Here is a 138616-nt window from a genome sequence, read left to right as displayed (position 1 = left end):
TGTTTCCCTTTTTCAGTATTTGTGGGAGTTTCTATGTGCTGAATATGAGTCCTTTGTGAGTTATGCATATTATAAATATTTATCCAGTTGGTTTTGCCTATAATAGATTTTATATTTCAAAGCACATTTAAATTTATAGAAGAATTTTGCAGAAAGTAAAGGGGGTTCCCACATCCTCCCTCTCCCCACCCCACTCCCCCACAGAGTTTCTCCTTTTACCAACATTTTCCATTAATGAGGCACATTTATTGAAACTGATGAGCTAATAGTATTAACTGAATTCCATAGTTTACATTCAGTTCAGTTCAGTTTTCAATCGCTCAGTCGTGTCTGACTCTTTGCAACCCCATGAATTGCAGCATGCCAGGCCTCCCTGTCCATCAGCAACTCCTGGAGTTCACTCAGACTCATGTCTATTGAGTCAATGATGCCATCCAGCCATCTCATCCTCTGTCGTCCCCTTCTCCTCCTGCCCCCAATCCCTCCCAGCATCAGGGTCTTTTCCAATGAGTCAACTCTTCACATAAGGTGGCCAAAGTATTAGGGTTCAATCTTTGTGTTATTAAGGTCAATGGGTTTGACAAATGCAGAATATCAGGAATCTACCATTTTAGTATACAGAATACCTTCTCAGTCTCCAAAATGAATACATAGAACATTTATCACAGTTATTTTAAATTCTAACTCTGACAATTCCTTATAGATTCTAAATTCTTATATAGAGAATCTTATATGGGGTATCATATGTGGAATCAATTGAGTCTATTGTTAATACTGATAAATTAAAAATTAGAAATATACATTTACTTTTCTTTTTTTTTTAAATTTTATTTTATTTTTAAACTTTACATAACTGTATTAGTTTACATTTACTTTTCAAATGTTGAACCATTACTGAGAGACAGGAGAAGGATTGAACCAAATGGTGAGTAACATCTCATGAGGGGTCATGACTCAGAAAACTCCACACTCTGATTTGCCAGCAGGTCCCTATACAGGAAATCATGGGATGGTACAACATCCTTGATAAGTCTCATTCGGGTACCAGGCTTCACCCTTCCTCCTGCTGGCACCTCTCCAAGGCAGAGAAGTATCCTCTAGAGACTGTCAATCCCATGAGACTTTTCCCTTCAGCATGGGCCAGCTTGGCAATTACAGCAAGAAGAAAGGAGGAAAGGTACATTTACCGAGTATTTATTTCCAAAGCCACTGTTGGGTTTTTCCTCTTAGTGCCTAATCACTAACTCTACCTGGGGTGGAATATTCAGGAAGCCATGGTGGCGGGGGTGGGGGGTGGGGGTGGGGTTAACAGAAAAGGGCAGGAGACAGGAAGCCTCCTCCTGGCAACTTTGGAGACTGTCAGCCTTGACCTTGAAGATCTGAACTGATGAATCAATATGGTTCCCCTTGATGAATCAAGACCTTATCCCCATTCTCCTCTCCTTCTCAACCACTCAAATGTCCTATCACCATGAGAAGTCTGCTTCTGTCCTTAATTCAGAGAGCAAGATAGAGCACATGCATGCATCCCCAAACTCAAGTTATGAGAAAAACCCAGGCATTTGTTTTACTTCCTTTTCAAATGTGCTTTTCCTTTCTGTAGCTCCCAGGCTTCCAGCAGACAATAGATGGCCTAATATGTGATGGTTAAAAAGAGTTTAATTAAGGGACAGTTTACTAATCTGAGCAGGTTAGGGAAAGTTACATGGGACGATGACCTCTTTCCACTGGGGAAAGTAAAAGAAGGGAGACTTAACATCACTAGGCTAGATAGACAAGGGAAGAAGACGTTACCAGAACTCAGGGAGGTCTCTAGCTATAGCTGTCATTGTGACTGTCTGAAAGGGCCACCAGACAGGGGCTCCATCCCTGAAAATAGAGTTAGATCACCACTGCTGACGTTGCCTGGCAGGAGAAAGCCAGGATGCTAAAAAAAAAAAAAATCCCCCGATTGCTTTCCTCCTTCCCTCCAATCACCTGTCAATGTCTCCCTTTCACTGAGAGCATCCAGGAGCCAGAAGGAGAGGGAGGCCATCATGAGACACAGAGATGTCTTCTCCCAGGACAGAGAGAAGGGAAAAGATGGAAGAGATCACAGTTGCTATTTCCTGGAACTTTATCTCAGCATGATTAGATCAATCTCTCATTGTATCTCACATTGTATTTTGTTTCTTTGACTGCTTGACTGTTCGCATTCCTATCTGGTATCACTTCTTTAGATTAATCTCTCACTATCATCATGAGCTCCTTAAGCATGAAATGCAGACTTTTTTAAAGGATTTTTAAAGTATTTTAAGTTTGCAATTTGGGCTTCTCTAGAAAGAAATTCATTATAAAAGTGACTCAGGGACTTCCCTGGTGGTCCAGTGGTTAAGACTCTGAGTTTCCAATACAGGGACATGGGTTCAATCCCTGGTCTGGGAATTAAGATACTGCATGCCACACATTGCAGCCAAAAAAAAAAAAAAAAAAACTGACTTAAACAAGAAAGAAGTTACTAGGACTGGACTGATGCCTTCAAGGCCTTAGATACCTTTTAAATTGCTGCTCCCCATCCCTAGAGAGATGACTTCATCCTTGAGGTTCTGAATAGCTCCTGGATATATAAGCATTCCATCCAGGGAAGTGGAGGAGGAAATGCACAACCCAGGAGTTGGTTACATCACTTCTGCTCACCTCCCACTGGCCAGTGTCTACATCCTGCCATACAGTATTAAGGGAGGCTGGGACAAGGATCCTTTTTATTACCTAAAACTCTCAGAATTACGTGATAGAAGTAATGGATATTTGGAGCAACTATCAGTTTCTGCACCTCTGAATCTCTCACATTGCAACCTCACATGAAGATTTTTCTTTTTGGCTCCTCCCATAATAAATGATGTGGTGGAGAACAGTGGGAATGCCTCACACAGGGCTTGAGGAGCCCAGAACTGATACTGAGCCTGCTATTCAGGATGTCATCTCAGGGAAACCTTTTGACTCTTTAAGCCTGGGCTTCATCCTGTGTTAAATGGGGACATTACAATACGTAGTCTCTAAGGGACATGTGCTACATGCTGGGGATACAATAGTGAACAATAACAACCAAAAAAGCCCAGGCATGTCTAAGCATTATTTAGCTTTGATAACAGGGAGACAAAAGAAACCAAAAGACATACACTTAAAAGTTAGAACTGCAACCTACCTGTTCAGTGCCATGAATAAAAAGCACATGGTGAAGAGCAGACAAGATGGCAAAGTAGAAAGACCCTGAGTTCACTTCCTCTCACAAGTACACCAAAAGTACAACTGTCTTCAGAACAACCATCAAAGAAAATGACTGGAACCTACCAGAAAAGATCTTCTACCGCTAAAGACATAAAGAGGAGACCACAATGAGATGGGTAGGATGGGTAGACTCATGATCTAACCTAATCCCATGGTGACTGACCCGCAAACTGAAGAATAATTATATTGCAGAAGTTCTCGCACAGGAGTGAGAGTTCTGAGCCCATGTCAGGCTCCCCAGTCTGACAGTCTGGCATTGGGAAGACAGGCCTTCGGAGTCTTTGGCTTTGACGGCCAGCAGGGCTTAATTGCAGGCTTAACTGTTTTCAGTGAGAAGGCAATGGCACCCCACTCCAGTACTCTTGCCTGGAAAATCCCATGGATGGAGGAGCCTGGTAGGCTGCAGTCCATGGGGTCGCTAAGAGTCTGGACACGACTGAGCGAATTCACTTTCACTTTTCACTTTCATGCATTGGAGAAGGAAATGGCAACCCACTCCAGTGTTCTTGCCTGGAGAATCCCAGGGACGGGGGAGCCTGGTGGGCTGCCGTCTATGGAGTCGCACAGAGTCGGACACGACTGAAGCGACTTAGCAGCAGCAGCAACTGTTTTCAGTAGTCAAGACATGGAAGCAACCTAAATGTCCATTGATAGATGAGTGGATAAAGAAGATAAAGTACATATATACAATAGAATATTACTTGCCCATTAAAAAGAATGAAATAATGCCATCTACAGCAACATGGAGGGACTTAGAGATTATCATACTAATGCAAGTAAGTCAGACAGAGAAAGACAAATATCATATAATATCACTTATATACTGAATCTAAAAAATGATACAAATTGAACAATAAAAATCATATGATCATCTCAATAGATACAGAAAAAAGCTTTTAATAAAGTTCAACATCCATTCACAACAAATAACTCTCCAGAAAGTTGGCATGGAAGGAATCTACCTCAAAATAATAAAGGCCATATATAATAAATCCACTGCTAACATCATACTCACTGTTGAAAAGCTGAAAGCATTTCCTCTAAGATCAGAAACAAAACAGAGATTTCCACTGTCACCACTTTTATTCAACATAGTTTTAGAAGTCCTAGCCACAGCAATCAGAGAAGAAAAATAAAAGAAATCCAATTTGGAAATGAAGAAATAAAACTGCTACTGTTTGCAAATGACATGATACTTTACACAGAAAACCCTAAAGATTCCATCAGAATACTATTAGAGTTGGTCAATTAATTTGGTAAAGCTGTATGATACAAAATTAATATATAGAAATCTGTTGCATTTATATACATTAATAACAAACTATTAGAAAGAGAAACTTAGGAGCAATCCCATTTACCATCACATCAAAAAGAAGAAAAAAATACCTAGGAATAAACTTACCCAAGGAGGCAAAACACATGTATTCTGAAAACACTGATGAAAGAAACTGAAGATGACACAAATAGATGGAAAGATATATCATGATCTTGAATTAAAAGAATTAATATTGTTAAAATTACCATACTACCCAAGGCAATGTATAGAGTCAATGCAATTCCTATCAAAATACCAATGGCATTTTTCACAAAACTAGAAAAAAAAGTTTTAAGTTTGTATGGAAATACAAGAGACCCTGAATAGCCAAAATAATCTTGAAAAATAAAAAAGAACAGAGCAAGAGGAATCACACTCCCTGACCTCAGACTACACTACAAGGCTACAGTCATCAAAACAGATGGTAATGACATAAAAACTGACACACAGATCAGTGGGACAGGACAGAAAGCCCAGAAATAAACCCATGCATTTATGATCAATTAATCTACAACAAAAAAACTTTCTCTTTAACAAGTGGTGCTGGCAAAACTGGACAGCTACAGATAAAAAAATAAAATTAGTATATTCTCTAATACCATATACAAAAATAAACTCAAAACTGCCGGGGTCCAGCCCCAGCTGATCCAGGGTATTCAAAGGAGAGACGGCGTAGGCGAGGGTCAGGGAACAACTGCTTAATTAAACGTTAATTAAGGATATAAAGAGTAATAGAATGAGGATAGCTCAGTAGGAAAATTCAGTGGAGAAAAGAGGCTGAGTAGCTTGGTTTACGCGGGGGACCAATAAAACTTCAAGACAAGAAGTTTGCACCACTTACGTAGGCCACAGGCGTCCTTCTGTTCTCCCAAAGGAGAGGAGACACTGAGGCCTCCCCGGTCGGATCTTAGAAGCCCAGGCATAATTAGTAAGCATGGTGGGTTCTGCGCTCCAGATGGAGACTCAACCAGAGTGAGAGAGAGAGAGACATGGGGAGACCAGTATTTCGAGAAACTGATCCCAATTCTTTATTTTCCATGGTCTACTTTTATACACTGAGATGTTATGCAAAAGTCACGTGGGGTCAGCAGTCCTGACTTTTATCAAAGTCAGGTGCTTCATACAAATGTATACAGAGGTCTTAGGGGTGTTACATCATCTTCTGGCCAGGGGGCCTGCTGACAATTTATGACCCTCTCCTTGTGACAGCGGTCAGTCAACCAGGACACTTATTTCTCCAGGGGTGATTATTCTTAAAACAGACACCACCCAAATAAAGTTACATTCCTATAGGGTGAGGGTGTAGTGGGTTTTAGTTAAGGAAAGAATTTACTTAGCCTAAGGTCTAATGTGATCTATATCAAAGGTTAATACTTATTTCTTTTATATATTCATTAATGTGTGTAAGGGCAGGGGATATGGAGACTTAGCAACAAACATTGGCTCAACAAATGAAAAAACCCTTCACCAATACAATTTCTAATCAGCCCATTATACTTATACTAATAGCTTTCTAACTTTTCTAAGGAACCTGTTTTTAGAAGGTTTAAAGCATCTCGTGCCTCTCACGGTTGGGAGGCTGTGAGCAATCACATGTGGCTGGACAAGCCTGTCAGGCAGACTAGAGAACCTTCAGAGGAGTTTGTAGGTTGAAACATTCCTATCACACCCAGGAATTATTATTAACTGGAGCTCTAGGTTAACTCCTTCTCCGAAAGAGGTGGTGGGGGACAGCCCCCCGTAAAGTCAGAGGTGTAGGTAAGAGCACAAAGTAGTAAAGTAGGCAGGCTCTGGTTATGGGGGTAGATGCTCGAGGATTTCCAGGGGGACTCCTGAGGCTCGATCCCGCCTTTGCGTATGTAGAGCCTCCTTCCTCATGACCTTTGCCATGGGCGGAGTGCCTCACACCGGCCCCCAACACAAAACATACTAAAAGACCTAAGACCTAAAGTAAGTAAGACTGGATACTATCAAACATCTAGAGGAAAACACAGGCAGAACACTCTTTGACATAAATATGTAATATAAAAGTAATATTTTTGACCCACCTCCTAAAGCAAAGGAAATAAAAGCAAACATAAGCAAATTGGACCTAATTAAGCTTAAAAGCTTCTGTATACCAAAGGAGAATGTTGAAAGTTCCAAATAGGAAAAGGAGTACATCAAGGCTGTATATTGTCACCCTGCTTATTTAACTTATATGCAGAGTACATCATGAGAAATGCTGGACCGGAAGAAACACAAGCTGGAATCAAGATTGCCAGGAGAAATACCAATAACCTCAGATATGCAGATGACACCACCCTTATGGCAGAAAGTGAAGAGGAACTAAAAAGCTTCTTGATGAAAGTGAAAAAGGAGAGTGAAAAAGTTGGCTTAAGACTCAACATTCAGAAAACCAAGATCATGGCATCTGGTGCCATCACTTCATGGGAAATAGATGGGGAAACAGTGGAAACAGTGTCAGACTTTATTTTTCTGGGCTCTAAAATCACTGCAGATGGTGACTGCAGCCATGAAATTAAAAGACGCTTACTCCTTGGAAGGAAAGTTATGACCAACCTAGATAGCATATTCAAAAGCAGAGACATTACTTTGCCAACAAAGGTTCGTCTAGTCAAGGCTATGGTTTTTCCTGTGGTCGTGTATGGATGTGAGAGTTGGACTGTGAAGAAGGCTGAGCGCCGAAGAATTGATGCTTTTGAACTGTGGTGTTGGAGAAGACTCTTGAGAGTCCCTTGGACTGCAAGGAGATCCAACCGGTCCATTCTGAAGGAGATCAGCGCTGGGATTTCTTTGGAAGGAATGATGCTAAAGCTAAAACTCCAGTACTTTGGCCACCTCATGCGAAGAGTTGACTCATTGGAAAAGACTCTGATGCTGGGAGGGATTGGGGGCAGGAGGAGAAGGGGACGACAGAGGATGAGATGGCTGGATGGCATCACTGACTCGATGGATGTGAGTCTCAGTGAGGGGAGTTGGTGATGGACAGGGAGGCCTGGTGTGCTGCGATTCATGAGGTTGCAAAGAGTCGGACACGACTGAGCGACTGATCTGATCTGATGACCAAAAAGGGGTTAATATCCAATATACATAAACATCTCATACAATTCAACATGAAAAAAACAACTTGATTTTTAAAACTGGCACAAGAACTGAATAGATATTTTTCCAAAAGAAAATGCAGACAGCCAACAGACACATGAAAAGATGCCCAATGTCACTAATCATCAGGACAATGCAAATCAAAACCACAATGAGATATCACCTCACACCTGTCAGAATGACTATCAATCAAAAAGTCTACAAATAACAAATGTTGGCAAAGATGTAGAGAAGAGAGAACCCTCAAATATTGTTGGTGGGAATATAAATTGGTACAGCCACTGTGAAAAACAGTATGGAGGTTCCTCAAAAACTAAAACTAGAAGTATCATATGACCCACTCCTGGATATATATCCAAAAAATTTCACTCCTGGGTATATATCTGAAAAAAACAAAACAAAACCAAAAGCACTAAGTCAAAAAGATATATGCAACTCAGTATTTGTTGTGTTATTTATAATTGCCAAGATATGGAAACAGTGTATGTGTCCATCAGCAGATGAACTGATAAAGAAGATGTGGTGTGTGTATATGCATATGTATATTGGAATACTACTCGGCCCATAAAAAAGAATGAAAATTTTGCCATTTTCACCAACATGGATAGACTTGGAGAGCATTATGCTGGGAGAAAGAAGTCAGACAGAGAAAGAGAAATACTATATGATATCGCTTAGATGTGGAATCTAAAAAGTACAACAAACTAGTAAATATAAAAGAACCAGAACCAACTGGTGGTTACCGGCAGGGAGGTTGGGAGAAGCAGTATAGGCATGGGGGAGTGGGAGGTACAAAGTGATGGGTCTAAGACAGGCTCAAGGATGTATTGTAAACATGAGGACTATAGCAAATATTTTGTAGAAACTGTAAATGGAAAGTAACCTTTAAATTTTTTATAAAAATAAAAAAAAATTTAAGAAAGAAAAGATGCTGCCATTAAACATGATGCACCATCCACTGTAAAATGAACAGTAGGTTGACAGAGATAAAAATGGTAAAGACTTAAAAAAAGAGAGAGAGGCACATAGAGGCACACCTCCGCCAACAACTGCTGACATCACTTGATATCTGTGGCTCTCTCCAGGGCCAGCCTGACCCTGCTAATCATATTCCTGTGTGGCTCCCACTGGATGCAGAGGTGATAGGCTGTATGTGACCATCCTGAGCACAGTGGTCGCCACCTTTTGGTGGCCTGCTTGCTGGCATGCACTCATTCCTTGGGTGGGGGATTGAAACTGGTTACAGTTCCTTCTCTTGCTGCCTCCATGGCATCATGCTGCCCTGCGCTAATGGCTGTGCCATTCTCATCGTCTACTTCCTCACTGGCTTCTTTAGGTAGAATGGGGAACCCTCAAGTTGGTTCTACCAAGGGCTCTCCAGGATATTTCTGAGATGGATGAACATGGAGGAAGCTTTCCCCGGGAAACCCTGGAGAGGTCTGGAAGCAGACTGGGGCAGTGAGGAGAACCTCTTCCCTGGTCAGTCAGAAGCGACTCTGAGAAGCGGTGCTGCCCTGCCAGACCTGGCAATCATCACCCACTCTTCTCTCAGCCTCGTGTCTCTGAAATGTCTCAGTGACTCCTCAGTGTTTTCAAACGGAGTGTTTTTTAATCTGGCTTTTCTGTTTTTCTCAGCTGAAAGCAGAATATCTGTATCTCTCTGTACATTATAAATAAATTTCTCATGTTATCTTCTTTGAATCGTCTCTATGCTTTGTACTTCTAGTTTCTTTCCAATAGGAAAAAATATTTGCCTAAAATCATAAAACCCTGTTCATAATCATTTTATACCTGATGATATAGAAAAAGCAGAATCCTTATTTTTCTCTGAGACTCTGTTCCCCTAAGATTCATGTTTAGGCCTGTGTTTGGAAGCCTTCTGCACATAAAATGATTTAGTGCAGATGGTGAAATATCCACCTGCAATGCAGGAGACCCAGGTTCAATCCCTGGGTCGGGAAGATCCCCTGGAGAAGGGAATGGCTACCCACTCCAGTATTCTTGCCTAGAGAATTCCATGGACAGACCACGGGGTTGCAAAGAGTTGGACATGACTGAGCGGCTAAAACACAAATGAGTGTCTAGAGCTCCCTGGGTTCTTTGGTCTTTGGGAAAATAATATCCTTAGAGTTAGACTCTGCCTGCATAAGAACAGTCCAGGAAATCAGGTTTAGGAAAGGCCCTCTGGAGGAATTTGTCCCTGACATGGTGCCAAGTTTGCCATGGTTTCTAGGAATGAAAAGGACGACCTTCACTTTTGAGAACTTATGAATAGTTATTTAACTTTTGTTCCAATCAATGTAGAGTCAAAAAAATATGCCCACCAGTTCCAATTTGGCCACTGCAACTTCAGTATCGACTTCAAAATAGAAATTACCTTGGAAACCATTTACTGTTAGCTTACAGATATTCATTTTTGGAACACTCTGTAGCCTCAAGATTTGGTACCGATTGTTCTGGCTGTGACTTTTAGTCAGTTTCATGGTCAGTCCCCAGGAAGAGCAGGATTGAAAACATCTGAGCCTTCTATATTCATGTCAGTCACACTGATAAAAACTTTAGGTTCAGTACAGAATTCTCAACTGTTCTGTCAGGGGTTACTCATTCCCCATGGCACTCAGACAGACAGGAAGCGGCTGCCAACAGATGGCATGACGACACCACAGGCTCCCCCTCAGACTGACTTATCCCCTGAGAGGAGGGTTGACAAACTCTTGATACTCAGGAGACAATACGAAGTAACTATGAAAATAATACCGTTCATAGTTTTCAGTTTTTCCAATCAAATATATTGATCATTCCTAGAATACAGTTCAATACTAGGAGCTCAGATCCAAATGATTCTATATTCTACATGCAATCCCTGATTCCCAAGTGCCATATTAAGGTTTGGCTGTAGGTGAGGGCTTCCTGGGCTGGAGCGCAGGGTGGTGGGAAGAGATAGGGAGACCGCACTGGCAGCCTATGCACCAGGCAGGGTGCCTTGATGCCATGTCAGCAACTTAGACTGGGGCTCTTATGTGAGTCAGCTCTGTGAGTCGAGATTTTATCAACTGTACAGCCTTGGCTAAGGATTCCATACATCATGAAGAGCCCTGTGGAGAGAGCCAAAGATGGGAGAGGGAAAGATGGCTCACCTCTAAATTCCACATTTTAAGCCTTACATAAAATGTCAGTATTAAACATTTTTATATACCCTGACACGGATGACAGCTTAAGAGCTGTGTAACCAGCTATCAGAATTTGAAAGTAACCACTTTCAAATTCTATAAATCATGCTGCATCCCTTTTAAAATGTATTTTGTGCAGTATCTGAATATTTAGATATAACCTTCAATTTTGACATCCTATTATGCATATGAGAGAATAATACACATCAATTTCAGAAAAACCAGAGAGTGAGAGATAAATGTGAGCTGCAGGGCTGAGTCACAGCTGTATCTTTAGTTTTATTTATTCATTTTTAAAGAGTTTGGAAAATATAATAAAATTTCAATAAATGCTTGATTGTTGAGGCGGGTATATGAATGTTTATTATTTTCTGGTTTAAGTGCCTGGTTTATAGTCACTCCAGTACCACTTCATCCTCACTCCTGGAAACTTGAATATGGTCAATCCAACACGATAACCGCTCAGTTTTCTAAACACATCCTTCATTTAACTTTGTCTTCCATGCTTTTTAATCATCCAGTCCTGGATCTTGCCATCACCCACAAAAGCATCACCTCCAAAATACGTCTCAAGTTTGCACTGCTTACCCCTCACTTCTGATCTGCCCTGTTTATTTTCCCTAATACCCCAAATCCAATGACTGGCAAATACTACCCTGACCTTCCATCGGTTGACTCAACACACATCATTGCCCACCATTTCCTCATGCCCTCACTTCCATTCTTGCCATCTTTAGATTCCATGACCTGTTGCTGTAATCACTACTTTGCACACACCCTCCTGGTCCTTGTCACACTTCCCTCGGCCACACTTGTCAGACAAAACCCGATTCTGGTTAAATCCATCTCTCACTCACTCCATAGAGATCTTCTCCTAGAGACCTAAGTACAGTTGGTATATGTGCTAACTTCTTTACATTTGAAAGGGAATTACATTTATCCAACTTAGCACAGATCAATCTCAAAGAAAGACAATGCCAAAGAAGGTTCACACTACTGTACAATTGCACTCATCTCACACGCTAGCAAAGTAATGCTCAAAATTCTTCAAGCCAAGCTTCAACAGTACATGAACCAAGAACTTCCATATGTTTAAGCTGGATTTAGAAAAGGCAGAGGAACCAAAGATCAAATTGCCAACATCTGTTGGATCATCAAAAAAGCAAGAAAGTTCAAAAAAAACATCTACTTCTGCTTTATTGACTACACTAAAGCCTTTGACTATGTGGATCACAACAAACTGGATTATTCTTAGAGAGATGGGAATACCAGACCACCTGACCTGCCTCCTGAGAAATATGTATGTAGGTCAAGAAGCAACACTTAGAACCAGACATGGAACAATGTACTGCTTCCAAATTGGGAAAGGAGTACGTCAAGGCTATATATTGTCATCCTGCTTATTTAACTTATATGCAGAGTACATCACGTGAGATCCCAGGCTGGATGAAGCACAAGCTGGAATCAAGATTGCCAGGAGAAATATCAATCACCTCAGATATGCAGATGGCACCACCCTTATGGTAGAAAGAGAAGAAGTAAAGAGCCTCTTGACGAACATGAAAGAGGAGTGAAAAAGCTGGCTTAAAACTCAACATTCAAAAAACGAAAATCATGGAATCCGGTCCGATCACTTCATGGCAAATAGATGGGGAATCAATGGAAAAAGTGAGAGACTTTATTTTCTTGGGCTCCAAAATCACTGCAGATGGTGACAGCAGACTTGAAATTAAAAGACGCTTGCTCCTTGGAAGAAAATCTATGACAAACCCAGACTGCATATTAAAAATCAGAGACATTACTTTGCCAAAAAAGGTCCATCTAGTCAAAGCTATGGTTTTTCCAGTAGTATTGTATGGATATAAGAGTTGGATCTTAAAGAAAACTGAGCACCAAAGAATTTATGCTTTTGAACTGTGGCATTGGAAAAGACTCTTGGACAGGAAGGAGATCAAACCAGTCAATCCAAAAGGAAATTGATCCTGAATATTCATTGGAAGGACTGATGCTGAAGCTGAAGCTCCAACACTCTGGCCACCTGATGCGAAGAACTGACTCACTGGAAAAGACTGATGCTGGGAAAGATTGAAGGCGGGAGGAGAAGGGGACGACAGAGGATGAGATGGTTGGATAGCATCACCAACTCAAGGGACATGAGTTTGAGCAAGCTCCAGGAGCTGGTGATGGACAGGGAAGCCTGGAGTGCTGTGGTCCATGGGGTCACAGAGTCGGACACGACTGAGCAACTGAACTGAACTGACTGAGCACAGATCAATTTTTAAAATAGAAACCAAAGTTTATCATTCAAAGCTATCATCCTAACTAAAGAAAGATTAAAGAACAAAAGCTCTAACAAAGTACTGTTTTTGGAGAACTGGATGCAGAAAGACTTTCATTTTTTATTTGATACACTTCTTTGCTGTTTGGAAAGAAATTGTAAATGTGCATGCATTACAACTATGATAAAGAAAAACGGGAGGACAGGCCATGGAAGGCCTTGAATAAGTAAGGAGGGTGTGCTTTATTCTTAGTTATAAAGCCTTCCAGTGCAGGCTCATTTTGCTTGGCTTTGCTGCCCAGGCAGGCAGCATAAGGCTCCACAAGAACAATCCTTTGCAGGGACCGGCTCTGAATGGGGTGGGGGTGGACAGAGGTTGAGACACAGGAGAAGAGCTGGATCAAACGTTGAGGAACGTCTCAGGAGGGGTCATGCCTCAGAGAACTCCGCACACTCATTTGTCAGCAGGTCGCTGTACAAGAAATCATGGGACCTGTGCAGCATCTCGGTAAGACTTGCTTGGGCACCAGGCTCACCCCTCCTCCTGCTGGTACAGAGAAGTGCCCTCTAGTGACCATCAATCCCAGGAAGCTCTTCCCTTCATCACAGATCAGTTTGTCAATTCCAGCAAGAAAAATGGAGGAAACATACATTTATCAAGTATTTATTTCCAAAGCCACTGTTGAGTTTTTCTCTTTGTATCCATTTATGCAATTCCACCTAGTGGTGGGGGTATTCAGGGAACTATAAGGGCTCCAGCAAGAAGAAATGGGAAAAAGACATAAGATCCCTCCTGGCAACTTGAGTCCTGGCAGCCTCCATTAGGAAAGATCCGAATTGGGGAAACAACGCTGTTTCCCCTTCCTGGGTCCTCTCCCTGTTCTCCTCTCCATCCCAACCATTCACATTTGCTATCATAGTGAGGAATCTCCTGCTCTCCTTAATTTAAGGAGCAAGACAGGGAATGCTTATGCATCTCAATGCTAAAGTGCTGTTAACAACCCAGATTTCACTCATTTCTTTGCTTTTCAAAAGTTTGCCCCTTTGTGTATCTGGCAGTGTCCTCGCAGAAAATAAAGGGCCCAACTAGATGGAAGAAATGAGGAGAGCTTAATTAAATAACTATTTATGAGGATGGGTAAGTTAAGGGAAGTTTAAAAGGAATGATGAGACCTCCAAAAATGATCAACTAAAAGGAGCTTTTACTAACCCTAGGCTGAAAGGACAAGGGGAAGGATGAGTTACCATAACGCAGAGAGGGCTGAAATTATATTAATAACTAGTTGTAGCTGTGACTATAGGAATGGGCCTCCAAAAGGACTATGTCCTTGAGTAGAATAACACTGCTATTGCCAACTCACAGCCTAGCAGGCAGAGAGCTGGGGTAAATTAAAAACCCCCTTATCCCTCAAAGGCTTTTCTCCAGTTTCTTGTCAGTGTTGACCTTTGACAGATTTCTACAAGGAGCCACAGGAAAAGGCGCTCATTGTTAAAGAACAGAGATGTATCCTCCTGGAGTGCAAACTAGGGTAGAGAAGGATGGAAAGTAGGCCTTGATGGCAAGTGGAGAACATCCATCACCTTCTTATACCCACCACACAGCCTGTATTTCCTGGGACTTACTCTATCTCAGTGTTCAATCTCTAATTTTATCTCTTCAGTGTCTTATTTATATCTCTTTGCACCTTCTCTCTTTACTGTAATTTTATTGGAATGATCACACTATCAATATACATACCTTTAAAAATGAGCCATTAAGAAAAGAGAAATATGTTCTTCTAGGTATTTTTTGGTTTATGAGCTAATTTTTGATTTTGGCTGCTCTAACAGAAACTCATTAAAACAGTGAAAAGAGAAAAGTTTATTTGCCCTGAAATAGTTTATAAATGGTGGTTTGGCAGTTTTAGACATGAGCGATCCTTCCAATTTGTTGCTCCTTCATCCCTCAAGAGGTTCTCTCATCTTAATAGTCCTTAATGGCCTCAATCTTTATTGCTACATCTGCATTCCAGCTGGCAAGAGATGCAAAATGACAGAAGTAAGTCCTTCCTTATCAGTAACTATATTAAATTTAAATGAATTAAACCATCCAATCAAAAGACAGATTGGCAGAGTGGATTTTTTAAAAGCTATTATCCAACTTTACACTTTCTATAAGAAGCTCATTTTAGATCAAAAGACACAAATAGGTTTGAAAGTAAAAGAATGAAAAAAGATACACTTTCCAGTTTTGGCTATAAGGAGCTTGGAAGTCACCGCTCCATCCTAAAAACAAGTAAACACTCAACAAATTGAAGAATCAACAACCATTTTGATCAGTAAGATGGAGGAAGACACAGGGCAAAGAGTCACCCCCAAGATTAAAGAGACAGACAGGCAAATACAGGAAGTCACGAATTACTGGAGCAGAGAATAATGGGTAAAAAACACCACAAGATCCAGTGCCAAGGTAGAAAAACCTGAAATACAGTATATGTCTGGCAACCAAAAAGTAAACAAGTCATAATGCATACTAAAAGGAAAACACACACACACACACACACACACACACACTTGAAAAGACAAAGCAAACGTCAGAACCAGACATGGCAGGGATGTTGGCATTATCAAACTGGGCATTTAAAACAACAATGATTAATATGCTAAGGGCTCTAATGGATAAAGTAGACAGTATATAAGAACAGATAGACAATGTAAGCAGAGAGGTAGAAGTTCTAAGAAGGAACTAAAAAGAAATGCTGCTGCTGCTGCTGCTAAGTCACTTCAGTCGTGTCCGACTCTGTGCGACCCCAGAGACAGCAGCCCACCAGGCTCCCCCATCCCTGGGATTCTCCAGGCAAGAACACTGGAGTGGGTTGCCATTTCCTTCTCCAATGCATGAAAGTGAAAAGTGAAAGTGAAGTCACTCAGTCGTGTCCGACCCTCAGCCACCCCTTGGACTGCAGCCTTCCAGGCTCCTCCGTCCATGGGATTTTCCAGGCAAGAGTACTGGAGTGGGGTGCCATTGCCTTCTCCAAAAAAGAAATGCTAGAGATCAAAAACACTGTAACAGAAATGAAGAATGCCTCTGATAAGTTTATTAGTACACTGAGCATGGTTAAGGGAAAAAAATTATCTGATTCTTGAGAATATATCCATTTGTTCTTGTTGCTCAGTCACTAAGTCATGCCTGACTCTTTGCAACCTGATGGACTGCAACATACCAGGCTTCCCTGTCCTTCACTGTCCTGAAGTTTGCTTGAATTCATGTTTACTGAGTTGGGGATGGTATCATATCTAACCATCTCATCCACACTCGCCCTCTTCTCCTTTTGCCTTCAATCTTTCCCAGCATCAGGGGCTTTTCCAATGAATTGGCTCTTTGCATCAGGTGGCCAAAGTATTGGAGCTTCAGCATCAATCCTTCCAACGAATATTCAGGGTTTATTTCCTTTAGGGTTGACTGGTGTGATCTCCCCGCTTGCGGTCCAAAGGGCCTTCAAGAGTCTTCTCCAACACCACAATTTGAAAGCATCAACTCTTCAGCACTCAGCCTTCTTTATAGCCCAGTTATCACATACATACACAACTACTGGAGAAACCATAGCTTTGACCTTTGTCAGCAAAGTGATATCTCTACTTTTTATTATGCTCTCTAGGTTTGTCATAACTTTCCTTCCAATAAGCAAGCGTCTTTTAATTTCATGGCTGCAGTCATCATCCACAGTGATTTTGGAAACAGAGAAAAGAAAATCTGGCACTGCTCCCACTTTTTCCCTTTCTGTTTGCCATGAATTGATGGGATCAGATGTCATGATCTTAGTTTTTCAAATGTTGAGTTTTAAGCCAACTTTCTCACTCTCCTCTTTCACCCTCATCAAGAGACTCTAGTTCCTCTTCACTTTTTGCCATTAGAGTGGTATCATTTGCATATCTGAAATTGTTGATATTTCTCCCAGCAATCTTGATTCCAGCTTGTGCTTCACCCAGCTCAGCATTTCACATGATGTACTCTGCATAGAAGTTAAATAAGCAAGATGACAAGATGTCGTGCTCCTTTCCCCATTTGAACCAGTCACCTGTTCCATGTCCAGTTCTAACTGTTGCTTCTTGACCTACATACAGGTTTTTCAGGATACAGGTAAGGTGATCTGCTATTCCCATCTCTTTAAGAATTTTCTGCAGTTTGTTCTGATCCTCACAGTCACAGGCTTTAGCATAGTCAATGAAGCAGAAGTAGATGTTTTTCTGGAATTCCCTTGCTTTCTCTATGATCCAACAGATGTCTCTGTCTTTTCTAAACCCAGCTTGTACATTTGGAAGTTCTCAATTTACATACTGCTTAAACCTAGCTTGAAGGATTTTGAGCATAAACTTACTAACATGTGAAATGAGCACAAATGTATTGTAGTTTGAACATTCTTTGGCTTTGCCCTTCGTTGGGATTAGAATAAAAATGGACCTCTTCCTGTCCTATGGCCACTGCTGAGCTTTCCAAGTTTCCTGACATATTGAGTACACCACTTTAACAGCATCATCTTTTAGGATTTGAAATAGCTCACCTGGAATTCCATCATCTCCACTAGCTTTGTTCATAGTGATGCTTCCTAAGGCCCACTTGACTTTGCATTCCAGGATGTCTGGCTCTAGGTGAGTGACCACATCATCATGGTTATCCAGGTCATTAAGATCTTTTTTGTATAGTTCTTCTGTGTATACTTGCCACCTCTTCTTAATATCTTCTGGTTCTGTTAGGTGCTTACTCTTTCTGTCCTTTATCATGCCTATCCCTGCATGAAGGGTTCCCTTGATATAGCAATAGAACCTCCAAAACTGAAAAGCAAAGAGAACTAAGACAAAACACACAGAGAGAGACTATCCAAAGACTTCGGGACAACTACAAAAGTGTAACATACACATAATGGGAATACCAGAAGTTGAAGAAAGAATTGAACAGAAGAAATCAATGAAACAATAATCAAAATTTACCCCAAATTAGTGTCAGACACCAAAACACAGATCCAGGAAGATCAGAGAGCACCAAGCAGGACAAATGTCTCAAAAACGTACATGTAGGAATATTATTTCCAAACTGTAGAAAAATCAAAGGCAAAGATAAATATCTTGACAGAAGCTAGAGGAATAAAGAACTTTACTGCAGAGGAACAAGGATAAGAATCACATCTGACTTCTCCTCAAAAACCACTAGCTTCGAACTCTGCATCCTGTGAAATTATCTTTTTAAAGTGAAGGGAAACAGACTCTTAGACAGAGACTGAGGAAATTTCTTACCCGTAAACCTAACTTGTTAAAAGAAATTATTGGGAGAGAAGAAAAACAATATAGGTCAGAAACTTGGATCTTCATAGAAAAAGGGAGAGCATTTAAGAGGAGTAAGTGAAGGCAAAATAAAATCTTTTATTTTTTTTTCTGGATTGCCCTAACACATCACAGTTTATTCAAAACAATAATACAACATTATGTTCAATTTTGTATGCATAAGTATATGTCATCATGCATACATGTTTATATATGCTTATAAATAAGTGAAGTGAATGGCAGCAATGATACAAGTGACAGGACTGAAGAACTGGAATTATTTTGTTATTATAAGCTATTCTAACTAGCTGTGAAGTGGTATAGTGTTTTTATAAAGTGGACTTGGATTAGTTGGGAGTGTGTATTGCAAACACTGTAGCAACCGCTAAAAAGGTTTTTTAAAAAAGGAAAGAAGAAAAGTATCGCTGCTATGCTAAGAAAGGAGAGAAAATGCTAAGAAAGGCATGCTAACTGACATGCTAAGAAAGCAGAATCACATAAATGCTCGACTAAAACCACAAAAGTTTGAAAAAGCAGTTAACAAAAATAGGAATGAAGAATAAGGGCAACAAATAGAAAATAGTAACAAATATGGTAGATATTAATCCAACTACATTGATAATCACCCTGAACATCAATGATCCAAATGCACAATTAAAAGAGATTTTCATATTGTATCAAAAGCAAGACCCCACTATCTGTTGTCCATAAAAAATCTACTTTAAATATACAGACACATACAGATTCAAAGTAAAGAAATAAAGAAAAATATACCATGCTAACACAAATTTTTAAAAGCAGGAGTAGTTATATAATTTCAGATCAAGCAGACTTTAAAGCAAGGAAAGTTTCAGAGATAAACAAGGGCATTACATAATTATTATAAAGGGGTGAATTCTCCAAGAAGACACAAAAATTCTTAATATCTATATGCCTAAAAACAGCATCAAACTACATGGGGCAAAAACTGATAGAACTTCAAGGATAAATAGCAGAATCCATTATTACAGTTGGATACTTTCACACCCCTCTATCAGAAATGGAAAGATTCATTGGGCAGAAAGTCAGTAAAGACATAGCTGAACTCAACAACATCATAAATCAACTTGCTATCATGGACATCTATAGACTACTTCATCCAACAATAACAGAATACACCTTCTTTTCATGCTCACATGGAATATTCATCAAGACAGGTCACATACTGGGCCATGAAACACACCTTAACAAATGTAAAAGAAGAGAAATCTTGCAGTGTCTGTTCTCAGACCACAATGGAATTCAGCTGGAAATCAATTAACAGAAAGATAACTGGAAAATTCCAAAATATATAGAGATTAAATAATACACTTCTAAATAACACATGGGTCAAAGAAGAGAACTCAAGATAAAGTCTGAAATATTTTCAATTAAAATACAATTTATCAAAATTTGCAGGATTCAGTAAGAGCAGTGCTTAAAGGGAAACTTAAAATGCTGAATGCATATATTAGAAAAGGGGGGGGGGAGGCAAAATAAAGTAAGCAGAAGAAAAGGAGTAATAAAAATTAAAGCATATATCAATGAAATTGAACATAGAGAATCAATAGAGAAAATCAATGAAGTCAAAAGCTGATTCTCAGACTCACAGACATAGAGAACAAACTTACGGTTGCCAGGTTTAGGGGGGAAGGGGGAGAGATGGATTAGGAGCGTGGGATTAGCAGATGCAAACTATCATATAGAGAATGGATAAACAACAAGGTCCTACTGTGTAGCACAGGGAACTATGTTTAATACCGTGTGATAAACCAAAATGGAAAAGAATATGAAGATTAATGTATAACTAAATCACTTTGCTGTACAGCAGAAAATAACAGCATTGTAAATCAACTATATGTGAATAAAATAATTTTTAAAAAGATGCTTTTTTGAAAAGATTCATAAAATCAATGTCTCCAGTCAAGCTAACTAGAAACATAAGGAGGACACAAATTACTAATATCAAAAATAAAGCAAGGGACATCACTACAGACTCCATGGACATTAACAGGACAATAAAGGAATACTATACAACCCTATGCCCACAAATTTGATAGCCTACCTGAAATGGATGGATTCCTTGAAAAACACAATCTACCAAAACTCACAGAAGAAAGAGACAATATGAATATATATACTGAATATATATTTTTAACAAAATTATATCGGTAATAATAACCTTTTAAAACAGAAAGTGCCAGGCTCCAATGAGTTAACTGGTGAATTCTACCCAACATTTAAGGAAGAAACTATACCAATTCTCTACAATCTTATTCAGAGGATAGAAGAGGGACTACTTCCTAACTCATTCTATGATGTCAGCATTGCTCTAATACCAAAACCAGACAAAGATGTTACAAGAAAAGGAAACTACAGACCAATATCCCTCATGAACATAGTTGAAAAACCCTCAACAAAATGTTAGCAAATAGAATCTTAAGAAGGCATTAAAAATTATGTACCATGTCCATGTGGAATTTATTCCAGATATGCAAGGCTGGTTCAACATTTGAAAATCAGTTAATGTAATTCATAACATGAACAGAGCAATAAAAGAAAAATCACAATCATTTCTGTAGATGCAGAAAAAGCATTTGATAAAACAACAGCCATTCATGATAAAAATTCAGTTAACTAGAAACAGAGAACTCTCTCAACTTGTTAAGATGTACAATAATTCTACAACTAACAGCATACTTGAAACTTTCCCACAAAGATACTTGAAGCTGTCCCACTAAAATCAGGTATGAGGCAAGAATGTCCCCTCTCACCATTTCTTTTCAACATTATACTTAAAGTTCTTACTAATCCAGTAAGAAAAGTAAGTAAAATGTATATAGATCAGGAAGGAAGATATAAAACTGTCTTTGTTTGCAGATAGACATGTCTACACAGAAAATCTAAAAGAATAAAAAAAAAAATCCTCTGGAATTTAGAAGCAATTATAGCAAGGTTACAGGATACACAGTTAATATACAAATGTCAATTGTTTTTTTATATACCAACAATGAACAAGCAGAACTTGAAATTAAAAACACATTATTTATTTATATTCCCTGGTGGCTCAGATAAGAGACCTGGGTTTGATCCCTGGATCGGGAAGATCCCCTGGAGGAGGGAGGGCATGGCAATCCACTCCAGTATTCTTGCCTGGAGAATCCCCATGGACAGAGGATCCTGGTGGGCTACAGTCCATGGGGTTGCAAAGAGTTGGACATGACTGAGCAACATACACATTTATATTAGCATCCCTGAAAATGAAATATCTAAGTATAAACCTAATAAAATATGCTTTATTATTTTATCTGTAAAATCTATACAAGATTTTATAAAATCTATACAAGATCTATATAACTAAAACTACAAAGCTCTGATGAAAGAAACCAAAGAACTAAATAAATGGAGAGATAGTCCCTATTCATGACTTAATATTAAGATGTCAGTTCTCCCCCAAGTTTACTTATAGATTCACCTTTCACAGTTCAGTACTCAGAACTCAGGTCCCCTAACTCCAGATCCAGTGGTCTCCCAACCCAGCACTCTGCTGATTCAATATCCTAGATGCGCCCCTTGATTTCCAAATGCTGTAGTAGGGTTAGGTTGTTATGTGAGGTCTTAATCAAGCTAGGAGGCAGGGCGATGAAAGCAGCAGAAAGACAGCGCTTGTAGCCTAAGCACCAAGCAGGATGCTTTGATGTGAAAAGACAAATTTAGACAGAGGGTTCTTAGGAGAGTTAGATTTCCTAACTCTGAGCTGTGAGCTGTGATTTCATCAAATGTACAGTTTTGGCTGAAAATGTCCTTTATGAGGAATCCTGTAGAGAAATGTCATGTAGTGTTTAAACCAAAGACTGTTGGGTTTCATGTGGGCAACTGGTTATTTTGAAGTCATTGGCTTTCCTCTTCATGTTGGCTGCAAGATAACTTAGAGATGGATGCTTAAGCTCAGTCCCCGCGGCTCTGAACTCACAGAATCCACTCAGTTCCAACACTCCTCTATTACAGCACTTTTAATACTATACTGTAATGATTCATTGACATATGTCCCTTCCTCATCACACTGTGAGGTCTTCAAGGAATAAAAGTATGCCTTTAAATCCATAATGTATAGGACGGGACCAATGACTATTCTCAGTTATTAATAGCTCCCCTTCTGAAACTCATGGTTGTCTAGCATCTTGAAAAGACTGGCTCAGTCACCAGGTATCCTTCAGGTACCCCCCACTCCAGAGGACGGACAGTGTCCCCCGGAGCTGGTCAATCTGAAGAAGGTGCTTCCCTTTCATTGCAGGTTTGCTTGCTACCTCTGGGGAGGAGAAGAAAAAGAAAGGGTTTGCTCATGAGTTGCCTTCTTTCCAAAACCAGCAATGGTTTTTCCACCTAGCTTCACCTTAGGGTGGCTCCTCATGCTTGATATTCAGGAGTTTTCTTCAGGAAGAGAAAAAAGATATGAAAGTCCCTTGTGGCACCTTTTGGGAGCTGTCACCTATGACCGTTTATTTATGCATGAATTTGACAAACGTTATCTAAACCTACTTGATAAAGCACTATGCTATTTCTTTATGGAGCAAACACTTTTTATGTAAATCTCTGGTTAACAGACTCTTATCTGTTTAACCAAGCCTGTCCAGTCCACTAAGAAAATATATTGATTGACGTCCAGAAAACATTGAGTCCTCAGGACCATTCACTGACTGTCTAGTACACTTGGACACTACAGCCCTGAGTTAGCTGGTTCACAGGAAACAATTGGGTCTATTTCCAACCTTTCTTATGCCAGTTAGACTTTTTCATGTAATTACCTGATTTATCAAGTTTATCAAAACACATTATAAATCAATGAAATATGAATATAGAAAGAGAATTTTTGATTGAAATTAATGAGTGCTTAAAAGGGCAATAAAAGCTAGTCTCAAGATTATTGTAATTTAATTAGGAATGAGCCTGACAACTATACAAAACTGAAAAAAATTAGCAATATTGAAAAACATCATAAGAAGAATGCTATACACATGATGTTAAGATCTCTAATAAATACAACTGCAAATCATAGACAAGGCTGAATGGATGTGCTCTCTGCAAGAAAGACTAGAACTATATTTTATGACCATAGTCAAAGGAAAGTCCTTCTTGGTCCTTTATTTTAGTGAATGAATTCTGGGTTAAAATAAAATATTTCTATTACAAATGTGTCCTTTTTTATAATTGCTCTTTAACAGACTGTTGCAATTAACCTATCTACTTCTACTACTCTTAATGATATCACTAAACAGGCTTCTCAAAGCAGAGTCACTCAATATTCTTCTGTTCTTTCCATAAATAATAACTGAACATCTTCAATGTTCCAGTCCCTGTGCCAGGCACTAGAGGTTCAAAGACAACATATTCATCTTCAAGGAACTCACAGTCTGTGGAAGGAAGGAGCCTAGTGTGGGGCAGACTGCCACACAATGTGATCCCTGCGATCACAGAGTTGTTTGGGAGCCAAGGGTCCCCAGAGAAAGGATCATTTAAAAATTGCATTTTTTCTCATTTACAATTTATTATCAAAAATAATAAAATACTTAGGAATGAACTTAATCAAGACAGTAAAAGATGTGTACACTTAAAACTACAAAGCATTGATGAAGAAATTTAAAAGTACCCAAACAAAAGGAAAGACATTTTATGCTCAGGAATTGGAAAAGTTAATATTGTAAAATGTCCATGGTATTCAAGGAGATCTATAGATTTGATTCACTCTTCAGCAAAATACAAATAGCATTTTTTTGCAGAAATAGGAAAACAATCTTCTTAAATCCGTGTAGGTCCAAAAGACTCTGAATAGTCAAAGCAATATTTAGAAAGTAGAACAAATCTGGAGGCAACACACTTCCTAACTTCAAAATATACTATGCAAATACAATGGCAAAACAGTGTAAATTGCTTCAATCCTGAAGAAGAATGTCATACCCAACCACCCAGGAAAAGCATGGCAATATGAATCCAGGTGGCTCCCATGATTGACAACATCCTCAGGAAAAGGTCTATAATTGATTAAATCACTAGACTCACTATGCTGAATCTTCTAGCAGTCCACACTGTGACATCACATCCAGGCAAAATTCAAGAAAGCATTTCTAAGAAGGGTCCCTGCAGGTGCTAAGTCATAGGCATTGCACATCTACTTATTCTCCTTACCCTGTATTCCAGCAGAGAAAGTCCTTGCCTCCAGCCAAGCCCACCTCAGCATCCAAATATCCTGGGATACGCAGGAATAGGGCTTCAGTAGTAAAGAATCCTCCTGCCAAGGGATCCCATCCCTGGATCGGGAAGATCCCCTGGAGAAGGAAATGGCAACCCACTCCAGTACTCTTGCCTGGGAAATCTATGGACAGAGAAGCCTGGCAGACTACAGTCCGTGGGACTGCAAAAGAGTGAGACATGACTTAGTAACTAAACAACACAGAAAATGCAGGAATACAGAACCTGCAAGTGCTAGGCTGGAAAGAGCACTGGACCTGGAGTCAGGGAATCCAGATTCTCATGAGCAACTTGGGTCACAAGACAACTCAAGCAGATAGTGAGGTAACAGGATTGCACCAGTCTGAGTTTTATGCCATTTGTTGTTGGGCACCTGTTTTCAGAATAAGGCAGTAGGGTTTGACTTCACCATAGACAGGAAGGAAACTTCGGTTACAAGTCAGGCGGCCTCAGAAGTTCATGTCTCTATACGCTGACTATAATCATGAGCACATATATTCTCATCTGAAGCTGTATTTGGCAGCTACCTGGTGGGCTTCCTTGGTGGCCCAGACAGTAAAGCTTCTGACTGCCTGCAATGAGGGAGACCTGGGTTCGATCCCTGAGTTGGGAAGATCCCCTGGAGAAGGAAATGCAACCCACTCCAGTACTCTTGCCTGGAAAATCCTATAGACAGAGGAGCCTGGTAGGCTACAGCCCATGGGGTCACAGAGTCGGAGAAGACTGAGCAATTTCACTTTTTGGAATTCAGGAAGGTTGCTTGATGCTCTTTCTGTATGATGGTAGGGTATGTATTAGACACCAATATTGTCAATGTTTACCAATGCTAGCTATACAAATAGATGAGATTTGATTCTTGTTCTCCAGGAGCTTATAATAGAATGTGGAAGAAGGGCTCTTATACATACTTAACATACTGTTATGACTGGCTCTGAATTCTTCCAGGATAATGAACACAGAGAGGGATATGACCTCATTAATAAGGATGTACATGGTGGTAAGTGGATCAGGGAAGGCTTCCTAAAATACTTGGAGTTATAGTTGATGATTCTACAATTTACCAAGCAAGTAACCTATGTCACTTTTGCCAACCACACCAATCTTTAAAGGTAGGGAAGGAAAGATCAATAGGATCTGGACAAACGAAAATGGGAGAAAAAGCAGTTCATAGTGCCATTGCTAATAAAAGCACAGAGGTTGGTTTAGAGAATGGTGATCAGTATGCAAACAAGTTTTATTCCCTGTGACACCCCAAGTATTTGGTCTTGGTTGCTAGATCCCTCTGAGAGAGTCAGTTTCTAGGCAGGTTGATAAGGAGTCTAGGGGTCCCCAAGGAGAGAGGGGTCTGGAATTCTCAAGGAGGAAGAAAGGACAAACTTTTTTTTCTTTCTCTACATTCCTTAGGATTATATAACAATAATGTATCCTGCCTGAGGACAGTCTCTGGATTAAACCTTCTGGCTAATTCTGTTATCTTAAAATGCAAATTATGGGAGTAGGTATGGTGAGGTCTTTACAACTTCCAGGCATTCTTTGGATTCATTGGAGAGTATATAACTTCATTGCTAACACTAGCAAGGGGGTACTCTTTCTGCCCCCTTCTGATGCCTATGTCAGAAGCTTTCTCTATCTCCTTTATACTTTAATAAAACTTTATTACACAAAAGCTCTGAGCGATCAAGCCTCGTCTCTGGCCCCGGATTGAATTCTTCTCCTCTGGGGGCCAAGAATCCTGGTGTCTTCGCATGATTCAACAACAACCTTTCATTTTGGGGGCTCGTCCGGGATCCTTCAGGACAAGATAAGGATGCTTGGAGCTTTAGTTCTTTGTTCTCTTAGCGAACACGTTTTCTGCTGTGCTTTACTAACTCTACGGTGTGCTTGTGTGAATGAATGACATACCCTGCGTGAAGCAAGTAAGGAGCCCTGCTCTGCGGTTCCACGGTGATCTCATACGGCTTATGGCAGAAACCTGTCGGGGGGTTATACCGACCTGCCAATGCCAAGAGGCACCCAGTGTCTCCTTCGGGAACCGACCAGAAATATGCAAAGCGTGTGGACCGAACTCTCCTTTCTCGGTCAAACTTTTCGGTCTCTTTGACCATTTCATAACTCCTTGGGAATTAAAAGCACTAACCTAATCTATTGGATCATAGACTTTCAAGGGAACTTGTGATCTATACTGTTACTGTGTACTGTGGCTTAGGTCCCAAACTTGGATTGGTAGTCAAGAAAGCACCTAGCCTCTCTAGGAATCGAAAGTTCAGAAGCTAGATAGAGCTCTAGCTCCAAGAACATCTCTGAGGTTAAAGGTTACTCAGATTGGAACTGCAATGGGTTTTTTTTCTTTGATAACGCTGGCTTTTAGTGGATCAGAGGAGGCTGTTATACTGGTGTGGTGTTGCTTGGAAAGAACATCTCAGTTTTATGTTTGCATCAGTCTTATTGTGGTCAGGAAATACTCAGGATTGTGCACAGGCACTCAGGTGACGAATGTTTCCCCTAGTAGTCTTAGCTTTGGAGGCATTCCGGAAGGTTAGTCTGATTCACCCGGGGTGACATCAGAGGCAAGCAAGGTTAAAAGTGAAGAGCTGGGTGTCAAGTAGGGATGCTATCAGGTCTACCCCTGGTACATCTCCACCTCATCTCGGTGGTAGAACCGGGAGGGATGCGGACTGCGCCTGTGTCGGTAAGGGACAGACTAAGTCCAACCAGGAAGGAAAAGCTTTTGGTATAACGTCTGTCTACAGCCCCATCTACAGCAGGGAGGGACGCCTCCGGTAGAAAAATGGCGCTGGTCGCTTTTTTTCTCTCTTACAGATGGGAGCTAACAATTCCAGCCTCACTCCTTTGAACTGTATCCTGAAAAACTGGGATAGATTTGATCCCCAGGGCTTAAAGAAGACACACCTGGTCTTCCTATGTGATACTGCATGACCACGGTATCCATTGGAAGATGGCAAACGGTGGCCAGTTGGAGGGTCTCTTAAGTATAATACTGTTCTACAATTAGACTAGTTCTGTAAGGAACAAGGGAAATGGGTAGAAGTAGCATATGTGTTGCCCTTTTTCTCTCTGCGAAATATGCAAGACTTATGTCCTAAGGGTATAGATTTGGGCGTGAAACCTTCAGCTCCCTCCTGTCCTCTTACTTTGCCCCTGTACCTGGAAATCCAAACTGAGATTCAAACTGCCCACATGGAGGTCCAAACAACTCCTGTCTCAGTACGACCTCAGACTACTCTGGTTTCAGTGGAAACTCAGACCATCAAAGTAAGAGATGAGATGGAGGACAGGAAACAAAGAGAAGAGGGAAAACAGATTTCTCCAATCTATCTCTGGGATCATATGCGCAGAGCAGCCAGAGAGACTGAAGAACAGCCACACAAGCTGTTGCCTCTTTATGAAACACCCACTGGGAGAAATAATCAGTCTGTGAGAGTTAATAAGCCTTTCTCTTATCAAGAAATACAAAGAATCAAGGAGGATCTGGGAGATTATCTAGAGGACCCAGAAAAATATATTAGAGCTTTTAAAGGTGTTACTCTGCTTTATGACCTCATTTGGAAGGATGTTATGTATATCTTGGGACAAACGCTGACTCCCGAGTCGAAGACTCGAGTTTTGGGAAAAGCGGTTGCTTATGGAGATGAAGGGCTTGGTAATGAATCAGTAGAGAAGAGGGAAAACAAGATAGTGGCCCTCCCCACTGGGAATCAGGCCGTCCCAACTATAGAACCAGACTGGGACTACAACACAGCTAAAGGAAGATGGGATCAGAGTCATTTTGTTAGATGTATTCTTGAAGGACTTAGGCAGGCGCATTCTAAGCCTTCAAACTATGGCAAATTGGCAGACATAGAACAGGAGGAGAAGGAAGCTCCTGGTAAATTCCTAGATAGACTGAGAGAAGGCCTTCGCAGATTCACTGAGATTGATCCTGAAAGTGAAGAGGGAAAAGTGATCTTAAAGGATAGATTTCTCACTTAGTCGGCTCCAGATACCTGCTGTAAGCTATTAAAACGGGCGTATGGACCAAATCAGTCTTTAGATACTCTGTTACAACTGGCTCAGACAGTCTATTATGGTAGGGAATATGAGGAAAAGAAAGAGAGGCAAAAAAAGACAAAGGAAAAGACGGAAGCCTTCACCATGGCTATGAAAAACGTTCTTAAACAGCCTGAGAAAAATGCCCAGAGGGTCCCAGGTGAAAAGGGATGGGCTTGCTATTACTGTGGAAAGGAGGGGCATCTCAAGTGGGATTGCCCTCAGGCATCTAAGCTGTCCCCGGCTCCATGTCCAGTCTGCAAAGGACCACACTGGAAGAGAGACTGCCCCCAGAGGCATAGGTCTCCGGGGTCGGACTCTCAAGACAATCAGGACTGAAGGTGCCCGGGGGTCCCCACACAAGCTCCCGTCCTAATTACACCTGAGGAACCCCTGGTATTAATAATTGTGGGGGGCCAATCCGTCGATTTCCTTTTAGATACTGGGGCAACTTATTCTGTGCTTACTGAAGCCCCTGGCCCACTTTCTTCCCAATCCGCTTCCGTAATGGGACTGTCTGGACAAGCCAAAAGGTATTATTTCAGTTATTCTTATCTTGCAACTGGGATTCTGTGCTGTTTTCACATGAGTTTCTGATTGTGCCAGAATCTCCCTCACCCCTTTTGGGAAGGGATATACTGAGCAAGGCCCATGCCTCTGTTTTCATGAACATGGAGCCCTTCCTTTCTCTCCCTTTAGTTGAACAAAATGTAAATCCTAGAGTATGGGTTGATGGAAAATCTGTGGGTCAAGCACGAAATGCTATTCCTGTAGTTGTTAAGCTCAAAGACCCACACGTATTTCCACATAAGAAGCAGTATCCACTGAAACCTGAAGTTAAGGAAGGGTTAAAACCCATCATCAAAAATTTAAAGGAGCAGGGACTATTAATTCCCTGTAACAGTCCTTGCAACACTCCTATTTTGGGTATAAAGAAATCGAATGGTAAATGGAGACTAGTTCAAAATTTACAAATAATAAAGGAGGCTGTAGTTCCTTTACACCCCATGGTGCCTAATCCTTATACTCTATTGTCTGAAATTCCTGAATGAGCCAAATATTTCTCAGTAATTGATTTAAAGGATGCCTTCCATTCAGTGCCTTTGGCGGAAGAAAGTCAATTTCTAGACTTAAATTGAAGAAAGTAGGGAAAATCACTAGACCATTCAGGTATGACCTAAATCAAATCCCTTATGATTATACAGTGGAAGTTAGAAATAGATTTAAGGGCCTAGATCTGATAGATAGAGTGCCTGATGAACTATGGAATGAGGTTCGTGACATTGTACAGGAGACAGGGATCAAGACCATCCCCATGGGAAAGAAATGCAAAAAAGCAAAATGGCTGTCTGGGGAGGCCTTACAAATAGCTGTGAAAAGAAGAGAAGTGAAAAGCAAAGGAGAAAAGGAAAGATATAAACATATGAATGCAGAGTTCCAAAGAATAGCAAGGAGAGATAAGAAAGCCTTCTTCAGCGATCAATGCAAAGAAATAGAGGAAAACAACAGAATGGGAAAGACTAGAGATCTCTTAAAGAAAATCAGAGATACCAAAGGAACATTTCATGCAAAGATGAGCTCGATAAAGGACAGAAATGGTATGGACCTAACAGAAGCAGAAGATATTAAGAAGAGATGGCAAGAATACACAGAAGAACTGTACAAAAAAGAGCTTCTCGACCCAGATAATCACGATGGTGTGATCACTGACCTAGAGCCAGACATCCTGGAATGTGAAGTCAAGTGGGCCTTAGAAAGCATCACTACGAACAAAGCTAGTGGAGGTGATGGAATTCCAGTTGAGCTATTCCAAATCCTGAAAGATGATGCTGTGAAAGTGCTGCACTCAATATGCCAGCAAATTTGGAAAACTCAGCAGTGGCCACAGGACTGGAAAAGGTCTGTTTTCATTCCAATCCCAAAGAAAGACAATGCCAAAGAATGCTCAAACTACCGCACAATTGCACTCATCTCACACACTAGTAAAGTAATGCTCAAAATTCTCCAAGCCAGGCTTCAGCAATATGTGAACCGTGAACTTCCTGGCATTCAAGCTGGTTTTAGAAAAGGCAGAGGAACCAGAGATCAAATTGCCAACATCCACTGGATCATGGAAAAAGCAAGAGAGTTCCAGAAAAACATCTATTTCTGCTTTATTGACTATGCCAAAGCCTTTGACTGTGTGGATCACAATAAACTGTGGACAATTCTTCAAGAGATGGGAATACCAGACCACCTGATCTGCCTCTTGAGAAATTTGTATGCAGGTCAGGAAGCAACAGTTAGAACTGGACATGGAACAACAGACTGGTTCCCAATAAGAAAAGGAGTTTGTCAAGGCTGTATATTGTCACCCTGTTTATTTAACTTATATGCAGAGTACATCATGAGAAACACTGGACTGGAAGAAACACAAGCTGGAATCAAGATTGCCGGGAGAAATATCAATAACCTCAGATATGCAGATGACACCACCCTTATGGCAGAAAGTGAAGAGGAACTCAAAAGCCTCTTGATGAAAGTGAAAGTGGAGAGTGAAAAAGTTGGCTTAAAGTTCAACATTCAGAAAATGAAGATCATGGCATCCGGTCCCATCACTTCATGGGAAATAGATGGGGAAACAGTGGAAACAGTGTCAGACTTTATTTTGGGGGGCTCCAAAATCACTGCAGATGGTGACTGCAGCCATGAAATTAAAAGACGCTTACTCCTTGGAAGGAAAGTTATGACCAACCTAGATAGCATATTCAAAAGCAGAGACATTACTTTGCCAACAAAGGTTCGTCTAGTCAAGGCTATGGTTTTTCCTGTGGTCATGTATGGATGTGAGAGTTGGACTGTGAAGAAGGCTGAGCACCGAAGAATTGATGCTTTTGAACTGTGGTGTTGGAGAAGACTCTTGAGAGTCCCTTGGACTGCAAGGAGATCCAACTGGTCCATTCTGAAGGAGATCAGCCCTGGGATTTCTTTGGAAGGAATGATGCTAAAGCTGAAACTCCAGTACTTTGGCCACCTCATGTGAAGAGTTGACTCATTGGAAAAGACTCTGATGCTGGGAGGGATTGGGGGCAAGAGGAGAAGGGGATGACAGAGGATGAGATGGCTGGATGGCATCACTGACTCGATGGATGTGAGTCTGAGTGAACTCCGGGAGTTGGTGATGGACAGGGAGGCCTGGCGTGCGGCGATTCATGGGGTGGCAAAGAGTTGGACACGACTGAGCGACTGATCTGATTTGCCTTCGAAGACCCTACGCATCCAGCTTCTCAGTTAACCTGGACAGTTTTGCCCCAGGGATTTCGTGACAGTCCTTACTTATTTGGACAAAGTTTGTCATGGGATCTACAAAACTTTAATAGCTCTGAAGCGGTGGTGTTACAATATGTAGATGATATTTTGCTCTGTGCTGAAACAGAGGAAGCTTGTTCGGGAGCCTCAGAAGATTTCTTAAACTTTCTGGCAGGCTGTGGTTACAAGGCATCAAGAGAAAAGGCTCAGCTTTGTCAACAGTCGGTTAGATATCTGGGCCTAATCATATCAGAAGGGACTAGGGCCATAGGCCCTGAGAGAATTAAACCTATATTAAATCATCGCCTACCTTTGACTTTAAGACAATTGAGAGGATTTTTGGGAATCACAGGTTACTGTCACATTTGGATTCCGGGTTAGGGGAACTTGCCCGGCCTTTATATAAACTTATAGCTGAAACTCAGCAGGCCCAAACCAACAAACTGGTTTGGTCTCCAGAAACTCAAAAGGCTTTTAAAGTTCTTCAGACTGCTCTCCTGCAAGCTCCAGCTCTGAGCTTGCCCACAGGGTCAGAATTTAATTTGTTTGTCACTGAAAGAAAAGGCGTGACATTGGGAGTTTTGACACAACCCCGAGGGACTCATCAGCAACCTATTGCTTATCTAAGCAGAGAATTAGATGTAGTTTCACGTGGGTGGCCCCACTGCCTAAGAGTAATTGGGGCAGCGGCTTTATTAGCACCTGAAGCTTTAAAAATAATTAATGGACGAAACCTTACTTTACTGACTTCTCGTGATGTGAGTGGAATCTTAAATTCTAAGGTTAATATTTGGATGACAGACAGTAGGCTTCTTAAGTATCAGTCATTGTTGTTAGAAGGACCAGTAACTAAGCTTAAAGTTTGTGGAAATCTAAATCCTGCCACTTTCCTTCCTGAGGAGGAAAATGAAACACCTGATCACGATTGTTCCCAATTCCAAACTTTAAACTATGCCACTCAGGAGGATCTAACGGATACCCCACTAGACAATCCCGACATGGAAATATTTACTGATGGCAGTTCTTTTATTCGGGATGGAAAGCGTAAAGCAGGTTACGCAGTGGTGACTGCTGAACAGGTTTTAGAAGCAAAATCTCTCCCCCAGGGAACCAGTGCTCAGTTAGCTAAGCTTGTAGCTCTGACCTGAGCTCTAGAGTTAAGCAAAGGGCAGCGGGTAAATATCTACACAGATTCTAAGTATGCTTATTTGACTTTACATACTCATGCTGCAATATGGAAAGAGAGACAGTTTAAAACAGCAACAGGAGAACCTATTAAGCATTTCAGAGAGATCGAGAGACTTTTAACTGCTATATATTGTCCTAAAGAAGTAGCTATTATACACTGCAAAGGGCACAGAAGGGATGGGAGTAAAATAGCCGAAGGTAATCAGCTGGCTGACTGTCAAGCCAGAAAAGCGGCATTTTACGAAACCCCTTCACTACAGACGCCTTTGATCTGGACAGGTCCTGTGGAACAGGAAAAACCACAATATACTGAGGAAGAATTAGAAAGATATGAGAAACGAGGAGCAAAGATTACTGATAAAGGATGGTTACAGTCCGAGGATGGACGATTAATAATTCCTGAAAATGCTCAGTGGAAAATTCTTAAGAGTTTACATCAGAGTTTTCATTTGGGTGCAGAGAGTACTTAACAAATGGCTTCTCGTTTGTTTGAAGGTAAAAATGTAATGAAAACGTTAAAGAATATTATCAAAAGGTGTGAGATTTGTCAAAAAAAAAAAAAAAAAGGCTGAAAAGCTAGCAAAATCTGGATTACAACGAAGTGGGAAGTATCCTGGAGAGGATTGGGAAATTGATTTTACTCATGTGTGAAAAGCTAATGTATATTCTTGCTTACAAGTTTGGGTGGATACCTTTACTGGATGGATTGAGGCTTTTCCCTGTCGTAGTGAGCAGGCTAAGGAGGTTATAAAGATTTTAACCCATGAAATTACCCCCAGGTTTGGGCTGCCACGGAGCCTTCAGAGTGACAATGGCTCCGCCTTTAAAGCTGCTGTAACTCGGGGGTGTCTAAAGCTCTAGGAATAGAATATCACTTACACTGCTCCTGGAGACCCCAATCCTCAGGGAAGGTTGAAAAAGCTAATGACATTATCAAAAGACATCTGCGCAAATTAACTCAAGAGACGCAGGACAAACGGATTAAAGTCCTACCCATAGCTTTAATGAGGGCTCGAACTGCCCCAAAAAAGGAGGGACTGTCCCCCTTTGAATGTATTTATGGAAGGCCATTCTTACGCACAGACATTGTTATAGATCCTGAAGCCTTGGAATTAACTAATCATGTAACTCAGCTCTCAGCTTTTCAACAGGCCTTAACAGAACTCCGGGAGATGACTCCTGACCCAGCCTCCGAGACAAGCAAGGCTCTATTTGAGCCAGGAACCGAGTTCCTCATAAAAACATTGGAATCTGGGGGCCCATCCCTCAAGCCTCTCTGGGAAGGTCCTTACCAGGTTATTCTTTCTTCTCCCACAGCTGTCAAAGTGCCAGGAATTGATTCGTGGGTACATCACACTCGAGTTAAGAGGTGGCACCCTGACCAAAATTAAGTGACTTCATTTTATGTCTTTACTTTCTATGCTCTGACTTTGGACCTTTTAGATGGACCTGATAACCTATGTGAGCTTACTTCTGCTGACTCCAAATATCCTGAGTCTGCCGTTGGATCCTCAAGACAATGTCTTCCTGTCCTGGGCTCACTCCTATGCTGCATTCCACAATCGGTCTAACTGCTGGGTCTGCGGAGCGCTCCCCTCTCTTCATCAGTGGAAGGCTTCCCATGGTGGACATCCCCACTTCAAGGAAAAGACTTTCTCCAAGTCTGTGAATACCTTCAACAACAATCACATGCGATGCCTCTTCTTCATCTGATGATATTTACCAACCCTAAAATGGACTGGTGCAAAACTGTGCACTTTAACTATGGACATAATGTGACTTTTAATTTTGATTCTGATTGTTTTGTTTTTGCTCTTTGCTCCCTGCATCTGTAAATGTATAACTGGATTTGTTTCTAGCCACATGAAAGCTTTTAAGTTACAAATGGTTGCTCAAACTCCTGCTACTGTTGCAACTTCCTCCAACTACTATTTGGGGCCCCTGGATCAGATATCCTCACTATGAGGATTAGGAGAATATGTTGCCTCACCAATTTAGGGACAATGCCCCTTTTCAGCTCAGAAGCAGTTATGGAATGAGAACAACGCCCTTTTTCCCTAGGCAACATAATTCTCCTAAAAGAAAAGGGGGGAATGAGAGAGTCAGTTCCTAGGCAGGTTGATAAGGAGTCTAGGGGTCCCCAAGGAGAGAGGGGTCTGGAATTCTCAAGGAGGAAGAAAAGATAAACTTTTTTTTCTTTCTCTACATTCCTTAGGATTATATAACAATAATGTATCCTGCCTGAGGACAGTCTCTGGATTAAACCTTCTGGCTAATTCTGTTATCTTAAAATGTAAATTATGGGAGTAGGTCTGGTGAGGTCTTTACAACTTCCAGGCATTCTTTGGATTCATTGGAGAGTATATAACTTCATTGCTAACACTAGCAAGGGGGTACTCTTTCTGCCCCCTTCTGATGCCTATGTCAGAAGCTTTCTCTATCTCCTTTATACTTTAATAAAACTTTATTACACAAAAGCTCTGAGCGATCAAGCCTCGTCTCTGGCCCCGGATTGAATTCTTCTCCTCTGGGGGCCAAGAATCCCGGCATCTTCTCATGATTCAACAACAACCTTTCACCTCTTAAGACTGGAATGCCATGAGCAATGAGCAATGCTTCTCATGATCCTGAAGGGATAAAGGTTGGCGTAAGTTTTGCACAATCAGTTGGAATCAACTCTACAATATTGTTAAGTCCAGAGAGAGCCAACAAAGTTACCCCAACAGGATAAACCAAAAAAGCAAGTCCTCCTCTTCTGATCTTCCTCCCTGGAATATGCCCAACCCTCCAGGGTCAGAAATCACAACTAGAAACAGTAGGAAGGCAGAACAAGGAGAAAGTGGGAGAGGGAAAGAGAGAAGCAACAGAGAGCACCGTTTCCCTGCTGCAGTCTTCTCACCTGCAAGAGTCAAACTGGGAGCAGGGGAGATGGTTCATCTTTAAATTGAATTTGATGTTTTATTCCTCACATAAAAATTCAACTCTAAAAATTTTAACAACTTTGACATGGATGATGATGTAAGACTCAGTAAGCAATTATCAGAAATTTTCTACCTAAATTCTGCAAATCATCCTGTGCAGGCAAGTGAAGTTACTTAGTCATGTCCGACTCTTTGCAACCCCATGGACTCTAACATACCAGGCTCCTCCATCCATGGAATTTTCCAGGCAAGAATACTGGAGTGGTATTTCCTTCTCCAGGGGATCTTCCTGACCCAGGGATCAAACCTGGGTCTCCTGTATTGCAGGCAGATGCTTTACCATCTGAGCCACAGGGAAGCCCCATTTTTCAAAATGTAGTATCTATAGTATCTTGTCTTTTAATACAGTTCATAAGGTTCTCACAGCAAGTATACTGGGGTGGCTTGCCATTCCCTCCTCCAGTGGATCATGTTTTGCCAGAACTCTCCACTATGACTTGTCTCGTGTGGCCCTACATAGCATGGCTCATAGCTTCATTGAGTTAAGCAGCCCCTTCGCCATGACAAGGCAATGATCTATGAAGGGACTTCCTCTTCTCGGGCTCTAAAATCACTGTGGATGGTGATTGCAACTATGAAATCAGAAGATGATTGTTTTTTGGCAGGAAAGCCATGACAAACTTAGACAGGGTGTTGAAAGGCAGAGACATTACTCTGTCAATAAAGGTCTATATAGTCAACACTATGGTCTTCCCAGTGGTCATATATGGTTGTGAGAGCTGGATCATAAAGAAGGCAGAGCATCAAAGAATTGATTCCTTCTAACTGTGGTGTCGGAAAAGACTCCTGAGAGTCCCTTGGACTGCAAGGAGATAAAACCAGTCAATCTTATGGGAAATCAACCCTGAATACTCATTGGAAAGACTGATGCTGAATCTGAAGCTTCAGTATTTTGGCCACCTGATGTGAACAGCCAACTCATTGGAAAAGACCCTGATGACAGAAAAGATTGAGGGCAGAAGGAGAAAAGGGCATCAGAGGATGAGATGACTGGATGGCATCACCAATGCAATGGACATGAACTTGGGCAAACTCCAGGAGATGGTGAGGAACAGGGAGGCCTGGCGTGCTGCAGTCCATGGGGTCTCAAAGAGTCGGACATGACTGGGTGACTGAACAACATCATAGCATCTTGATATTTAGAGCAAAACTTCTGTTTTAATATCCCGTTATACAAATGAAAGAATAACATATGTCTTCTTCGGAAGTTCTGAAGAGATCAATGAAAGAAGACATACAGGTTTGAACCACTAGTTATATCTGTAACATTTTGTTAATTTTTAAGGAGAGATTGGAAAAAATATGACAAAATTTTAAATATATGGTTTATTTTAACAGTGGGTATGTGAATGCTTATTACATTATCTTCTAGCTGTACACTTGGCTTATAGACTTCTCCGGAGCATAACCCTGTCCTCACCATGTCTTCAGTATCCGCCTAGGAAGTCAATCCAACAAACTAACCTTTTAGCTTTTTCACTTTTCTGAATTAATCATCAACTAATGAGTTGCAAAAAATAGTACAAAGAGTCCTTTTCATCCGTCACTAAGCCTCAGCCAACAGTGACATCCTCATAAATCACATTATCAAAACCAAGAAATTGATCATAGTAGGATACAACTATCAACATTACAGATCTCACTTAGATTTCACCACTTTTGCATGCACTCATTTTTCATGCCATTATATATAATTCTAGGGCATTTTATCACATCTTCTATTGTATAACCACCAACACTTTCATGATATGAAAGTCTTCACCACCAAAAAACTCCCTTCAGCTCTGTATTTATAGTCAAACCCACTCCATCCCCCTTCTCAAACCCCTAGCAACCAGCAACCACTAATCTGATCCCCATCTCGATAGTTCTGTCATTTCAGAAATGTTATATAAATGGAATTGTACAACATCAAACCATTTGATTTGGGGTTTTTTCACTGAGCATATGTCCTCAACCCAAGTGGTTGTATGTTTCAATACTGTGATGTTGTTTTTTTCATTTTTGAATAGTATTCCATGGTATGCATGTACCACATTTGGTTTCAATATTCACAAGTGGAAGGATATCTAGTTTGTTTTTGGTTTCCTATTATAAATAAACCTGTCATGAACATTTCTCTATAGGTTTCTATGTGAACATAAGTTTTCCATTTTCTAAGATAAATGCCAGGAATAGATTGCTGGGTTATATGGTTAAGTGTATGTTCAACTTTTAAGAAAATGCAAAAGAGTTTTCCAGCGAGGCTGTACCATTTTACATTCCCATCAGCAACATAGGATATGAAAGATTCAGTTTCCCAAATCTTTATCAATATTTGAAACTATCAATATTTTTTTTTATTTTAGCCATTCTGAGAAGTGTGTAGTGTGTGGTGGCATCATGGTTTTAATTTGCATTTCCTAATGGTGAGGAATGCTGAACATCTTTTCATGTGTTTACCTGCCTTCCATATGATGTAACAAGTCTTTTGCCCTGGTTGAATCTGACTCCCACTAACGCCATGCCTGTTGCCAGGGAGCTGAGTATGGGTTTGAAGAACAACATCCAACCACACCCAGAGGTTTCACTTTCAATGTAGGTCCCCGCACCTCAGGTATCCACTTGGCTCTGCTGAGTGATTATGTAACGTTTCCATAATTACCCTTCTCCAAGGGAAACATTTCACACCATCTCTCCCCTGAAACCTCCTCTTCACTCTTCTAACATTCACAGATGATGCTCTGCTGAAAACTTCTCCATCTCCTCACACCCAATCTACCAGCCAGTCTGCCTCTGAGCTCATTTCTCTGCCTTTCCTGCCATGCCAGGGAATAGTTCTGCACACTCGTATCTGAAGCCATCTTTTCTACCCGTGTGCCAGCCCCCACCCCTCTCCTACACAGAAACAGTGTAGACAGTGATTACCTCTCCACCTGCCTCTGCAATGATCCTTCTCTACTGGATCATCTCCGCAACCACAAACATGGTCTTCCATCTCCTAACTTAAAGACCACCAGGTCTCCATTCCCCTCCGTCCACGGCCTGCTCTCTCTGCTTGCCTTTATGGCGCATCTCTTTTCTCAATCTCTCTCCTCCTTCTCCTCCTCCATTTCCTCTTCTTCCCTCACCTCCCTCTTCACATCTCTGTCTCACCCTCTTGGCTACATCATTAAATTTATTTTCCTTGTTCTAAAATTTTATTTTTGAAATAGCAATACATTTGTAGCTGTAAAAAAATTTAAAGCATTCATTAAAAACGGTCATTCCATTCCAGGTCTTCAGGCATCTGTGCCTTCTCCACAAAGACGAATACAGTTATTATGGTTATTAGTTTTTTTAAATCTTTTCAGAGATACTTAATGTTAAAACAAGTGTATATAGATATATTTTTATGAGAAGGAATACTGTACATAATACATGTATTATATGTACATATATGTATAATATATGTATTCCTTTTCATATATATATTGTTCTGCACACTGTCTTTTTTTTTTTTTAACTTGGTATATCTTGGAGGTCCTTCCATATCAGGTTTGTTGTTCTCTTTATAGTTACACAGTATTCCATTGTATGGATGGACTAATAACCACTACTTTACACAGATTGGTGGCCATTTTGGCTGTTGCCAATCTTTTTTATTGCAAATAGTTCTACATTTATGAACTTATATTTGTACATGTGCAAGAGACAAATATCTCTACGATAAGTTGCTAGATGAGCAATTACAGGTAGAAAAACTTTGACACTTTACACATGTTGATCTATGTTGCAAGTTGCCCTTCCTGGGGACTCCATCAGCCTTCACTCCCACCAGAAACAGGTGAGAGTGCCTTGTCCCCACACTATCTCCCACACAGCACACTACCAATCTATGGGGTCTTTCATATTTCAATGAGTAAAATATAACTGTGTAATTTTAATTTGCATGTTTCATTATATGTTTGGCTTCTCATTCTTCTATATGTTTAAGAGCCATTTTTATTTTCTAGAAATTGTGAATTTGTGACCCATAGTCATTTTATTATTGGCTTATTAGACCTAGAATTATAATTTTATGGAAGCTTTTGCAATTAGGAGAAAATAGTTCTTCATCTTTGATATGAGTAACTAATATTTTCTCAACTTACTACTTATCTCTTAATTATGGTGGTTCATGCCATGCCAAAATTTTTCATTATGTTGTCTTCATTAATCTTTTCTTTAATATCTTCTGAATTTTGTGCCATACTTTGAAAATCTTCTCCACTTTGAGTTAAAAGGAATTTTCCTAGAGTTTATCCAGATACTATTCAGTTCAGTTCAGTCGTTCAGCTGTGTCTGACTCTCCACGACCCCATGAACTGCAGCACGCCAGGCCTCCCTGTCCATCACCAACTCCCAGAGCTTACTCAAACTCATGTCCATTGAGTTAGTGATGCCATCCAACCATCTCATCCTCCGTCGTCCCCTTCTCCACCTGCCTTCAGTCTTTCCCAGCATCAGGATCTCTTCAAATGAGTCAGTTCTTTGCATCAGGTGGCCAAAGTATTGGAGTTTCAGCTTCAGCACCAGTCTTTACAATGAATATGCAGGGCCAATTTCCCTTAGGATGGACTTGTTGGATCTCCTTACTGGGAGATTCTTACAAGGGACTCTCAAGAGTCTTTTTCTACACCTCAGTTCAAAAGCATCAATTCTTCAGCACTCAGCTTTCTTTATAGTCCAGCTCTCACATACTTACATGACTACTGGAAAAACCATAGCTTTGACTACACAGACCTTTGTTGGCAAAGTAATGTCTCTGCTTTTTAATATGCTGTCTAGGTTGGTCATAACTTTTCTTCCAAGGAGCAAGCATCTTTTAATTTCATGGCTAAAGTCACCACTTGGAGTGATTTTGGAGCCCCCCAAAATAAAGTCTGTCACTGTTTCCTCTGTTTCCCCATCTATTTCCCATGAAGTGATGGGACTGGATGCCATGATCTTAGTTTTCTGAATGCTGATTTTTAAGCCAGCTTTTTCACTCTCCTCTTTCACTTTCATCAAGAGGCTCTTTAGTTCCTTTTCACTTTGTGCCATAAGGGTGGTGTCATCTGCATATCTGAGGTTATTGATATTTCTCCCAGCAATCTTGATTCTAGCTTGTGCTTCTTCCAGCCCAGCGTTTCTCATGATGTACTCTGCATATAAGTTCAATAAGCAGGGTGACAATATACAGCCTCGACGTACTCCTTTCCTGATTTGGAACCAGTCTGTTGTTCCATGTCCAGTTCTAACAGTTGTTTCTTGACCTGCATACAGATTTCTCAGGAGGCAGGTCAGGCAGTCTGGTATTCCCATCTCTTGAAGAATTTTCCAGTTTGTTGTGATCCACACAGTCAAAGGCTTTGGCATAGTCAATAATAAATCAAAAGTAGATGTTTTTCTGGAACTCCCTTGCTTTTTCGATGATCCATCAGTTGCTGTCAATTTGATCTTTGGTTCCTCTGCCTTTTCTAAATTCAGCTTGAACATCTGGAAGTTCTTGGTTCACATACTGTTGAAGCCTGGCTTGCAGAATTTTGAGCATTACTTTGCTAGCGTGTGAGATGAGCACAATTGTGCATTAGTTTGAGCATTCTTTGGCATTGCCTTTCTTTGGGACTGGAATGAAAACTGACCTTTTGCAGTCCTATGGCCACTGCTGAGTTTTCCATATTTGCTAGCATATTGAGTGCAGCACTTTCACAGCATCATCTTTCAGGATTTGAAATAGCTCAACTGGAATTCCATCACCTCCACTAGCTTTGTTCATAGTGCTGCTTCCTAAGGCCCACTTGACTTCATATTCCAGGATGTCTGGTTCTAGGTGAGTGATCACACCATCTTGACTATCTGGGTCATAAAGATCTTTTTTGTACAGTTCTTCTGTGTATTCTTGCCACCTCTTGTTAATATCTTCTGTTTCTGTTAGGTCCCTACCATTTCTGTCCTTATTGTGCCCATTTTGCATGAAATGTTCCCTTGGTATCTCTGATTTTCTTGAAGAGATCTCTAGTCTTTCCCATTCTATTGTTTTTATATTTTATTTATTTTTAAGTATTTAGTATACTTGGATTTATCCTAACATTATTGCAAAGTATGTTTTCAACTTTATTTTAGATGATTATCAGTTGCCTCAATCCCATTCATTGAATAGTATATGTTTTACCCCCTACTTTAACATACACCCTTTGTCATACAGTAAATTTCCATATGCATTTGTGTCCAGTTCTGAGACTTTTCCACTGTAAGTTGTTTTATGTATGGATCAGTACTGCAATGTTGTCCTCATTAAAGTTTTGTATTAATATAATGTTTCAATCGCCCTCTGTACTCTTCTTTTCAGAAGACGTATTTGTATTTGTGTGTGCACACTTAGTCGCTTAGTCATGTCTGACTCTTTGTGACCCCATTGACTGTAGCCCACCAGGGTCCTCTGTCCATGGAATTCCCAGGCAAGAATACTGGAGTGGGTGGGTGGCCATTTCCTTCTCCAAGGCATCTTCCTAACACGGGGATCGAACCCGAGTCTCCTGCATTACAGGCAGATTCTGAGCCATGTGGACCTCCGTAAGTATCTTAATCTCTGCAAGCCTCCTCCCCTCCTCTGTAATGTGGGGACAGTAACTCCCGCCTAGCAGGGTGGCTGTGAGAATGGATGGTCACACAGCAGGCACTCACATTTTGTTTGTGTGCCCAGGAGCACCAGTGGGGAGTTTCTGAGCTTGGATCCGACCATCCCAGCCAGGGAGACTGAACTCATACTCAGGAGTCGAAGTGACAAGACCCTTTCTGAAAATGACATACTGACCCTGACCCTGCTCATGCTGAATATCCTCTCTGCCATGGGAGGCTTGGCAGGAAACGCGGTTGTGCTCTGGCTCCTGGGCTTCCACATGGGCAATGATATATCTTCCCCATCTACATCTTAAACCTGGTGGAAAGCCAACTTTCTCTTCCTCTGCTGCCAGATTACAGACCACACACCTGGTCCAGGAGACACTCATCACTTCCTGCCACAGCCACAACCCCATTGCTCTCAACTTTGTGCCTATCTTTGCCTATCCCTCAGGAGCTTTCTGGAAGGAAATGGCAACCTACTCCAGTACTCTTGCCTGGAGAATCCCATGGACAGAGGAGCCTGGCGGGCTACATACAGTCCATGGGGTCGCAAAGAGTTGGACATGACTGAGCAACTCACACACACACACACACAGGAGCCTTCTCAGTGCCGTTAGCACCAAGTGCTACTTGTCTGCCCTGTACCCCCATTTGGCACTGCTGCCGCTGCTCCAAACACATGTCAGCTGTCACGGGTGCCCTGCTCTGGGCCCTGTCCCTGCTGCTGAGGATCCTGGCAGGGAATTCCTGTGGCTTCCTGGTTAGGGATTTTGACCGTGTTTGGTGTTGGATGTTTGATTTCATCATTGCTGGGTGACGGATGTTCTTATTGGTGGTTCTTGCTAGCTCCAGCCTGGCCCTGTTGGCCAGGGTCCTCTGTGAGTCCCAGCAGGGGCGGCTGACCAGGCTCTGCATCCTGCTCATGGTGCTGGTCTTCCTCCTCAGCAGCCTCCCGGCAGCCATCCAAAGGTTTCTGCTGTACTGGCTTCAGGAGGATTTCAGTATGTCCTTGTTTTAGGATGGGGATGGTCGTATAGAGCAGTTCCAACTCCATTATTGACTTTTTTGTTGACTCCTTTAAACATCAGAGACAGGGGCAGCTGGCCCTCAAGTTGGCTCTTCTGAGGGTTTTGGACGACACAGCTGAGGTGAAGAAAAGTGGAGGAAGCCTTCCTCAGGAAACCAGGGAGGTGTCAGTAATTTCATGTAGTGATTCTGTATTAACCAGGGTTCAGTCAGAGAAGTAGTACTTACAGAAGATTCTCTGTATCATTGTGTAAATATGTATATGTATATATATTGGGGTAAAGAATCCACCTGCCATTGCAGGAGGACCCAGGAGACATGGGTTTGATCCTGGGTGGGGAATATCCCCTGGAGGAAGAAATGGCAACCCCCACTCCAGTATTCTTGACTGGGAAATCCGATGGACAGAGGAACCTGGTGGACTATAGTCCATGGGGTCGTAAAGAGTCAGACACAGTGGAGTGACTGAGCACATGTATATATATTTGACCCTACACAGTTGTAGGTTCTGGTTAGACTGTCTCTGTAAGACTGTTGCCTGTTTGTCTGATGCTCGAGTTTGAAGCCCGCAGGACAAGCTGGAACTCAGGAGCATGAGCTAAAGCCCATGAGAACCAACCAGAACTTGTGTCAGTCTCTCTCAGCACCTGCGGTTTTGCCGGTCTGCAGAGGTTGGCTCCCTTCCTATGGAGCTAACCACACACCTGGTCCAGGAGTCAGAGAAGCCGCAGGAGCATCAGGGGAAGGTGGAGCAGCTGTAGGCCAGCAGCTGCCTTGTGCCAACGAGATGAACCGAGAGAGAAGCCACAAGGCTCATGAACGTCCTGGTCCCCCAGCACCGACCTTCCACACATAGACACAGTAGGACTGCTGCTTCCTTGCTAACCACCGCATCCTGTGCAAACGGGCTCTTGATGCCCACTTTAAGTAGAAGCATAAAGGGAAAGGAGTTGCGGGAAATGTAGTTCAGCCTAGCCAAGCTGACACTTCAATTTCAAACCCATCACAGTCCACTTGTTGTCAATGTGGCACCCATAACCACCTCCCTAAGCTATAGTTAATTTCAAATAAAGACAATAAAGCAAAACGAAGCTTCCCCTTAACATGACAGACTTATCCCGTAATACCTGCAATATACTAACTTTTTCTCCAAAAGAAGATACATCTTTTCATGGACTATCAATCATTTATTTCTCTTTTCTTTCTAAGTATCTTTTCTATTCATTTTTATTAGGTTGTTTAGCTCTTTATATTGATTTGCTCAAGTTCTTCACATATTCTAAATAAACTTCTTTGTTGAATTCATGTCTCACAAATATTTTTCCTCAGTCTGGGATTTGCCTATTTATTGTTTAAATATCTTTTGTTGGGCAGTGAATTTTGTTTTTCATGAAATCTAAGTTATCAATTTTTACCTTTTACGTTTAGTGCTTTATGCTAAGACATCTTTGCCTACTCTGAGGAAACAAAAGTATTCTTCACATACTCTGTTTTCTTCTAACAGTATTATAATTTTTGCTCTTTCATATATTAATTTCTGTGCAGAGTTTGAGGAAGGGGTCAAGGTTCATTTTTCCCTATCAGTTATCTGGGTGTTCTAACTTGTTTGTTGAAAAGACCTTCCTCCCTCCCCGTTAAATTATTTAGCCCCTCTGTCAAAAACTATAAGTATGGGTCTATCTCTGGATGTTCTGATCTATTAGTCTATTCCAGCAGTCAGCAAACTACAGCCTATGTGCCAAACCCAACTGAGTTCTGTTTCTTGTAAATAAAGTTTCATTGGAACATAACTATGCCTATTCATTTATATATTTCCTGTGGCTGCTTTTGTGCTAAAACAGCAGTGTTGAATAATTGTAACAGAGACTATATATGGCTTCAAGACTGAAATATTTACTATCTAGTCCTTTCCAAAACAAATTTGCTGATCTCTGGTCTATTTTTAAACCAACGTCCACTGTTCTGATGACTGTAGCTTTGCAGTAAGTCTTAATATCAGGTGGTGCATGCCCTCTAAGTTGGGGGATGGTTATTTTAGCCCTTGCATTTGCATATAAATTTTAGAATGCTAAGTCACTTCAGTCGTTTCTGACTCTGTGCAACCCCATAGACGGCAGCCCACCAGGCTCCCCCGTCCCTGGGATTCTCCAGGCAAGAACACTGGAGTGGGCTGCCATTTCCTTCTCCAATCCATGAAAGTGAAAAGTGAAAGTGAAGTCGCTCAGTTGTGTCCGACTCTTAGCGACCCCACGGATTGCAGCCTAACAGGCTCCTCCATCCATGGGATTTTCCAAGCAAGAGTACTGGAGTGGGGTGCCATTGCCTTCTCCGAATTTTAGAATAAACTTCTCAACTGCTATAAAAATCCTGATGGGATTTTGATTGTGTTTAATCTATTAATTAATTTGGATGTAAATGATATCTTAGAATAAAGAGTCATTGAATTCATAAACATGGTATATATTATGTAAATTCATAAACAAGGTATATGGATATATCTTTCTCCATTTTTCTCACCAACTTTTTGTACTTTCTACCATACAAGTCCTGCATACCTTTTGTCAAATTAGTAGTTTCTGATTCCTGATGCTATTACATATGCCATTTTTTAACTTCATCTTTCTGATTGTTCACTGCTAGAATACAGAAATACAACTGAGAGCAAAATGGCTGGATGGGAGGCCCCTGACTTTGGCTCCTCGCACAGAGGATCTGTTCCCTCTGAGAGAAATCCAGAGGTGAGTTGAGTGACTCCTACACATCAGGCAACTGAGAAAATGGGAAGAATTTATTTTCGCTTATGAGGAAGAAGGAAAGAAAAAGAAAAGAAAGGTGAGGAGAGCTACAAAGATGGCAGATGCCTGGCTGGGTACCTGGAAGCATAAAACACCAGTGAGAAACCTCTAGTGTGGAGGGTTAAAAGGATACTTGAATATTTACATATAGATGATTTGTTTATGTGATATATTAATAACATATGGCCTCTTTCCATGACCTCAAATCTTCAATGATGTCTATACCACACTTACAAATATAAATGTGGGTAGGGTTGTAGGTGGAGAGGGGAATTGTGTGTGTGTGTGTGTGAGAGAGAGAGAGAGTGCGTAAATCAAGTTAGATGAACCCTCCCTCTAAGAAGACACATTAGAGAAAAAAGAGATCAGCTATAAACCAGATCTGGAAACAGAGGTTTTTAAGACCCAGGATGATATCTGGTTCGTCCATGGCAGTATGAATGAAATATGTGGGGAAAAAAGACATTCAGAGTTGGGAACAAAATGACGCCAGAAATGAGGCTGAAGTGCCGATCATGCAAATCCCCTGGGGCCAATCCCACAGGACCGAAGTCTCGTCAGTCACACATTCATGATACAATACAGGTCATCATCCCAAGGGAACTGCAATTGTACTTAGATCAGATGTACTCAGCCCCAAGGACTCTCTCCTAACTGAACATTCTCAAGCACATCTTGACAAAAGACGCACACGTGAACTTCCGCAATGACTTCTGACACCAACTATCTGGAGTTAGGCTAGACCCCACAGGTGAAGGGCACAACCCTCACAAGACTGCCCTCACTTCTGACATTGGCCACAAGTTCAGGGGACCCCTGGCCAGCCTCACTTCTGGGCAGCTGGCTAGAAATTCAGTGGTTTGGACTATCCCTTCAGCTTCAATAATTCTCTGGAATAATTCACAAAACTCAGGAAAGTACTATGTTTATGACTGCATTTTTTATAGCAAAAGGAAACCAATCAGAATCGGCCAAAAGGAGAAGCACGTAGCAGGACATTTGGGACAGTTTCAAACGTGAAGCTTCCATTCCCCTCAAGAATGCGTCACCATCCTGGCACTCAATGGGTGGTAATATGCAGAGTGTTGCAACTAGGGAAACTCACATGAGCTCCAGTATGCAGAGTTGTTAACTGGAGCTACATTATGTAGGCAGGATTAATTTTATTTTCTTGGGTTCCAAAACCACTGTGGACAGTGACAGCAGGCATGAAGTTAAAAGACGCTTGCTCCTTGGAAGAAAAGCTATGACAAACCTAGATGGCATACTAAAGAGCAGAGATATCACTTTGCCACCAAAGATCCAAATAGCCAACCTAGTAGTCATGTATGGATGTGAGAGTTGGACCATAAAGAAAACTGAGTGCTGAAGAACTGATGCTTTTGAACTGTGATGCTGGAGAAGACTCTTGAGAGTCCCTTGGAAAACAAGGAAATCAAACCAGTCAATCCTAAAGGAAATCAACTCTGAATATTCACTGGAAGGACGGATGCAGAAGATGAAGCTCCAATACTTTGGCTACCTGATGCAAAGAGCCAACTTACTGGAAAAGCCCCTGATGCTGGGAAAAACTGAGAGCAAGAGGAGAAGGGATTGACAGAGGATGAGGTGGTTGGATGGCATCACTGACTCAATGGACATGAGTTTGAGCAAACTCCAGGAAATCATGAAGGATGGGAAAGTCTGGTGTGCTGCAGTCCACGTGATTGCAGAGTCAGATACGACTTAGGGACTAAGCAACAACAACTGACTCATTGGCCATGTGGCTGAACTCAATCCCCAGACCCCTCCCACTCCCCAGGACTCAAAACCCCAACCCTCTAATAATATGGTTGGTCTTTCCAGCTTGGCCAGCCCCATCCTGAGTCATCAAATTAGCATAAATTATCCAGGGCTCACCATGAATCACCCCATTACCATAAACTATCAAGTTTAGTCTGAAAGACCCACCATGAATAGTAAATTCACTCTCATCACACTGGAAATTCCAAGCATTTAAATGCTGCCTCCCAGGAATCAGAGGCCAAGGCCAGTCAGATTCTTTTTTACACCTCTCACTGGTTACTTGGGGCTTCCGTAATAGCTCAGCTGGTAAAGAATCCACCTGCAATGCAGGAGACCCCAGTTCTATTCCTGGGTTGGAAAGTTCCCCTGGAGAAATTCCCCTGGGTTGGGAAGTTCCCCAGTATTCTTGGGCTTCCCTGGTGGCTCAGCTGCTAAAGAATCCGCCTGCAATGTGAGATACCTGGGTTTGATCCCAGGATTGGGAAGATCCCCTGGAGAAGGGAACAGCTACTCACTCTAGTATTCTGGCCTGGAGAATTCCATGGACTGTATAGTCTATGCAGTCACAAAGAGTCAGACACGACTGAGTGACTCACTGACTGACTGGTTACTTCTAACAACAGCTCTCAATCTAGACTACTAGGGCCAGACCAAAGTACAAATCAGAAAACAAAACAAAAACATTCTCAATGGAGAGCTGCAGCTGTCTGTTTATGCTGGAACAACTGAAAGCCTCTCTCTTTAAATTCTGGGGAGAAGATTTCAGCCCAGCCCCAGAATAGCATCTCCAAAGTAAAGTAGGAGCAGGGTTCAAAGTTAGCTCAGTGAAAACGCACCAAGATCAAATATTGGCTATAAGGGTATGGGATTAAGAGGAACAAACTCTTTTACATATAAAATAAGCTACAATGATATATTGTAAAACCTGGGAAATATAGCCAATATTTTATAACAACTATAAGTGGAGCAAACCTGTAAAAATTGTGAATCACTATATTGCACATTGAAATGGCACCCCACTCCAGTACTCTTGCCTGGAGAATCCCATGGACAGAGGAGCCTGGTGGGCTGCAGTCCATGGGGTTGCTAAGAGTCGGACATGACTGAGCGACTTCACTTTCACTTTTCACTTTCATGCATTGGAGAAGGAAATGGCAACCCACTCCAGTGTTCTTGCCTGGAGAATCCCAGGGATGGGGGAGCCTGGTGGGCTGCCATCTATGAGGTTGCACAGAGTCAGACACGACTGAAGCGACTTAGCAGCAGCAGCAGCATATTGTACATTAATTCTACCATACTTCAATTAAAGGAAAAAAGATCAAATATTGGCCCCTTGTACATAAACTGTTTGTGTAAACTTGAGTTCACCCCTTCTCTCTTTGGCATCAGCATCACCTTCCATAGAAGGAGGGGTTTGGACCATAGAGCCTCCACATACCTTCCACTCAGGGATTAAATGGCTCTGTGCTTTCTGTGCTGTGAGTGAGATCTTAGTTTATGTTGACAGCTTAGGCCTTCTGTCCCTTTGCCTATCATCCAAGTGTCCTCGGCCTGCAACGGCTTGAAGCATGGCTTGGGTTCCCAGCTGGCAGTAAGAGTCCAAATCCCGACCACTACACCAGTGGTCAGTGACAAGGGCCCTGGCCCTACGGCACTGCAGATAAGAATCTCCACAGAGACAGAAAGCAGAGAAACAAATAAAGTATTTACTAAGAAGGAGTACAGTACGTGTGGATAGACACATGGGCAGACTCAGAGAGAGAGTCACCGAGTCACACCATCATGGCAGTTTGAATTCCCTGTATGGGGCATTTCTTCCAGGTTTCCTAGCCAATCGTTTCCATCTGCCTGGTTCACAGTCCACATTTGGTATATCTGGATCCTCCCATGTATGCCCATCCATCTCTTAGCCAAGGTGGATCCTACTGAAGAGGCATATGGGTAGAGCATCCCTGACATCGTTCGTCTTTAACCTGCTAGGAGCCTTTCTGCACACGTGTGGTTGGGAGGGCTCCTGACTTTGAGAATGAGAAATACATGGTCTGGGCAGGGCCCAGCCTCCTCGCTTAATTGTCCCACTATTCTCATTCAGAGTTTTGGTCCACAAGGAACGAATCTCCCATCATTTTACCCGGGGATGGGTGGCAACTACCTCCTGCCTCACAAGAAGCCTCTTATTGTTCTCCACTCAAAGCAGCCCCCTTCTTGAACATACACTTCGCTTACTTCTCCTGTTGTTGAGCATAATTTTCTTTCTGGGTGGTTCCCCCTAGTTCTAGGTTTTATCTGCAAGGTCAAGCTGGACTACAAATAAAGCACACTCAGAATGCCATTGAAAGCCTCCTTTGTCTGGTCTTCCCAGCTTCTCCAACCTTAACCTCCCAGATGATCACAGCCTCCAGTCACCGCATCCTCAGCTCAGCTCAGCCAGGTGTGACCTGTAACAGCTAATCTTCTGCCCTCACATCTACCTCAAACTAAATTTAATCTGTCTTCATCCTTTATTCTAGTGCAGGAATCAACATTTTCTGTAGATGGTCAGATAGAAAATGGCTTAGGCTTTGTGGGACACAGGATCTTTGTTGAAATGACTCAACTCTGCAGCTACAGCATGAAAGCAGCCATAGACCACACCTAAGCAAAGGGGATAGGGCTGTGTTCCGATGAAACTTTATTTATAGATACAGTTTTGGGGCTGGATCTGGCCTCCAGGCTGTCATTTGCCAACCCCTGCTTTAGTGAAGCAGGTTCTCCAAGGATCATGGAACACACATCTGTGTGAGCGGAAATAATGGTAACAGTCACCGCTTAGCTGAATTGTATGTGTCATCTCATCTCATCCTCGTCATCACCCAGATAAATAAGCGATGGGGACTACAGGAGGCCTTGAGCTCTGCTGCCAGGTTGGTATGAGTTAAAATCATGAATACAGGGAGACCCAGGAGCCAGAGGGCAAAGGCACAGCTGATAACAACAGATAACAATGGCTGTGCATCCAGTGTGCGCTGGGCACTAGGTACATTGTTCTTATCTCAATTATCCAAAGAGGTGGTTTCTAACACTATCTTCTCTTTCTAGACAAAGAACTAAGGCACAAAGCATTAACTGAGGTCATAAAGCTTTAAAGTCAGAACCCAGGGACTTCCCTGGTGGTCCAGTGCTTAAGAATCCATCTGCCAATAAAGGGGACATGGGTTCAATCCCTGGTCTGGGAACTAAGATCCCACAAACTACAGAGCAACTAAGCCCGCACACCACAACCACTGAGCCCAGACACCTAGAGCCTGTGCTCTGAAACAAAAGAAGCCACCACAATGAGAAGCCCACGCACCACAACTAGAGAGTAGCCCCTGCTCATTATAACTAGAGAAAGCCCGTGTGCAGCAATGAAGACCCAGTGCAGCCAAACATAAATAAATATTTTTTAAAAGATCTGCTCTACATTCAGACCCCAGATTTATTGCCAAACAGCCTATCTTCAGAATCTCTGATGGTCAGCATGAATCTCTCTTGACTCCCCAACAACCCTTCAGCTAGGCTATACATAAAAGGAAAAAAGTTATCATTTCTAGTCCACGGTAAAACAAAATAGACAACCAAAAGTTACGTGGTGTGTATGTATTTGAGTGTTTATGAGGGTCTGTGTGTGAGTATGTAAGCACGTGGGGGAGGGTAAGAGAGTGGAGGGAGGATGTTGAATCTACCAAAAGGTAAATTTCAGACGCACCTCGGAAGAATGGTCAATTAAGTCTTGAGCTAGAAACAGAAATAGGTGAATGCAAGTGATCGGGAAAATAAAACAGTGTCCAAGACTCTCAGTTCAGTTCAGTCGCTCAGTCATGTCCGACTCTTTGCAACCCTATGAATTACAGCACGCCAGGCCTCCCTGTCCATCACCAACTCCCGGAGTTCACTCCAACTCATGTCCATCGAGTCGGTGATGCCATCCAGCCATCTCATCCTCTGTCATCCCCTTCTCCTCCTGCCCCCAATCCCTCCCAGCATCAGAGTCTTTTCCAATGAGTCAACTCTTCGCATGAGCTGGCCAAAGTACTGGAGTTTCACCTTTAGCATCAGTCCTTCCAAAGAACACCCAGGACTGATCTCCTTTAGAATGGACTGGTTGGATCTCCTTGCAGTCCAAAGGACTCTCAAGAGTCTTCTCCAACACCACAGTTCAAAAGCATCAATTCTTTGGCACTCAGCTTTCTTCACAGTCCAACTCTCACATCCATACATGACTACTGGAAAAACCATAGCCTTGACTAGATGGACCTTTGTTGGCAAAGTAATGTCTTTGCTTTTTAATATGCTATCTAGATTGGTCATAACTTTCCTTCCAAGGAGTAAGCATCTTTTAATTTCATGGCTGCAAACACCATCTGCAGTGATATTGGAGCCCAAAAAAATAAAGTCTGACACTGTTTCCCCATCTATTTCCCATGAAGTGATGTGGTCCACTGGAGAAGTGAATGGCAAACCACTTCAGTATTCTTGCCTTGAGAACCCCATGAACAGTATGAAAAAGCAAAATGATAGGATACTGAAAGAGGAACTCCCCAGGTCAGTAGGTGCCCAATATGCTACTGGAGATCAGTGGAGAAATAACTCCAGAAAGAATGAAGGGATGGAGACAAAGCAAAAACAATACCCAGTTGTGGATGGGACTGGTGATACAAGCAATGTCCAATGCTGTAAAGAGCAATATTGCACAGGAACCTGGAATGTCAGGTCCATGAATCAAGACAAATTGGAAGTGGTCAAACAGGAGATGGCAAGAGTGAACGTCGACATTCTAGGAATCAGTGAACTGAAATGGACTGGAATGGGTGAATTTAACTCAGATCACCATTATATCTATTACTGCGGGCAGGAATCCCTTAGAAGAAATAGAGTAGCCATCATGGTCAACAAAAGAGTCCAAAATGCAGTACTTGGATGCAATCTCAAAAACGACAGAATGGTCTCTGTTCATTTCCAGTGTTCTTGCCTGGAGAATCCCAGGGACGGGGGAGCCTGGTGGGTTGCCGTCTATGGGGTTGCAGAGTCGGACACAACTGAATCGACTTAGCAGCAACAGCAGCAGCAGCCAACATATATAAACAGCTCATGCAACTCAACATCAAAAAAACACACACCTGGATTAAAAATTGGGCAGAAGAACTGAATAGACATTTTTCCAAAGAAAGGTAGATGGTCAACAGGCAGAAGAAAAGATGCTCAACATCACTCATTATCAGGGAATTGCAAATCAAAACCACAATGAGATACCATTTCACACCTAGCAGAATGGCTATCTTCAAAAAGAACATACATAACAAATGCTGGAAAGGATGTACAACAAAGGGAACCCTTGGACACTGTTGGTGGGAATAGAAACTGGTGCAGCCACTGTGAAAACCAGTACAAAGGTTTCTCAAAAAACTAAAAATAGTACTATCCTTAAGACTCAGCAATTCCACTCCCGGGTATATATAAGAAAAAAACAGAAACAATAATTCAAAAAGATGCATTGACCCCAAAGTTCCTAGCAGCATTAATTATAATTGCCGAGATAGAGAAGCAACCTAAGTGCCCATCAACAGATGTCTGGATAAAGATGTGATGTATCATGGAACATTACTCAGCCACATAAAACAAAGAAATTTTGCTAACTGCAGCAACATGGATGGGCTTGGATGGTATTATTATAAGTGAAATAAGTCAGACAGAGAAAGACAAATACTGTATGAAGTCACATAAATGTGGAATCTAAAAAATGCAACAAACTAATGAATACAGCATAAAAAGAAGCATACTCACAGATGTAGAGAACAAACTATGGTTATCGGTAGGGAGAGGGAAGAGGGAGGGTAAGAGGGGCAGGGAAGGGGTAGGGGGTAAGAGGTACAAACTATTATGCATAAAGTAACCTACAAAGATGTACTATAAAACACAGGAAATACAGCCAATATTCCATAACAACTATAAATGGAGTATAACCTTTAAAAACTGTTAATCACTATATTGTACACCTGTAACATATGATATTGGACGTCAACTGTACTTTAGTTATACAATTTTTCAAGTTAATCTCAGAAGGCTATTTATGATGCCATCTATATAATGCTCTTGAAATGACAAAATTATAGAGGTAGATAATAGTTCTGTGGATACCAAGAACAAGGTTCAGTTCAGTTCAGTTCAGTCGCTCAGTCGTGTCCGACTCTTTGCAACCCCATGAATCGCAGCACGCCAGGCCTCCCTGTCCATCACCACCTCCTGGAGTTCACTCAGACTCACGTCCATCGAGTCAGTGATGCCATCCAGCCATCTCATCCTCTGTCGTCCCCTTCTCCTCCTGCCCCCAATGCCTCCCAGCATCAGAGTCTTTTCCAATGAGTTAACTCTTCGCATGAGGTGGCCAAAGTACTGGAGTTTCAGCTTCAGCATCATTCCTTCCAAAGAACAAGGTAGGGGGCAGTGAAGGGGAGAGTTGTGACTACAAGGATAGTACAAGGGACCCTTCTGATGATGGAATAGGTCTGTATATCGATTAAGCGGTGTTCTGCCTCTTTATTGTACTTTTAATTTCTGAGTCACATGGGGCTTTTGTTCTCATGATTACATTGTCCTGTGAACGCTTGCTTTCAGTTTTTTTCCTCTGGCTTTCACACATCAATTCATATGTGTAATAAGCTAATACAAAATTTTGGTGAGCGTAACAAACTTTAGTTTTGGTGTCTCTGGGGATTTGTCCCATTATTCATCAGGTAGCAAAGAGCTAAGATGTATCAATAATTTGATGTTGACAGTGGTGATTATGGTGATTATGACGGTGATAACAAACGCAGCTGACATGTATGTATCACTAATAGTGTTACATAGTGTGACTAGCATCACCATATAGATGAAGACATTTAATTCCCTAACAACTTTCTGAGCTAGTATAAAATGAATGAGTTATATATCTGTGATATTATTTTTTGTTATTCAATAAAGCTGTATTTAGTCCATTTAAAGGACAACTTTTATCCTTAGTTTGTCCTTTCCATATTTTCCTAATAAACATTATTAAACTAAAATTTATATATCAAAACTGCACCCATTTATGTATATATGTATCGTCAGTATGAACTTTGACATGTATCGCCACCACCAGTCGAGATACAGAACTTTTCTATTATTCCAAAAAGTTCCCTCATGCATTGTTGTAATCAATCTTCCAACCCCGTCCATTGCCCCAGAACCATTGGTCTGTATTCTGTTACTAAAGAATAATTTTTCCTGATTTAGAAAGGACAATTACATTGTGTGGTGTCAGAGAAGACTCTTGAGAGTCCCTTAGACTGCAAGGAGAGCACACCAGTCAATCCTAAAGGAAATCAGTCCTGAATATTCATTGGAAGGGCTGATGCTGAAGGTGAAGCTCCAGTACTTTGGCCACCTGATGTGAAGAGCTGACTCCTTAGAAAAGACCCTGATGCTGGGAAAGACTGAAGGCAGGAGAAGACGAGGATGAGACGGTTGGATAGCATCACCGACTTGATGGACATGAGTTTGAGCAAGCTCTGGGAGTTGGTGATGGACAAGGAAGCCTGGTGTACTGCAGTTCATGGAGTGGCAAAGACACGACTGTACGACCGAACTGAACTGATTACGTTGTGTAATCTTCTATGTCTTCTTCGTTGAATGCATCTATACTTCATTCTTTTTATTCCTAAGTTGTGCTCCATTGTATGTACCTAAATTTGTGTGTATATTTACTTGCTGTTGGGCTTCCCTTGTGGCTCAGATGGTAAAGAATCTGCCCACAATGCAGCAGACTGGGTTCAATCCCTGGATCAGGAAGATCCCATAGAGAAGGAAATGGAGACCCACTCCAGTATTCTTGCTTGGAGAATTCCATGGACAGAGAAGCCTGATGGGCTACAGAGCCAGAGCCAGACACGACTAAGCGACTAACACTTTCACCTGCTGTTGAACATTTGGAAATATGTGGAAATGTTCAAATCTTTGGAAATTGTGAAGAAAGTGGCTTTGAACATTCATGAATATACATATATTGAATATGTTTATATATGAACATATATATTCAAACATACATACAGTTTCACCTCTCTTGGGTAAATACCTAGGAATGGGATTTTAGGGCCAAGTGGAAAGTATGTGTTTATCCTTATAAAACTGCGCCAGTCTGTTTTTCCAGGTAGAGCAGACATGGGTGGGGAGCTGTCCGGATCCCTGAAGCTTCTCCTGTGGTCTTGGTTTCATCTGTCCATCCGCCAGCCGGTGCCGTAGCCACTGTAGCCGCTCACACCTGCAATCTTCTCCAAAGGTTTGTCCTTGGGTGACTGGGCCACCTCACCAGGAGATGCCTGGCTAATGGGGAAGTTAAAAACCTTTCTTTCTTGCCTCAAGAGGGGACAGACTCCACATAATAGCTTACACTCAAGGTCAAGATCAGATCTGACTTTGCCTGAAGCCATTGCCATATTTAGCTCTGCCCCTTCCCTATTCACTTCCCTCGCTCTTACAGATTACTCCTAAGAACACTCCACTAATGAATCCCAGGAATCCCCATTTCAGGCTCTGCTCCTCAGAACAGCCCGTAGGATGCTACCTCTACCAAAGTGAGAAGCAGTGAATGAGGAGGATGACATCAGGTAGCTGAGAAGCTCCACGGAGGTTGTCCTCTGGAGGCCAGAGTTGGCAACGGGAGATGATGTCACAGAACTGAGTTCCCTGGTTTCACCAAGGACAGTAGGATTCTGCAGTAGTAGAGACCAAACAGCGGCATTAATCATTAGAGGCAAGAGAGCCTTAATGAACCACAATGAGCAACAGCATCAGAACAGCAGCCAGGGGACCTAACCTGGAGGACGCTATGGAGATGGGCCCGACCTGAAGGACTCTAGGGCACAGTATTCCCTGGGGCAATAAAGACCTTCAGGCATCAGAGATATCACTTACTATACATAACCAAAAGAAATCAAGAATGAATGAGTAGAAGGCTGAGGTCAGTCACCTCAATAGAGTGTCATGATACCTCACCTTGTTTTCAGACTATGAGCTCGGTCTCAGAACCAGAGCCCATCAACTGGAAGGCAGGCTGATGAGCTCATGCAAGGATGACACCAGAGCAGGGGGTGAGGCAGAGCAGCAGGATCAGGGCTCCATGAGGAGGCGTCCAGGCAGAGAGCTGGCCCAGTGGGGTCAGGTTATGGATTATATTCCAGAGGTTTAGCAAATAAGTAAATATATCAAGCATAATGAGAGCCAGCTATGAACGCTGCTGGACTGATGCTGGATTGGAATTGGAGGTATAGATATAAACTAATGGTTTTCAATATATACAAATGGAAATGTCCATATTTATCTGTGCATATATGCATACACACACAAATGCACATACACACACAGATGTATATATAGACACACACACATGTATATATAGACACACACACACACATATATACGTATGCAGGTACATAATTTCATGGTGACTGCAGCCATGAAATTAAAAGACGCTTGCTCCTTGGAAGAAAAGCTGTAACAAACCTAGACAGCATATTAAAAAGCAAAGACATCACTTTGCTGACAAAGGTCTGTCTAGTCAAAGCTATGGTTTTTCCAGATACAAGAGTTGGACCATAAAGAAGACTGAGCACCAAAGAATTGATGCTTTTGTACTGTGGTGTTGGAGAAGACTCTTGAGAGGTCCTCGGACTGCCAGGATATCAAACCAATCAATCCTAAAGGAAATCAATCCTGAATATTCATTGGAAGGACTGATGTTGAAGCTGAAGCTCCAATACTTTAGCTACCTGAAGAGCTAATTCACTAGAAAAGGCGCTGATGCTGGGAAAGATTGGAGGCAGAATAAGGGGACAACAGAGGACAAAATGGTTGGATGGCATCACTGACTTAATGGACATGAGTTTGAGCAAGTTCCAGGAGATGGTGAAGGACAGGGAAGCCTGGTGTGCTGCAGTCCACGGGGTTGCAAAGAGTAGGACATGACTAAGCAACTGACCAACAACAAAGGCAGGTACATGTCTAGTTCTGACAACTGAGGGGGCCTGGAAGCAGTAATACGCTAATAGATATTTCAAAATACCACTGTCCATTTAGAGAACGTAAGACTGCTTGGGGGGAAAAGTGGCTGATCTCAGGACTAAAACATGAAAAGAACAAAGTGACCCTGGGAAAGTCTTACTATTCTAGAAAGTAAGAAAATGTTCAAAGAATGATGGAGACTTGTAAAATGAACACAGAAGCCAGCTCGATGGAACTCTCCCTGGAAATATCCTGTACAATTTGAAATCACCAAAATAAATAATTGATAGTACCAGATTATAATCTGTGAATAATAAACATCAGTGAGTCCACAATGACACAAATAGATAAGTGAGTGAAATAAACAGGGAAAAGAAAAAGTGTTTCCTTACAGTCGAATGCCAAGTGAAAATTGATGGAATTAGAAAATCAACATTTGGCAACCACTGAAGTAATAATTAAGGCAAGAAATAGCAAAGGATGCTAAAACTAGTGTGCTAAAATAGGATGAGGAATGGAGTTTATGATAGCTGCAAAGTATTTCCCAGCAAAATTCTTACTATTTACAAAAGGCAGAAAAGTAGCTACAGTGGAGAAACACAGCAGACACTATCTTGATCAAGTGATCAAATTAATACCACCAGGGACAGGACAAATCCACACCATGTGGGGTTGCAATCAGAAAAACACAGCATCACTTCTGCGGTATTTTGGCCCAAACGGATAGCCCAGGTCTAATCATATGTAACTATTAAACAAAACCATTTTGAGGGGCCTTTGACAAAAATACTGACCTGTGTTCTTCAAAAAAGATGTAAAAGTCATGAACGTTAAGGGAAGATGGGGAAGCTACTGCAGGCTGGAGGAGACCACAGAAATCGGTCATGTGAATGGGACATGTAATCCTGGACAAGATGCCGTAAAGGACGTTCCTGATGAAATCTGAATGGGGCTTTCATGAGAGAGTATGCAAAATTCCTGTGTACTACTCTTGAAACTTTTCTATAAGTTTGAAATTGCTTCAAAATAAAATCTTTAAAAAAAAAAAAAACGAACAAAAACCTGTATTTTTTCTTTAAAAGAAAGGCCAACTTCTCTTGGGGGAAGTACCCTGAAATACTAGGTATGTGGTGCGTACCTACTCAGTCAGTTCAGTTGTGTTCAACTCTTTGTGACCTCATGGAGTTGTAGCCCACCAGGCTCCTCTGTCCATGTGATTCTGATTCATGTTGAGGTTTGATAGGAAACAACAAAATTCTGCAAAGCAATCATCCTTCAATTAAAAAATAAATAAACTAAAAAATTAATTAGTTAATTTTTAAAAGAAAGTGAAAAAAAAGAATACTGGAGTGGGTTGCCATGCCCTCCTCCAGGGGATCTTCCCAACCCAGGGATCGTGTGTGTGTATAGTAGCAATTCCTCCGGCACCCCACTACAGTACTCTTGCCTGGAAAATCCCATGGGCGGAAGAGCCTCGTGGGCTGCAGTCCACGGGGTCGCAAAGAGTTGGACACGACTGAGCGACTTCACTTTCACTTTTCACTTTCATGCATTGGACAAGGAAACGGCAACCCACTCCGGTGTTCTTGCCTGGAGAATCCCAAGGATGGGGGAGCCTGGTGGACTGCCATCTATGGGGTCGCACAGAGTCGGACACGACTGAAGCGACTTAGCAGCAGCAGCAGCAGTGCCAGTGTTTGGATAAAAACAAATACCTAGATCTTTGAGGGCTGTTATTTACAGCATCTGAGCTGACATAGAAACCCAGGGACCCATTCCTGTCCCCTGTTAGAGAGCCATCAGATTAAGATCAAGTAATAAATACAGTCCTGGGTCAAATCCATCTCACAGTGAATCCACCATGTCCACAAACTAACTGGAGCCATCTCTCCAGCTCTTAAATATATAGTTGGAATGGTCTTATTTAGCAGTTAGCAAAAGCCCGTATTGGTTCCTTGACTCATGGAGTAAAAGTTACTGTGTATGAAAGATCAAGTAAAAGTCCCTAAAACTATACCTTATTCTAGACAAAAAATAATAATAATAAAAACACAGCAGAGATTGGTACTACCCTCAAAGATTTAAATGATGCAGAGGTCATTATCTCAACCATACGTTCATTTAGTTTACAAGTCTGGCCCTTGCAAGAAGCAAATGAATACAGTAGATGACAGTGGACTATTCATATCTACCAAGAAGTCATCCCAAGGGCAGCTGCTGCTCTGTGTTTAACATCTCTGCTGCTGCTGCTGCTCTACATTTAGCATCTTTACTAGAACACAATAACGTGGTGTCCGGTACACCGTGCTGCTTTGGATCTGGCATTACTTTTAATATCCATAAGGAAGGAGAACTGGAAGGAGTTTGCTTCAGGTGGGATGGGCAAGAGTAGATCACTATTATACTCTCTGTTGCAAAATATTCTGAAGGGACCTGGGCCATCTGGACATTCCAGAAAGTACCATACTGGTCCACTATATCGATGACAGCATGTTAATTTGATCTGGTGACCATGAAGTGGCAACTACTCTGGATATCCAGGAGATAAATATTACAAAAATTCAGGGGTCTGCCTCTCCCATTGATGCAGTTTAGGGATTCAGTGGTTTGCCAGGACATTCCCTTCAAAGTAAAATACACATTATACCTACTGCTACCAAGAAACAGCATTGATAAGCCTCTCAGGGTTTTGGAAGCAACATATATCACACTGCTGTGAACTATTTATTGAGTGATATGGAAGGATGCCAGTTTTGAGAGGAACTCTCTAGGATCTGGCTACTGCTGCTGCTGATGTCCAGCATGTCAGCAACAAAGACCCGTGCTCAGGCCCCCAATATGGTACCATCCTTCCAGGAGGCCAACCAGCCACCTATTACCATTTGGGCTACAAGTGGAACCTTCCATCCTGGAAATGGCAGCAATTCATCCCTCTAGGACTGGCACACATTCTGGGTATATCGTTTGCCTTTCCTGCCTGGAGTGTCTTCAGTAGCAGCCTTATTTTAAGGCTCACAGAGTCAGGGCCAGCACCAAAGTGAGGCAGTACAAGACTTCCCTGGTGGTTCAGTGGCGAAGGCTCCATGCTCCCAATGCACAGGGTCTGGGTTCAATCCCTGGTCGGGGAACTAGATCCCACATGCCGAACTAAAGCTCCTGAAGGCCCACAACTAAGGTCCAGTGCTGCTAAATAAGTACATGTTTAAATAAATAAATAAAAGACTCAAGATGTTTTTTAAAAAAGGAGTGACTATCATCTTAAGGTTTGCACCTTAGGCAACTCACCTTTGTCACTCTTGTCCCATTACTGTAGAGTATCTGGTTTACCAGCAAGAAATCATGGACAATATTGCCTTGGACCAAGGAACCCTATCGATGACCAAAGAAGAAAGCAATGGGCACACGGAATCCACTGATCTTATCACAAACCACATCATCCAAAAGAGGCTAATCTGATATTGGTTAAAATGGCCTCTTAAAGACACAGGCAAGGTGCCAGGCATCCTTAAACCAATGGCTATTATAGATGAAATATCTTCCAAGGGCAGAATATTCCATCTGGGAACCAGGAGATAGAAATAAGAAAGTCTCTGCTCACCTTGATTCCCTGTGACCCACTTAGGGAATTTGTGCTTCCCACACCTGCAACCCTGGACTCTGGGAGTCTAGAGGCCCTCGTCTCCAGAGCTTACACCAGGGGACAAAATAAGAGTCTCACTGAACCTAATGCTATGGCTGCCTCCTGGATACTTTCTGCTCCTTGTGCAAATATACCAGCAGTCCAAGCAAGGCCTCACCTGACTTCCAGGAGTGACTGATACCTACCACCATGAGGAGGTGGGGGCAGGGAGGAATGTTTGCCACTGGGGTGTCTCTTCTTACTCTCATGTCAAGTTTAATTGTAATTGAGCAAAAGAGAGCAACCAAGGCCTGATAAGGACATGCTAATAAGGCATTCAGACCCCCTAAGAGTCTAGTCAAGCCACCTAGACCAGCAGAAATGCTAAACAGAGGTGAAGAGACTCTCTAATGGGTGGGCAAGAAGGGAGATGGTGTCAATGGCAGTCTGGGGGCCAGCCACAGAATGGGGGGGCTATAACTCATCCCATCCCTCTCTTGTAATTTTCACTACAAATTGTGGCTCCAGACTGCTGGAGAAGCTGGGACAGAACAAAGTAAATTCAACCTGAGATGCAAGGGGATCTGAGTAGTGGGGGAGGTAGACGACAGTAGAAGTTACTGGTGCCCCCAGGATCCCCTTTTCCAGTCTGGTACACGTACTCTCCAACTACTAACTGAATTCCTGCTAAGAGATCACCAAACTCCACCCAAAGATTGTCCTTCGGTGACTGCAGTCACCTCACAATTTACATGACCCCCAACCCAGTCACTGGCTGGCGGCCAGTGACCCCAGAGTCAGGGTGGGGATAGTGAGCTGAAGCCCGGCTTCCCTGCCTCAAGGTTAGGCAAGCTCTGTAGTATAATTTGCACATCCAAGCTCTCTGCAAGATTCGGCTGAAGCTCGACTTTGCTGAAATATATTCTTGCTTGGCTTCTTCTCCTCCCCTGCCTGGCTTTCCCCATTCCTGTACAGGCTTCTCCTGAGAGCACGCCTTAATAAATTACATGCCCAGGAATCCCCGTTTTGGATTCTGCTTCTAAAGAATCTGACCTGCATTTACAAAAGTGATTTTAGTTTTAATGTGAATACAGAATTTAAATAAAGCTCAGTTTGAAGTAATGGCAAATGCAATTTGGAAGTCATCCTCGAGACCAGCAATTCTCAAGTTTGTGACTGAAATCACATGGCAAAATTCCGAAAATGACATGTCTAGGTCCTATCCTAGACCTCCTTAACTAAAATTCCACAAGTGTGACTTAGGAGTCTCAATTTTTTTACAGTTCTCCCAATACAATATTTCGGGCTTCCCAGGTGGTGCTAGTGGTAAAGAACCCACTTGCCAATGCACAAGATGTAAGAGATACATGTTCGATCCCTGGGTTGGAAAGATCCCCTGGAGAAGAGCATGGAAACCCACTCCAGTGTTCTTGCCTGGAGAATCCCATAGACAGAGGAGCCTGGCAGACTGCAGTCCATAGGGTCACAAAGAGTCGGACATCACTCAGGCAACTGAGCATGAGCACAATACAATATTTCAGCTCATTAAGGTTTTGGAAAGATGGGAAATAGATGGGAAAAAATGGAAACAGTGACACCCTTTATTTTCTTGGGCTTCAAAATCACTGCGGGTGGTGACTGCAGCCATGAAATTAAAAGATGCTTGCTCCTTGGAAGAAAAGCTATGACAAACCTAGACAACATATTAAAAAACAGATATCACTTTGCCAACAAAGATCTGTATAGACAAAGCTATGGTTTTTCTAGTAGTCATGTATGAATGTGAGAACTGGACCATAAAGAAGGCTGAGCGCCAAAGAATTGATGCTTTTGAACTGTGGTGTTGGAGAAGACTCTTGAGAGTCCCTTGGACTGCAAGGAGATCCAACCAGTCAATCCTAAAGGAAATCAACCCTGAATATTCATTGGAAGGACTGATGCTGAAGCTCCTATGTTTTGGCCACCTGATGCAAAGAGCTGACTCACTGGAAAAGATCTTGATTCTGGGAAAGACTGAAGGCAGGAGAGAATGACAGAGGATGAGAAGGTTGGATGGCATCACTGACACAATGGACATGAGTTTGAGCAAACTCTGGGAGATGGTGAAGGACAGAAAAGCCTGGCGTACTGCAGTCCATGGGGTCGCAAAGAGTAGGACATGACTGAGTGACTGAACAACAACAACGAGGTTTTAGAACACCACTGGTTTAGACAACTTACTTGTTTTGGATGGTTGCTATATACCTCTCCCTATACGAACTTGTGCAATGTGCAAGATAAAATTTTTAGGTCCCTCCCAATACTACATGTCTATGAGTCAACTAACTTTTTATTACAAACCAACATCCCTTAATTGAAAAAAAAAAGTGTGCAAATTCCCTGGAGGTCCAGTGGTTAGGACTACACGCTTCCACTGCAGGGGCCACAGGTTCAATCCTTGGTCAGGGAACTAAGATCCCACATGCCAAGCTGCAGCCAAAAAAAAAAAAAAAATCAGTGATTTTGATTTTAAATCAATCTTAGTATGATTTTTCATTAAAACTATGTGAAAGTGAAAGTCACTCGGTCATGTCTGACTCTTTGCAACACCATGGACTATACAGTCTGTGGAATTCTCCAAGCCAGAATACCGGAGTGGGTAACCTTTCCCTTCTCCAAGGGATCTTCCCAACCCAGGGATCAAACCCAGGTCTCCCATATAGCATATGGATGCTTTACCAGCTGAGCCATAAGGGAAGCCCATTAAAACTTTAATTCAATATAAAACTGGACATAAACATTTCTGATTATGGTATATGTTTGATTACATTTTGTGAAATGGTAATAATTTTTTTTAGTACATAAGTTATATAAGGTATATGACTGATACATGCAACTGCATTAGTCAAAATAGACTAACTTCCATTGTAGCTCAGTCAGCAAAGAATCTGCCCGCAGTGCTGGAGACTTGGGTTCGATTCCTGGGTTGGGAAGATCTCCTGGAGAAGGAAATGGCAACCCACTCCAGTATTCTTGCCTGGAGAGTCCCTTGGACAGAGGAGCCTGGTGGGCTACAGTCCATGGGGTCACAAGAGTTAGATACGACCTAGCAACTAAACCACCAAAGCTGGGGCAACAAATACCACCAAAATCTCAGTGCCATAACCCAGTAAAAGTTTATTTTCTTTTCATCAAAGTCCACAGCATATCTGAGCACCTCTTCAGGGCAGCTGTCCTGACCCGCTCCTCAGCAGCGTAGGAAGCTTCCCATCTTAAGGCACTTCAACCTCAACACAAGACCTGGAGTTCCCTGGTGCTAGAAAGGCTCATGCTGGAAATTAAATGCGGTGGCCCTGAGGCAATCCTGACTATTCTGATCACATGGGTCCCTACTTATTGGCCAAAATTAATCATAGGATCCTACAATAAGTGTGAGAGACAAGGAAGAGTAGGGTAATCCTACTATAAGGAAGGGTAATCCTGCTATATGGCCAGAGGAGAGAAGAACTGAATAGGGGGAAGACTACCAGTTTCTACAACACTTACTTTTAGAATGTGGAAAATTCATGAAAATGGAAAAAAGGAAAAATTGTGTGTGTGTGTTCTACTGCATTTTGGGTTTTGGTTTATTTCCTTTGAGTCACTGAAAATACAAGTTCTTTTGAATAATGTTGTTGTTTTTTTTTTACTTTACAATTCTGCATCCTCACTAGAGAATATTTTTAAAATATACCACCACATACAAAGAAAAGTTAATACCCTTGCAATCTCACCTCCAAAAAATAATCACATATGATTTTTAGTCAAAATTAGAATCATGCTATTCACACTAGTTTGTAATATGTTTGTTCTCCTGTCGACACATACAGATTCAATTTTTAATTCCCATTTGCTAATGATCATTGATTATGATTTCAGGAAAGGTATTTCTCTCTGGGGCTGAGTTACTCCCTCTCTAAAATGAGGATGTTACCATTAATTTTCAGAGAAATGCAGAGCAAAACTACCATGAGGTACCACCTCACACCACATGATTAAGAAGTCTACAAGTAACAAATGCTGGAGAGGGTGTGGAGAAAAAGGAACCCTCCTACACTGTTGGTGGGGATGTAGCTTGGTACAGCCACTATGGAGAACAGTACAGCGGTTCCTCAGAAAACTAAAAACAGAATTACCATACCATCTAGCAATCCTACTCCTGAGTGTGTATCCAGACAAAACTGCAATTCAAAAAGATATACACTCCTCTGTGTTCACAATAGCACTATTCACAATAGCCAAGACACGGAAGCAACCTGAGTGTGCATGGACAGATGAGTGGATAAAAAGATGTGGTGCATATATATTTACATATACAATGGAATATTACTCAGCCATTAAAAGGAACAAAATAATGCCATTTGCAGCAACATGGATGCAACCAGTGGCTACCATACTAAGTGACGTTAAGTCAGAAAGAGAATTACAAATACTATGATATAACTTGTATGTGGAATCTAAAATATGACACAAATGAACCTATGAAACAGAAAAGAATCACAGACACAGAAAACAGAGCGGTTGTTGCCAAGGGTGAGGGGGCTGGGGGACAAATGGAATGGAAGGTTGGGGTTAGCAGGTGTAAGTTTTTATATACAGAATGGATAAACAACAAAGTTTTACTATATAGCACAGAGAACTATATTCAATATCCTGTAATAAACAATAATGGGATAGAATATTTTTAAAAGAATGTACACATATATATGTACATGTGCTGTGTGTGTGCTAAGTCGCTTCAGTCGTGTCCAACTCTGTGCGACCCTATGGCTGTAGCTCTCCAGGCTCCTCTGTCCATGGGATCCTCCAGGCAAGAATTCTTGAGTCGGGCGCCATACCCTCCTCCAGGGGATCTTCCTGACCCAGGGACTGAACCTGCATCTCTTGCTTTGGCATTCAGGCACTTTACCACTGAGCCACCTGGGAAGCCCATATATGTATGTATGTATGTGTATGTATGTATATACATATAATATATACAACCAAATCAATTTCCTTTATAGCAGCAATTAACACAACATTGTAAATCAACTATATTTCAATTTAAAAAACTAAAAAAATAAATGAGGATGTTAAAAGAGACCATCTCAAACATGCTTCCAGCTCTAGAGAACTATAAATATATGCATCTCCTGATGTCTCTACAAGTTCCTCTCTTTCCTCTCCTCCCATCTACAGGCTGCATCCAGGATTGATTGCACCTTAGAGAATGAAAACCTTGAACCAGCTTCTCCACTTTCAGGACCCAGAATAGCTCCAAGTGGTAGGGCTCCTGTTTGTCAGCATGATGTCCAGAGGCCTCAATTGCTCTCAGTCTGATACACAAAATTTCCTTAGGGCCCTGAGTCCCTGGCCAAAATCTGTTACCCTTTGCCAAACCAGACTACTATTCCTTGGAATTATGCATCTTAAAATTTCTGACTAGAAAATAACACTGGGGTCTATTTTTCCCAATAAAATGTAAGCTTGTAAAACAAGAACTTTGTTTTGTTTACAACTTGTACATCCTGTCTTTTAGGAATTTTCTGGGATATAGTAGGTACTCAACAAATATTTGCTCACTTTGGTCAGTGGATCTAACCTCATCCATACCCTTTTCTAACTGCAAGAAGGACAAGAAGCACACCCACAACATCTGCTTCTGTATCTCCAACAACAGAAAGCCGATCATCTCCTGGAGTAACCAATTCCACTGTTGCACAGAGAGACAGGTGTAACTAAAGGATGGCCACGTCAAATTCAATACATCCTCTCCCCAACTGCAAAGTCAAGAACTGAAAGGCAAAAGCGTGGAAGTGCCAAATGGGCAAAAGTTGGTTCTGAAAGCAGAAATACAATCTTCACATATATAACCTTCTCATTTTTAAACTATGTATTACTTTACAGGACATGATGTATCCACTTTTTAAATCCTGCCTTGAAGGCTAGGGAGAGGCAGGATTTAAGTTCAGTTATTTGTTGAATGGCTGAGTCTTATTGCAATTTTCACAAAGGTCACCAGGGGGCGAACGTGTTACTTAATTCATCACAATCCTCTGACGCTGGAGACCTGCAGAGTCTGAAGTGCGATACTGGACTTGAAAAATAATTAACCAGAGACATTTAGATTCTGTCACTGATCCTTTATATAATAAAGGATTGATGGTAAACGTTAAGATGCTGAAAGGCAGCTGCCTGGGGCACATCACATCTACTGAGAAGGGTGGATAGAAATCCTTCCTTTACCACTGATTAAATAACCAGAGAGAAAGCCAAAGACCTACAGCTGAATACTATGGTTTCAAGGTGAAGGGGTGCCAGAGCCTTGTTAACCTGGAAGGAGACTCAGAGAGACATTACCTGATGGTGCTATCTTATTCTCTGAATCTCTGGCAGTCTCCTAAAATATTAGGGCTCACGTGGAAATACAAGAGTGTCCAGGCGTTTCTTCCAACCTATTTTACAGAGGAGGAAACTGGGACCCAGAGAAAAATTACTTATTTACCCAAGGTCAGACGACAATCAAGTGGTAGAATCAGAATTAAAACCCTGAAGGTCATTTCACTGAGTATTCAATATTTGGCTGGTGGAGAATGGTCTTTAGAAATTACCTTTTGGTTTCAGGGCAACCTAAACTCTACTAGTGATTAAGACTGGTCTTTTTAGAAGGGATTATTGATTTTGACAGGGTTTCCCTGGTGGCTTAGTGGTAAAGAATCCACCTGCCAATGCAGGAGACATAAAAGACCCAGGTCTGATCCCTGAGTCGGGAAGATCCCCTGTAGGAAGAAATGGCAACCCACTCCAGTATTCTTGCCTGGAAAATTCCATGGACAGAGAAGCCTAGCAGGCTATATTCCATGGGGTAGCCAAAGAGTCAGACATGACTTAGTGACTAAACAACAACAAATTGATTTTGATATCTTTGCTCAAACGATAAAAAGAGAGCAAGAGAATGAAAGAGGGAGGGAGGCAGAAGGGAAGTAAGGCAGGGAGACTGGAGTTTTCTGATGGCCTTGTCTCCAGGCAGCCTCTGTGGCTGCTCGCCCTTCCTAGCAACTGCAGCTATGCTGCATTGTTTGAAGTACTCAATTTTTTCCCCAAATCAAAAGATGAAGGATAAACTCCCAAAACAAAAGGCATTTTTCTTCTAAGGGCTTAGATAAATCATAATTCAAGGACAAAAGAGTCAAGGGTGAGCAATCCCTCAAAAACCATCTGCAGAACAATTAAGCATTGTCAATAGCACAACTCATTTCTGAAGGGCAGACTTGGAGAGCCTTGCCAGCCAGAACTGGAAAGGACCTTGGAATCATCATATTCAAATGCCTCGCTTTACACGTGATGAATCTGTGGTTCACAGAGGGAAAGTGTCATAATTCAAATGCTCACAGACACCAGGGAAATGGAGCAAGCTGGGGTCAGATAAGAGATCCCTTAGATAGGTTCCAGGAAATATGTGACTTTCCCTTTTAAGCAAAACAACAGAGCAAGCTTCCTGACAAATGGCAAATAACACAGGCCCTTAGTCAAGGGAGTAAGAGTGGAGACCACAGCAAACTGGACGGGCCTGCCTCAGGGCTCAATGCTGCCCCATTCATTGGCCAGTGTCATGCAGGCATGTGAGCCTGAACTTCTCAGATCTGTTTTGTTGGTTTTTTTTTTTTTTAATATGGATTTGTACTTGCAATGTCCTCATTTTTTTTTTCATGATGACAACTAATTTGAATTAGCGATAGGCCAAACAGAGCACTTCTGGAGTCTGAATTGGGCTGCAGGTTTCCCGTGTGCACAATCTGGACTGTGGGCGGTAGGGAGGAGGAGGCCTTCAGCTCGGCCGTCGAACTCACTTTGTGGTCTTCCAGAAACAACTTTTCTTTGGCCTCCGTTTTCTCATCTGAAATGTGAAGGCGGTCTCTGAACTTTGATCTGACAGTCTGCAGTTTTCCAGCGTTCTTTACAGATGGAGAGTCTAAGTTAGCAAGGGATCGCGGGCAGAGCGTAATCTGGAGGCAAAAGGCCCACAGGCTCCCGTCTCTCTCCACATCCCTGTTCCCCTGGAAATGCCAACATCACTTGTCCAAAATGGAGTGTACGGTTTCCCCGACCCAAATGGCCCCTCACCTGGCTTTACCCGCAGTATACAGCACCACTCCCCACCTGGTTGCCCAAGTCAAACACCTTGCCCTCACCTTAAATCCCTCCCTCCCCTCACCCATCATCCAATCAGCAAGTCCTGTCAATCCCACCATATCAGCCCCCTAACTATCTCCCTGCCTTTATTCTTACCCCGCTCCAGGCCAGTCTTCATACTGCAGTCAGAGTCGTCTTCATAAAACTCAAGTTCCCAGTTTTAAAATCCTTCCACGGTTGCCTCCTTAAGACGAGGCCCTTGGTTTGGTTTGGCTCCTGACCCTCACCCATGCTCTAGCCTTTTCTCCTGCCTCTGCCCCTGGAGTTGGCAAACTCATGGAGAGTAGACACTGCAGCTGTTCACCAGTGAGCTCCCAGAACTCAACCCAGTCCTGACCCCTGACAGCCACTTCACTTGCTATTTGATGAATGAGTGAATGAATGACTATATGACTCCAAAGATTCCGCTACTAACTAGTGGTGTGACTCTAAAGCATGCGCTCACACTCTCCATCTGTGAAATTCCCTATCCTTACAGGCTGTAGTGAAGAGCAAATTAGACAACAGGTATAAATGGGCTTTGGGACCTATAAAAGCAAGATCTAGGCATTAGTTGCTACATACGTTCTCTGCTCCAGTTTCCCAGCTCAGTACCTGTCCCACAGCCTTAGGGTATGAGTTGAATGAGTTAATAAATATAGCATGCTTTGAATAGTACCTGGCACACTATAATTATTAAATGAGTAAGTATTACTATGATCCCAGCAATGATGGCAATGATGACTGGTCATTACAACTCTCTGAGGTGCCAGAGGTAGAAGACACTTTTGGCTGCTCTTTTGGTAACAGCCTTCTGACTTCCTTTTGGATGAAATCTCGGTGAAGTTCAGATGGGACTGTCAATCAAGGTGTGCCCTCCCGCTAGCCAGTGGGGTGAGCCTGCAACCAGAACTCAGCCAATCCACCTCTCACTCTCCCAAGACTCTGAGAGGTAGGAAAGGCAGTTCATGCATCCTTGGTGGTACCACCTCAATGTCACTGTGGAGAGGCTCCCAACCCTGCAAACTTCCAGAGCTTCCTGACCACTCTCTCTTCCCAAGCATGCTTATTCAGCCTTCCCTTCCATTCATGAACTTCCCCGTGGCCTTCCAATTAATCCCTCTTTGCCAAGAGGGACACTTCTATGACTTATTTCCAGAGACCCCATCCATGCACTGCTCTGCGGTCAGGACACTGGTCAGCCCTGAACTCACCGTGTGCCCTGGAGAGGCATTTCTTCTCTCTTAACCTCAGTACCCTCCTCCTAATGTGGGAGCCTTGACCAGAAGGGTGGTCCCCAACCCTGGCCCATCAGCCAGAAGCATTTGGGGGAACTTCCTTAAGGCTGACCCTCTCCTCCATCCTACTGAACCAGATTTTCCAGGGAAAAGCCTGAGAATCCATATTTTTTTTAAACAGTTCCCCCAAACGATTCTGGGACAGCGAGTTCAGAGTCCACAGCCTCTGGGGGGCCCTCTGAGAACAGAAGGGCCAGGAGTCTCAGCGCTTCTACGATGCTGCTGCTGCTGTCCCAGACACACACGATCCGAGTCCAGATCTCATCACTCTCCCCACTTAGAAACTGCCAGTAGCTTCTCAGCACATCACAGTAAAACCCAGAGTCCTCTCAGCCTTCAAGGCCCCCTGCAGCCCGGCTCCTGCCCTCCTCCGCAACATGATCTCTCAGTCTGGCCTTCCTGCTGTGCCCAGAGGCTAAAGTCCTGCCCAGGTAGGTCCTCCCCTTCTCTGCTCAGCAGGCACCTTCTGATAACTCAAGTCCCTGTTCAAGGGTTATCTCCTCTGAGAGGCCTTCCCTGAACCCCCAAAGTCCAAAGTCTATCCCCCGTCCACCTGTACTCTCCATCACCCCAACTCTCTTTTCTTTTTCTTCACTGCACTTACCACTGACTGAAGTTAGCCTCATTCATCGTTTTCACCCAGCTCCCTGGCAGTGTTTCCCCCCAGAAAGTAAATTCCGTGAGGGCAGAGAAGCTGACTGTCCTGTTCTCTAACATGTACTCAAGCTTCTGAAACAATGGCTAACTCAGAGTAGGCATTCCTGAAAATATCTGTTGAATAAATCTGCTTTGTAGGTGCCCAGAGCAGGGACCATGAGGAAGCCAAAGCTCTGACTCTCACTCCTCCTGACACAAGTGTTTCCGATGTTTCTTCCTGGGGTTGGCAGCCAGGTGCCCTTGGCCTTCACCTTGAGATGACTCCGGTGTTTGTGGCTCCCAGAGGCTTGGCCGAGATCTGTGGCCAGCTCCTACGGAAGCTCACATCATACCTCCAACCTCACGCACCCCAGCAATTGGTCTCAGCTCAGGTTCTCCTCTGATAAACCTCACTAACGACCTTGGCTTTTCACCCTTCAGGCTTGCAGCCAGGAAATACGACTCCAGAGGTGAGCTCCTAGGAACACAAAGGATGTCCTCTCTTTAAATCAATTGTTTCACACAAAAACTCCACTTTTTATTTTCCCATCTCCATCCCTACAGGATCTGCTATAAAACCCAAATCATTGGGAATGGTACTTATACATTATTCTTAGACCCCTAAAAGGATTGCCTTTGCAGACTTAGATGTCAGGAAAACGTCCATCTTTCATTGAAAGATTCCAGCAAAATCAGCATCATGAAACCCCTTGCCACATTTGCTATAACCATGACAGTAAGGTCAGGATCTACAGTCAGAAAACCCTCCTGAAGACTTGCTGCGGAGTTAAGTGCTAGAGCTGCCTTGAGTTCATCACGGAAACGAGCAGAGAAAAAGGAAGAAAATGAGAAAAGAAAGAGAAAGAAAACATGAGCCGGTAAAAAACTGACCTACTTTACCACTTCAGATATACGGTTCTGTCCTTCCTCTCTGAAATTATCATTTAAGTGTTCAACAAAACTGTTATTGAGTATCTGCTATATATCGGGCACGGTCCATGACACCTGGGATCCAACAGTAATCCAAACAGAAAACAATGCTCCCCATAGTATTCTAGTGGAAGAAGACAGACAATTAAACAATGAACGTATTAAACGAAGTATCTAATTTGCAATTCATAAATGAATTTATTGCTATAGACTATACTGTAGAACCTCCTGTGTGCTGCAAAAAGTATGTAATATTTGAAATATATAATATAGTTAATAAAGCATCCAATATGTTAGAAGATAAAATGTGCCATCATAAAAGCAAAGACAAAAGGAGATTGGGATTGCTGAAGGGAGCAGGAAGAGGCAGGCTCCAGTATGAATTAGGACGAGGAGTCAGCGTGGATCTCATTGAGACTGAGTGACATTGAGCAAAGGCCTTGAAGGCTGTGAGGGTATTAGTGCTATTTAACTTGCTGTTTCCTTTCCTTTTTGATATCCAAGAAAATCAGAACCAAATATGAGACTCAAATCCAGTACACTAGAGGAATCCAGAGTCGTCAGCAAACCTGTAGTCTTTTGTCCTTTGGAGAGGCAGGACACGACAGTGATTAAGGACATGAGTTCCAAAGCCAAACTAGATTTCAATACTGGCTCCATAACTTCTCTAGTGGCTGAGACGGTACAGCGTCTGCCTACAATCTGGGAGACCCAGGTTCAAAGATCCTCTGAAGAAGGAAATGGCAACCCACTCCAGTACCCTTGCCTGGAAAATCCCATGGACGGAGAAGCCTGGTAGGCTACAGTTCATGGGGTCGCAAAGAGTCAGACACAACTGAGTGACTAAACTTTCACTTTTTTTATGACTAACTAGCTACATGACTTTGGTCATCATATTTAATCTCTGAGCCTTGGTTCCCTATATCCCCAAATAAAGATAATAAGAGCACCCACCTTGTAGGACTCTTTTAAGGACTAAATGAAATAATGTACACAAGTTCCTCTGCAGACTAGAAGAACTCAAAAAACATCAGCTGTAAGAATTAAGCCTTGGTCTTGTCTCTCAAAGTTTATTTACATCTTCCTTGGTCCTGCTTCTCTGTCTCTATTGATATTTTAACATTGTTTTATGGTTTCTACTCCAGTGGTAAGCAACCTCAAATCCTTTGAGGATTGGGGCGGGTTATAAATAAGTAAGTAAATAAATAAAAATCTGGATAGGGGAACATTTTCACCAAAGCAAAACATTTCATTACTGATAGAGTGAATTGGAAGAGAAGTCAAAAGCAAGAAATATTGACTCTAACAGTCCATCAGAAACCACCAGCAAGACACTCTCTGGTTACTCAGCCCATCTTTCTCTCTCCCAAACCCCTCTTCCTCTCTCCATCAAGAGAGGGTAAGTGAGTCACACAAAATGACTCAGGAAGCCTAAATCCTCCCAAGCTCACAACTACCTCATTGCTGGGGACCTCAGAAAACATTCCTTCTTCCCCATCAGAGACGAGAAAGGAAATCGATGGAGTTGTTTTTCATGGTGATGAGATTGAGGAAGACAGGTGGTGGCTAAGTGCAGCATCAGATGCAGGTTAGAATCTCTTTCCTGCTATTAATTAGTGAGGGCTGTAGCCATAGGGAAGTCCTCTGAGCTCTCTGTGCCTCAAAGTCCTCACTGGTAACAACAGAACCTCCCTTTTCAAGGGTTTGCGAAGAAGAAAGGAGAGTGCGCACAAGTCACATGGCTAGCCCTCAATAAATGTTGCTTTCTTTCCTTACCTGTACCCTAGGGCAACGCTCAATGGACTACAGGAATCTGGAAAATTTAAATAAAAGGATGCACAGGGGAGAAACGGGGTGAGAAGACAAGTTTGGATATGTCTCTAAGTGACAGAAACTCCCTACAAGAAGCAGAGGAGAAAGACCATTTTTGATCCCCTCCTATCCTGTAAGTATATTATCATGCTCCTTCCTCACCATAACCCTTTGACATGGGCATTGTTAGCCACACCTGACAGCTGAGGCTGGGCTATGAACCCAGGGCACACAGGTAGGAATGCTTAGGAGGCAGCTCTGGCCTTCCAAAGCTGACTTTATGAAGGGCAACAACTAGCCTCCACCATAGGACATCCCAGGCACCACAGACAGCAAGGTTTCCTCTCACCCCAGAGCCACGCCCCTGTGATTCCCAAGCTGGCCTCAGCAAAAACCTGGGCCATGGTGACCTTGCTGAGGCTCCCTCACGCATCAGCCACCAGGGTCTCTGCTCTATGAGCTTGGGCTTTGGAATCAGCTAGATCTTAATTTGAAACACTTACCCCTCATATCCCACATACTGTAGGACTGTAAGGAAGTCATCTCTTTCCAGTTCCTCTTCTGAGAACGGTGATATCAAAATGCCTGCCTCACAAAGTCGCCATGAAGAGCATTCAGTCCATTTCAGTTCAGTTCAGTCGCTCAGTCGTGTCTGACTCTTTGCGACCCCATGAATCGCAGCATGTCAGGCCTCCCTGTCCATCGCCATCTCCCGGAGTTCACTCAGACTCACGTCCATCGAGTCAGGGATGCCATCCAACCATCTCATCCTCTGTCATCTCCTTCTCCTCCTGCCCCCAATCCCTCCCAGCATCAGAGTCTTTTCCAATGAGCCAACTCTTCACATGAGGTGGCCAAAGTACTGGAGTTTCAGCTTTAGCATCATTCCTTCCAAAGAACACCCAGGGCTGATCTCCTTTAGAATGGACTGGTTGGATCTCCTTGCAGTCCAAGGGACTCTCAAGAGTCTTCTCCAACACCACAGTTCAAAAGCATCAAGTCTTCGGTGCTCAGCTTTCTTCACAGTCCAACTCTCGCATCCATGCATGACCACAGGAAAAACCATAGCCTTGACTAGACCTTTCTTGGCAAAGTAATGTCTCTGCATTGGAAGCATACAAAACAGTGCCCGGCACATACTAAACACTCAGTTATGGTAGCTGCTAAGGTTACACCGACACTGTCTGGGGAAAATCAGTCTTATGGTGAATGACAGAGAGGATGTTTTCTGGGAGAGAAAGAGGGTCCTTGAGTACTGGCTGACACATGCACCCATGCCTTCAGACAGACCAAGCATCGTGGCCTGCTGATCTGACATTTAATCCTTCCCCTTGTCCCATTAGAAACTACTTGAGGATAATAAGACCCAGCTGGGCTCTGTGCCCCTCCTAGGAAAAAAAACAAAAAGACAAGGAACTGTTAGTACAGCAAACAGAGGAATGAGGGCTGCGTACTTGGAAATATGAGAGACGCCTCCACGGAGAAGGAGGCGTTTGAACTGGAACTTAAAAATTAGGTAAGACATGGAGGGGACGGCATTCCATACAAAACAGTGCCCGGCACATACTACACACTCAGTTATGGTAGCTGCTAACATTACACTTGGAAAAGGCAATGGCACCCCACTCCAGTACTCTTGCCTGGAAAATCCCATGGATGGAGGAGCCTGGTAGACTGCAGTCCGTGCGGTCTCTAGGAGTCAGACGTGACTGAGCGACTTCATTTTCACTTTTCACTTTCATGCATTGGAGAAGGCAATGGCAACCCACTCCAGTGTTCTTGCCTGGAGAATCCCAGGGACGGGGGAGCCTGGTGGGCTGCCGTCTGTGGGGTCGCACAGAGTCGGACACGACTGAAGCGACTTAGCAGCAGCAGCAGCAGCATTACACTGGCACTGTTCGGGGAAAATTAGCCTTAATGCTGAAGGACGGAGAAATTCCAGGCTGAAAGCACAGCCCGAACAAAGGCTAGAAATGGGAAAATGCAGTCTGTTTAGAGAAGAGTGTGGTAAGGCTGGAGAACCAGGATGCCAGAGGACTAAGGTGAGAGCTGGACGTGAAGGGCCAGCAAACCTTACAGGCAGGGAACACAAAACAAAGGTCATGACTACCACGGAGAAAATGGCGGGAGTGGGTGTGCATTTAAAATAGAGTGGTCCCAGAAGCCTGTTTGAGGCAACACTTTTAGTAAAGGAGCAAGCCATGTGACTATCTGGGGGAAGTTTCCAGGCAGAGAAAATAGCAGTGCAAAGGCCCTGAGGCCACAGGGTGGCTACCATGTTGGTGATGCACTAAAAAGGCCCCTGTGACTGGAGTGGTAGGAAGTGAAGTCTCAGAGTTAAACAAAAGGAAGCCAGCTCATGAGAGGCCTTGCAGGCTATTACAGGGGCTGTAGCTTTCCCTTGAATGAGTGGAGAGCCATTGAAGGATTTCCAGTAAAGAAGCAACGCCATCTGACTTACGTTTTCAAAGGTTAGCTCTGACAGTAGAGAATCGACTGCAGGGGGACAAGGGTGGCAGCGCGGGTACCAGGAAGGAGGCTATTGTAGAAATCCAGGTGAACGAGGGCGGTAGCTGGAATCAGGGTGGTAGCTGTGTGATGGTGCACCTTGGTATCCCCCTGTAAAAACGAAGCTTTTACAGCTTCCTGGCCCTGTGTGTCTCCCAATATCTCAAAAAGTCGGGACAGAATGGGGCGCCAGCCTGAGGAACGTGGGATTGTGGGGTGCGTGGGCAGCTCCTTGAACTTCCGGCCCCCCGGTGACCGCTCCCCCCCCCCCCCCCCCCCCCCGCCATAAAGCCTAGACAGATGCACGCCCCATGACGCGCATCAGGAGGGTGAGATCCGGCGAAGGAAGGTTTTACTCCTCAGCGACTCAACGGGGAAGGGTGGTAAGGCGAGTGCCTCCACCGACAGCACGGGAGCAGGTCCTGGGCACCCGGCACTGCGTGCGCCCGGGTTTGCAACCACTCTGCTTGTGCAGGTGTGGCAATGACATCTTGCGGGCGTCATGCGGGGAGCGCCACAGCACCCCCTCCACATAATTCCCCCCAACCCCGGCTATGACCCCTTTGTCTTGCTTTCCCCTACCCCCAGCTATCTGCCTGTCCCTCCTGCACCGGGTTCGGTGCTCACGGCCCTGCCGGGGTCCCTCTGACGGCCGCCGTAGCGGCGCGGCCCGGGCCTCGGGGCTTCCGAGAGGAGAAAATCATGAATGAAATGGATGCGGTGCTCCCGCTCCCCCGCCCTCCCTGTCCAGGCAACCTCGGCGCGGGCGCAGTGTCTGCGTGGACTCCAAGCGGAGTTGCGGGGTGCAGGCGCCCGAGATCAGGGTCAGGCAGGGATGAAGGGTCTGTGATCCCGCCCGACTTGGGCCCCGGACGCCGCCGGATCTCCCCGCCCCCCACCCGCCAGCCCCGCGGGCCCTGCGCAATTCCCGGGGAGCGGCGCAAGCCCGCCCGGGGGCGGGGCGGAGCCGGGGCCGAGGGTGCCGAGCCGACCCGGCGGCTGCGCCCGAGACTCTGCAGCCGAAGCCGGTTTGGCGAGGCGGCCGGGCGAGGGAGCGCGCACGGAGCACGGGACAGAGCGCAGGGCAGACGGACCCACGGACGGACGGACGCCCCCGCACACGCAGACGCGCAGAGCTCGGCGAGGTCCCCGTCACATACACACATTCACACACTCGCGCTGACACACACAGGGACACACGCACACTCGCGCGCGCACATCCTCCCGCCAGCCTGCCCGCCCGCTCGCCGGCGCCCGGAGCCCTCTGGCCGGTAAGTGCGGCGCCTCAGTCGGCGCCTTTGTGTGGGGAGCTGGGAGGTGGAGGGCGCAGGGTCCCTCCCAGGGAGGCCCGGCAACAGATCTCCTCCAGACCCCCGGGCGGAGAAGCAGGCGCCCGCCCCCGCCACGCCCCCATGGGGCTCCCGACGCCCCCGGACTGGGGGAAGGGTCCTCCAAGCCTGGGAGGGGACCCGGCGCTGGGTAGAGGGGAGGGAGCAGCAGCCACTCCCCACGAAGCTCGTGCGCGGTTCCCGAGAGGGGAGGGATCGCGATGGCGGTCCCGGGTCCGAGCCTCTGCTGCTGTGGCGGGTGCGCGGCTCCTGGCTGCATTACCTCTCCAGGGTCCGAAGCTCCGGGGGGAGGTTGGAGATCGCCGCTAGCCTGCTGGCCTGTTAACCGTAGCTCCCAGCCTTCGCTTCGCCTCCCCCGACCGTGTAGCTTAAACCACCAGTTCCCCAACCCACCCCCAAAATGAAAGCCCAGCGCGTTCCCCTCCCCCAGCGTACCCCTTCTACCGGCTGAGGCCCAGACTCCTGCAAAACCTGGAGATTTCTCGGGTCAGAGCTCTGAGGGGCTTACCTTACCAGGGATCGTGTGGCTTTCGAGGGTCAGGACCAGGTGAACCTTGGGAATTCATTTAGCCCCCTCATTCTACAGATGGGGAAACTGAGGCCCAGTGAGTTGGCTTGACCAAGGTCACAGGAGGGTTCAGGGCAAAACCTGCATTACAATCTAGCGTCCCTGGCTTTCAGACTTACTTCCTCTCCTATACAATTCCATCCTTATCCTCACCGAAACCCTAGAACCTAAAAATTTACCCTAGTATATCAGGAAAGTCTTTGTAATTCCACCCTGCCCCCCTCCCCCCTTGGAGCATTAGGTGCCATTCATTGGCTACCATATTTTCTGTTTAAAAAAAAAAGGCTCTTTCAGCCTCACAGGGGATCTCTCTTAAGCAGGTACTCAGGTTTGAAATCACTGAAACAGTGTCCTCAACTGGACCAGGTGATGTCGTGGTTGAGGAGCCATCACCCCCCCCCCCACCTTTGACCTGATGAGATGCCTTCCCCCTCACTCCCCACTGCACCTTAAGGGCCTCAGCCTTCTGATCCAGCCGAGCTCCCTTCATCATCCCTTTGCAGAGGTCTCCAGGGCCTTCCTGTCCGGCCATCTCTCCCTCCTTGCGTGCAGCCTCTTGGTACTGCTGATGGAGCTGCTGGGGAGGCTTGAGTTACAGCCCCATCAGGCTCGGGTGGTGGCTCAGGGCAAGACTCCCCCAAGGGCAGCTGGGTGTCCCCAGAGCTGAACCCAGTACCTGGTGCAGAGAGGTGTCCTGAGAGGTGTGTTGATGGAGTGAGTGCAAGGTGGGTGGTGAATGGATGAAGTCAGTCACCTTTGAAAAGACTGTTGGATAGGGGAGTTGGCAAGGAAGACAGTATTCAGTCTCTAGGGGCCTGAGGCTCTTGTCTTGAGAGCTTCCTTCTTGAGGGAGCAGCCTGGCAAGGAGCAGAGACAGGGTGACCAGCTGGCATCTCTCCAGGAGCCACCACTCATATTGTTGGGTATGTAAATGGCATAGTGCTCCAGAAGCACCATTTGCATAGACTTCATAATGAGCGGTGGCCCCTGAGTTGCAATTGCAATGCGGCGTCTCACCCTCAGAGTGAAGAGATCTGGGTTCCAGGTCTCCTTCCTGGCTGGACAATTTCAGTGAATGCTTATAATCTCTCTGGGTCTCAATTTCTCCATCCGAAAAATAAGATCATTGGATTGGAGATTTTCAGGATAGCTTTCAGGTCTAAATTGTTAGTGTGGTGGGGGGAGGGAGGAAGCACTTATTTATATAACTGCTGTGGGCCTGGTTTTCCTCTTCTATTACTCTATGATGAGATCATTTATGTAGGGTACTTAGCACAGTGCCTGGGGCATAGAAAAAACTCGGAATAGGTAGCTATTAATGCCATTTAGGTCCTGGCCTTATGGATATACCCTCCACTTCTTCTCTTCTTAAAGATTGCTCAAGGACATGAGATTTTAGATCCTGAAAGGCCCTGTCTCTCAAAAAATCCCTCCTCCACTGATCTATTCCTGGACTTAGGGCTCAGCCAGCCTAGGACATCCATGAAGCTTCCTAGGAGAAGTCGCACTTTTGTTTATCAGTTATTTCACGCCTAAGGGTGATTGAATTTGATCATTTATATACAGTCAAACTTTTTCTTACAGGCTGTCACTTACATATTTGATCTTATGATATCAGTAGTGTTATTATTCCCACTTTATAGATGGGGAAGTTAAAACTCAGAGTTTAACCTGAACCCTTTTTTCTGTGTCACTTTGCCTATCCTTTCCTGAAACCTGTCCTGAAAGAGACAGCTGACCCCTTGGACAGAGTTGAGAAGAAAGGCTTTATTCTTCTGGAAGATGAGAAGTGGCTTCTTGGAGAAGCTCAGTAGCATTGGAGCTGGGTCTGCATGATTTGTATGGTGGAAGGAAGGAGGAAAATATTACAAGTAGTGAAAACAGCAAGAGCAGAGAGCTGGTGGTAGGGGCTTCTAGGACAAGTGTAGAAACTGGAAAGTGGTTCATTCCCACTGGAGCAAAAAGGATAAAAGAGGAGCTGTGAGAAGGAAGGCTGGGTAGGAATGTGGAGGCAGTGGCTGGGGCCAAGGGCTCAGCCTTTAGTTTTTGAGTAGGGGAGAGACGTGATCAGACATGGCCATTAGGAAACTCACTCTGGCCGCACAGAACAGATTGGAGGAGAGAGCCTGCTGACAGGGAGCTCAGGTAGGAAACAATTACAGTCCTACAGGTAAGAGATCAGGAGGGTCTGGGCGGGGCGGGGAGCGGGGGAGGCTTGTAAGAATGAGGAGAAAGAGGATTTGATGCAGAGGCCACAGTGTCACCAGAATCAGCGGTGGACTGGATATGGGAGGAGAGAAGAGAGGAATGAGAAATGATGGCAAGGCTTGGAACCTGAGTGGCTGAGCGTCCATTCACAGACAGAGTCCAATAGGAAGGGGAGGGGGAGGCCCAGGAGTGGGGGGCCACGATCTGACTGGGCACAAGAACAACTCCTGCAAAGCTGGCTCACTGAGCACCCCAAACTGTCCAGATCCCGTTGCTTCATTCATTATTCACATAGAAACATCTGTTGCACGAGGTTGTTCTAGACTCTGTAGAGATGCATTGCTAAAAAAGATGAACTACCTCTACCAAGGGAGATAGAAAACATAAGCAAAGTATAACATTTCAAGAGGTGAGCAATACTCTGGAGACAGATAAAACCCAGTGAGGGGTGACTGGGGGGAAGAGATTTACCCTTAAATAGAATCGTCTTCCAGGAAATGATATTTGAAAGTCCTGAATGAAGTGAGGAGGATACCTTGGGGAAGAGGATTCTAGGAAGAGGAGACCACAAGTGCAAAGGCCCCTGGGTAAGAATAGCTTGGTGTTTTCAGGGAACAGCAAGTGTGGCTATAAAACATAGGTCAAGAGGGAGGGTGGGAAGGAAAAATGGAGGAGAGAGGGGCAGGCCCAGATCACACAGGCCTGGGTAATAAGAAATCACGTGATGTTAATGGGTCCAAGAGAATTAAAGTCCCATTCTCCGTGCGTGTTTCATGCCCAGAGAACCAAGCCTGACATTCAGCAGTGGCTCATTAAATAGCTGTCTAACAAGCAGGAAACCACCATTTATGTATGCAGCCTTTTGGTGTTGGTGGTGGTGTTCAGTTGCTCAGTTGTGTCTGAATCTTTGCGACCTCATAGACTGCAGCACTCCAGGCTCCTCTGTCCTCCACTATCTCCCCGAGTTTGCTCAAATTCATGTCCATTGAGTTGATGATGCTGTCTAACCTTCTCTTTCTCTTAAAGCCTCATATCTTGGACTAAATAAAGATATTGTAGCATAGTAAGGTAAGGGCATAGTAAGCTGTGTATGATCAAAATGATAAAGCTCAGATGATCTGAATATCTGTGATATCATTCACGTATGAAAGTTTGAGTCATGTCTGCATGTTCAGTGTGACTGTTGACTAAGATGAAATAGTCAAACATACCTGAAATGCTTGTAATACAGTTAAAATGGTAACCTTTTATGGTCTTCCCTCATCCCCTTTCCAGTGCAAATATACAGCCGTTTGGTTTCGTTTCAGATTTTCCCTTGTGCAACTCATGCCCTCAGCCATTTCCCTTATAGAGATTTTAAATTAACTCACCTGAAGCACAAAGGCCCATATTGGCAGGACGAGGAATTATCATCTTCTTCAATAAATTGACAGATTTCAAAGAAAGCAGAGAGGGCGGTGGGGAGAGAGAAACTATTTATAGAAGTATAAATTCTTCAAGCACCTAATTAATTGTTTAAATGGATCTACAAGTAGGAATGGAAAAACTCCAGAAGATGGCTAATCGTTTAAAGCTTTTTGTCTGCATTAAGTCGAACACAGGATATGTGTGAACATTTCAAAATATATGGCACCTTTTACTGAAAATTTAACCCACAGACCAGGAAAGATGTTCTTACCAGGGAGGGTCATCATAGCTCTCCGTGTCTGTATATCTTTTCAGTCCAAAGCTTACTTGTAGTTACGTGAGCTGGGTCAAAGTCCTTCCCCTCTCCCAAACTGTTTCCTGTCTCTGGGCAGTAAGGCTTGGGTTTCTGGGGCCCTTGAGGACTCAGCACTGTGGTCTGTGATGTCTGCAGGCCCACACTGTCATCTTCCCAGAGGACAGTGACCAGTGTCTCAGCGTCGGGGTGTGGCTCCCTGTGACACTCAGATGATGTGATATACGGGAGGCAGACAGGTGGTCCTGCCACAGAGGAGATCGATGCTTCCACCAAGCAGACAGAACCAGATACTAGGCCGGACCTTCTGAGGGGGCAAGTTGACAGGTAATCTAAATCTGAGAAGCACAGACTGTCTCTAGGTGCCCTGGTCCAAATTTCATCTGATTTCTGCATGTCTTGTCGCTTCTAGGAACTGGAAACTCAAGTCAGCTGAAGAAAAAAACACTTAACCCTTTTAATTTTTGCACAATACCATCACCAAAAAGCTTTTCCTTACCATCAACAGTGGCATTGTGGAAAATAAGGTCTTCCCCCATTCTTTAATATTACCTCCATCTTTTTTGCATCTGGTGAGATATAGGATGAGTACCTTGGCCAGCAATGTCTGGCAAAGCTCCAGAAATCCCAGACTCTTAGAAGAAAGCTTTTCCCACTCAACCGTGGCTGCTGCTGCTGCTAAGTCACTTCAGTCATGTCCGATCCTGTGCAACCCCATAGATGGCAGCCCACCAGGCTCCCCCATCCCTGGGATTCTCCAGGCAAGAACACTGGAGTGGGTTGCCATTTCCTTCTCCAGTGCATGAAAGTGAAAAGTGAAAGTGAAGTCGCTCAGTTGTGTCCGACTCTTAGCAACCCCACGGACTGTAGCCTATCAGGCTCCTCCGTCCGTGGGGTTCTCCAGGCAAGAGTACTGGAGTGGGGTGCCATTGCCTTCTCTGCTCAACTGTGGCACTTAGAATCAAAGCCATCTTCCTTCCTGTGTCCCCCCTTGACACAGTCTAGACTTAAGTTTCTATAGCTGGGGTGCAGCACGTTGAGTTGGGAAGGGATCCCCTCAAGCTAGACACAGGGGATCCACAATTTGTAAGCGAGCAGTGTCTTAGTAAGGATTCCTGACTTTGGCCTAATGAAGGGCATCGACTGTTCTTGACTGTACCTGGTTACTGTGATGGCAGCATATAGACCTTCATGTGATGAGACGATTGGCTGAGAGACCTAGAGAGGCATATACTGTACCAAGCTTTAAGATGTCTTTCTTAAGAGTGGAGATGTTCCTTTTCTCCCCCCAGTTCTCTGGAAGCCACTCAGGAGGGATTCATTCAGTGGACTTCAGTGGTGAGCAGCATGTGGCTGTCTGGAGTGGACCCAAAGATTTCATCATCTGCCTAGAAGAGTGGTCCAGTCTTTAAAAAATAAGTTATACCATAAAAATAACAGAACCACACTGTAGAATTAAATGTAAGATGAACCATGATTTTATCTGTCCCATTCTGTTTCTTCTATGGATCTGTATCTTTTAATAGTTAAAATCAGTCCACATCTAACTTTGTACCCAGCATTTTTACTTAACATTTTCTCATAACTTTTGTGTTCATGCATGACCTTCTTCCATCCTCAGTGGTTTTACCATACTTTACTTAGCCATTTCTTATTTGGTGGACATACGCAGTAGTGAACATCTTTACAAACACAGCTCTTCCATCTCAGATCCTCAAGGCTTCTGATAGAACCATCCCCAAGAGGGTGGACAGGACGGGGCTGCTGGGGAGGGGGGAAGAGAAGCGCGCGATTAAAGAACGTGTCGATGCAGGTTGATTTCATGGATGCTGATGACATGGCCGTGGATCCTGAGGTGGAAAGAGAACAGTGGATACCAGAGCTGGAGCCAAGGAAAGGCTGGAGAGGGAGACTATGGGCCAGGAGGCCAGAGTCACAGGCATTGAGGGTGTGGTAGAGGGGTGTCAGATTTCAGATGGAGTCCCTCCAGCAGTTTGATGATTTGGTTTGGGGTGCCTTTTTTAAATTAGGAAGCAATACATAAAATGTACTATTGTAACCATTCTAAGTCTATAGTTTAGTAGCATTAAATGCATTCATATTGTTGTATAGCCATCATCACCATCTATCCATAGAACTCTTCACATTGCAAAACTGAAACTCTGTACCCATTACTCAGTGGCTCCTCATTCCCCCTACCCCAGTCTCTGATAACCTCTTTCTAATTTCACATGTTCTAGGTACCGTCTATAAGTGGAATCATGTGCCATTCGTCCTTTTGTGGCTAGCTTATTTCACTTAGCATATTTTCAGGGTTCACCCATGTAGTACCCTGTGTCAGAATTTCCTTCCTTTTTAAGACTGAATAATAGTCCATTGTATGCATATGCCACATTTGTTCATCCATTCATCTGTTGATGGATACTGGGGTTGCTTCTACCTTTTGGATATTGTGAATAATGCTGTTATGCACTTTGACATACAGGTACCTACTTGAGCCCATGCTTCCCATTATTTGGGGTCCATGCCTAGAAGTGGAATTGCTAGATCAAATGATACATCTATATTTAATTTTTTGAGGAACCACAGGGTGGTTTTTATTAAGGATTTTTGTGTACTCATTGAAAAAGACCACTAAATGAAGTCTTAGGAGTGGAGGGTCCAGGAAGAAACCATTAATTTTTCTAAGTTAATGTTGTGTAGGTTTCTCCATGGCGTTGGAGGGAAGAGAGAAAAGGGAACAGAATACAAATGAATCCACCCTCCATTTCTGAGGAATTATGGTGATTTAGAGGCATCGTGGGTGGAAAAAGAAAGCTCTCAGGAGAGATCTTTCGGAGTTGGGATTCATTCACACATGCAGGTATTTACTGCGCCAGGAAATCAACCTGCCGTGGGGACCCTGCTTGCGTGTGTCTGTTGGGGTCATCAGTGAGTATCCGGACAACAATGGTCTGTACAGATGCTCACTCTGGTAGTCATAAGTACTAACGTTTCTGAGTGCTTACTATGTTATCTCACTGATCTTTTATCACAGTTCATTGCAGAAAAGTTTTTATTGTCCTCAGTGTATTGATAAAGACTCAGAGAGTTTAAGTAACTTGCCAGAAACACACAGCAAGTAAGTGGCAGAGCAGGAATTCACACCTAGGTATGTAACTGTGCTCTGGTGATGAGCTGAGAGTTCTGGGGACCCAGGACAGACACCTGCTCAGTGTGGAGGTCAGAGAAGGCTTCCTGAAGGAAGGGGTCAGGTGAGCATTTTGGTGGGAGTTGGCTGTGTTCTTCTGTGGCTCATGATTTCAGAACATGGTTTTTGGTAGGAGCAGTGGCAGCATCCAGCCCTGCTTCCTGTGCCTCTGGTCACCCAGGGTGCCCCCAACCCCCACCTGCTCCTGCTCCACTGAGACTACGTTTCAGAGGAAGACGCTCAGAGTCAGCATCCCTGGTGCTTATCGAGGCAGGGAGGCCAGCGTGGGGCCTGTCCTTTTCCCTCTGACATTTGCTGCCTCTGACTCCCTTAGCTGTTCTCCTTCCAACCCCTTCTGGGATGCCTTAGAGGGACAGCCCAGGGTGCCTCCTAGGTCTGGGCAGCGTTGGGCCAGTGGGCTGGAGTTGGCCAAATACAAGGCCCAGGAGTGGCAGTGGAAGTCACATATCCACCTCTGTGTTACTTCACACCCAAGATACCTGGACCTGTGGGCTCCCATCACCTCAAAGCCCTGCCTTCCCAGAACCCAGAAGTAGCCAGTTCTCTCTGCTCTTTGAACCTCTTGTAGCTCTCTGAGGCCTACAGCAGTGTTTCTAACAAGGACCCTGCTGGTCTGTAGGTGGGGAGTTCTTTATTATGACAGCATCCCTGGCCACTCCCCTGAATATTTCCCAGGAGCACCCTTCAGTCATCATGACAACTGAGAATGCTCACACACATTTGAAGGTCGGTTTTATGAGCAGGAAGATGTACAGACCTTCAGCGTTGCATTCAGCAAGTTTTGATGATTATATGAAGTGGAATAACCATCACCAGGATTGAGATGTGGAATGTTTCCATCACCCCTCAGAGTTCCTTATTTCTCCGTCAGTCAGTACCCGCCCTCAGAGGGAACCGTCCTCGCCATTTCTGTCACTGAAGATGACTTTTGTCTGTTCTCGATCTTGGTATAAATGAACTCAGGTAGCGTGTGGTCTTTGTGTCATAAGTAGTTTTTGAAATCCATCTGTATTGTTACACCCCCACTCTCCCCGACACACAGATCTGTAAATGCCAACTAGAATGGCAGTCCTCGCCTTTATCCTATCGAGGGAAAGTGGGCTGTGAAAGTGGAAAAGTGAGTTACAGTCTGTGTGTGTTCGCAGGATGCACGAAGCCCTCAGCTGTGGGAAATGAGGCCCCCTCCTGCCCACTGTCCAGCCACACTGAGGGGCCCTCTCCCAGCTCGCCTTGGCCTTTCACTTCTGGCCTCTGCTGCTGCAGTGTTCTCTGCCTGGAACACCCTCTGCACAGTCTGGTGAACTCTCCGGGTCCTTTGGTCCTTGGGATGCTCAGACATCAATTCCCTGTGCAGCTTCCTGGATTTTCCCGCTGTGCCCTCCCAGGCACCCATATCCCACAGCCTCCATTGACATTTAGCACCTATTCAACTCTGCTCACAGGACTGCAAGCTGGTTGAGGGCAGGACTGGGGTTTAGTCATCTGTATATCCTCACGGGTCCAACACACAGAGCCTGATAGTAAAGAAACAGATTTAAGATTATAGCAGATCCTGTCTCAAGATTACTTCGAGGCAAATTGGGTCTAAAACAGCTGTGCAAAATATATCCCCAAACCACCCTCTGAAATTGATCAAAGAAAGGTGATGGAAAAAAGAGTGTAATCTCTGACCACAAATGGTAAATGTAGCATTAAACTCAACTACAATGAGGCAGAGACCTCAGCCCTTGCCTAGAGGATCTGGATTCATGGGAAATCCATGGGCATTAATAAGTGCAAAGTAATACAGCTCAGGGAGTCAAGGGGATGGGCAAAAGAGTAGAGCCAATCAAGGAAGGCTGCCTGGAGGAGGTGAGTTCCGAAGGTTTTTTTCAAAGAGAGGAGTCTGTTGAGCCACAGTTACATAATCAAGGATAATCTATAGAAAGCCTTAAAGCATGAGCCAAGGCAGCCTGGATCATGGTCTGATCTGTCTTCTTGTGACTGTGGTCCTAAGTCTCACATAGGTCCCCTTCCCTCACCTTTCACTCCTTTTCATTCACTTCTTCCTTCCCTCTTTCCTCCTATTTAATCTCCTTCGCATCTCCTTTACAAACTTGAATGAGCAGAAGGAGCTGGATGTACATTGCTTGGCCTTCCATCCCGTCCTCGGTGTACTGGACTCCCCATCTTAGAAGAGACAGAAGGAGGCCCATCCCCTGTCCCTCCTACCCCCAGCCTGGGCAGCTCACAACAGTCAAGGTTCTGGGCAAGAGAGCCAGGGAGTGGCCCAGGCTGGAGTGTGGTCCATTGCCAGGTGCCGAGTTACAGATCAAAACACTAGGGAAAGAATTCAGCTGGAAGAGACGTCAATGTGCGCTGGATTCCCTGGGGAGGCTTCCCAGAGGTGGCGTGAGCTTCGGCAGGCCCTGGCCACAGCTCAGGGAAGAGGAGCAGCGAGGCCTGTCCAGGACGGAGGACCAGGGAGACACAGGCTGAGAAGCAACAGTGAGCATGGCTGGGGGCTGGGGCAGTGTTCATCATGGAAGAGGATCTGGGGAGCCCCATGAAGTTGGGTTTTCAGCTCTTTTTGCCCCACCTTCCTCTGGGCCCTGTGTATGACCCAGGGGACCCCGAAACCACCAAGGGCTCTCCAAAGGGGAGAGAGCAGTTCTACCAGAGAGGCCCTGTTCATCCTCAAGGTAGCATCTTCAGCATTGCTCTCCTTAGCTCCAGGACACCTGGTGGAGCCTAAGGACAAAGGAAACAGAGCTTTGCAGCTGATGGCACCACCTGGTATGGAGGGCAGGAGCGGCTTGGAGAGGTTGACTTGGAGGGCCCTGGGAGAGGCAGCTTTGAAGCAGGTCAGCGTGGTGACAGGGAGGCTGTCAGCCCCGGTGGCCTCGTCCTTTCTCTGCCTCAGTCACTTCCACCATCTTTACCACAAGCTTGTGACCGGCAGCTCCCATTGCTTCCACAGCCCAGAGGAAGAAACCAAGGCTCAAAGAAGCTAGGACACAGGTCCAGGGCCCCTTGGGGACAAGGTGGCAGAGCACAGCGTTTCAGCCAGGTCTCTCGGCCTCCGAATCCATCCTTTTTGCAGAGGACCGTGGCTGCCTTAAGGTGTGTGACCTCAGAACGTCCAGTCTGCTGTGTTTTGAGGGATTCTCCCAGCGACTGAAGGCTTGGTCACAGCCCTCCCCCGGCCCCTGGTCTCTAGACCCTTTTCAGCCTTGAATTCTGGCTTCTTTTTTCCTCTTTCCTATTCCATTCAACTTCCTGGCTCATACAGTATCCTCTCTCCTAGCAAAGCTGTCTCAGATCCAGCTCACGTTTCCAAACAGTTTCCATCTTGTGTCCCCCCCAGGCTCTGACTGGGTCTCAGTTTTGCCTGATTCTTTTACCAAACCCTGAAGTGCCAGCATCTTCCCAACCTGAGCACAGAAGGGCTACCTGAGAGGTGGGGGCCCTGATGGAGGACTAGACCCCACAGTGAGGTGTGGCAGGAGCCAGAGTTCTCCCTAGCCACAGGTGGGAACAGACCTAGCTCTGTATTCCAGCCCCCTCCTTTCCAAGTGTGTACGAGCCCTATGAGAGGTGGTTCTGTGGGTGATGGAGAGCGGAGCAGATGCCAGACAGGATCTTCGTGGACAGTCCAGAGCAACGCACAGGCGGCCCTGGCATTCAGGCCCAAGGTTGACATCAGGGACATCTAGGGCTAAAACCAGAGGCAGGTAGAGATCAGAAGCCCAGAATCATTTGTGATCAGGGTGTGTGTGTCACCGGCACTGACTAGGTCAGGATTCTAGTTCCGTTTGGAGAGGGCAGGGCTGCAAGAGTGGACAAGGCCTCGGTCCTAGAAGGAAGATGACCGAGACAGAGATTGTGCCTGCCAGGGCATCAGGCGGAAGGCCAGGTGCTGGGATGGGGCCAGTGTCAGAGCTGGATGAGCAAGAGTGAGACTGAGTGTTGTGAAAATAATAGTTAACATGTAAATGAGCCTCCTTGGTAGCTCAGTGGTAAAGAATCTGCCTGCTAATGCAGGAGGTGCGGGTTTGCTCCTTGGGTCAGGAAGATCCCCTGGAGAAGGAAATGACAACCCACTCTAATATTCTTGCCTGAGAAATCCCATGGACAGAGGAGCCTGGCAGGCTGCAGTCCATGGGGTCGCAAAAGGGTTTGACACAACTTAGTGACTAAACAGCAACCACAGCACTTACGTAGTGCATTCTGTGCTACTGGTCCGTTTTACAGATGAGAAAACTGAGGCACCAAGCGTTTGAGTCAAACTTCTGATCTCTTCCAATACTGGCAGCATGGCCCCTCACATTCATAGCTTGACATCAGCCATGGTGGGAGCAATTACACCAGGGAAATTGGCAAATGCCACAAATTATAGCTTTTAAAATTTTTATTTATTTATTTTTTTCTGAGAACCAGTTTCTTAGCATACCACTAGGCTCAGAGCGTAAAAAATCCACCTGCAATGCCGGAGACCTGGGTTCGATCCCTGGGTTGGGAAGATTCCCGTGGAGAAGGGAACAGCTACCCTCTCTAGTATTCTTGCCTAGAGAAATCCATGGACAGAGGAGCCTTGCGGGCTACAGTCCATGGGGTCATAAAGAGTCGGACACGACTGAGCGACTTTCACTTCACTTCAGGCTCATTCCAGAGCCTCCATGAACCTCACCTGTGGGTGAGAAGGCTTGTATTAACTGAAAAGCAGGCAACATCTGGCACAGTAGATGGTGACAGCCTTTTCAAGAGCTTACTGGACGCTGTCTAAGCATTTTACATGCATCTCATGTAAAAACTTCACGTAAGGATCAGCATTCATTCAGTCTCCCTGAGACCCTCTCAAGTGCAGACACTGCCTTCCCTATTTCACAGATCAGGAGACTGAGCTGCAGAGAAGTCAAGCATCTTATCTAAGATCAGGCAGTCAGTGAGGCGGCGTTGACTCAGACTTGGCCGCCCAATCCCAAAGCCTGTGCTTTGTGGCATTTTTGATGAGCCATTTATACACACTCAAACCCTAGCCCTATTTTCATTTATTTTTTTCAAGAATAGATCTTGAGTATCTTTCTGGTGCCAGACAGAGTATCAAGTGAGGAAATAGGAACGTCCACATCAGAGGCCATGCACCTGGTGACTTTAATAAAGCCTGGGTCTAGGGTGGAGGCAAACTGAGTTTGAAGCCTGCTTCTGTTTGCACCATCTGGATGACCTTGAGCAAATGACTCAGTCTCTCCAAGTCCTCATCTCCACATGTGTAGGAGGGGCTGACAACTGTGTTTAGCTCACAGGGCTGTGGTGAGAGATGAGTGATGTAATACATGTACAGTATTGGCGCGGTATCCAGCACTCCCTAAGCACTCGGTAAAAGGAAGCTGCCGTGATTACAGTCCACAGGTTTGTGTTTGGGTCGCTCCGTGTGAGGTGCGGATACAGGGCACCAGGAGATAACCACCGAGGGACTTCCCTGGTGGTCTAGTGGTTAAGATTCCTCCACTGGGTTCAGTCTCTGGTCGGAGAACTAAGATCCTGCATGCCACGTGGCATGGCCAAGAAAAATAAAATAATTAAAAAATAATCCGTTCTTTCTAAGGGAGTCAGGGAGAGTACTGCTGAGGCCACATTTGAACAGGGTCTTGAAAGGGTCTTAAAGAGTTTTTCAAGCACAGAAGGGAAACAGGTGCTTTTCCCTGAAGGGCGAAGTGCATTCCAAGGCATCCTGAGTAGAAGTGAGCATCTAACAGAAAGGAAACATAAAAACACTCCCCTCCCAAGAGATGTGATCACACCTTCACATTTGTAACTGTCTGTTTCCTCCTTGTAAGTTAAACTGTATATCTTGGGTGGAGAAAGAGGGGGCCGAAGGGGGGCGTTTTCAGAATCTTGGAGAGCAGAGGATTAAACCAGATGACCTTTCAGCCCTGAAATCCCACTCTTCGATTGAATGTCTTCTGGTCTCCTGTCCACCACACAGATACACCTGTCCGCAGTAGATACTGACCCACACAGGGGAGCTGGGCCTGTGTCAGTCACTGACTGGGGTGGGAAAGCTCCCCTTTCCCCACCCTCTACCCACCACTCCCGCTCCCCGCCCAGCCCCACCCATGGACCAAAGCCTGTTTCCCTGCTGCTGGGAGCGCCCTCTGCTGGTTCCCTGCTCCATCAGCCCTGCCTCATCAAACCTTGATTCCTAACCCTAACCCCAAAATCAAAACTTGAGACCTTAAGCAAAGGCCATTAAATGTCATTAAATTCATTTTTTTTTTATTTTCATTTGTGGATGCTGTGACTCGGATTGGAGGAAATGACTGGCCCAGGGTCACACGCTGGACTAGAGCCCAGGGCTGCTATGCTCTTGGCCGTGGAGCTCATGTGTTCCTCCAGTCATGGAGCACGGCTGCTACCATCACGCACACTCTCCACTCCAGCCAGCCTCCCAAGGCGGGCTCTCTGGGCTGCTGCTCCAGGTGGAGCAACCTGAGGCCAGGGTCCAGGGCAGGGCTTCCTTCTGTTCCTGGGGAGGACATACGAGTTAACGGCCCTGTAGCTGTGAACTCCTTCGGATCCCTGGGGACAGGAGTCTCCCCCTCCGGCTCCTTCACTAAGTCACTTGCTGTGTGAATCAAGCTGAGTCACTTCACCACCTGAGCCTCAGTTTCTTCATCTGTAAAATGGGCGTGCTGCCCCCAAAGACCTAAATGAGGATTGTTTCAAAGAACATGTGCAAGGTAACTGCCGTTCTGTTCACATTCACTCTCTTCCTATTTTCAGAGTGTTGTTTTCAACGAAGACCAAAAGCCAGAAGAGCAGAGAGCTGAGGACTATGGGCAGCAAGAGGCAGACCTGTTACTACTAGCTGTGTGCCCTTGGGCAGGTCACTGGACTTCTCTGAATCTCCATTTCCTCATCTAGAAACTACAAGGTAATGAACATATGTTCCTCCTAGGGCCGTTGTGAAGATTAAGGTCTGCCTTACGTCTCTGGAAAGAAGGGGAGGGAGGAGGAGAACACAAACGAAGAACATGACAAATGAGCACTCGGAAGATGTCCCCGTCCACACTCCCTTCCCACGTGCCCTTGTCAAACTGAATTTCTTTCCAGTCGTTTGAGCGTGCCCCACTTCCTCTCAACTCCAGGCCCCTTCATGGGCCTTCCTTCGGCCTGGAACACCCCAGCTGCTGCTCTGTCACTCCACAAGGCCTGACCCCCTCCTCTCCTTCATGTCCCCTCATAGGTTCCTTCCTGGGAATCTTCCCCGACTCTCCTGCCAGTCTCGGGGCCTCACCGGCAGCCCCCATACCCTGCACTTCTCCCATCAAACAGGCCACCTGTGTTCCCCTGCCTTTTGCTTCCCTGTACCCCACCTCTGTGCTCTGAGAGCCTGCACTTTGCTGTATCCCCAGGGCCTCACCCTGTGGCCCGCACATAGTAGGTGTTTGGTAAGCACTAGTGTTTGGTCATGGAGAAGGCAGTGGCACCCCACTCCAGCACTCTTGCCTGGAAAATCCCATGGACAGAAGAGCTTGGTAGGCTGCAGTCCATGGGGTCACTAGGAGTCAGACCTGACTGAGCAACTTCACTTTCACTTTTCACTTTCATCATTGGAAAAGGAAATGGCAACCCACTCCAGTGTTCTTGCCTGGAGAGTCCCAGGAATGGGGGAGCCTGATGGGCTGCCGTCTATGGGGTCGCACAGAGTTGGACACAACTGAAGCGACTTAGCAGCAGCAGCAGTGTTTGGTCATCACTAGTCAAGCACATGAGTGTTGCAGACCCTGAATCAAACTCACGTGAAAGATGGAAAACTCTTTCCATCTTGCCCAGCCCCCACCCCTTTGCAGCCTGGGCCTCTCCAGCACCCCTTCATCTCCCCTTCCCTTGGATGTCTGCCACACCCACGCAGCTATCTCCCACCAGCAGAGCAAAGTGGAGAAGGCGTCATCATTCATCAGGGCACATTCCAAGCAGAGGACTCACAGACCCTGTGTTTGGGATCCAGAGCACTCTGAGTTTTCAGTCTGCTCAGACGTGGGGACAGATGGCTGGACAGTGGACAGCTGGGCAGGGAGGGTAGGCAGCTTGGCAGGATGGAAATAGCAGTGAACTAAGCATTGGAAGTCCTGGGCTCAGCGTATCTGTTCCACGAGTTTGCTACACGCATTGGTCTGAGCACTGTGGGTGCCAGCAACAGAAACTGACAGACTTACACAGGAAAGCTGCTTGTCAGAAGGCTTTGGGGTGTGACACAGGATGACAGGTAACTGACCTCTGGTCTTGGGCCATCCCTGCGGCAAGGGACTGGCAGAGCACCTGGGGAAGAGAGAGGCAACTCCCGAAAGGGAATCGGGATTTTTAAGTGCCTGAAAACAGTTGTTCACACCCTTTTTGACCTGAGGCAAGTACTGAATCTCCCTTGCCTTGGTTTCTCTTTGGGGATATCCTAAAGCCAGCCTCTCTCCTCCATTCACATCTCGTGTGCTTTGTCCAGATAAAACTTTCTGCCCTGGCCCCAGATGACATCTCTCCCCATCCGGACATTAGGGGATGGTGATGAGGAGGTGACTGAGCACCTATGTGCTTCCCTGCCACCGCCCTGGGAAGGAAGGCGAGGTCGCTCCACCTGTCCACTCTAAAGCACGTGGCTCATTTGCAGGAGGCGGTCAGCCTGGTTCTCCATGAAGCAAGCATGTCCTCTGCCCCTACACACTGAAGTGCTGATGAGAACCTGGGTGGCATTCTGGGTCCCTTTCTGGCCATGATATGGCCGTCTTCTCCAGGTTGGGAAGCTCCTGGCCAGGTTCTGCCCACCCAGAACCCTCAAAACCACTACCCCTAAGACCCTGCCACTGCCTTCCGTCTGACCTTTAATGTGGACATCAACTGGCTTGGGCCCTAAACACCTGGGATGCAGAGGTGGCCGATGGGGTGAATGTGCTCTCAAGTCACTGCTCGGGGAGGCAGGTGCACAAACAGCTAACTACAGCAGCAGAGCAAAGTCAGAGGCAGAGAGGAGTAAGAGCCAGTGTCGGGTGGGAGCGGAGATGGGAGAGCTTAATTCTTCCCTGGAGATCAGGAGGTGCTTCATGAAAGAGGTGATGGGGAGCATTAGTAAAATTTGACAGGAGGGGGGAAAGAAACATCAGGCCAAGGTAACAGCATGAACAGAGGCCTGGAAGTCGGAGTGGGCAGGTTTGGTCCTGAGGACATGGCCGTGTAGTGGGATTCAAGCTTTGGGAGGGAGGTGTCTAGAGCCTAGAGCCATTGTCCCCAACCTTCTTAGCGCCAGGGATCAGTTTCATGGAAGACAGTTTCTCCACGGATGGGGGCGGGGGTGGTGTTGGGATGAGTCAAGCACATTACGGTTATTGTGCACTTTATTTCTATTTATTCTTTATTTCTACGTATTCTTTATTCATCTGCTTCACCTCAGATCATCAGGCATTAGATCCCAAATGTTGGAGACCCCTGCTCTAGCGAGCCCGGGGAGCCCCAGGAGCAGGAAACCCAAGGTAGAGGGCATATCTGCCTGGGGTTGGGTGAGGGGGTTCCTAGGGGCTCAGCCTCCCACCCAGAGATGCTGGCTTCAGCATCCCAGCTCCTCCTCACCCACCTGGGAGGAGAGTGCAGACTCCTCTGCCTCCCTCCCCAAACCTGTCAGCTGTTTCTCTGCCTGCATCCTGGGCAAAGCTGACATCCACTCCAGGATGTCTCCTAAGAGCACCCATGCATCCACCTTCCCACCCTCCAGGCAGAGGTGATATGCCCACAGTCCCTCCCAGGCAGGCCTCTGTTAGCACCCTTCACCCAGTCCCCAGTGTTACCTGATCTGTCTCCCCCATCGGCCACGAGCTCCTGGAAGATAAGGTGGGCTGGTCCAGGCTGAGTCTCCAGCACCCCGCAGGGGCACCAGTGCCTTCAAACATGAATGGACGAAGACACTGATGACAGTTAAGGTTCCAGGAGCCTAGGATCTAGGGGTGAGCCTAGGGGTGAAGCCTCGGGTCCAGATTGAAAGAGGATTGCCCAAAGTCGTTAAGCAAGTGGGGAGCGGAGTTTAAAAGGTAAGTTTGGATCATAGCAGCACTATTCACAACACCCAAAAGGTGGAAGCAGTCCAGAAGTCCATCAGATGATGGATGGGTGAAATGTAGTTTGCCCGTGGAGTCGGATATTAACCAGCTGTTAAAGGAAATTAAGTACTGACGAATGCTAGAGCGGGGATGAACCTAGAAAATGTTATGCTGAGTGAAAGGATCCAGACACAAAAGGCTACAATATTGTAAGATTCCATTTAGTTGAAATACACAGAACAGGCAAATCTGTGAGAAACAGGAAGAGGATTAGTGGTTCCCAGAGGCTGAGGGAGGGGAGGATGGGAGGGACTCCTTAAGGGGTCCCGGCTTTTCTTTTGGGGACGACGAAACTCTTCTGGAACTAGATGATGGTGGTGGTTTCACATTATGGATGTAATAAGTACCCTGGAACCGTATGTTTTCAGTTCAGTTCAGTCGCTCAGTCGTGTCCGACTCTTTGCGACCCCATGAACCACAGCACACCAGGCCTCCCTGTCCATCACCAACTCCCGGATTCTACCCAAATTCTTGTCCATCGAGTCGGTGATGCCATCCAACCATTTCATCCTCTGTCGTCCCCTTCTCCTCCTGCCCTCAATCTTTCCCAGCATCAGAGTCTTTTCCAATGAGTCAACTCTTCGCATGAGGTGGCCAAAATATTGGAGTTTCAGCTTCAGCATCAGTCCTTCCAAAGAACACCCAGGACTGATCTCCCTTAGGATGGACTGGTTGGCTCTCCTTGCAGTCCAAGGGGCTCTCAAGTGTCTTCTCCAATACCACAGTTCAAAAGCATCAATTCTTTGGCGCTCAGCTTTCTTCACAGTTGAACTCTCACATCCATACATGACTACTGGAAAAACCATAGCCTTGACTAGACGAACCTTTGTTGGCAAAGTAATGTCTCTGCTTTTTAATATGCTGTCTAGGCTGGTCATAACTTTCCTTCCAAGGAGTAAGCGTCTTTTAATTTCATGGCTGCAATCACCATCTGCAGCGATCTTGGAGCCCAGAAAAATAAAGTCAGCCACTGTTTCCACTGTTTCCCCATCTATTTGCCATGACGTGATGGGACCAGATGTCATGATCTTAGTTTTCTGAATGTTGAGCTTTAAGCCAACTTTTTCACTCTCCTCTTTCACTTTCATCAAGAGGCTCTTTAGTTCTTCTTCACTTTCTGCCATAAGGGTGGTGTCATCTGCATATCTGAGGTTATTAATATTTCTCCTGGCAATCTTGATTCCAGCTTGTGCTTCCTCCAGCCCAGAATTTCTCATGATTTGAAATGGTTTAAATAGTGAAATTTATGTTATGTGAATTTTACCCCAAATGTAGTTTGGGACCAGATCAGGTAACCACCAACTGGGTCTAATGTCTGTTCCTCAAACCTATGCCACTAATCACCCTTCCTACAACAGACCTCCTCAGCCCAGGGACAGGGGAGCCTGTGGAACCTCTTGGTTCAAGGGAAGCCCCACCCAGGTGGCAGGATTTCTGTTCAAGTGCCTCTGCTGTGTCCTGGCCTACATCACTTCCCCAGCCTGTTGATCAACTACTTCCAGTTAATGCCAAATACGCTATCCATCTCGAGCCTCTGGGGTGCTCCCCTGTTTTTGTTTGTACCATGAAAGAAGTTCTTTTCCTTGTGATTCCCTCATCCACCTAGAAACATCCTTTAAGAACCAGCTCCTATATTCCCCTTGCCGAAGACATCCCCTCCACCCCCACCATAAGCTGAGCTCCCCAAGGTATCATGTGCATGCAGTCTATTAAAGCTGGTGTGGGAGCAATCGTGTTTGCTTGTGTGTCTCCCCAGAAGACTGGGAGTTGTGGGGGGAAGGGCCTGGCATGTTTGTCACTGTGTTCCTAGTTCTGCTGCCTTGCTCCCCGAAGCTGCTCAGTGAGCGCTTGTTGAATGGGGCAGTGGCTTTGGAAAGGTTCTTTCCCCTCCCACACATTCTCCATCGGTGAGGGAGGGACAGGCCGGGTGATCTCCTAGTCCCTTTATCTCGGGGGTTCTCTGGTTTCTAAGAGTAGCAGTGAGGGGCCAGTCCAGCAAGTGGCTGCCTGTGGTCACAGACCAGTTTTCTTCTCCTGTGTCCCCAGCTGGTTGAAGTGGATAAAGGAAGAGAGGGAGCCTGCAGTAATGCACAGCAAGCAGCTATTTCTGCTCTTGGCTGGGAGGAAGGAGGACAGTGCCCAGAGACTGGGCTTCTCGAGTCAGCCTGAATGCACCAGCTCTTCCCTTTGGAAATCTAATTCAAACCCTCCCCTGAACAGCCTCAACATGCAGGTTTTGGCGAGGTTGCCTGGAGTCCTTCGACTGCAGGGCCCAGAGCAGGCTCTTGCTTCATTGTCCTCTCCAGATGAGAGGTGCTACTCTTTCTGCTTTCCTGATGATGAAATTAGTCATTTTCTAGGAAGCTTATTTATAGAGTCCGCTGCACACATGCAGGGCTGAGCTATTCTGAACACGACTTGGGGCCTGGGAGGCTTGAGGTGTGAAAGCAGCTGTGAGTCATCATGGGTCCTATTGCAGAGGTATCTGGATATACCTGGGTTACCTTTTTGCACTGAGCCAAGGGTCAGACCTCTGGGGCTACCCTCCAGCCGGGGCGCTCTTCAAGGTAAAGAAAGCAAAAGCTCTGGATCAGGAGGTCAGGGGTCGGGGTTCTCCATCCCCATCTGCTGGCTACCCACATGGCACATAACCTGGGGCCAGGCAGACTCCCTTCTGTGCCTCCGTTTCCTCCTCTGCTAAATGAAAGGGCTTCCAGCTCTGTGATACTGGTCTGCTGTGGACTGCAGCAGGGGAGGAGGGTTCCAAGTGCCTTCACGAAGGTCTGCCTTCCAAAGGTAGCTCAGATAATGGCCATGTTTGAGAGGCCTGAGGTTTTTTCCCAGAAGGTCAGGGCCGCGTTCACTTCTTCACCGAGTGTTTGTTTATGCATTGAACACCCGCTATGGAGCAGGCACCAAGCAAGACTTTGAAACTACAGTGATAAATGAAACCCAAATGGTGGTCCCTGCCCTCATGTCACTTATAATCCAATGTTAGTCAAATAATGGCATAAGGCAAAATAAAATTTCAAACTTTGTCAAAGGCTATGAGTAAAAACTAATGGGAAGTAGACCTTGGGGGCCGGGGGGTGGGGGGTGGGGAGCTCTCCAGGCAGGGAGAAAAGCATGAGCAAAGGCACTGTGCAGAAAAAAGCCTGCCCTGATGTAGCTAGAGTGCAGAGGTTAAAAAGGAAAGAGGCATGAAATAAGGCTGGAGGGATGAATGGAGGACAGAATGTTCAAGATCTGGTAAGCCACATCTAAGGATTATTGTCTTTGTTTTGAGTGTAATAGGACGCCATTCAAGTATTTTTTAAAAGAAGCAAGTTATGTGGTAAGTGTGAAAGAGCTGATTCTCGCTCAGGCCAGCCCTATCCAGTCGTGCAGGTTGTAAACTGCACAACCTACGAAGCCATGTATATCAGAGAATGTTTCGGAGGCCAGCCTGAGTGGATGCCAGAGACCAGTTAAAAGACCGCCTCAGAAATCTAGGCAAGAGATGCTGCCCTGGACCAAGATGTAGGTGGCAGAGAGGGGGGAACAGTGGAGAGACTCCAGAGACATTTAAAGGGCCTTGAAGATAGCACTCATCTCTCTGCAGGAGAGCCAGGCCCTGGGGTTTGGGATTCTCAGAGATCGTGCCAGCTGGAGTGAGGAAAGAGTAAAACAGTTGCCAGTTGAGAGCAGAAGATGTCAGAATCAAAAGGGGCATCCTTACCCCGACCTCTGTGCCCATCACTGTTTCAAGGTTGCAGTTGGGCCTGGAGTCGGCCTCAGGACCAGTCTAAGAGTCAGGATTGCAGGGCTATTGGGTGGAGAGGCAGCTGACCTCCTGAACTTCTTGGAAGTGCTATGATAGCAAGGGTAGATTAAAGTTTCTTCTGACTGCCAGTTTCAGAAATCAAATCCCACCATCTTAAGCTAAAATATTGGAATTTATTGGAAGGATCAAAATCACCATAGACAGTAACTGCAGCCATGAAATTAAAAGACGCTCCTTGGAAAAATAGCTATGACAAACCTAAACAGCATATTAAAAAGCAGAGACATTACTTTGCCAACAAAGCTCCGTCTAGTCAAAGCTATGTTTTTTCCAGTGGTCATGTATGGATGTGAGAGCTGAACTATAAAGAAGGCCGAGGGCTGAAGAATTGATGCTTTCAAACTGCGGTGCTAGAGAAGACTCTTGAGAGTCCCTTGGACTGTGAGGAAATCCAACCAGTCAATCCTAAAGGAGATCAACCCTGAATATCCATTGAAAGGACTGATGCTGAAGCTCCAATACTTTTGGCCACCTGATGAGAAGAGCTGACTCACTGGAAAATACCCTGATGCTGGGAAGATAGAAGGCAGGAGGAGAATGGGGCGGCAGAGGATGAGTTGGTTGGATGGCATCACCGACTCAAAGGACATAAGTTTGAGCAAGCTCTGGGAGGTGGTAAAGGACAGGAAAGCCTGGTGTGCTGCAGTCCATGGGGTCGCAAAGAGTCAGACACGACTGAGTGACTGAACAACAGCAATTGGAAGGATCCTGGGGCATCTGATGGGCTTAACAGGCATGTTGCTCAGTCAAGGTTCAGGATGGGCCGGAATGCAGCAGCTCCTATGGCCTCAGCAACAGATGTTTCTGGACCCTCTCTCCAGGGCACTGTGGCTACAATGGTTCAGCCCTCAGAATATATTTGAAAAGTGCAGGGGAGAGGTTCTGATTGTCCCAGGCTGGTGGGCTTGTCCAGCCATGGATCAGTCAGCTGCTGCTAGGGGTCGGACCAAGGGCAGGCAGAGCCCCTGGAGCCCACGCTGTGCAGCAGGCCCTTCCCAAAGCAGGGGAAGCCCTGAGAACAGAGCAGTCACTCAGGATATGTCAGACGACACAAACTTCCTGAAAAATGAAAGTGAAAAGGGAACGTCGTGTCCAGCTCTCTGCGACTCCATGAACTGTAGCCTACCAGGCAACTCTGTCCATGGGATTCTCCAGGCAAGAATACTAGAGTGGGTCACCATTCCCTTCTCTGGGGCATCTTCCTAACCCAGAAGATACCCAGACGGTATCTTCTTTACCGTCTGAGTCACCAGGGAAGCCAGAACCCACCTGGGGTCTGGCTAATCTCCAGCAAACTTTTTCCAGCTTACTGGGTAAAGGAGAAACTCTAGACCCCAGCCTAGTCCTGAAAGGTACCCTGATAAAGAAGGTTTTCTGATTTCAAAAGGAAATAGAACATTTAGAATATGTCTAAAAGTAGACAGCTACTTTTTCTAGCTATTTCTAGAGAAGAGTTTTGCATACCACTTTGTACTGCCTGAGCCACAGGAAATGGGCAGGGCATGGGGGAGGGCTGGACACAGACTGTATGTCACCCAGATCCCTCTTGACCACTCAGGGTTCAAACCCACAGAAACTCGGAGGCAGAATGGCACAGCAGTGCAAATGTGAACCTGGAGTCCTAGACTGTAATTTCATACCCCGCTCTATCCGAAGGTGCTGTGTGACCTGAGGCAGGATACTTAATTTCTCTGAGCCAAGTGGAATGATCCCTAATTCATGGGGTCCTAGTGAAGACTCAGTGTGATAAAGTTTGTGAAGTGCTTTGCATGAAGTAAGCCCTCCTTCTATGGTGGAGATACGGTGCTGATGGTGGTTTTAGTGATGCTGCTGCTGGTTACTCCACGTGGAAGACACCTGCAAAACTCTGCCCCTGCCTCTCCAGCTTGACCCCTCCGTAGGTTGGTCTTTTCCTCAGGTCCCCCTAATGGGACAGGGTTATTCCAAAGGACCCAGTGCAGAAAAAGGAAGGCTTTTCCTCTTTGCTCAGGGTTTTGTCTTGATCCTCATTCATCAACAGCCTCACCTCCCATTTTTCGTCCTGCTGCAGGAGTGAGAGCGAGAGAACCACACTGCTGATGACTCCGAGGGAGGGGCCCTGGACATGTGCTGCAGCGAGAGGCTGCCCGGTGAGTCTTCCCAGCACCCAGATGCTCCCAGAGCTCTGAACGGAGGCAGAGAGTCCCCAAGGACCCTGGGGCTGGAGGAGAACCTGGGTGGCTGTGAATCAGCTCAAGAGGAGTGACTTGGCTGGTCTGTAGGTCTTCGTTTCAGTGAAGATTTGTTTTGCGAATCCCTGATGTCTTTCTGATACCATTTGGAGCTGCTCTAGACTCAGCTGGAGGGAAGAGCAGGCAGCTGAAGGTGTGTGGGGAGGGTGGCGAGACGGGTGGAGAGCTAGGGAGCCCAGACTTGACTGGGACATGACCACTGGCCAGTGGTATACTGGGCAGACTTCGAAAGGTAAGATGAGGAAACACAGCCTCACCGTGGCAAGAATCAAGGGTAGGGGGACGATGTGGAGAAACTCCTTGACAGGGCTGGGGAGAAGCCTGGCTGTGAATGTCCAGTTATACTGCCTGAGTCCCATTGACTGCTCTTGCGCGGAGTGTGAACCGTGGCCATTGCTGTCTCCGTAGAGATATTACCAAGGCACTCCTGCCCATGAGATGGCAGCCCATCCCAGTTAGAGACCAGATACCTAAGTCATGATAAATCGCTTTGGAAGGAAGGAAGGAAGGAGGGTGGAGGAAGTTATTTTGTGTGCTTTTACCTTTTATGAAAGTTTTTATTGATTTTTCCCTCCTAATAACAAATATCCATTGTAGAAATATTAGAAAATAAAGACAAGTTAAAAAAAAAAAAAAGGAAAAGAAAAATCACCATAATCCTGTCACACCGCATACATTTTCATATTTCCTTTTCCAAAAGTGTTAGTGTTAATTACTCAATCATGTCCTACTCTGCAACCCCATGGACTAGCCCACCAGGCTCCTCTGCCCATGGGATTTTTCCAGGCAAGAGTACTGTAGTGGATTGCCATTTCCTCCTTCAGCAGAACTTCCCGACCACAGATCGAACCCAGGTTTCCTGCATTGCAGGTGAATTATTTACCACCTGAGCCACCAGGGAAGCTCCTCCCTTGCCAGACCTCTTTGTTAAGGAAAAATCAACAGCTTTTGAATTCTAATTTTGAAGTCCCAGACCTGTTCAGTTCAGCTCAGTCGTGTCCAACTCTTTTCGACCCCATGGACAGCAGCACACCAGGCCTCCCTGTCCATCACCAACTCCTGGAGTTTACTCAAACTCATGTCCATCAAGTCATCCAACCATCTCATCCCCTGTTGTCCCCTTCTCCTCCCGCCTTCAATCTTTCCCAGCGTCAGGGTCTTTTCAAATGAGTCAGCTCTTCGCATCAGGTGGCCAAAGCATTGGAGCTTCAGCTTCAGCATCAGTCCTTCCAATGAACACCCAGGACTGATCTTCTTTAGGATGGACTGGTTGGATCTCCTTGCAGTCCAAGGGACTCTCAAGAGTCTTCTCCAACACCACAGTTCAAAAGCATCAATTCTTCAGCACTCAGTTCAGACCTGTAGCTTGTCAGAAACCTCATGATTGGCAAGGAAGCTTAGAGTATTGAGTCTTCAGCGACCCTCTTTAAGAAAGACACAGAAAATAACGAGGTGTGACTCTAAAGCGATGACTGTTTGTCTTTTTAATTTATTTATTTTAGTTGGAGGCTAATTACTTTACAATATTGTAGTGGGTTTTGCCATACATTGATATGAATCAACCATGGGTTTACATGTGTTCCCCATCCTGAACCCCACTCCCACCTCCCTCCCCATCCCATCCCTCTGGGTCATCCCAGTGCACCAGCCCTGAGCACCCTGTCTCATGCATCGAACCTGAACTGGCAATCTGTTTCATATATGATAATATACATGTTTCAATGCTGAGAGAATAGCGATGACTGTTTAAGCAGTTGTTTTATTCACACCAGGAGCCGGGACCCCAGTAACTGAGGAAGCTCCTCCGGCCTCCTAATGAGCATTTGGCCCTTTGACGTAATTCATACCTTGTCCAGTAGGGGGTGCCATTGCTCAAAACACTTTTGATGGCCTGATGGACGTGAGTCTCAGTGAACTCCGGGAGTTGGTGATGGACAGGGAGGCCTGGCGTGCTGTGATTCACGGGGTCGCAAAGAGTCGGACACGACTGAGTGACTGATCTGATCTGATCTGATCTAAAGTAGGCTAGGACTTCCCTGGTGGCTCAGATGGTAAAGCGTCTGTCTACAATGCGGGAGACCTGGGTTCGATCCCTGGGTCGGGAAGATTCCATGGAGAAGGAAATGGCAACCCACTCCAGTACTCTTGCCTAGAAAATCCCATGGACGGAGGAGCCTGGTGCAGGCTACTGCCCATGGGGTCAGACATGACTGAGCGACTTCACGTTCACGTTTAAGGTAGGCTAGGATGGATGCCATCGCACCAGAGTCCTTGTGGGAACCCAAAACAGCTATCTTGAGGGAAAAAATTCTCCAAAGGGCTATGAGAGCTGTCTACAAACATCTGAAAGGCTGTCTTGTGAAGGGGACAGCATATCCATTCTGTATGTCTCAGAAAGAGGGCATAAATCCAATACATAAAAATTTTAAAAAGAGACCTTGTTGGCCCACAGGATACAGAACTTTCTTTTTGACTCTAAAAGAAATCTGGTCCCGGAACTTGATAATTCAAGACAAAATGAGTGTTCCGTCACTCGAGGTATTTAAGTATTGTCTGGATAGACGTTGGAAATTTCCGCAAAGGGTGGGAGGTCGAGATGACATCACAGTCCTTTCAACTATTAAACAGTTCTGTGATTCAGATATGAGTCATAGAATTCAGAGATGATTCTACAAACAGGGATGGCCCCACTGGCTAGAAAAAAATCTACAGAAAATAGGACATCGTGTATAGGAATCCAGAGTAGCATAGTGTGGAGGAAAGAACTCCGGGTCTGGCCTTAGAATCCGGCTGTTCTGTATACACGCTGTGTGATTATGGACAAATCACTTAACCTTGCTGGTCCTCTAGGCCTTTGTTTGTGAATGGAGACAACAATATGTACGTTTATCCTCACCAGGATGAAATAAATGTAATCACACGAGCAGTCATTCCACAAATACTTGTTGAGCACCTACTGTGTGTCAGATGCTATGCTGGGAATATAGTGGAATGTGCTAGGAATAACAAGCATAGTCCTTGCCCTGCTTGGAGCTGCTTCTGAAAAATAGCATGAAGCCACTGCAGAGAGGCTGCAGTAATAAGCGTGATGTGTTCCAACCCTCTTTCCCATTCCTCCCCAAAAGCCAACAACCAGCAGAGGATGGAAGGGGAGTAATGATCACCTCCACAGGGCCAGCACATTGCCCTCCTGGTGCCAGGCACTGTACTAAATGCTTTTACATGTAAGCCAGGGGGCGGGGACACCAGCAGGGTATGTGAGGAGTCAGCTCATTCCTAACACTCTACTGGGAGAGAGCATCAGAGTCCACAGGTAAAGGGCTCGAGCCCACAAGTCCACCCTCCACTTCAGACGCCAGTCACAAGCCCAGGTTGTTACCTGTGCTTTTTGGTGACCTGCTACCAACTGGAGGTTCCAACAACCCCCTCCAACTCAGGATGCCAATTGCAAGTCCTGAAGGTCACCTGTACTTCTGACTTATGATTGGCTCTATATCAGAGGTTCCCACAACACTGCCCTCAGGTTTGCTAGAATGGCTCTCAGAACTCAGAGAAACATTTTTAGATCCCCAATTTATTATAAGAGGATATTAAAGGATGCAGAAGATGACCACCCAGACCGAAGACAGTGTGTCGGGCAAGGTGTCGGTTTCCCTGCTTGGAGGCCCCTTCCTCTCCCAGCACCACTCTACCCACATCTGTGTAGTCACTGGCCCACAAGCTCTCCAGTCCTGTCCTTTTGGATGTTTCCTGAGGCTGTATTACATAAACACGATTGATTAAATCGTTGGCCATTGGTGAATGATTCCATCCCCAGCCTCTCTCTCTTGAGGTCAGGCCTGGGACTAGAAAGTTCCAGTGCTCTAATCACATGGTTCTCCTGGCTACCAGCCCCCATCCTTGGGTGGGATCCAAAAGGCACCTTCCCTGAAGCATTTTCAGGACTAAAGATGTGACCAAATATTATCTCATTGCTCTTCTAGCTCAAGAAATTCCAAAGGTTTTGGAAGATATGAGTTAGGAACTGTGGATAAAGGCCAAGTATATATGAGAAATATATATTTTGGTCATCTGAATGACCAATTATAAATTTCTTATGAATCATAATATAGTAACATATCTCACTCAGTCCTCTCTGCTGCCCTAGGAAGTTCAGTTCAGTTCAGTGGCTCAGTCATGTTCGACTCTCTGTGACCCCATGGACTGCAGCATGCCAGGCTTCCCTGTCCATCACCAACTCCCAAAGTTTGCTCAAACTCATGTTCATCGAGTCAGTGATGCCATCCAACCATCTTATCCTCTGTCGTCCCCTTCTCCTCCTGCCCTCAATCTTTCGCAGCATCAGGGTCTTTTCAAATGAGTCAGTTCTTCACATCAGGTGGCCAAAGTATTGGAGCTTCAGCATCAGTCCTTCCAGTGACTGATTTCCTTAAGGATTGACTGGTTTGGTCTCCTTGCAGTCCAAGGGACTCTCAAGAGTCTTCTCCCACACCACAGTTCAAAAGCATCAGTTCTTTGGCACTCAGCTTTCTTTATAGTCCAACTCTCACATCCATACATGACCACTGGAAAAACCATAGCTTTGACTAGACAGACCTTTGTAGGCAAAGTAATATCTCTGCTTTTTAATATGCTTTCTAGGTTGGTCATAGCTTTTCTTCCAAGGAGCAAGTGTCTTTTAATTTCATGGCTACAGTCACTATCTGCAGTGATTTTGGAGCCCCCCAAAATAAAGTCTGCCACTATTGCCCTGGGAAATTAGGTATTATTTCCCTAGGAAATACAATGATTGCCCTAAGAAATCAGACATTATTTGCTATCCCCCATCTCATAGAAGAAAGGGGCTTTCCTGGTGGCTAAGACGATAAAGAATCCTCCTGCAACGCAGGATACCTGGATTCGATCCCTGGGTCCGAAAGATCCCCTGGAGAAGGGAATGGCTACCCACTCCATTATCCTTGGCTGGACAATTTCATGGACAGAGAAGCTTGGTGGGCTACAGTCCATGGGGTCGTAAAGAGTCAGACACAACTGAGCTACTAACGCTTTCAGTTTTCTCATAGAAGAAAGGACCAGGGTCCAGAGAAGTTAGAGAGTCTGTCCAGGTTCGTTTAGCTGGTGTTTGGTAGAGGGAGGCTTCATTCCAGGCAGTTTCCTTCCGGAGCCCAGGAGCCACTGCCCCATTCTGTTTCCTTGTCACCATTTAGCCATCATATTCTCCTGGCACCTTGTGGACTGAGGCAGAAATAACTAAGGTGTGTATGTCTCCAGGGAGGCGTTAGGAGGAGTTGGGTGACGTCACTATGCCTGTCTCCATCTGTGCTCTTGCTCTGGGAAGCCTGCCTGCCAGGGTCCAGGGAAGTTATGTGCCCCTCTAGACATCTTGATTGATACTGAAATAACTTTTTGTCTGTTTCCTCCATGGGGCCATGAGCTCTTCAAAGGCAACGGCCTCTCTCTTCCATCCTCCGTGACAGCATTTATTCACTCATCTCTTCATCTGTTTACTCACCATTCATTGACCACCTCCATGTGCCAGGCACTCTGTAAGTACTAGAAATTCAACAGTGAGCCAACCTGAGAAAATTTTCCACCCTCACAGGACAGGATCGTGAACTAGCTAAGATCAGGCATTCTGAACCCAACCGTGGCCCCACCACCGGGGTGATTGTGGGCAGGCTCCTTAGCCTCTTAGTACCTTCCATTTACAAAAACCGCAAGAATAACATTCACTCCCACATGGAACTGTTGGAGGATGAAATGAATGAATGGAGCTCAAAACAGTGCCTGGAATGTAGTGAGTATTGCATAAACATCTGTGGGACTTCCCTGGTGATCCAGTGGCGAAGAGTCCAGGCTCTCAATGCAAGGGTCCGGGTTTGATCCCTGGTCAGGGAACTATGTCCCACATGCCAAAACTAAAAAAGATTTTACGTGCTGCAGTAAAAATTGAAGATCCTTTGTGCTGCAGCTAAGACCTGGCACAACCAAATAAATACATGTTAAAAAAAATACATAGGCATTGCTATTAAGGAAAAGATAGACAATAAATAAGGAGAATATATAGTAGGGCAGATGGTGATAGTGCTATGGAGAAATCAAAGCCAAGCAAGGAGGGGTTGGAAAGGACTGTGACTCGGGGGGTGGGGTGGGATGGGGCTTGGCATTATGAATAGAGTAGCCCTGAAACCTGATAAGGAGTAGACTTCCACAGTTTTCATCAGCCAGAACCACTGACCTAAGCCTCCACTTGGACCTAAAAGGAGATGGAGATATACAGGGCCAGAGACTTGGGACGTTGGGCCTTTAGAATGAGCCCACGGGCATGGCAAGCAGTTGCATAACGATGGTGTAAAAATACAGCCCTTGAGTAATCTCTCCCCCTCCCAGCTGTCTTCCCCACTGGGCAAGACTAAGAGGCAAGGCAGAGTGAGGACCAGCCATGCCTGGGTGACTCACTCATTCCTACACATACTGCCAGGCGGGGGCAACACGGCCAACATTCCTGGGGCCACGGTCATCCAGACCTGAGCTGGCGCCAAGCAGGTCATCCAGTCCTCCCAGACTGAGATTTCTGGGTGAACACATCATCAGGCATCGCCAACACCTGCAGGCAGCCCACAGCTGCCCCCGGGACAGGCACGCTCGCTCGCATGCCCGGAGGCGTTCCACGCAGGCGCACACGTGCTGGTGTGTGCTCACTTGTCACAGCCTCATGCTCATGTATTCACATGCACGTCATACCCACACTCAGTCCCCTGGGCACATGCAGCTGCCACACCTGCGAGTCTTCTTCCTCTTGCGCACCCAAGACCTCTCAGCTCCACCGCCCTGTCATCCAGCCTTTTCCACTGGAGATGAGCTTAGAGGTGGACACGCTTGCTTGTTCACCGTTTCCTCTTTAGGGCTCTTTCTTTCCTGAAGCCACGCCCCCTTCTCCTGCATGTGCAGATAAGCAGGCTTGTTCCTTCCTTCTGCTTCTCCACCCTGTCCCCAGCCTTCACTGCATACAGTTCCTAGGTACTGTGGTGGACAAGGGCGTGCACACACTCCCCTGTGTGCACATGCAAACATAGGTTTTTTTCCAGCGTGCACACACTCTTTTCCACATGCTCACCCTCCTCTTGTACTTCCCCCTCGCTTGCTCACTTCCTTGCTCATTTACTTGCTCACAGTCACCCAAACACACTTATACATGCAAACTCACACTCCCCAACCCCCCTTCTGTGTGTAGGTGTTCACATTTGCGAGGAACGAGGCAAGCCTGCTGATGCTGGGGCCTTGGCTCCTGCCGAAAGCACCAGTGCAGGCCTGGCCTGGGACCAGCAGCTTCCTCAGGGCTGTGGGGCAGAGGAAGGAGGTGAATAAGGGGCTTCCCTGGTGGCTCGGTGGTAAAGGATCCACCTGCCGATACAGGAGACATAGGTTCGATCCCTGATCCCAGAGGAGCCTTCATGCCGCAGAGCAGCTAAGCCCATACTCCACAACCATTAAGCCTGCGCTCTAGACCTGGGGAGCTGCAGCTACTGAGTCCAAGCACCCTAGGGCCCGTGCTCCACAAGAGAAGCCACTGCAGTAAGAAGCCCACACACCAGCCCTGGAGGGTAGTCCCTTCTTAACACAGCTAGAGAAAAACCCACGCAGCAACAGAAACCCAGCGCGGCGAAAAATAAACAAAGATAAAATTATTTTTTTAAAAAGACAACAGTAGGTGCTGATGATGGCATGATGTCCCCGTGTGTTGTTCACAGCACTGCCAGCAGGCAGCTTCATGGGCAGGCCTGTTCCTGACGTTGGCAGGGACCAAGGTCAGACTGCAGGTGGGGCGCCACCCCCTGCCCAGTCCTGCATGGTGGGGGCTCTTGTGTGCATGCATAGGGGCACGTCAGTCTGTGTGTGCAAGCACGCTCCACACTCCACCCTGCTAGTTGACCCTCGGTCACCCCTCAGACCTAAAGATACCCTTGTGGAAGGCCATGTCTCCCCTCAGAAGGGTGTTCCTGCCTTCCTGAAGGCTTCAGGCCATTTGGACAGAGGGTCCTGGAGTCCTCACTGCCAAAGCATGGCCTGAGAAGAGGGGCATGGGCACATATCCTGGGCCCAGTGGACCTCTCGTCTCCTGGGGAGTGGTATGGCCAGAAGGGAGGGAGTGCAGGGCCCTGCTCAGCCTGCCAGTCTGGGGCTGACCCAACCCCAGGGATTTTTTTTTCTTTTTTTAGCTGTGTTGGGGCTTCACTGCTGTGTGGTCTTTTCTCTAGTTGCAGCAAGTGGCAGCTGCTCTCTAGTTGTGGCTTCCTTGCAGTGGCTTCTCTTGAAGCCACAGGCTTTAGGGCCCTCGGGCTTCAGTAGCTGTGGCGCGTGGGCTCCGTAGTTGCAGCTTCCGGGCTCTAGAGCGCAGGCTCAGTAGTTGTGGCACACAAGCTTGGTTGCTGCATTGCATGTGGGGTCTTCCTGAACCAGGGATCAAACCCATGTCTCCTGCATTGGCAGGTGGATTCTTTACCACTGAACCACCAGGGAAGCCCCAGCCCCAAGGATCTTAACAGGAGTTGGTTAATCCTGCAGGGGCATCTATGGAGACAGTCATCAAGGCATGGAATCTCCCTCCAGAAAGCCAATGAAATTACTTACGGCATGTTGGTGAACCCATTCAGTCCAAGAGAAACTCAGGGGTCCTTGGCAGTCAGCTCTGTTTCACTAAGTCTATGAATCGTGGCGGAGTCCTCTGTCTACAACTCTCCCAGTTCCAGGACGCAGGCAGCTTGAAGGGTCCTCTGCTTTCGTTCATTCTTTCCACACTGGCCCTTGGTCCCACTTCCAGCTCAACTGGTTTTGTTTAGATCTGGGAGAAGAGAGGGTGGTGATGGTTGGCAGCTTTAGAGTACTGTCAGGCATACTCCCCTGTGTGCGGCCTGGTTACCTTCAGAGGTCCTCACAAGGCCCCTCTCTGGTTTCGTTCATTTATTTTTCTCTTTTGTCTCCCACTGCCATGTCCCTTCTCCTCGTAGTTAACGTGCTCTAATGTTTCATGTGTATTTTGTTCCTTTGTTTCTGTGTCCTCTTGTAGAACAGGGGGCAATATTTCATGCATGTGTGTCTATTTTAAATTTGTATCTGTTGCCTTCAATCTCATTCTTCTTGTCAGCAGCCCCGTTTCTGAGATCCTTCCACAGTGCCATCTGTCCTCTGACCCTTTGCTCCCAAGCCTTGCAGTGTATTCCCCAGTGTGTCTCTGGATCTGCTCATGGCCTACCAGCTCCCCCAAGTGATGGGCATGTAGGTGCCCCCTCCTCCCAGCCCACCACAGGTAGCACAGAAGGGAACTTCAGCTCGTGTGTTTCCTGGGACTGTGTAAGGATTTCCCCACACCCCACCCCCCGTCCCCCAGCGGAAGCTCTCATTTCTAGAGTTTTCTACTTCCTAGATTGGTTCCAGCAGAGAATCTGAAAGAAACTGGAACACAGAAAACCAGGAGGAAGTGGTGTGGGTGGAGGCTGGGGAGACACACAGGAGCATGCTGGGCCATTATTGATGGCCATGGCGGGGATCTGGGTCCTTATCCCAAGAACAAGGGGAAGCCATTGAACAAAACTACAGCAAGGGTTCAGATTTGTTTGCTTTTTTTTTTTTTAAGGAAACAGTGGCTCTTTAGTGCCAGAAGGACCCTTAGAGATCTCTAGGCACACTCTGAATTTACAGTAGGCCTCTGAGGCCCACAGAGGCCATGAGATGCCCAGGGTCACAGAGCCCACAAGTTAACAGAGCCAGAACTGCTACCCAGGCCCCCCGCCACTTGGCCAGTGTTGTGAGCCTCCCTGGCTGCCGAGGGCTATCTGAAGGCAGCAGCCTCTGCTGGGCTGGGGTTTGTCAGCATATCTGTCCCTGGACGGGGGAGGCAGGATCTTGGGTCGACCTTGCTCACCCACTATCCCCTGGACTTTCTAAGACCTCTGAGGGCACTTAGCAGGACCCAGCCTCCTGCTTCCAGGGAGGGAGGCCTCAGACTATCAGACACCCACAGATGGCCCTATGAAACATCCCTTGCTGGCTCAATGAGTAAGAACCGAAACAGAGGGTTAAAGACATGCACGCCAGTCCTGGTTCTGCCTTTTACTCTCTAGACCTCAGTTTCTTCATCTGTGAAGTGGGAGCGTGGAGCAAGAGGCTCTCCCAAGTCTGTCCCCCCCTCGCTCCATGTTGGTGCTTTAGTCTCAGGCACTTGGAACCTCTGGCCCCACCTCTCAGGGCCTCTCCATGTGTTCTTTTAGTTCTCACCATGGCTTGAGGGAGGAAGGCACTGCACCCTCAGAGTTTCATTGACCCTTTTCACCCTTGTACTTCTGGGCCTCCGCTCCAGAGAGGAACAAAGAACCGAGCCTTTGTTTGCAGCAACAAAGCTGTTTGCAATTTCAGATAGAACCATTTTATTATATGCCATCCAAAGAGTACTTGAGTTGGCTTTTGTTTTGGAAGCTTGTTAGCATTTCAGATTTAATTAACTGAGAGAGACAAAGCTTCCCCACTTCCACCACCCCCAGCCCATGTCCACTCCATCCACCGACCCCAGGTGCCCGCCAGCAGCCTCAAAGCCCCTGCCCATGTAGAGTGTGGGACCCCCACTGTCCTCCTGAGGGGCTCACCTGGCAGATGAAAGGCAAGTTCTGCTGCCTGCCCTTCTTGATCCCCTCCCGTCTTCCCCTTCTTCTCTAAATTCTGCTGCTGTTTACTGAGTGTTCACCATGTGCCAGGGACCAGGCGAAGCACTGGGCATTTTTTTTACCTGATGGCATCCTCAGACCCCAGCTAGCAAGACTTAGTGGATCTGTTGTCCGGAGGAGAGATTGAGTTGCTTCCCCAGGGCCACACAGGTTGTCAGTGGCACCATCGGGGTTCAAACCTAAGTCTGGTGATTCCAGAGCTTTTGTTGGAAGTCCCCACAGAACAAGCTTCCTGTCCAGAAACAAGCCTCTTGTAGAGACTGCCAGGGCTGCAGTCCTGACTGGGTGGGGCCAGGTCCAAGACCTGGCTCTTGTTATAAAGTACTGCCCTTTACTGCACTTCGCTTTATCCAGCTTCACAGACACTGCGTTTTTCACGAATTGAAGTTTTGTGGTAACCCTGCATCAAGCAAGTCTGTCAGTGCCATTTTTAAAGCAGCATTATTTTTTAAAGTTGTACATTGGTTTTTTCAGGTATAATGCTACTGCACACTTAATTGGAGAAGGCAATGGCACCCCACTCCAGTACTCTTGCCTGGAAAATCCCATGGACGGAGGAGCCTGGTAGGCTGCAGTCCATGGGGTCGCAAAGAGTTGGGCACGACTGAGCGACTTCCCTTCACTTTTCACTTTCATGCATTGGAGAAGGAAATGGCAACCCACTCCAGTGTTCTTGCTTGGAGAATCCCAGGGACGGGGGAGCCTGGTGGGCTGCCGTCTATGGGGTCACACAGAGTTGGACACAACTGAAGTGACTTAGCAGCAGCAGCAGCAGCACACTTAATAAACTTTAGCAGAGTATAAACGTAACTCTGTATGCATAGGGAAACCAAATAACTAGAGTGACTTGCTTTATTGCACTATTTGCTTTATTGCAGTGGCCTGGAACTGAACCCATAGTATCTCTGAGATACTTGGAAATCTGCTTCCCAAGAGCAGCCACACGTTGGTCCTGTTCTCATCTCTTGACAGGCCCCCTTCCCCTAGCACAGCCTCCTCAGGGGTCTGCAAACAGCACTCAGCCTCCTGCCCCTCTAGCCTCTACTCCCTTCCTCCCCACAGTGAGGTAGGAGCAGCAATCCTATACACGTGTCCATGTCTAAGGGTGGGGTTTCACACACAGTGATGGGCTGTGGCGCCAGGCATCATTTCCCACAGGGATGAGGCCATACTTATGAACACTTGGAGGGTCGGGCATGCGTTCTTAAAATGCCCAGGTAAGGACAGCAGATCACTGGAGGTAGTCTCATCTGGTGGGTTGGTTCGTGGTATGGGCTGTGGCTGCAAGCTGCCTAGTTTCTGGTTTTAGCTTCTGCCCATTATTAGCTGACCTCAGCCAAGTGACTGAGCGCCCATGTGCCTCAGTTTCCTCATCTGTAAAATGGGAGTGAGAGCAGTACCTCCTAGAACTGTTGAAGATTAAATGAGTTAATATATATGAAGCACTTAGAGCAGCGCCCACATGTGGTGAGCACTCGGTAGGCCTTAGCCCTCAGTGGTCCTGGCTCTGCCTGTGGCTGGCTGATGACCTATGGCAAGCCACTTTCCCTCTTGGCCTCAGTTTCCCCATTTGAGAAAGCAGCAAACTAGACCAGATTCCCCTCAGGGCCAGTCAGACTCTGCCCATCAGTGGTTCTAGAAGCCCTGGCAGGGCTAAGCGTGGTGTTCCGCTGGTCAGCAGCCCTGTGACTGTGTCAGTATGGTGGGGAGGTCCCTCCTGGCCACATTTGGGAAGGGAAGAAAAGCTGAATGGGCCAGGATCTCCCTCCTCATGTCAACAGGAACAGGCTGAGCCAGCCTCTGGCTCCAGTCCTGATGGATGGCAGCTGGCAGCTCCAAGGATGAGTCACCAGGAGCAGCTGTAGGTTCTTGGGCTCGGGTGTTGCCAGCCCCAGGGCATACCCTGGCTGCAGAGTTTGGTGGTGGGACCTGGGTGCCAGGTGACAGGAGAGGGGTCACGGTGTTGCCACTTGCCAACTAAACTCTCAAGGCCCTTTGCCTGCGTGCTCTACCCAGAGCCCCTAGAGCTTTGGCCTAGGGTTCAGAGCCCCTGCCTTCCCGTGAGCCTCCCTTTCATATGATGCAGGCTTTGAGGAGCCGTCAGCCAGGATCAGGCACAAAAGCCGCACCACCACCCCCATGCTGCTGGTTAGGGTTCAAGGATCCCGCAGACACAGGGACTCCCTCCTTGCCTCCCAGGTTCTCAGTCTCTCCCCGCCTTTGCCATAGTGGCCCTTTCTTGAGCAGCAGTTTGGGAAAGCAGAAAGATCACTGGGTATCAGGAAGACCAGGGTTTGCCTCTTGGGTCTGCCTGTACTTGGGCAAGCCACTTCAGCTCGCTCAGCCCGATTTCCATGCCTGAAAAATCTCCTTCACCCCATGCAGGAGGCAAGCCGGTGAGGAGCCGGGTGTTCCATCGCTGTCAGCAAGCTGCCTCTGAGTCAGGGCTCCATGCGTGACAGAGGAGCTACCTCGCTGTGAACTACTGAAAAGCCAGTCCTTGACACAAGCACCCGCCTCTCACCGGCAGAAAGAACGGGGTTGACGATGCTAATGCCTACCCCCCAGGGTGGGGGGCTGCTGCCGAGAGAAGCAAAAGGAGCTGCGTGCACACAGGCGCTCCGGGAGCTGCATGGGGCTGCCCAGAGAGCTGGCGCTCTCATTCCTGAGCAGGACAGTGAGTGGAAGGATGGACAGAGTGAAGAAAAGGGCCCGTGTGATCTCTAGGAGCAGAACCCAAAGAACAAAGTGGCCCAAGACCTCAGTGGTTCTCGTGGGCAGGCTCTGTGTCGTTCACTGCTGTATGTGCTGTGCTGAGTCGCTCAGTCATGTCCGACTCTTTGTGACCCCATGGACTGGAGCCCGCCAGGCACCTCTGTCCATGGGGATTCTCCAGGCAAGAATACTGGAGTGGGTGGCCAAGCCCTCCTCCAGGGGATCTTCCCAACACAGGGATCAAACCCAGGTCTCACACATTGCAGTCAGATTCTTTACCATCTGAGCCACCAGGGAAGCCCATTCACTGATCTGTACGTATCCACAAAACCTAGTCCGGTGCTTGGCACAGCATATAATTGGTGCTCAACGTGTGTTGAACTCACACATGAATGAGCAGAGACTAAACTCAGCCGAGTTCTCTACCTCCCCTCTGCCACCTGATCACAGACCTTCGCTCCCCACCCCTGAGATCTGAGGTTCTTAACCTGAGGTCCATGAATCCCCTCCAGAACTATATACAGAACTGATGGTGTGTGTGTGTGTGTGTGTCTGTGTGTGTGTGTGCAGGCATCTTCCTGAGTGAAGACATGTTAGATTTCTGTCCAGGAAAGGTTTTAAATAAGCCCAGCCCTGAAAGGTACACGCTTAGTTGGATTCACCTGGACTCCAGGACTGCCAGGTACTCTGTGAGTTAAAAAAAAAGACCAGCCTCCACCCTTGTCTCTGAAAGGTACATACAGGACCCTTCAAACCTACAGTTTTTCTTCCACCCCCATAAGGTGCCAGGCAGTTAACCTGCCATCTTTCATATGCAGAAGTGATGGTGGAGCATTGTCAGGGGACCCGTGTTCTGAGTGGCTGTGCTCCTGTTGGGTGGGTCTCACAGAGCCTTGCACTCCCTCTCCATCTCTCCAGTCCCCCCACTTGCATTTAGACGTGACAGGTCAGCATCAGGGCCCTGGACCCAGGAATACTAACCAGGCCCTGTTATATCTGAACTCAGAACGGTACCCTCTTTTTAAAAATATTTTTCCTCATTACAAATATTAATAAATAAATATGTATATACATATATATTTATCTCTATATGTATGTGCCCATTATTATAGGAAATTTAGAGTAAGTAACAATGAAAAATATCACTCTGTTCTCACCATCCTGCAAAAACTATTGTTACTACCCTACTTCTGTTCTTCCCATGTACCATGTATGAAGTTCATTGAGCACTTACTATGTGCCCAGCGTCCACTGTGCTTCATGCTCACTGAGCACCACTTGAGTTAATCCATCATCTTTTTGTTGTGGTTGTTTAATTTTACCTGCAATGGGTCTTCATTGCATGAACTTCTCTAGTTGTGGCACACGGGCTTAGTTTCCCCAAAGCATATGAGATCTTAGTTCCCCAACCAGGGATCGAAGCCTCGTCCCCTGCATTGGAAGGCAGATTCTCAACCACTGAACCACCAGGGAAGTCCCCAACCTCTCTTCATTCATCGGGGATTCTCCACCTTTTTATATGCATGTTTATACTTTCTTAGTTTTTGAGGACAAGCAGAGAAAGCTGTTTTGTAACTTTGCCTTTCTTACTCCACACCATTGAAATTTCTTCCCCCGTTATTAAATATTCATCTACAGAGTCATTTTTAACGGCAGCATGATGATGTTTTATTGCAGGCAGGTTCCAGGCTTCTCAGACTGGGGTGCATGTACCCCTGAGGGCAAAGCCACAGGATAAATGTAGAACATTTTCCTGAAGCATAAATTTGATTCCAAGCTTTGGGAGGGGAAAAAAACATTAAGATCAAAACAAGTGCAGATATGCCACAGAATAGAATAAAGAACGCCCATGAATTTTAAAACAAAGCAGCAAAGACCAGGTCATGTGACTTGCAGTCTTTCCCCAAAGACCCATGTCCCCTCCGTTCTGAAGATGGGAGAAACATCTGAGAAGCTCTGAGCTCTCCCTCTTCTTACAATTAAGGGAACTGAGACCCAGGAAGGAGAACGGATTGCCCAGGGTCCAGTGTGAATGTCACAAGTCAAGCCCTGTAGCCTCTGAGCTGTACTGTCCCACCCATCCGTATTTGCAATCACGTATCGACCACTGTTTCTGAGGGTGTGGGTGGAAAACTTGCGGCTTGAGTAACTGACCTCCTGCTTAGTCGTGGAAACTTTCGACTTCCGATGTGATCCATATCTTAACAGCGGCTTTTCCTTTTTCACCTTGCTGGCCAGGATCTGAGGTGTCTGCTCATGTGGTTAGTAACGGTAGCCTCCCAGGGCAAAGGCAGAGGGCCCTAGGCTCCACCAGCACTTAGATTTTTCACTTAATGTGCTGTATGGTAAATACGGATCCACGGGCCTGTTTTACCCAGCTGACTTGAGCCTTTAAAGGCAGGAGTTACCTTTGGTCATTTGTGTCTTGAGCACTTAGTGCCAAGATGGATGGCAGGTGCCAAGTTGGATGTTTCATCTATAGGATCTACTGGCGTCATCACAGCTTTTCTTTTCTTTAAATTTATTTATGTATTCATTTATTTATTTGGTTGCGTCGGGTTCTAGTTGCTGCACATTGGCTCTCCAGTTGTGGTGTACAGGCTTTCTAGTTGCAGCATGTGGGCTTCGAGACTTGTGGGCTCTTAGTTCCTGTACCAGGGATTGAACCCACGTCCCCTGCATTGCAAGGCAGACTCTCAACCATTGAACCACCAGGGAAGTTCCCAGCACAACTTTTCAAATGTATCATCATCCTTATCTATCACTTGTCCATCCTCATTCACTCACCACAGAAATATTTACTGTAGACCTACACGCTAGCACTGATGCCATATGCTGTGGACAATCATGATGACCGAAACTGCTCTTCCCGTCATGGAACTTACAAAGGACTGGGAAAGATGATATTCAACAAATAATTTGGACACACTGTAGGGAGTATAATGTAGTTCAAGGGACTGTCCAGGTTCAGTTCAGTCACTCAGTAGTGTCCGACTTTTTGCAACCCCATGGACTGCAGCACGCCAGGCCTCCCTGTCCATCACCAACTCCCGGAGCTTGCTCAAATTCATGTCCATCGAGTTGGTGATGCCATCCAACCATCTCATCCTCTGTCGTCCCCTTCTCCTCCCACCTTCAATCTTTCCCAGTATCAGAGTCTTTTCCAATGAGTCAATTCTTTGCATCAGTTGGCCAAAGTATTGGAGTTTCAGCTTCAGCATCAGTCCTTCCAATAAATATTCTGGGCTGATTTCCTTTAGGATGGACTGATTGGATCTCCTTGCAGTCCAAGGGACGCTCAAGAGTCTTCTCCAACACCACAGCTCAAAAGCATCAATTCTTCAGCACTCAGCTTTCTTTATGGTCCAACTCTCACATCCATACATGACTACTGGAAAAACCATAGCCTTCACTAGATGGGCCTTTGTTGGCAAAGTAACATCTTTGCTTTTTAATATGCTGTCTAGGTTGGTCATAACTTTTCTTCCAAGGAGCAAGCATCTTTTAATTTCATGGCTGCTGTCACCATCTGCAGTGATTTTGGAGCCCCCCAAAATAAATTATCTCACTGTTTCCATTGTTTCCCCCATCTATTTGCCATGAAGTGATGGGACCAGTTGCCATGACCTTAGTTTTTTGACTGTTGAGTTTTAAGTCAGCTTTTTCACTCTCCTCTTTCACTTTCATCAAGAGGCTCTTTAGTGCTTTGATTTCTGCCATAAGGGTGGTATCATCTGCATATATAAGGTTATTGTTATTTCTTCCTGAAATCTTGATTCCAGCTTGTGCTTCATCCAGCCCAGCATTTCACATGATGTACTCTGCATATAAGTTAAATAAGCAGGGTGACAATATATAGCGTTGACATACTCCTTTTCCAATTTGGAACCAGTCTGTTGTTCCCTGATTCTAACTGTTGCTTCTTGACCTGCATACAGATTTCTCAGGAGGCAGCTAAGGTGGTCTGGTATTCCCATCTCTTGGAGAATTTTCCACAGTTTGTTGTGATCTACACAGTCAAAGACTTTGGTGTAATCAATAAAGCAGAAGTAGATGTTTTTCTGGAATTCTCTTGCTTTTTTGATGATCCAGCAGATGTTGACAATTGAATCTCTGGTTCCTCTGCCTTTTCTAAATCCAGATTGAACATCTGGAAGTTCATAGTTCACATACTGTAGCTAATTATTCTTGACTACAATCAATCAATAGTTATTAGAAACCTATTATTTGTTTTAGTTCTATGCTAGGTGCTATACTAAACATTATAAATTTGAACAAGTAAAAACCATCATGTATTATTGCACTGGAGAAGGGAATGGCAAACCACTTCAGTATTCTTGCCTTGAGAACCTCATGAACAGTATGGAAAGGCAAAAATATATGATGATGAACTCCCCACGTTGGTAGGTGCCCAATATGCTACTGGAGAAGAGTGGAGAAATAACTCCAGAAAGAATGAAGAGACAGAACCAAAACAAAAACATCACCCAGTTGTGGATGTGACTGGTGATGGAAGTAAAATGCAATGCTGTAAAAAACAGTATTGCATAGGAACCTGGAATGTTAGGTCCATGAATCAAGGTAAATTAGAAGTGGTCAAACAGGAGATGGCGAGAGTGAACATCAACATTTTAGGGATCAGTGAACTAAAATGGACTGGAACAGGTGAATTTAATTCAGATGACCATTATATCTACTACTGTGGCCAAGAGTCCCTTAGAAGAAATGGAGTAGCCCTCACAGTCAACAAAAGAGTCTGAAATGCAGTACTTGGGTGCAGTCTCAAAAATGACAGAATGATCTCTGTTCATTTCCAAGGCAAACCATTCAGTATCACAGCAATCCTAGTCTATGCCCCAACCAGTAACACCAAAGAAGCTAAAGTTTGAACATTTCTGTGAAGACCCACCGGAGAAGGCAATGGCACCCCACTCCAGTACTCTTGCCTGGAAAATCCCATGGACGGAGGAGTCTTGTGGGCTGCAGTCCATGGGGTCGCGAAGAGTCGGACATGACTGAGTGATTTCACTTTCACTTTTCACTTTCATGCTTTGGAGAAGGAAATGGCAACCCACTCCAGTGTTCTTGCCTGGAGAATCCCAGGGACGGGGGAGCCTGGTGGGCTGCCGTCTATGGGGTCACACAGAGTCGCACACAACTGAAGCGACTTAGCAGCAGCAGCAGCAGCAGCAGTGAAGACCCACAAGACCTTCTAGAACTAACACCCAAAAAGGATGTCGTTTTCATCATAGGGGACTGGAATGCAAAAGTAGGAATTTAAGAGCTACCTGGAGTAACAGGCGTATTTGCCTTTGAAGTACAAAATGAAACAGGGCAAAGGCCAACAGAGTTTTGCCAAGAGAACACACTGGTCATAGCAAACACCCTCTTCCAACAACACAAGAGAAGATTCTACACGTGGACATCACCAGATGGTCAATACCGAAATCAAATTGATTATATTCTTTGCAACCAAAGATGGAGAAGCATTATACAGTCAGCAAAAACAAGACCAGGAACTGACTGTGGCTCAGATCATGAACTCCTTATTGCCAAATTCAGACTTGAATTGAACAAAGTAGGGAAACCCACTAGACCATTCAGGTATGACCTAAATCAAATCCCTGTCCAGGTGACTTAGTTCAAACCCACCACTTAGTCTCTCTGCACCTCATCTTCCTCTTCTGTAAAATGAGGATAACAGGAGTGCCAACTTCATAGGGTACCATGAAGAGTGAATAGATTAACATGAGCAAAGCACTCTGAGCAGGGCTATGCTCCAAGTGTATTATTTCTGCTGGCCATATGAAGGAGAGACGTGGGTTGCCAGGTGTGTATGACAGGGAGGACCTGCTTTAGGAGACAAATGATGGAGTTCTACAGGATGAGTAGGAGTTAACTTGGCAAAGTGTTTTGGAGGCAGGTGAGGGGAGCAGGATGTTGGAGGAATGTTCCTGGCAGAGAGGACAAGATTCTCAGAACACAGTGGGTGGGTTCACCTGAGGAACTGCCAAGAAGTGTGGCTGGACCACAGCAGGTGGGGAGCCATACAGGGCCAGGTCTGGGAAGAGAGGGAAATACTGGCATAGAAGTACAGGCATCTCCAGGACCCAGCTCTCTGCTCCACACTGTTGATCCAGGCAGTGGGAGGGGTTCAGTAAGTATTTGTCACATAAGCAATCGAGCATGCAGACATGGTGTCTTGTCTATGGCTATTCCAAGTCCCCCATCCAGAAAAGGAGTCCATTGTCCCATATACATAATATGTGAACTGTCCCAACCCCTCACTGTCAAGCCATACACATCTGTTTTGCTGATCCCTCTCTTTTTTTTTTTTTTTTTGGCCACACCACCACATGGCACTTGGAATCTTAGTTCCCTGACCAGGGATTGAACCCACGCCCCCTGCATTGGAAACAGTCTTAACCACTGGACCACTGCCAGGGAAGTCCCATGGTCCCTCTCTTCTTGGCAGTAGACTCGACAGTGTCAGTTTGGATGGGGAGTTCAGTAAGGTGGTGCTGCCGGAATCCCCCACTCCACTGGGGCCTCAGCTCTAGCCCAGTGCTGTTCAAACTTGTTTAGTGGTGGCTTGTGTTGAAATGATATTAGAGGATACCCACTATATGGAATGCCACTGAACAGCTTCCATGGCTGAGGCTTGGGTATGGGGACTCAGAGCACCTGGTCATAGCTGGGTCACCCGAGAAAAACGCCAGGGCTCCCTGAAACACAGTTAGAAAGCCAAGGGAGGAGCTTTGCCCCTGCTTTTAAGGTGTGGAAACTGAGGTCCAGCAAGGAGGGGGCGACTCTTCCAAGGTCACACAACCAGGGACAGACCCAGAACTGGATCCCAGACATTTGACATCGGTTCTGCTACCCCAAGGTTTTGCTCCACTGCCACCTGACCACCCTCACTCCCCTCAGTGTGGTGTCTCAAGGTGGGGCAGGGGCATGCGGCTGTGACCTTGTCAAGTCAGGGTACAGAACATGAGAGACAAAAACCGGGAGGGCAGGCGTGGGTGAGCTGTTCAGGGTCACGGCCTGGTTATGCTGTGCCTTTTTTTTCCGTCTCTCTCTCTTTTAATTGAGTTTGAGGTGGTTGTTTTTTGTTTCCTTAAGAAATGGGAACAGAATGAAGCTGCGTAAACACCACGATGTTAACTCCCTGAAAAACCTCCTGCCATTTTAACTCTGTTACTGGAGAAATAAAAGAGAAATAATTTGTCCACCCACACTTAGCTCTTTCTGACGAAGGTAGGTGAATATTGCTTTGCTAATCGAGGGTGACTGCTGGAAGTGGAGCTAGGCTGGCTGATTTTGGATTGAGAGGAAGCCACGGCAACCCTAGAAGGAGCGGCCCGCGGGGTCGGCAGGGCCCAGGTCACCGGCCACACTGTCACCTTCTGCAGGTGTCCCCCAGCCGGTAGGGATGGAGGCGCTGGACCAGGCCGAGGGGCCCGCGGCCTCACAGAGAGAGATGCCACCGCCCCCACCTGCTTCACCGCCCTCAGAGCCAGCTCAGAAGCCGCCACCTCGAGGCACCGGGAGCCACTCCCTCACTGCCAGAAGCAGCCTGTGCCTGTTGGCTGCCTCCCAGTTCCTGGTAAGGACATCACAGGCCTCGCGGGGCCTGGAGGGAGGGCGGGTTGAGGGACGGCCTCCACTTCCTCCCCAAGATGGCCACCTGGGGACACAGAGGAGTGAGGGGCCTTCCTCGTGCCTGCGGCCCTCCGGCTGGTGTGAGGAGAAGCCTGGAGTTCCAAGCCACAGCCTTGAGGGCTGAGCCCCTCATGCGCTGAGCTCAGAAGCAGGGATGCAGGCCTGGCTCCCCGCCCCCCATGGTCCTGCGGGCGTCCTTCTGAAGACTTCCTCTCTCTGGAGGGACCTCTAGGAGACTCTCCCTGTGATGTGTATACCTGGTGGGGTGGTGGGCTCCCCTCTGCAAAGGCTCCCTTAAGTCAGATTTTCTCCAGGCAAAGTCCTAGGCCCTTGCCTCCGTTGCACAGCCCAGACCTTGGTGGGGGCGGTGAGGTGGGGTAGGCGGTAGGTTGAGGCTCCAGGTGAACTCTTGAGGGTGTGGGGACGGGGAGATATGGGGGCAAGGAGGCCAGACTCTGAACTCAGTGCGCTGGCCCCGGCCACCCCAGCTCGCCTGTGGGATGCTCTGGCTCAGCGGCTTTGGCCCCATCTGGACACAGAACACCACAGACATCGTCTCCTCCGCACTAACGTTCCTGGAGCAGCTGGGACCCTCGGTGAGTAAGCTCCAGGAAGCCCCAGGGTAGGAGGGAGCACTTGGGGGCCTCCAGCCCCACCAGCCCCTGCCTGGGGCTTCTTTGAGTTCAGAGGATAACCCTGAAAGGCTTCTTCCTGTCGCCTCCCCAGAACCAGGTACAAAGTTCTCAGAGCCTCAATCTTACCCGTGCTGAAATAGATGAGAACGCGCCCCCACCCCCTACCCGTATCACCCTGAGCTGTTTGTCTGATGTTCCCCAGGCCTGGCTGGGCACTGGGACCTGGGATGCCCCCAGTCTGCTGCTGGTCTCTCTCTGTGTGATCCTCATCACCACCCTGGTAAGGCTCCTCCTGACCCTCGACCCCAAGACCCAGTCCCCACCTTGTCCCCTTTGACCTACAGACTAGACGTTGCGGGTAGGGCTGAGGAGGGGCACCTGTCTTCTTCCACCAATGTGCCCAGGCTGGGGTGGGGGTGGGGAGAGGCCCCTTCTTTCTCAAAATTGGTTTGCAGTGTTCTTGGCTGGGGAAAGAAGCTGAGACAGTGTGAAAACCAGAGTAGGAACACCCCACCCCACTAAGAAAGTTTTAAAGCATAAGAACCTGAGGGTTGGGGAAGGAAGGGGCTGGGAGGACATCTAGGTAGCCTCCCATCTAGGTAAGCGGTGGTACTCTGCAGACAGTTCCCAGGAGAACAAGCCTGCTCCAGACACATGGAGCGGCAGAGAGCTCAAGCCCCTGGACATGCCATCATCCGGGGGCTGCTGCCAGCATGGTCCATGATGCCAGTTATGCCCCCAACTAGGTGTGGCTCCTCCTGAGGACTCCCCCAGAACCAACCAGCCCGCTGCCCCCTGAGGACAGACGCCAGTCGGTAAGCCGTCAGCCTTCCTTCACCTACTCGGAGTGGATGGAGGAGAAAGTCGAGGATGACTTCCTGGATCTGGACCCCGTCCCCGAGACCCCTGTGTTTGACTGCGTGATGGACATCAAGCTGGAGGCTGACCCCACCTCCCTGACTGTCAAAGCCATGGGTCTGCAGGAAAGGTGGGTGCGGCAGAGGCGCATGGAGCTCTTAGCTCCCTGTCGGAAGGGCAGATGCCTGACTCTGACTCCTAGTGCCCAGGGCAGAGCTGAGCTCATAGCCTCACCAATGCAGACATGTGCTCTTCAGGTCTGATTCATGTAGATCTGAATGCCCCAAAGTGAACACTAAGAAACATTGTTAGTGCACACAGACATGTAGGCCTGCACAGGTGTGCACACTCACACATACAACTCTTGTGGCTTGGATAGATTTCTTTGCTGTAGGACTTGTTGGAAGCCTTTAATATGCTTGTAGTCATTGTAGATTGACAAGGGGTTGTGTGTAGCCTTTCTCAAAGTCATCCGACCACAGAACCCTGCTTTCATAGTGTCTCGTAGAGTTCCACGCAGAACATGTTGGGAGGTGTCAACACCCTCTGCAGAGCCTGGCTGGGTTAGCTAGACCCCACCAGGGTTGTGTTGTCCACATGATGTCATGGAAAGAGCACTGGAGAAGGAGTCAGAAAACCTAGGTTTTTGTTTCAGCTCTGCCACCCCCTTACTGTACGTGCTTGGGCAATTCTTATCCCCTCTGTGGCTTTCAGTTTCCCTTTCTAGGTAATGAGGGTAATGGGCCAGTCGACTCTGAACACAGCAGGGTCTGCTCAGTCCACTCATCCTTGCTCCACTGTGCTACCCCTGAGATCCCATCTTTCCCGAGCCTCTCCTGGATGAGATGTCCTTGGAGGCTGCGGCCCTGGGGTACCGAGGGTGGAGCCCTGCTTCTCTGCCCCAGGCATGTGCCTTCTCGGTGAGCTTCCCCTGGCTCTGGGAGCTGCCTCTGGCAGGGGCACAGGAGAGTGCAGGGAAGGACTGTATTGAGGGGCCTCACATGGAATCTTTGGGACTGGGGCCCAAGCCCACACTCAGTTAGCTACCTGCTGCATGAGGCAGGAGCGGGTGGCAGGCTTAAGCCTTGGGGCTGAGCCTCATGCTGTCTGTGTTGGGGTGACATCACACCCACTCCTCTCCCTGGGACCCATCGTGTTCCCACCCCATCTCCCACTCCCTCATCCTCCTGCTCCAAGGCCCCCAGCTAATGGCCTTCCCTGCCCCTGATACTCACTGCCCCCCTTCCCGGTCCTTCCAGGAGGGGCTCCAATGTCTCCCTGACCCTGGACATGTGCACGCCAGGCTGCAATGAGGAGGGCTTCGGCTATCTCATGTCCCCCCGCGAGGAGTCAGCCCGAGAGTACCTGCTCAGCGCCTCCCGCGTGCTCCAGGCCGAAGAGCTTCACGAGAAGGCCCTGGATCCCTTCCTGCTGCAGGCAGAATTCTTTGTGAGTCCCCCTGAGCCAGCGCCCCCACAGGGGCCAGCCCTTTATGCTCATGTTGGTCCCCTGAGCAAGGCTTTGGAACAGGGTACCCCAAACTCAGCATCTGATGAACATCATTTCATTCTTACCTCTCCTACTGTCTTGGGCAAGCTGCTTCCTCTCTGGGCCTCAGTTTCTCATCTGGAAAATGGGGATAAAGATAACAGGGATGTTGCAAGGATTCGAAAGATGCAGAATGTGTGCAAAGTGCCCATCAGGTGATTGGTGTTTGCGGCATTCTTAAGTCATCATCACCTAGGACTGTCCTTCAAAAGCCTTAGAAAGCCTTCTCTTCTTTATTTGGAGATGTGTGCTACACTAATCCCAGGGATTAAACTTGGAGCACAGCAGTGAAAGTGCTGAATCCTAACCACTGGCCCGCCAGACAATTCCCGAAAGCCTTCTCTTCTGACTCTCCCATTTTCCCACTCTCCTTTTGCCTGGCATCACCAAACAATGTTCATCCTCCTTTGAAACCTCTCGGTTCTGTGGCTCCAGCTTAGGGTGGTTTTGATTACCGCCCCCTCCAGACTCTTAACAGCAGCCTCCAGCTGCCTCCTGTTGGACTTGAGGGGCTTATAAATGACCCCCCTGTTTTACCTGCCCGAGCACTCAACCAGTTAAGAGCTAAAATACAGAAGATCACAAAACCACCTTTATTTTTGCTGATAAAGGCTAGGTAAGTTTCTGTTCTTGTTTGTTTTTGTTTTTCCATTTTGACTGCTCTGAGTCTTTGCTGCAGACCACAGGCTTCTTTCTCTAGTTGTGGCACATAGGCTTAGTTGCCCGGAGGCATTTAGGATGATAGTTCCCTGAGCTGCAATCAAACCCATGTTCCCTGCATTGAAAGGCAGATTACTTATCACTGGACCAGCAGCGAAGTCCCAAGGCTAGGTTTAACACGAGGGTTACGTATGTAGCAGTAGTAAGCTTCCTAATACCAACCACGAGAATGAAGCAAGTTTCCCACCACCCTAGGTGGCGCTGGCACATTGCCAGCCTCACCCCATGGGGGTGCCCTGTAATTCTTTCTTAGCAGGAGTGTCGGAGGAGGAGGAGGAAGTAAGGGGCTAGCGCCCCAAAGCCGAGTTTCTCAATCAAACACCTCATCCGGTAACTCACCCATCTTGTGGGCAGGAATGGGCAAAAGCCAGGAGCATTTGGAGAGAGTCCTTCCTGGGAGAAGCCTGAGGGATGGGGAACCTACGTGCCTCCCTCGAAGCTCCCCTTGCCCCAGGCCACCTGCTCCCTAGCAGAATTGGATGGCTGTCCTCTCTGGGCAGCCCTCCATCACCTCTGACCTGAGGAGCCAAAGTCTCCAGCATGTGGCCCAGCCTGCCTTACCTGAGTTGAGCCAGCCCCAGCCACCTTTTCCAGACTCAGGGCCCCATCCCCGCAGGGCTGTCCACTTCAAACTGGGCCCTCGCCCCACCCCCATGCCTTCACAGTCATCAGCCCTCACCCTGGAGGCCCCTAAGATGCCTTCCTGGGCTACCCAGCCTTGGTACCATCCCCATGGCCACACCTCCCCTTGAGGGTGTGTGGCATGTCCTTGTCATCTCCGGTTTCATAGTTCAATGTCAGTTTGGCCCAGAGAGAGAGTTAGTGGGGGTGCTCACATACCCACCCCGTGGGCACTTCTGCACCTGCTTTTTATTCTGATTCTCACAACCACCTAGAAAGTGAGCATCGTGATCCTCATTGTACAAAGTGCATTCTTAGTGTGTCCACAGTGAACACTGTGATTCATGACGGTGAGAGATGACAAGGGTGCTAAAGTGTGTAGACAGAGGGAAGGGGCGCGAGAGGACAGTCACTGAGGAGTCGTCCCAGAGGACCTGGGGGGAGGGGCAGCAGTGAACCTTCAAGGCTGAGAAGGATTAGGGGTGATGAAGAGGGATGTGACCAGTGCTCCCCGCAAGTGGAGTGCCACAAACTCAGACGTGGAGGCTAGCTGGAGACTGACAGATTAACTACAGGGAAGAGATGGGCACAACTGGAGGATGGGGCTTCTGAGAGCAGCTGGTGGTAAAGAAGGGCCAGCTCCGAGAAGACCTCACATTCCAGGCAGAGAAGTTCGGACTTGGCGCTCTTGACATGTAGAGTGATTGAGAGATGCAAGTACAACTCTGGGAGGCCCAGAAGGAGGCTGCCTCCCTGCTGGAGAATCAGGGAAGGCTTCTTGGAGGAGGTGGCATTTACAGTGCACAGGAAGACATGAGAAGATGAGGATGGGATGGATGTTACTACCGAGCAAGCAGCACGACCCAAGGTCCTGAGCGGGGTACCTACCTGGGGTAGGAACGTGAGTCAGCAAAGCCACTCGATGTGGCTGCAGTGCAGGGTGCAGAAGGCAGTGATTGGCCAGGTCACTTCTTCTCTGTTCATCAAACGTTCACTGAGTGCTGACTATGTGCCAGGCTGGCCCTCCGTAAACAGTGGTGGTGCTAACGTGTATTATGCACTCAGCATGTGCCAGGACTGCTCTGGATGCTTTTCATGTGCCCTCACTCATTTAATAGTCGATGTTTGTTGAATGAATGTGTGCATCAAGCCAGCCCACAGCTGCTCTCAACCCCATGTCTTCCTCCTACAGGAAATCCCCATGAATTTTGTGGATCCGAAAGAATATGACATCCCTGGGCTGGTGCGGAAGAACCGATATAAAACCATCCTTCCCAGTGAGTACTCACTGCCCCTCACCTGGGTGCCCTTAAACCCTGAGGGAGACTTTAACTCCAGCATTGGCCTCCAGGGTCACCAGGCAAAGGGATGGAAGGTGGGGGTGCCCGATGAAGGGAAACACCCCCTTTAGAGCACAGAGGGCTCTTGGTTCCTTCATACGGCACTTTCCAGATCTTTGCCCTGGACAAGCATTATGCTGGGCTCTGTGGAAACCCAGAGAAAAAGAGGAACAATAACAGCAGCCCCTAGACAGGGCATGGTGGCTGAACATTGTGCTCACATCCCTGGTCTCTTCAGAGTGGACAGGTTTTAAAGAGAGGACATTAAGGCTCAGAGAGGTTAAGTGGCTCATCCACTATCACGCAGCTAAGATGTACAGAACCAAGTTTGAAACTAGGCCTCTGTAACCTCAAAATTGAGCTCTTTTGTCTACCTGGAGTTCAGTTTGGCTGGATTATGAATCCTCTAACAGGCAGAGCCACCTCACAAGGGAGCAAGCTGCCTGTCAGGTAGGAAGCTCCCCATTGGCTAGGGTATTCAAGCTAGAATGCATGAGTGGTCCCCCCGGAAGGTTTGATAGGGATTTTCCCCCTTTGAGGGTGGTTAGACCAGGTAACCTGATATTCCTCTTTTAGCCTGGGATGTCATTTTCAGGTAACTTTCATCAGGCCCCTGTCTGCCTGTCACCCCTGCCAAGTTCTGGCCCAAGGCCCTAGGGCTAGCTTGGGGGGTGACTTATTGAAAGCAAATCCCCACAAACCTACTCCACTCAGTTTATGAAGTAAGGAGGCTTTAAAAAAGCAGTTTTGCCATCAGCATCTCCAACAACATGTAAGATGTCATGACTTATTTTTAACTTTTAAAATATCGACTTGTGGTTGCTATGGTTACACAGTGTCTAGGTAGTTCCAGTTAAACAAAGCACCATTTAAGGCCAGGATTCGGGGCTGCTCACCTCTTCCCTCCTCTTGCTCCCCCCTCCACCCACCCAGCCCTACCTGGAGGGAGGGCTTCGGGTACCCCACAGTCTCGGGCTTTGCCGGCCACTCAGAATAGCCACTGTGGGAATACGAGAGACAGGCCATCACTCCCATCTGGTCCCCACTGGATCCAGCCTCCAGCCATACCCTATGCCTGCAGCCCCCGAGCCCAACAGAGAATCTTCTCTGTAGCCAGCAAGAATTGACCCTGTGCCCTCAGAGACTGGGCTGGGGTGGGTGGTAGAGGCCCCTCTCGGATCAAGGACACCCCAAGGCTTGCTTTCTCATTCATTCGGAGGCTACTTCTGGATCCCAATCTGGGTACCATGAGGGGAGGGAGGGGGCCCATGCAGGGCTGCCCGTTCCTCTCCCCTGGTCACACAGAGCCCCCTTCCGTTCACCCTCGCTCTTCCCCATACCTGACTCTCCTCCACAAGCCCCTCGCCACAAGAGCTGCCTCACCCCCACCTTCCCCTCCACAAATCACCTGCCCAAACCTCAGGCACTTGGGCCAGGGCACGAAAGGGCTGGTGAGGGGAGTTTTGTGGGTATCCCTTTCCATTTCACATTCCAGGTTTGGGATCCTCCTTTGGACCTGTTAATTTATAAATTGATTTAATTTATGCTTGCAATGATATCAGAAGCAGCACCAACTTGCTCTATAGTGACTGTGTGCTGGCCTAAGTTATGGGTCTGAGGACTCATTATTAACGGCCACTCTTGAACCCTGACAGGATGAGTGAGGCTGTGACGGAAGGAGTGTTCCCAGATTACGCAGAAGGCACAGGGGTACTCGGTGAATGGCTTGCACTGACACCGCCAGGACTTGAACCCAGGCTCGCTGGTGGGCAGTGTAGACTCCTGACCGCTTCTATGCAGCCTTTGAGAGCCCTATACGGGGCACGCTGGCAGGGCCTTGAGTCCAACCCTCCTTCCACAGGAAAGACCCTGGGGGCCAGAGAAGGGAGGAGATGTGAGCTGGTGACAAAACTAGACAGAGCCCCAGAACCCAGGCCCCCAGGCGCCCCCCAACTACCTCCTGGCTCAGTCCCAGCCTCCGCGAGTTTCCAGAACAGACTAAATCAATACAGGGAAGCTCTAGCGGAACAGAACAAACCCTAGTCTAGGAGGCAGAGCACGACGTAGTGAGAATCTGCTGCTCTGGGATTTGACAGGTGACTAGATTGGGGTGGGGGTGAACCCTTATGGGCGTGTGTGGTGTCTCATCTCAGGCTCAGAAGACTTTACTCCTTTCATTGTGATACTCTCCCCTGGCATCCTACCCAAATCTCAGCTATAAAGTGCTTTACAGTTGACATAGCACTTCACATCTGTTTTCTCATTTGTCTTCCCAACAATACGAGGAACTAAGCATCTTTACCCCCATATTACAGATCGGAAAACTGAGGCTTAAAAAGGCCATGTGCTTTACAAGCTTACACAGCAGGTTGGGGACAATGTATACTCAAACTTTTGCTGGCCCTGCTAGCTAGGATGTATCCCTTAGGGAATTTCTTACTGTCTGAGCTGTCTCCTCCCCAGAACATGAAGCACAGAGAGGACCGGGCAGCTTAAGGGATGCAGGCAAGGGTGGCCTGGATCCTACAGAGGGAGAGAGCCAAGGCCTCCCTGTACCATTCTCTTCAGCCTGGGTTCTCACCTTCCTGAGTGGGCCACAGGGATGGGTCAGTGTTTTGCTTCTGGCAAGGGAAGAAGGAACTTCTGGTCCCAGAAGAAATGTAGGTGCCCTGACATGGGCCAGAGAAGTTGGGCCCACATAAGAGGGATTGCACATTCAAATCCCAGCCTCACCTGTCTCCACTATCTCAGACCCTCACAGCAGAGTGTGTCTGACCTCACCAGACCCTGACGACCCTCTGAGTTCCTACATCAACGCCAACTACATTCGGGTATGTAACCCCATCCCAACAGTCTCTCCCTAAAAGGGAGGCCTGAGTCAATGGGGTCCATCCACTAGGCTTGTCCCTAAGTCTGTCTGGTTCCTGCCAGCCCCTGGGGAAGAGGCTGAGTTGGGGAAATGGGCCCCGGGAGCACAACAAGTGACCCTGATGGCCTGGACTTGGCTGGTCACAGGGCTATGGTGGGGAAGAGAAGGTGTACATCGCCACTCAGGGACCCATCGTCAGCACGGTCGGCGACTTCTGGCGTATGGTGTGGCAGGAGCACACGCCCATCATCGTCATGATCACCAACATCGAGGAGATGAACGAGGTAGGCCCCGCCGGACCTTATCAGGTGTCCGCTGCTTGGTGCCCTGCGCCAAGCATCTTGTTTCCGTGTTAATCCTTTCAGCAATCTTGGGAGGTTGGTATGTTCACCTTGCTGCCTTGCCCAGGGAAGGAAATGTGAGGCTCAAAGAGGTTAAGTCAGTTACTCAGAGCCACACAAATAGTCAGAGGCAGGGCCTGGAGCTGGCCTCTCCACCTCCAGCACTCAGGATCTTAAACATGCTGCTCCGCTGCCACCCAGCCTGCCAGGGCTGATGCTGGCTACTTCCATACTCGTCACAGCCCATTTAATTGAAGTCCCATGAAGGTCCTTCAAACTGAGTGTTACTTGAATTTTCCCGGATGAGGAAACTGAGACTCAGAAAAGAGAAGTAACTTAACAAGTGAGAAGCTGAGATTTGAGCTCTCTAACTGCAAACCTACTGCCCTGTCTCCCCACTGGCCCGGGACAGGCACTGGGGAGGGCGTGGTCGGGGCGCTGGGAGTATCTCAGCCTGATCTGGGCCCCTGCAGAAGTGCACCGAGTATTGGCCGGAGGAGCAGGTGGTATACGATGGCGTGGAGATCACCGTGCGCAAAGTCATCCACACTGAGGATTACCGGCTCCGACTCATTGCCCTCAGGGTGAGGCCTGGGGCAGGGCTGGGCTGGGCTGGGAGGAGGGGGCACTCCACAGCCAACAGGCTCCCAGAGGCCAAAACAGCTGAAATTAAGGCATGTGTCTCTCCAGGCTTTACTGATGAGCAGGGATGAAGGGAAAAAGGGGGTGAGTGATCTTGCAGATCAGAGGCAGGACCAAATTCTCAGTGCATTTCTTATCACTGGCGTCTGTCCATCCACACTGTAATTCATAATGTCTTCCAGCTCTACTTCAAATGTACCCAAGGCCAGGACTGTCTGGAAGAGGGGGCTTCAGCAGCTTCCATTTTCTGCCTGGAAACATCCCTTCACCTGGGATGCTGGGCTTCCAACCTGTAGTACCGAATTTGTCCACTAGAGGACAGGCGCTTTTTGGTGCATTTGGGTAGCACAGGGAGGTTGTGGTTACAGGAAAAAAAAAGAAGAGGACTTAAAAATTATGAGCAGTACAGAACAGCCCAGAAGAGTGTGGGGAGGTATCCTCCCACCCTGAAGATTGTGCTTATTCCAGGCTCAGCATAATAGAGGAGATTGTTCCTTTGGAGTCAAGAAAATCAGTGCATTCTGCTTTTGAGAAATCTTATGACCCCTATTTGGGGAAAGTGGTACCACTGTAATTATCCCAAAGTCTGGAAAAGGTGACCTAGGTGCCAGGAAGCTGACATCCTATCCAGAAACAGTCAGGGAGGTCCCCTGATGCTGGCAGCCACAGGGTCTGAATAGGGTGTCAAGGGCGTGAGACTTGTTCCTCTGAGCTGCCCCCTCCCACTGGAGAAGGTGAAAGACAGCATGTCAAGAAGTCAGCCCCTCGAGGGCAGTGCCCAGTAAGCATTTCCAGGATACAGGCTTGCTTGAGGGCATTTCAGAGGTAGAGGACAGAGGCTGAGGTAGCTGTAACAGCCAGGTAGCCCATGGAGCAGCTTCCTTTTTCCGCTGAAAGAGAGGCTGGGGCTGCCACTTCTTCTCAGTGCTGTGGGACTGGTCAGGGAAGAACTGGGACCACTGGGCACTTACTTTTGTCCATAACCTTTACAAGCACATGCCCTGAGCCTGGTTCTGGGTTGGGTACTGGGAAAACACAGAGCTGTCCAAAGCCTGGACTCTCTCCTCAAGGAGCACCTATAAAATGGTAAGTACTGACCTAGAAATAAGTACAAGCACAGAAGAAGGACATCTTGTCAGCCAGGGTGCTCAGGGAGGGCTTCCTGGAAGTGGTGTTGCTGAATGGGGTTCCGAAGGATAAGAGTTGGCTGGGGGGGCAGACATGTGGAGAGAGCATTCCAGACAAAGGGAAACTAAAAGTAAGGGCACAGAAGATAGAACAGCTCTGTGTATAAATGTACAGGAAATGGGGGAAGCAGAGGTTTGATCTACAAACCATTTGGAGTGCAAAGGCATCAAGTACAAGTTCTCAGGAGGAGGACTTGGGCCTGGAGAGGTAGACCCTGTACCATGTGTCTTGTTTGCCCGACTGAAGAGTGGGGCGGGTGGGTTTTAGTTTTAGAGCAACAAGAGCTATCAGAGCGTTCTGAGCAGTAGAAAAGCATTGGCTGTAGACAGGCCTTTTGGACCACTGTGGATCTGGGTGATCAGAGAGGAGGAGGGGAGGGCCCCACACAGTTGAGAGACGGTAAAGAGCAAAGTGAAGGTGGTGGTGGTGGAGAGGATAGCACTGGGACACTGGCTGGGGGGGACCAGGGCCGGTGGTGGGCAGGAAAGTATACTGAGGCAAGAGGAAGGGTCCCAGGGCTGTGGGGGTGACTGGGCTGTCTGTGAAGGGGCGACCAGGAGACAGGAGTGAAATGGAGAAAGGGCTCTTCACCTCTCTTGGAAGATCCTGGAGTCACTAGGGCAAAACCTGTGTGAAGACCAGTGCTGACACTGCTCACCAGTCCCCGCTACCCAGCTGGCTTCGGGTCTCTGGCTGGTGCCACTGGGCTGTACGGTGTAAATGGCAGAGGTCCGAGGTCCCACTCCCTGTGGCCTCCCTCCTATGTTTCCTTCTCCCCTCCCATCTCCATCTCTGGGCTGGTTTCTGGGCTCAGTTCACGTGTATCTGGGGTGGGCCTCTGTCTCCTGGACAGAGCGGGACGGAAGAGCGAGGCCTGAAGCATTACTGGTTCACGTCCTGGCCCGACCAGAAGACCCCAGACCGCGCGCCCCCACTCCTGCACCTGGTGCGGGAGGTGGAGGAGGCGGCCCAGCAGGAGGGGCCCCGCTGCGCCCCCATCGTGGTGCACTGCAGGTGGGTCCTCCCAGACACCCACTGGAGCGGGGCGCGGCTCCCGGGCGGCCCCGCCCCTCACCCCCGTGCCCTGGGCCCTCAGCGCAGGGATTGGGAGGACCGGCTGCTTCATCGCCACCAGCATCTGCTGCCAGCAGCTGCGGCACGAGGGCGTGGTGGACATCCTGAAGACCACATGCCAACTCCGTCAGGACAGGTCAGCTGAGGGTGGGGTCCTTGGGGAGCTGGGGGGCGGGGGAGAGGGCAGCAGAGAGAGCCTGACCTGTGCATAGCGTGAAGGTTAGGGGGACACAACCCACGGGGACCAACCTGTGGACAGATGGGTGGAGAAGCCGGATCCAGGCAGTTGGTAGCTGGGATGCAGAGGGGAGAGGAACAGAGCTGGTGGACACAGGGGCAGAGGCTGAGAGTGGAGGGTCATGCCACCTCTGTCCCCGCTGTCTATGCCAGAGCCAGGAGGGACAGGAAGGGCAGGTGGAAGTGGCTGGCTGGCCAGGGCTGACCTCTCTAAGCTGCACATAGGCCCTGATGTGCCTCCCAGAGGACTGGCACTCTGTGGGTCTGGGGGCGGCTCCGCAGCTGTTCTTCCATGACCCGGTCCCTTCATCTGCCGGGTAGGGGCGGTATGATCCAGACGTGCGAGCAGTACCAGTTCGTGCACCACGTCATGAGCCTCTACGAGAAGCAGCTGTCCCGCCAGTCCCCGGAGTGACCACACACCCTCCCGAGGTCCTCTGGTACCTCCCAGCCTGAGTCGGGGCCCTCCTCGCCGCCACACCCAGGGCCCTGCCTCAGGTCCCGGCCTGCTCCCCGTCCCTCCCGCTTTCTCTCTTCAGTTTGCTCCCCCTCCCCCGCTGCCTCGGCCGGACCCCTACCCCGCCCCCAACATAGCTCTTCCTACTGTACATACTGGGGAGTGGGGAGGGTGGGGGAGGGGCGTGCCAGGCCAGGCCTGAGGCCCCAGGGCCTGACCCAAACCGCGTGACCTGGGGCCTCAGTTTTTAACGATGGTTCCACTGCTACTTGATCCAAAACGTTTCCCTGCTGCAACTCCACGTGTCCTGCCGCAGCGTGTTCTGTCTGTCCATCGTCTCTGCTGTCTGTACCGAACACTGTGTCTCCTCAGCCCTGGAGAGGGGTCGTGAGCTCCAGCCCCCCAGTGGCCCTGGCACAGGTGCCTGCCTCAGGCCCCCAGCCCCGCTTCTCCCAGCAGACAGGTTGCACTTTGCCCCAAGTTCCTGGAACCAGGATGGGAAGGAAGGGCCTGAAGACCCCGGAAGTCAGGCACAGGAAAGCCCTGAGGGGTTGGCAGAAAGATCCAGCTGGGGAGAGGTCTCTGGTTGGGGGTGGGGGAGGAGGATCGCATCCAGGGGGACCCCCAGGTATCAGGCGCCCTCAGCAGGCAGTGACTAGCCTGTGGGGCAGTGGTGAGAAAGGGCACACATAGGGGAGAATGAACCCAGGGGGCCTGGGCCACGGTGGGAGATGGGGAGCTCTGACGGTAGGGTGGGAACTCGGCCCCAGATCCGTGTGAAGCGTTTTTCTGTGTCGCTGTGGGAAACCCCTCCCAGAAGTCTCACCGCGTGTAGCTCTGCGTGTATCCTGTGTTCATGCGTGTGTTGAGAGCCCGTCAGCAGGGCGTGCATGACTCTTTGGCAACATGTGTTATCTTGGAGCCACGTGTTTTTATTGGTGACTTTAAATATTTATTCCACGGCAGACAGAGACATTTGGTGTCTTTTTATAATTTGCTCATGGTCATTGAATAGAGCAATAAATGGAGCATTTTGAGCAAAACTAGCCTCCAGGGTCTGTGTGATTGCCTCTACCCTCTACTCCCTGCCTCTCTGCACCCCCATCTTCTTGCCCCTCCTACTAGTACAGATGTGCGTGCGCACACAGACACACCCACGCACATCCAGGCCCTTGAGATCCCTAGTGCCCCCTTGTGTAGGTTGGGAGATGGCGTGAATCCACATTTGAAATTCCAAAGTCCACTGAGCATAATTCTCACATACCCGCACCCTTGCTTCCAGCCAGGAGCCGGGGCCCTGCAGGGCCACAGGGACAGATGCTGGAGGCTTTCATAGAAGGAACAGTGGCTGGCAGGCCACCAGCTTCGACAGAGGGGCCAGAGCAGGGGGACCTTTAGACTACACAGGCCCCTCCCTGTTGGCCAGCCCACTTATTTGCCCTGCAAGTCCCAACAGCAGCTGCAGCCCAGCAATTTGCCTTGCAGGGCCTGGGCTGAGAGCAGTCCCGCCCAAGGAACCTGGAGAATCTGCCCCTAGACAAGATCCTGTGCCCTCCAGACACTCCCACTCTATTCTTACCCCAGCCCCCAGGGATGCAGCAAATGCAGCTGTCCTGCCCCTGCTGACAGATGTGGGTCACCCCAGGGCAAGAGGGAGTCCAGGGCAGGACTGTTGACCAACGAGCAGGTCCTTACAAGGTCGCAGAGCCCTGAGTGGGCTAGTCAAGGGTCTGGGCTGCAGATTTACTGCAGACAATGAGGAAAGAACAGGGGAGTGGCTTAGACGGAGGTCCCAGAGAAGGGGGCCTGCTCTCCAGCTACTCTCCAACAAGAGGATGGGCCCTCCTACCCCTCTGCCCAGATCAGGGGGTTGAGCAGCAAGACTGGGATGGGGAGGAAGAGCTAACATTTCCCCTTCTTCCCTGGGGATGGCCCCGTGAGGCCACTCAGGTTCTGCAGGCACCAAGTGCAGAGCACGGCATGAACAGTGCTCCCTGGGCTCTCCCCCAGTCACCCGCTCCCAGTCTCTGGAAAACACAGACCTGTTGCTTTGCTCCCCAAGCCCTATTGGACACACACACTACTCTGAGCCCCTCAGCTCAGAGAAGTCCCGCCCAGCAGCAGTGAGAACCCAAACCTCTGCACAAAGGAACAGAAAAAGTACCCCAGGAACACCACGCTCAGCCACCTGCCTGCCCAGACCCCTGCACTTCCTCCAGCCCTGGCCCCAGCTACCTCCCAAAGCAGTGTGCCAGCTGGCTGGGGCAGCTATGGAGCCTGAGTAAGGGATCACCCCCAGGGGGCCAGACATTTAAGGAACCAGTGACTCCAGGT

General features: G+C 46.4%; 1 protein-coding gene and 1 long non-coding RNA gene across 2 annotated transcripts; both read left to right on the top strand.

The window, feature by feature from the left end:
• The first annotated feature begins 72490 nt into the window (after nucleotides 1-72490).
• On the top strand, nucleotides 72491-84734 carry LOC129652578 (uncharacterized). Its single transcript, XR_008714588.1, has 4 exons — nucleotides 72491-72643; nucleotides 72738-73051; nucleotides 74891-75048; nucleotides 84561-84734. It is a non-coding gene; the product is annotated as an uncharacterized LOC129652578 (long non-coding RNA).
• A 17748-nt stretch (nucleotides 84735-102482) lies between these two features.
• On the top strand, nucleotides 102483-136374 carry PTPN5 (protein tyrosine phosphatase non-receptor type 5; the record flags this gene model as incomplete). Its single annotated transcript, XM_055581328.1, has 13 exons — nucleotides 102483-102555; nucleotides 123503-123696; nucleotides 124241-124348; nucleotides 124590-124667; nucleotides 125134-125375; nucleotides 126505-126694; nucleotides 129327-129411; nucleotides 132226-132305; nucleotides 132490-132627; nucleotides 133158-133268; nucleotides 135368-135528; nucleotides 135611-135724; nucleotides 136147-136374. Coding segments are annotated over 13 exons (1668 nt in total), but the record flags the coding sequence as incomplete, so codon positions are not given.
• Nucleotides 136375-138616: the final 2242 nt, after the last annotated feature.

The sequence above is a fragment of the Bubalus kerabau genome, chromosome 5 (genome assembly GCF_029407905.1).
Source record: "Bubalus kerabau isolate K-KA32 ecotype Philippines breed swamp buffalo chromosome 5, PCC_UOA_SB_1v2, whole genome shotgun sequence".
NCBI classification, from domain to species: Eukaryota; Metazoa; Chordata; class Mammalia; order Artiodactyla; family Bovidae; genus Bubalus; species Bubalus kerabau.
The sequence above is the reverse complement of the archived record's forward strand: the minus strand, read 5'-3'. Positions and strand labels throughout refer to the sequence as shown.